Here is a 115,112-nt window from a genome sequence, read left to right as displayed (position 1 = left end):
AAGGTGGGGACAGGGGAACAGACACCCCCTGCCCAGGCCCTTGTTCCACCCCCAGCCCTGGCTGGGCTGCCAGCGCAGGTTCCTATCTGCTGCAATGCAGAGGCCTCGAGGAGCCAGCAAGTGGGTAAGTGTGAGTCGGAGCCCAGGGAGGGATGCTCTTGGCCGGGTGCCTCACCAGGCCTCCTGGCCAAGCTACTGCCGGCTGCCTGGGCCCCGTCAGCCACCTTGGCTGCAACTCACCTCTTGGTGGGTACAAGGAGTCCCTTAGCTGCCGGGAAGGAGCTGCGATTCAGAAGTGGGACAGGAGGCAGATCTGCCAGGAGCAGCCCAGGGGCCTGGCCAGCTCTCCCCATCCCCACTCCCAGTCACCGGGTCAGTCCCTTCCCGACACCCTCCACTTCGGGTAATGTCATTTGACAACCACCCACCTGGGAGCCCCAGCTGTTTATCTTCTTCACTGGAATAAAAGAAAATTTTGCACTCCAGCATCACAGACTATTTGAACCACGTTTTACAGATGGGGAAACTAAGGCCCAGAGAGGGAGGGAGGGAGGCTTGTCTAAGGTCACCCCGTGAGCTGGGGACAGAGCAGCAATAGCACCAGGGTCCCCAGCTCCTAAGTGCTGAGTCCTCCCACTCCACGCTCTGATGGAGCAGAATCCAACTTGGGTCAGGTTACAGCCCTCAGTGGGGACAGACTACTCTGTTATTTTTAAAGTTACTGAGCAGAAGAGTGAAGGGGACAAGACCACCAGCCAAGACTGGGAGGAGGGGAGGATGGGGGCCAGCGGGCTGGGTGGAGCCACGTCCCAGCACACCATCTGCCTGACCTGGAGGACGCAACTGGGCTTGGCCAGGTGGAGCTGGAGGGCAAATTGTGGGCACACGGGTGATGTGTGTGCCCCAAGGGACAAGGACAAGGTGGTGGTCAGAGGTCAGAGCAGGCACTGCTCAGGGCCTGATGTGCCCAGGAAGACAGGGTCAACTCGCCTTGACCCCAAGAGCTAAGGAATGGCACAGGGTTATCAAGTGACCGCATCCCCACTGCAGGTCCTGTCAAAGGCTTTTCTTCCCGGTAGAAGAAATGGTGGTTGGGGCATCTCCAGCTGTCAGGTGCACAAAAAAGAAAGTCTGGAACAGCCAGGAGATAACAAATAGCAATTATTATCATAACCACAGCAGCTATAGTTCATGGGGTGTTACTAAGTGCTTGACAGTGTGCTAAGTGCCTGTCATCTCCCATCCCAGTTAATCCTCACCACTACTCTGGGATGTTCTCTCTGTTATCATTCCCATTTTACAGATAGGGAAACGGAGGCTTGGGGAAGTCAAATGACCTGAAGAGAACTGGCAAAGGCAGAGCTGAAACCCCACACTTCACTCTCTGGGCCCAGGTTATTCAGGGCTCCCAAGAAAGGGTCCTGAAGGATCTGGGGGGCCCACGCAGCTCAGTTCTCCCCCAACTTTGGGGGTGAGCTTTTCATGCCAAAGCAGTCATCACCCAGCTGACTGGGGCTGGTTCTGTGGGACGGTGTCATTGTGGGGTCTCCGGATGCAGGGCCAGGACTCAGCCGAGTCCACGTTATTCCATCCTGACTCCCACGCTTGCTGAGCCCACACATCCCACACTGGCACTTGGGGAAGTTGGATAACTCACTGCTCTAGGTGAGGCAAACTGGGGAGTTACTGTGGCCTTCCTGCCATCCTCCTCTTGTCACCTGTCACCTGCCCACCTGAAGCAGGGGAATTGAGGCCAGCCTAACTCCAGGGCGGGGGGAGTCCTGTCAGACCAGCTTAAAGCTGTCTGAATTAACGTCATCTCTGGGGAGGGGGCACCCTGTTTTAACAAAGAACTAGAAATAAGGGAGAGGCCCTTGGGAAGCCACAGGCCTAACTGCCTGGGTGCATGCAGAGAAGGGTCAGCCCATTGGCCAGCTGGGGGGACTGAGGGGAAGGGGTTTGCCAAGGTCGGCAGGTCCAGGCCTGCTCCCAGGCTTCTGACATAGCCAGCCTCTCGGGATCTGTGGGCAGGCACCGCTGTAGGGTGTGGGGAGCCCTCAGAAGAGGCGCCAGTCCGATCCTGGGGGGAGAACAGCCATCCCAGGATCCACGCCAAAAGGCACCCTCACCATTTTCCAAGAGGTGGCGGCACCTGAATAGTTAAAAAAAAAAAAAAAAAAAGCAACATTCTCCCTGCGGCGTGGAAAGGATGCTGCAGGGATGGGGGGCTGGGACCTGCGGCTGCGGGTGCTAGGGTACCAGGACGGCGGGCCAAGAAGGCTCCCACCTTCAACTGAGATGCCTACTCCATCCCCGGGGCAGGGAGAGCCAAATGTCCCTCCAGCCTGTGCCCGGCCAGGCACCTCGACTTGAGAAAGACCCGGGTCTGGGGTCCCGGGCCCCGCACTCTTACCTGTCACCTTACCTGGCACCAGGTGAGCCGTGGGGAGGGGGCGCAGCGGGCTGGGGTCCTCAGGGGCGCGGGTTCCGCGCGGTTCATTGGAGACAGCGCCCGGCTCCCCGCTCGCTCCACCCCTCCCGCCTCTGCCTCCTCCCGCTGCTCCTCAGGGCCTCCCGCCCCCGGCTGCTGCGCAGCAGCAAGGTCGGAGCAGAGGGGGGCGGGCACACAGGCGAGCCGACGGGCGGGGCGGGGCCTCCTGGTGGACGGGGCCTTCGTGGGGGCGTGACCACAGCTAGCCACCGCCCACCTGCGACGAGCCCCGCCCTCATCCGCAGGACCAGGCCCTTCCGCTCGGCGCTCCACCCCTGGAGACCTCAGGCCCATTCTGAGCAGAAGGAAGTGGCCACACCTGCTAGGGGCGCCTGCTCTTTAACCGTCCTTTTCCTCTGGAGGGACTACCAGCCAGCCTTGGAGGATGGAGGTGACGATCCTCATTCCTTCATTCATTCAACCAATATTTGTTGAAAGGCACCTACTATGTGCCGTGCACCATTCTAAGCGTTTGCGATGCTACAGGGAACAAAACGAGATCCTTGCCCTTCTGGAGCTGACATTCTAGTGAGGGAGTCAGGCGATACGCATAATGAATAAGTAAATTATCCCTGTTGGAAGGGAATACATTTCATGGAGAAAAACAGAGCCAGGGTGGTGGGGATTGGGAGAGGGAGACACAGTGATCGCTAGGGGCTAGGTGCTGGGTGCTGGGTGTGAAAAAAGACTCCCATCCTTCGCGGGGTGGGGGAGGTAGAAAACCAACAAGTAAATAACATCATTTCATGGGGTGCCACGTATGATTTATTTCCTGTAAAGGAAATAAAAACTGGGTGAGGCAATGGAAAGGGCCATGGGGCTTCTCTAACTGGGAAGGGCTCCCTGAGAGAGGTGAAAGGTGAGAAGGAGGGAGCCACGGAAAGGTCTGGGGGGAGAGCATTCTACGTGAAAGGAACTGCCAGTGGAAAGGCTCTGAGGTGGGAACTCACCTGGCATTTGAGGAGCAGAAAAGGGATCAGTGTGGCCTGAACCAAGAGCTGAGGAGAGTAGGTCAAGCCCAGAGGGGCGGCAGCTGAGGCAAGATACACCCCCATCTCTCCAGCCTCCGGCCAGAGGCTCAAAATGCTCTCTGAATGTAAAACAGTCTCTGCTTCTCACGTGAGACAGCCTCCTTCAAGGGGAATTTGGCAAAGTGCAGAATTGTAAATGCACTTTTTTTTTCCTGACCCAGTAGGAATTTCTTCTATAGATAGACTTGTGGAGGGAGTGAAGATACTAGTTTGCAGATAGTCACTGGAGTAGCAGAAGTCTGGAAATAACCTAAATACCCTTCCGTAGGGAACTGGCCAAATAATTACAGAGCATCGCTCAAAAAAATACCCTGTAGCATGGGGGGGAAAATCTGTGTATCTATCCATACACAAATGTTACCTAAAGGTATGAAATGACCCCCAAAATCTATTGAGTAAAAACAAGGGGTAGAATCAAGTTGAAGTGTGATACTGTTTGTGCAAAAACAAAAGCAAATATATAATTGTACGTGAAGAAAAGCTCTTGGATGGATTATCCAAAAGCTAGAATGACTCAGGTCTGGGGCCAAATCCAGGCTCTGTCTTTTTTTTTTTTTTTTTTTTTTTGCGGTATGCGGGCCTCTCACTGTTGTGGCCTCTCCCGTTGCGGAGCACAGGCTCCAGACGCGCAGGCTCAGCGGCCATGGCTCACGGGCCCAGCCGCTCCGTGGCATGTGGGCTCTTCCCGGACTGGGGCACGAACCCGTGTCCCCTGCATCGGCAGGCGGACTCTCAACCACTGCGCCACCAGGGAAGCCCCAGGCTCTGTCATTTTTGCTGTGTGAAAATAGCCAACACAATATTGAAGGAGCAAGACAAATTCGGTGTACTGACACTACCCAACTTCAAGACGTACTATAAAGCTGCAGTAATCAGGACAGTGTGGTGTTGACAAAAGAACAAATAGATCAATGGGACAGGATAGAGAGCCCAGAAATAGAACCACATAAATATAGTCAACTGATCTCTGACAAAGGAGTAAAGGCAATACAGTGGAGAAAAGACGAATGGTGCTTTGCAACACATGGTGCTGAAACAACTGGACATACACATGCAAAAAAAAAAAAACAAAAAAATCTTGACACAGACCTTACACCTTTCACAAAAGTTAACTCAAGATGGATCATAGACCTAAATGTAAAACACAAAACTATAAAACTCCTACAAGATAACCTAGGAGAAAATCTAGATTTTCTTGGGCATGGAGATGATTTTTTAGATGTAATATTAAAGGCATGATCCATGAAAGAAAGAATTGATAAGCTAGACTTCATTAAAATAAAAAACTTCCACTCTGCGAATGATATTGTCAAGGGAATGAGAAGATAAGCCACAGACTGGGAGAAAATATATCTGATAAAGGACTGTTATCCAAAATATACAAAGAACTCTTAAAGCCCAACAATAAGAAAGCAAATAACCTGATTTAAAAAGAGGGAAAAGACCTGAACAGACACCTCACCAAATGAAATATACAGATGAAAAATAAACGTGAAAAGATGCTCAACGTAATTTGTCATTAGAAAATTGCAGATTAAAACAACAATGAGGTACTATTACATACCTAATAGAATGGCCAAAATCCAAAACACTGACACCACCAAATGCTGATGAAGATGTGGAGAAACAGGAACTCTCTTTCATTGCTGGTGGGAATGCAAAACAGCACAGTTACTTTGGAAGACAGTTTGGCGGCTTCTTATGAAACTAAACATACTTCTACCATACGATCCAGCAATCATGCTCCTTCGTATTTACCCAAACGAGTTGAAAACTTATGTCCACATAAAAACCTGCACATAGATGTTTACAGCAGCTTTATTCATAACTGCCAAAACTTGGAAGCAACCAAGATGTCCTTCAGTAGGTGAATGGATAAAATGGTAATTCAGACAATGGAATATTACTCAGGGCTAAGACTAAATGAATTACCAAGCCATAAAAAAGACATGGAAGAAACATAGATGCATATTACTAAGGGAGAGAAGCCAATCGGAAAAGGCTACACACTGTATGATTCCCACTATATCATATTCTGGAAAAGATAAAACTATGGAGAGTGTAAAAGGATCAGTGGTTGCCAGGGGTTACGGGAGGATGGGGGGATGAACAGGCAGAGAGTAGAGGATGTTCAGGGCAGTGAAACTATTCTGTATGATGCCGTAATGGTAGATATATGGCCCTATACATTGTCAAAAACCATAGAATATACAACTCCAAGAGCGAACCCTAATGTGAACTATGCACTTTGGGTGATAACGATGCATCATTGTGACACTCAGTTGTAACAAACGTACCATCTGGTGTGGGATGTTTGCAGTGGGGGAGGCTCTGTGTGTGTGGGGGGGGCAGGGAGCACGTGGTAAACCTCTGTACTTTCCACTCCATTTTGCTAAGAACCTAAAACTGTTCTAAAGAATAAAGTCTATTTAAAAATTGGTTAAATGGCCAATTTTATGTTATGTATATTCTAACCACAATAAAAATTGTTCATAGCAGCTTCATTCATGACATCACCAAACCGGAAACAATGCAAATGTCCATCAACTGTAGAATGACTCAGTGAATGGTGGAGTGGTCACCGGGTGGAATACTATGCAGCCATGAAAAAGGATGAGCCACTGCTACACATAATGACACAGATGAATCTTAAAAACATAATGCTGGGCTTCCCTGATGGCGCAGTGGTTAAGAATCTGCCTGCCAGTGCAGGGGACATGGGTTCGAGCCCTGGTCCGGGAAGATCCCACATGCTGCAGAGCCCGCGTGCCACAACTATTGAAGCCTGCGCGCCTAGAGCCTGTGCTCCACAACAAGAGAAGCCACTGCAATGAGAAGCCTGCGCACCTCAATGAAGAGTAGCCCCCACTCGCCGCAACTAGAGAAAGCCCACACGCAGCAATGAAGACCCAACACAGCCAATAAATAAATAAATAAATAAATAAATTTTAAAAAAGAGAACATAATGCTGGGGGTTGGGGAGGATAAATTAGGAGTTTGGGATTAGCAGATACAAACTACTATATATAAAAGAGATAAACAAGGGAACTAGATTCAATATCCTGTAATAAACCATAAAGGAAAAGAGTATGAAAGAGAATACATACAATATAAATGAAAAAGAATGTATATTATATATGTACGTACAACTGAACACCGAAAGCTGACACATTGTAAATCAGCTATACTTCAATTAAAAAAAAAAAAGAACATAATGCTGAGTGAAAGAAGTGGTATACAAAATAATACACATGATTTTATTTGTATCAAATTCAAGAACAGGCAAGACTGATCTTTGCTCTTAGAAGTCAGAACCGTGACTACCCTTGGGAGGTGGGTAGTGACTGATGGGGACGTGGGTGGGGGCCTCTGCAGGGCTAGGATGTGCTGTTTTGGGATCTGGGTGCTGTCTAGTTTGTGAAAATTCACCACACTGTACACTTATGATTTGTGCCCATTTGTGCATGTGTGCTGTCAATTCAAAAGAATATGTATAGACACATGTATACATATATATATACGTACATACCATACATATATACATATACATACAGTTACACACACACACACACACATCACTCTGGAATCCAAAGGATGGGTGCTCTAATTCTGGTTCTGCACTCACTAGGTTTATGACCCTAGACAGGCCCCTGTACTTCACTGAGCCTCCGTTTCCTCATCTGTAAAATAGGGATGATAATACCTCACAAGGTCAACAACAGTACATCAGTGCTGGCTACGAGCATACTGATTCAGTGCTTACTATTAATATTCTGGCTGCTGTTCCCTTTGGGGACCAAGCCCAGGCTGGGGCAGGGTGGGGCTGGGGACTCTGTTTCCAAGGAAGAGATGGGGCATGGGGGGTGCCAGTCTAAACTGAGGAGCAGGAAATGGTTATCTTGCAAAAACTACTGTAAAAGGAGAACACTAGCCAGGGAGCCGGGGTGTGCACGTGTGTGTGTTGGTGGGGAAGCTGCTGGGGTCCAGCCTGTGTGGTGGCTGCCTGGGGAGCTGGTCTCCCCTGGGCCTCCTGGGGAAGGAAGGCACTTAGGAGTGGGATGAACGCAGAGCTGGGGAAATGGATCCTTTCCTGGAGAGCAGGGCCCTTCACTATCGCTGGGCAATCAAGATGGCTGTAAAACTTTAATTACCTTCTCAGGCCACACAGCTCTGGGCTGGGGAGCTGGGTCCTTGTGGGGGGAAGCAGGTCCCCAACCGTTGTTCTCCTCCCTGGGGAAGCCTGGTAGCTTCGGGAGGCTTGGGCTGGGCCCCAGGATCTCCACGGCCCAGTGACCTGGATTTCACACCTGAGGAGAGGAGGGGGCACTGAGAGACCTGGCTGCGCCTTCAGGAACAACCCAGCAGAGTCAGACTTGGGTTCCATTCCAGACAGACTCCACCACGTCTGAGCTGTGTGACCTTGGTGGGTCATTCAAGCCAACTGAACCTTGTTTTCCACATCTGTAAAATGGGGATAGTTCCTACCGCATAGGGTTTGTTGTGAGGACTAAACAGCTTCCCTTTGCAAATAGAGTAAAATCTAAAATGTTACCAGTGGCCCTACTAAGCCCAATGATTTGGTCTCAATGCCACCTGGCCTTGTTCCCTATGATTTGCCCTCTTGTATGCTTTTTGCTGTTCTCCAAGCATGCCAAGCTCAGCCCACCGCAGGGCCTTTGCCCCTTCAGTCTCCCTGTCTAGAACCCTTTCCTGCAGATCTCGCTGCAGCAGTTAGAGCTCAGCTGAAATGTCACTCTTCAGGAGGCCTTCCCTGGCCACCGTGTCCGAAGCAGCCGCCTCCGGGCACTCGCCATCTCATCAGCCTAGTGCCTTCCCAGCACTTACAACTGAACGAGGATAACCTGATCTCGTACTGGTCTCCTTGCTTGTTCCTGTCTCCCCCACTCGACTGAAAGCTTCAGAAGGGCAGGGATCTTGTCCGTCACTCAAAACACACTTCCACACACTCACACGCACTCCTTCCACACTCCCAGACAGGAGGGTCTCGCTGCCCCTGCCCAGCCAGTGTGAAAACCAATCCGGCTGTTGTGCAGGCTCTGTCCAGAGAGCAGGGGCCCTCTTCCGGCCCCTCAAGGTGCTGGAGGGGAGACTCTGCTGGCTCGAGCCTTGGTCCCCCGAATGTGCTGATGGAGACAGCTGGGAGGATGGCCTGGCACCGCATCACAGGGCTTGGAGGTCTCTCATCTTCCTTCTGGGGTCCTGGGGCTTCAGCAGGAGCAAGGGGTGGGCCGTGGAGCCCTGAAGAAGAAAGGAACAGGGGCTGTGTTGCCTCTGTGTGTGTGTGTGTGTGTGAGACTGTGTGTAGGATGTGAGTGTGGATGAGTACTTTTGTGAGGGTGTGCATGTGTGTGAGATATTGGGTGTATGAATAGGAGTGTGCGACTGTGTATGTGGAATGTGTGTGTTCAAGCGAGGGTGTGTGTTGATGGTATGTGTGAGGGTGTGAGCGCATGTGTGATTGTGTGTGAATGTGTGTTAGCATGTGTGAGCATGTAAGGCTGTGTTTGAGTGTGTGTGTGAGACTGTGGATGTGAGTGTGTGAGCGTGAACCTGTGTCTACACATGGGGAAAGCAAAGCAGAGTTATCAAGAAAATGCCAACAAGGGAATTCCCTGGCAGTCCAGTGGTTAGGTCTCAGTGCTTCCACTGCAGGGGGCATGGGCTTGATCCCTGGTCAGGGAACTAAGATCCTGCAAGCCACACGGTGCGACCAAATATATATATATATACGAAAAAGAAAGAAAGAGACAGAGAGAAAGGGAGGGAGGAAGGAAGGAAGGAGGAAGGAAGGAAGGAAGGAAGGAAATGGAAGGAAGTTAGGAAATGCCAACAAGCCCAAAGAGAAAAGTCAACATCCCTCAAAATCCCACCACTCAGAGAATTCCTGTTGTGATGAACAGGGAACTCAGAGGGCAGACTGTTGGGTTCAAACCCCATGTGTGTCCCTTACTGGAGAGTGACAGGGGGCAAGTCACTGCACCTCTCTGGGCCTCAGGTTCCCCCGTCTGTAACACGGTGATATAACAGTACCTAGCTCAAAGGTTTGCTGTAAAGATGAAAGGAGGTAAGGTGGGTGGTAGATGTGTTAGCTCAGGTCCAGTAGAGAGGAGCCTCAGTCAACAGCTGTCATCTGCAGTCACCTGTTGATTTAGGGTAAGGGCCAGGGTCTTAAAGCCCCAGAGTCTTCCTCCGCACCCCCATCCCTGCATCACGCTGAGCCATGGAGGGAACTCTAAGGCAGGGGTCAGGGGTCACTTCCAGGGGTCAAGACTTCCTCCCCAGCTGCACGCCTTAGTTCTGCCAGCTCAATAGGATTGACATCCAAGCTTCTTCTCGGGGCTTTGCAGACCCGGGTCTTGGGGATGCATGGCGGACCATGACGGGGTTCCCAAGGTATGGCTTGCGTGTGCTGTGATGGGTCTCCCCGAGGATGGAGGGCACGCTCTGTAAGGCAGAAACATACACATCTCACACTGCTGCTGTACAGAACTTGAACCTGGTTGCGCTGGGTGTGGCCACCGGCAGACCACGCCCCATGCACACCTGAATCCGTCGGGAGCACCACCGGAAGTCTCACCGGACGGAGCGTTTTCGTGGGGACACTCACTGGGGCGATCCGCGGCGAACCCTAAGAGACTGTGGCGTTGGCAACGGGAGCGCCGGGCAAGGACCCGGGATAAATGCTAAACCCAAGCTCAGACGCACAAAACTGGAGAGCAGTTGGAGGGAACGAGGTCAGACGCTCGTCCTCGTGGCGTTCGCTGGTTCTTCAAAACCTCCGAGCAGAAAAGGGAGCCAGCGTTTAAGCAGAGGGTCTTGAGATTCCGAGTCCCTACTAATCCACGTCCTGTGAAGGTGTGACTCAGTTCACCTGTCTGTAAAGTGGGACGATTAATTCCCGCCTCGTGGATGGAGAAACTCTGAAGCGGAACGAGAAAGCCGCGTGCTCCCAGCGGAGGCTGCCAGCCCCAACCCGGCCGGGAGCATCTTCCTGCACCGCAGCCCCTTTTCTGGGGCGGAGTCTTCGTTCTTTTCCGCACTTGGGAATTTAGAACGGACCCTTGGCCGCTGGTTCCAGACCGCCTCGGCTGGGGGCGTATCCGGAAGTGATCCTACGGAAGCCGGCGGGTCAGCGCGCGGTACCTCACCATGGGGACCGCGGCGGCTCCGCGGCGCTTCTGCCGCTGCGCCTGCTTCTGCTCCGAGAACTTGTACGTGGCGCGCTACGGCCTGCACGTGCGCTTCCGGAGCGAGCAGCAGCTGCGCCAGGACTACGGCCCCGTGAGTGGCCTCTATTGGCTCTGCGGGGAAATGGGCGGGGAGGGGTCGTTTGCTTTGCCTTTGGTGCGCTCAGGTGTGACAAGAATGACTTAACCTCTAGGTACCTCACTGTTTTCAACCTTAAATGGGGATAATGGTATCTTTAGTGAGGTTGTCGTGAGGACTGAATGAATGAACGTACGTGCACGATGCTCAGGGCAGGGCCTGGCTCAGCGTACTCTGTCAGTGTTACTACCAAGAGCAACCGGGAACCCTGCTCTGTGCTCAACGTGCTCGTGGCATTCCATCCTTCCAATGATCCTGTGAGGTCGGATCATCTCCATTTCAAGGAGAAACTGAGGCTCAGAGACGTTTAAGTGACTTAAAAGTCCCAAGGTCACACCGTCGCGCTCACTGGCCTTTCTGCTCCCAGATCCTGCGCAGCCGAGGCTGTGTCAGCCCCAAGGACTTCCAGCAGCTGTTGGGAGAGGTAACAACTCCCCGCCCGCCCTCGGTCGCGCCCTCCACACCCAGCCTGGCCCTTCCTCTTTAGATTTGCATCAGCAGTTTGAGGAGTCTCCCAGCCTCAGGCCTGCCAGTGTCAGATCCTGAGACCTCCCTTTTCCCGCTTCCAGTCCTCACTCACCACAGCACCTGGGTCCTGGCAGCAGAAAAAGAGAAAGCAGGAAAAACGCCAGGTTGTCTGCCTCATGCCCTTTTGAGATACTTGGGCTCCGGGGAGGGGTCACTTGCCCAAGGTTTCACAGCAGGTGGAGTTGAGGTCCCACCCAGGGCCGCCTGGCTCCTGTCTCTTCAACCCTCCCCCCACGCCACTTCTGGGGCTGCTGCTTGTCTCCCACCCGGGGGTGAAGTGTCGGGAAGCTTCCCAGGACAGCCCGCTGCAGCCTCTGAAACACAAGCTTTGAACGGGACTCTGTTTCTCCTCCTTGAGTGGGCCCAGCTGGTTGAGGAGCAGCGAGGGGTCTCATCCCAGCCAGGCTCAGGCTGGTGCAGCCCTGAGTGGGATGGGCCCCCTTCTGGAAGGATTCCCCTTCAGCTAACAGCTTAGCACCTGCCATTTACCCTGGTAGAGTCAGGAGCACAGGGAGACGTTGCTGCCAGCCCTGGCCATGCCCTGGGCTTCCTGAACCTCAGTTTCCTCATCTGCACAGTGGCCTCGGGGGGGATGGGAGGCCCCAACCTCATAACCAGGCCCTGTGTAACCCCAGCTTGAGAAGGAGGTGGAGCGGCGGCAGCGACTGGGGCAGGAGTCGGCTGCCAGGAAAGCCCTCATTGCGAGCTCCTACCACCCAGCGCGGCCCGATGTCTACAACTCGCTGCAGGTACCTGGCAGGGGGCAGGTCACTGGAGGAGGCGGAGGCATCCGGGCCTGCGGGCTGTCTGCCCCACGGCTTGTGTGCTCTGCCCCCAGGACGTGGCTCTGGCCCCCGAGTTTCTGGCCGCAGCTGAGTACAGCACATTGCCAGGTGCAGACCTCCAGGGCCTTCTCCAGCGGCTGGAGACAGTTTCGGGTGAGGTCTTGGCCCATCACCTTGCAGCACTGGGGGTGGGAGACTGAGGTCCCTCCACCCACCATATCTGCCTCCAAAAATCAAACCAGCAGGACTGAGAAGGGCTGGCGGGACAGACCCGTCAGGAGCACGGCACCTGTATCCATTCGCTCACTTATCCAACAGTTATTCAGTGCCTTGCATCAGACACACTCAAATAGGGGTGACTGAAGAGGTTAACAAAGGGACAGTTGAGACAAGTGTGGGCTAAGGAATCAGCAAGGGATGGGGAGGGACCCGCCCCAGGGCTAGCAATGGGGGTGGGGTTGGGGGTAGGGAGCCGTTCCTATCCCAAGACCTGAAGGAGTGGGCAAGAATGAGGTTTCTTGAACCTGCCAGGACCTGGAGCTGTGGGAGAGGGCTTGCCGGACGGGGTGCACATCTGACTTTGGAGGCTAGACCTCAGGGCAGGGTGAGGCTTCAGGGATGAGTGGGGGGCCCAAGAATAGGGCCCCCTTGCCGCACGTTATGTCATTTAATCATCACAAGAGCCCTGAGAGGTGAGTACTCACGTCATCCCCATTGTACAGATGAGGAAACTGAGGCTGGGGGAAGTGAAAAGGTTATGGGCAGATCGAAACCCACACCGGAGCTCCCGGCCAACCGACACTCCCTCCCTCCACAGAGGAGAAGCGTATCTACCGCCTGCCGGTGTTCACAGCGCCGTTCTGCCGGGCCCTGCTGGAGGAGCTGGAGCACTTCGAGCAGTCGGACATGCCCAAGGGAAGACCCAACACCATGAACAACTACGGGGTGGGTGAGGCTCCACCCGCTGGGCCCGAGGAGGTGGGGACATCGTGAGACGTATCCCCAGCGCTGCAGACCTTCTCCAAGCCTCGGTTTCCCCATCTGTAAAATGAGATCACAGCACGATTATTATGAAGTTAAGCACGTTGATGTTTGCAAAGCACTTAACAGTGTCCTTAGTAAGGGACTCCCCCAGGGACCCAGGGTGAGGCCCTACCAGTTTCCCCGCTGACCCTGGGATCCCCCTCCCAGGTGCTGCTACACGAGCTGGGCCTGGATGAGCCACTGGTGACACCACTGAGGGAGCGTTTCCTGCAGCCGCTGATGGCCCTGCTGTACCCAGAGTACAGGGGCCCGCTGGACACCCACCGCGCCTTCGTGGTCAAATACGCGCCAGGCCAGGATCGCGAGCTGGGCTGCCACTATGATAACGCCGAGCTCACCCTCAACGTGGCCCTGGGCAAGGCCTTCACGGGGGGCGCCCTCTACTTTGGGGACCTCTTCCAGGTTAGTGTGTGTGACCCGTGGGGCAGGGCCGGGGCCACTGAGAGTGCCCAGGCCTGAGCCCCGCTGTCCACAGGCACCTTCGGCCCTGGCCAACCCCCTGGAGGTAGAGCACGTCGTGGGCCAGGGCATCCTGCACCGGGGGGGCCAGCTGCACGGGGCCCGACCCCTGGGCACTGGTGAGCGCTGGAACCTGGTCGTCTGGCTCCGCGCCTCTGCTGTGCGCAACCGCCTCTGCCCCATGTGCTGCCGCAAGCCCGACCTGGTGGACGATGAGGGCTTCGGCGACGGCTTCACCCGCGAGGAGCCCGCCACGGTGGATGTGTGTACACTGACTTGAGCCTGGCTGGGGCCAGTGTGGGGGGGTGAGGGGCAGAAATAAACACCCTGCAGCCCTCAGCACATCGTGGTTCAAAAGGACACACGAGCTTCTGGGCCATTCTTTCAGCAGAGACATTGGCTTAGGTCGGGTTTGTTAGAACCAGAGCCTGAGACAGGGACTCCTGTGCAGGTGGTTTAAGGCGGGGACACTCTTGGGAGAAGGGGGAGCAGGACAGAGCAGGAAGGAACTGGGCCAAGATGGTCTGAAGTGGCCTCTGGCCTCAGCCCGATCCCACGGGGCTCTCCGGAGCATGAATCATACCACAGTTTGCCCTCCACGTCAGATATTAGCTATAGGGTGTGTTGGGGTAGAGAAGGGGTGAGTAACTTCCCAGACATCCATCTCCAGGGCAAGGTGATTCCCAGAGGCCAAGGGAATCTTCGAGAGAAGAGTACAGGCGTGAGGGACTTCCCTGGTGGTCCAGTGGTTAAGAATCTGCCTTCCAATGCAGGGGACGTGGGTTCAATCCCTGGTTGGGGAACTAAGATCCCACATGACGCGGGGCAACTAAGCCCGTGCACAGCAACTACTGAGCCCGCGCACCTCAACTAGAGAGTCTGTGCGTCACAGCGAAGCGCCCACGTGCCACAACTAAGACCCGACACAGCCAAAAATAAATACATAAAATAAAAAATAAATGTTTAAAAAAAAAGTACAGGGGTGAGGTGTCAGCAGCAGACACCACGCTGGGAGTGTGCGTCTCATCTACAAAGGGGATTTAGATGGGCCGCCAACAGCATCTTCTGGACCGTGTGGAGGGGTTCCTGCAGAGGGATTAAAAGCAGGGACTTGGGGCTTCCCTGGTGGCGCAGTGGTTGAGAGTCCGCCTGCCGATGCAGGGGACACGGGTTCGTGCCCCGGTCCAGGAAGATCCCACATGCCGCGGAGCGGCTGGGCCTGTGAGCCATGGCCGCTGAGCCTGCGCGTCCGGAGCCTGTGCTCCGCAACGGGAGCGGCCACAACAGTGAGAGGCCCGCGTACCACACACACACACAAAAAAAAGCAGGGACTTGGAGCCAGACCTCTTGGGTTCGAATTCTGATTCGGCTGCTTTCAGCTGTGACTGTGGGTAAGCCACGTGATTCTCCGTGCCTTTGTTTCCTCCTCTGGAAAGTACTCGTGTCCTAGAGGTGTTGTGGAAATCAAGTGACTTCCCGTTTATACAGTGATTTTTAACAGACCTGTGAGTTTGCTGCTGTCGTTGCTACTGAAGAGTTTGCAACTCGGCGGCCCCAGGACTGGATGAGGCATGCAGCTATGCTGTGTTCGGGAGGGTTTTCCATGTTGAAAGCTTGAGTTCTGGCTTCCGTGGCGGCCCCAGGACTGGATGAGGCATGCAGCTATGCTGTGTTCGGGAGGGTTTTCCATGTTGAAAGCTTGAGTTCTGGCTTCCGTGGGAAGGTGGGAAGATCTGGAAACACCGGGCCCCAATCGACACTGCAGTAATCAGCAGGAGCGGACTCAGCTGCCCCCACTCTAGACGGGCCTGCGGTGCGCTTTCTCACAGGGGTCCTTCCGTCATTCATTGTCATGCCCCCTCTGGTCCTTATGGACATTTGAGTTTGCGACCTCTGTATTACTGGGTGGAGACGGTGTAAAGACCAAGGCTCTGGAGCTTACGGCCCGTTGCAGTGGACACGTTCGCAGACAATCCAGAGAGGAAAGCGGCGCGCAGTCGCCTTCTTCCCTGGGGCATCACGGAGACTAGGGATGCTGCGGGCGCGGCGAAAGGACCGTGATGGGAGAGGGCATAGCTGTGGCAAAGGACCCGCGGGCTCCGGGACTGGCGCCAGGCTGGAAAGCAGGTCTCTCGTCTGGGAGCTCCGCCTGGAGCCCCAGGTCGCCTCTCCGGGAGGTCAGTGCGTCAGACTCAGTTTCTTGGGCTGTCCCAGAAACGGAACCTGGGGCTTCAGAACTAAAGGCAGCAGCGCCTTGCTTCGCGGTCGGACGGCCTCCCAGAGCACAGTCCCGGGCCGGAAGTCGCCCAGCCGCCGCTTCCTCACGCGAAGGCGTGGTGCGGGGTTGGTGGTCCGGCCGGATGGGCGGTTGAGGAGAGAGCGGAGCAGCCGGGGGGCTTTCTTTCAGGCCGCGAGGCCGCGGAGGGCGCGGGGTGGAGGGTACGAGCGCGCGGGAAGGAATGAGGAACGCACCTGGCACCTGAGGATCGTGGCCGTTTCTAGAGGCGCCTGAGCCGCGTGCGCAGGCGTGGAGCGTCCGGGCGGGGGCGGGCCCTTAAAGGGGCCGCAGCGGAGGATCCGGGAGTCCGCGGAGAACCCGGGGTACCCAGGGGTGGGGGTGGGTGAGGATCGTGCGGTTGCACGGACCCCCTCAATATCCCTGCCCCGGGTGGTGACCAGGCCCCGAGTAGAGCCGCCCTCGGAACCCAGTCTGTGGGTCGGCCCTGTGATCAATCCCTAGTTTAAGCGCGTCCCCCCGTCTCCAGCCCGCGGCGCTATGGCTCACGTCGGCTCTCGCAAGCGCTCCAGGAGTCGCAGCCGGTCCCGGGGGCGAGGGTCGGAAAAGAAAAGGAAGAAGAGCAGTAAGGACGCCCCGAGAAGCGGCTCGGCTTCTAGATCCCAAAGCCGCAAGGCCAGCACCACCTCCTCCGGGGCGGAGGGTGAGAACCAGAGGGAATGGGAAAGGGGTGAGGGAACTTCATGGAGGAAGTTGCAGGCAGCTGGGCGGGCTTCTCCGGACTGGCTGTGGGGAGATCGCGGTGAGCGCTATTCAGAGGGACACAGAGTGTCGATCCTGCATATCTGGATTGAAAGACGCTCAGAATCCAGGGGCTGGGCCAGCCCATTGAGTACGGAGTGAAGGGAGCACTAAATCATATTTTTGGTGCAGCTGGGTTTGAGATATGGAGGCTGGCCGCCCCGCTCCTGGGCAGTGACTGCGCAGCCCAGAAAGTGCCTCTCCGCAGGGTGCAGAGCCCTCCTCTAGAAGGCCCTGCCAGGAGGGTCTCACCCCTCTGTAGTCAGCCTAAGCCTGCTACAGGCCAGAGCGAGGGGACGAAGGTTTACTTCTTCGCCTCCTGGCCTTCCAGCCTCACCTTCTCCCTGCGTCACAGAGAGAAGCAAACACAAGGCCCGGAGGAGACCACGATCCAGCCCCTCCTCCTCTTCTTCCAGTTCTTCCAGCTGCTCTTCCTCCAGCGATGGCCGGAAGAAGCGGGGGAAGCACAAGGACAAGAAGAGGAAGAAAAAGAAGAAAAGGAAGAAGAAGCTGAAGAAGAGAGACAAGGATAAGGCCAAGGTGCAGCAGACCGAGGCTCTGCCCGGACCCTCGCTGGACCAGTGGCACAGAGCAGCCGAGGAGGAAGAGGATGGCCCAGGTACAGTGCTGCCCGGCGGTGTGCAAGGCGGGGAGGGTCCCCTCCCTGAGGCCCCCATTCCTGAGCCGCGCCACCCCCCCGCCACCTCCCTGCCATCTCACCTTCCAGTCCTGACGGACGAGCAGAAGTCCCGCATCCAGGCCATGAAGCCCATGACCAAGGAGGAGTGGGATGCCCGGCAGAGCGTCATCCGCAAGGTGGTGGACCCGGAGACAGGACGCACCAGGTGGGAAGCCGGGCCCCACAGCTGCATCTGGGCGCCCTGGTCCCAGACCGGCACTCAGGAGGAGAGGTGGTGGCTGCTTCTGCTGCTCTAAAAGGACCGAGGATGAGGGAGAAAAAGGAGTCACTCGTTGGTGGGGCTTCTCAGGCCATTGCTGCCCATCCCGCAGAGCAGGCGACTGCAGGGGCTGGAAGGGCCTTGGGCGGGGGTCTTCAAAGAGCCGCTGTGGGCTGGTCCGATGGCAGAGCCCACCGGGCCGCCCTCATCCCTGTCCCAAGGGTGGGAGGGAGGGCTGGGAGCGGCCAGGCTCCGCCTACTCGCGATGGTGGGGGCCTGAGGCCTGGCCCCCCTCTGCTGGATGCTTCTGGTTCTGTTGCTCTGGCCTCTAAGTTAGAGGCTCAGCCTCTTCCCCCTCCCCCTCTAGGCTCATTAAGGGAGACGGTGAGGTCTTAGAGGAAATCGTAACCAAGGAACGACACAGGGAGATCAACAAGGTGGGTGCCGCCCCTCGTCCAGGCCCGCCCCCAGCTCTGCTTCTCACGTGTCCCCTCCTGTGTGCTTTCTTCCCCAGCAAGCCACCCGAGGGGACGGTCTGGCCTTCCAGATGCGAGCAGGGCTGCTGCCCTGAGGGCCCCACTGGCCAAGGCCTGCACACAGTGTTGGTGGCACAGCCTGAAGGCTGGCCTCAGGGTGGGCAGCAGGGAGCCCGATGGATGCTGCTTGGCTCTCTCCTGCAGACCGGCCTCTGGCCCAGCCTCCTGTCAGATGCAGGGGGTGGAGGTCAGGGTCACTGGCCTAATTGGCTCCCCTAACTCCTGAAAGAGTGCAGCTTCCCAGATATTAAACGTACCCTGGTTGGAGACTTCTTCTGTGCTGTTGCATTTTGTGCTGAGGCGGGGAGGGGAGAAGAGTGCAGCCCTACTTCCAGGGCAAAAATAAGGACTCCAGGAGCTTTGGGGGAAAGGACAGGCCACGTCAGCCACCTTTGCCCTCCTCACCCTCAGATGAGGTCCTGCCTGGACCAGACCCAGGGCTCCACCTCCAGCTGAATCCCAGACCCTTGGCTCTTAAACTGGATTCCCTCAGGCTTGGAGGGAGGCTGCAGCCCTCGCTGCTTATGCCACAGACGACTGCAGTTGAGGATCCTGGCGGCCCGGGAGGAATCCTGGCCCAGCTTACTGGCTGTGTCCTCTGTGAAGCAGAGGCTGACAGTACCCACCTCCCTGACTGGGTTGCTATGAGGACCAACTGAGTTCATGCCTGGGAAAGGGCTGGGAGGGGCCAGGAGGGGGCCCAGCATAGGTAAGACCCCCATGAGTGCACTGCTATTACCGTGAGCGTAGCTGACACCGTGTACTGGGAAGGACAGCCTCTCCCCTCACAGGACAGGCTGGGCCCCCATCCCGGCCCCATCCCCCCCGGGCTCTGGTTGCCGGCGCAGTACTGAGACTCAGAAGGAAGCCTTCCTGCTTCTTTAATTGGTGTAACAGACGACGACACAGTACACAGAGCACACTCAGGCCTGATGGAGCAGGGACAGCACGGGCGGGCGGGGGCAAGTCAGGGCACCACTCACATTCGGTCCAGACAGACGGACAGGGGCCCAAGACGTGAAGACTGCGACGTGGCGGGTGGGCGGGCAGGCAGCTCAGACTGAGCTAGGAAGGGGGCGTGGGGTCTCTGCTGAATCCCTCTTTAGAAATCAAAGAGAAGGCAGGTGGGGGGATCTGGGGGGGGGCGGGCTGAGGCTCAGTCCTGGGGGCTTGGGGGTGGGAGTGGGACTAAGGCTTCTACTCTAACAGGCCTGGGGTGGGGTGGCAGTCAGCAAGGCCTGCTTCACCCTTTGGTTACGACTGGTCGGGCCTGAGCCCTGCAGCTCAGCACCCAATGCTGTAAACATTTTTGGTATTTTTAAAGGACTCTGTCCTCCCTCTCTTAGTTTCTGAAAAACTGGTGCTTCCTTAAGAGGATAATGTGCCGAAAGGAATCTTCAGGGAGGCCAGGAAGCAGACCTGGATAGAGAAGAGAGACGTCACCAGGGAGGCTGGGCTGCCCACCTCACCATCTATGGCTGAGGGCCGCTGGGAGAGGCCCGGGGACTATTGCTGTTGTCCTTGGCATGGCTGGCGGCTGGGCAGGCAGGCGGGGAGCTCGGAGCCGTGGGGGAGCTGCCCGCTGGGAGAGGCCGAGCCCACTGCCCACCCGGCCTCCCGGGGCCAGGCGGCCTCCCGGCCTTTATTGCAGGCGGGCTGAGACTCTTCCAGGTGCTCCTCCGGATGGCTGCTCACCAGGCGACAGGCGAGATGGGGTGAGGCGGGACCGACAGGAGGCGGCACTGGCCATGGGGCCCCTCGTTGGGGCTGTGATTGTCGGGCCAAGCTATCCCGCTGGGAGCAAGGGGTTAGATATTGCACTTTCACTGCAACAGTTACATTAAAACTTGGTCCATAAAATAATCGCCGCTTTATACATAACGCCTGAAACAACAAAAAGCTACATCTTAAATATGAATAAACCCTGAAGGTCCCATCCCTCCAGACATTTTTCTCTGCACAAAATAAATAGCTTTCACTCTGTACAGACCCACTTTTGCAGAACATTTACACGACCCTTTGGCTGTACATATCTACACACGGGAAAATGTTAACATCCGTCTGCGCGCCTCCCTGTCCCAGCCCACGAGGCCCTGAGGCCGTATCCAGGTTGGCAGCAGCTTCGCGCAGAAGGAGCCTGGTCGCTGGACGGCTGGCTGAGGCCCAGCAGGCTCCCCCGTCTCAGAGAAGCTGGAGGCGCAGCAGAGGGGCTGCCGGGGCTGAGGCCACGGCTGAGATTGCGGTCGGTTCCGGGGAGGGAGGGCTGACGCGCAGACCCAGCGTGCAGGACAGCGCGGTCCTTACCAGGTGGGAAATGAAGCCGTGGCTGCCTGCCCTGAAGCTAACTAAGCGGGTTGTGGCTTCTTAGATTCGGCATCGAAACGGAATTGGCGTTAAAAAAAACCTAAGTGGGGTGCCCCACTCACCCCAGAGTAGAAATTCAGTGGAATTAACAGGGGTCAGGCGAGGCAGGGAGCCCACGCCCCGCTGCCTGGGCAGGGGACAGGGCCCTGGGACCCAGAACCGGGCTGGACTCCGTCACAGTGCTGGGCGTTTTCATGTGGAGGGGCTGCGTTTGGTACTGAAAGAGTTAAGAAAAGGAAGCAGCCAAGGATTGCTCATTTAAAAAAACCTCATAGAAATCAGACTCGAGAAGTAGAAAGGTGTAGAAACGTGGAAGGGGGGGGGCCGAGGCGCGGGGCTTTGGCTGACGGCCAGCGAGGAGCGGAAGAAGTAGGCCCGGCCGGTCCCGGCCCCGCCGGTCCCGGCCCCGCAGCCCGAGGCGAGGCTTCTCAGGAGCCACCGCCTCGGCTGCACCGGCCTGGCGGCCTGGGCTGTGCCTGGGGCTGAGATGATGCCAGGCCCTCTGCTGGACGGGGCTCCCGGTGGGGCAGCTAGAAGGGGTCGAGAGTCCGGGGCTGCCATGGGCCAGGTGGAGCTGTGGAAAATACCATATGGCCTTTCTCTCCTACTTGTACAAGGATTCTCTGCCCCGGAGCCTCTGTGTGGCGATGGGTCCTGGATCAGCAAACGCTGAATTTTCACGCACGTCAACGGATCTGTAGCCATAGGAGATGGTGATGGGTCTCCACCCTCAAACTTCAGTGCAAAACCAGTGAGGTCGAGCAGTTGAGTAACTCGAGTTAACAAGAAGCAGGCTGTCCCCCGTTGGAGCTGCTACCAAGTGGGAGGGGACTTGGGGGTCGGGGCGAGCTAGTGGATGGGAGGTGCCCAGGCCTGGCATCAGGATGCTGGGCGGTCAACGCAGGGCAAGCGTCCGGGAGTGCCTTCCCGGCCAGTCCACGCTGGGGGGTCCTGGTCTCTCCGTCACCCTCGGGCTGGTCCTCCTGCCAGCTTCCACGATACGCTGGAACCCCCCAGACCCTAACACGTGAGGCAGGGCTGGAAGGGCTGTGTGTGGCACGGCCCCGTGTCCTCCGCCGGGCCCTGGGACAAGCTGGGCCCCAACCGACTGTCCGTGCCCAGGCCAGGCCTCCTGGCAGGGCGGGCCGCCCCGGCCTAGCACCATGGAGACCACAGCGCCTTGCTCCCGGAGCCCTACTTGGGGCCCGCAGCTGCCCCCGGTTCGGGCCGGCCGGCCATGGCGCGGCCCCAGCAGCCGGCCGCCACGCTCATGCTACGTTGTCCCCGCTGCTCACTGTCCGCCTGGCTCTGCGTCCGCTCGTGCCGGTGGCCGGGCCCGCTGGGCTGGGCCGAGATGGTGCGGAGCAGGTGGTTCCGGGAGCGCAGGAAGTCGCCCTGGCCGGGCAGGCCGAAGCTGCCCTTGCGCAGCGCCATGCGGGTGGCCGCGTTGCGGGCCGGCCGCGCCCGGTGGTTGTACTTGAGCTGGGCCAGGTGGGCCGCGTAGCCGTCGGTGATGAACTGCGGGGGCGGGAGGGCAACGCGGAGCCTGGCTGTCAGGGGGCGGGGCGGGGCTCCCGGGGCTGCCCGCCCACCCGCGCGGCCGCCACGACGCGTCCGCTCACCTGGCACTGCTGCTGCAGCTTCTTGGTGGGCCGGCCCACGATGTAGATCTGCATGGGGGACAGGCTGATGGAGCTGTAGACCGCCACGTCCTTGGTGGAGCCGTAGGCCGCGTGCACGCGCAGGTGCAGCTGTGGGCAAGACGGGCGTGGGCGTGGGCGTGGGCGCGGGCTCGGCCCTGCCGCCCGTCCCCACCCCACTCCCTTCTAGCCGGGACCCACCTCAGAGATGAGCAGCTTCAGGAAGTTGGCCTTGTGCCTCAGCGGGTCGTGCACCAGGCCGTCACAGAAGGACACCACGCCGTGAGGGAAGTTGTGCTGGGCCAGCCATGCCACCACCCGCTGCTTCTGCATGTCAGGCCGGCCCGTCACATAGATGATGAGGTAGCCCAGGTCCTGCCAGTGCCTGGGGGTGAGGGGCAGGCCTGGGTGTCCCACGGACGCACTGTCCTCCCTCCTGGGCCGCCCAGCCAGTCCCCACGGGGGCCACTCAAGAGCGCCTCTCGGGTCAGGGGCCGACAACAGCAGCAGCAGCCGGACCGACAGCAGCGCGGTGCTCATGGCCCCCACCCCCGCCCCCTGCAGCAGGTGTAACTGGTCTTGTTAGAAGCGGCCCCGCTCCCCAGGTAAGGGAACTGAGGCATCAACAGCAAGAGGTTACAGCTGGGAAGTGTGACCCAGCTGCGGGGTCCCTGCCCCATGTCCCCGCGCTGGCACCCAGGGCCCTCCGCCGCCTGGCTGTGGAGCTGCCCGCCTCCGAGCCCACCCGCTGCTGCTCGGAGCGCTCACCGCACCACGTCCACGGCCCCGGCCCGCACTTTGGGGTCGCTGCCCATGATGGACACGCTGGCGGCGAAGGAGCCGTCGATGCTGAAGACCACGAACTCCGTGCCCTTGGGCAGCACGGTGATGTAGCTGTCGGCAAACGTGTGGTCTCCCCTGGGAGGGGGCAGCTCATCAGAACCCACCAGGGCTCCTTCCTCCCGCCCCAGATGAGGCTGACCCGGCCGGCTCACTCCTTGGAGCTCATACCTGACCACCATCTTGACGGGGTAGACACCCACGCCCAGGCGGTGGGTCTCGGGGATGGTGTAGGAGACGCGCCCGCTGCTGTTGGTCACCAGCGTGTCCAGGTACAGCCACTCACCCGAGGGCGGCTGCATCATGATGTGCACATCCACCTGGAGCCGGGAGGGCTGGTCACGGCTGGGCCGCGCCCTTGGCCTCCCCACCCCCACTTCCCACCCCCCAGCCAGAGGGAGGCGAGGTGGGGGGGCCCCCGTGGGCTCCCTGTGTCTTCACCTTCTCCCCGGTCAGGGTGACCATGTCCAGGGGCCCATACATGAACCGGCCTGTCAGGACCTGCGGGCCATCCTCGTTGGCAACCGCGTCATTGATCCGGTGATTGGCCGTCACGTTCTGGGGGGAGGAGGAGCAAAGCTGGGTCAGGGCTGGGGATGGAGGGGCGGCTGGGGCCTCCTGGGCTCAGCTCAAGCTTCCCACGGGCCTGGGGTGTGAGTACGGGTGCAAAGCCCGATGACCCAGCTCAGCCACTGAGCTTCGTGGCCTTGGCGCTGGTCCCCGTCTGTGAATGGGGTAACAGCTCCAGCCCCAAACTGTGAGGATTAAGTAAGACAGCACACTTCTCTGTGACTCAGTTTCCTCATCTGTAAAATGGGGTCTTCTCGCAAGGATTCAATAGGACGACAGCTGTGGGGCCTGGGCCCTCAGAGGACCCCTCACCCGCAGCTTCACGTGGGTCCTCTTGCGCTGCCACTTCTCTCTCGGCTTTGACGGGGTGAACACCGAGACCTCCTTGCCGTCCAGTTCCAAGATGCTGGAGTTGTCGTGCCTCATGACCTGGGAGGGGACACAGAGGGAGGCCATGGAGCAGGCTCAAGCCTGGGGCTTCCTGTTCTAGAGGGGAGAGGCCAGCGGCCCTAGGGCCCATGCTACCCATGGGAGGCTTGGGCGGGGGGCACTATTTAACCCCACTGCAGTCTGCTCTCTGGCCCGTGAATGTGCACGTTCCTTCACCCCATCTCAACATCCCCACGGCTTCCTCCATCCTGCTGGCTGTGGCGTCTGCTGGGGCCAGAAAGTGGGGCTCCCCACCATCCTCATCTATGAAATGGGGCCACCTCAGCAGCGGTGTCAGTCGGGCCTCCTGAGAGGTGCAGGTGTGCCCGGCAGGGGGACCCTGGGTACCTGTCTCAGCAGGAAGGAGACCACATCCGTGGACTCCCAGTAGCTGGCGTGGAACAGGTGGGGCAGGGCCGCGGTGGGGAAGGCCGTCAGGGCGTCGGGGCAGTACAGGGCGAAGTCGATCCGCTTCTGACCCCACCACTTCGCCGCAACTGCCAGGAGGAGGGGCTGTGACGGGGCTGGGCCCCAGGGGCTCACCTGGCCCCTCAGGCCGGGCTCAGCCCAAAGGCAAGACCCCCTCACCAGAGACAAGGGCTGCAACCAAAGCAAGTCTCCTTCCCCCAGACTTGGCGACAGGAGCAGCAAGCAGCCAGGGCGCCCAGGAGGGGGAGGTGGGAGACCGCGGCTCAGCCGGGAGGATGTGGCGTTACAGGGCGAGGGGGCAAGCCCAGTCCCGAGGCAGGACTCCCCGTCCCTGGTCCTGTCGACCCCCTGCCTTGGGCCTTATCACTGCCCTCTCCAGGCTTCTCCTGGACGCCCTGTCTGCCCCCGCAGGCCTCAAGGCTGTGAAAGGCTTTGCAGAGATGGAGTCACGATTCCTGGGCCCCAAGGCAAGGCCCGCTGTCCTCAGCACCCGGCAGGCAGGGTGTGAAGTGAGGGCCTCCAGTCTATGGAGCCTGTGCGTGAAGCCGGCTCCCTCTCCGGGCTGGGGGACCGCCCCAGGTTTGCAAAAGCCTCCCCGGTGGCTGCACGCGGGAGGTGCACCTGGTTAGGCTCGGGGTGGCCCTGCTCTCCGCCTGCAGCCTGCCTGACGGGCAACCCCCAGTCCTCACCCGGCCTCCATCTAGCTGCCCCCGCCCGCCCCCCGCTGCTCCTGCTTCCTGCCTGGAAGTCTGGGTGCTCCCAGACCAAGCTGCCAGCTCCCCGCTAGGCCTCAGCGGGGCCCGGGGGTGAGGCGTGCCTGGAAACAGAGCGTGACCCCTGTTAGAGGAGGCGGACGTGTGTGCACGGAGGGCCCGTGACGGCCGGGACCTTCTCTGATGTCCACGTCGGGGAGGTGGGGGCCCTCCGCAGGCTGGGGCTCGCCTGCTGGCCCGGGGCGGTGGGCGGTAGCAGCGGAGGGCAAGCAGGGACGGGCACCTGATGCTGGGGCTGGGGCTGAGCAGCGCACAGGCTCAGCCCTGCTGGGGCCACCACTGCCCCCGCGGGCCAGGAGGACACCCACGCCGGCCTTAGCCCCAGAGCTCTGCTCTGACAGGCAGCCTGGGAGCCAGTCACGTGGCAGGGGGCCGCTGGCCCCGGAGGAGTGGGGGCGGGGGTGACCCGGGCTCCGCTTCCAGCTGCTGAGAAGCTTCTGAGATGGGCAGGAGCGAAGGAGGCCGTGGGTGACCCTGCCCCCTGGGGCGGCAGGAGGGGCTGGCACAGGAGACCTCGCCTCCCTGGCTCCCCTCGGCCACGGCCGCAGCTTCTCCAGGAATGGGCCCCCCAGCTTTCTCCTTCTAGGAGCACCTGCCCCCCTGGGGCTAGGACCCCTCCTCCCAGACCCCCCCCGCCAGCTGAGACAGCACCACCCATCTCCCACCACCTGCACCTGCCCCCCGATGCCCTGCCCCAGGGCCACCCCTTTCAATGTTCCTTCCTTCCAGACTCCTCTATGGACACGGGGGCTGGATCACTCTTCGCTGCGGGGCCGTCCTGGGCACCGTACGGTGTTGAGCAGCACACCTGGTCTCCACCCACCGGATGCCAGTGGCGCCCACCCCAGTTGCCTCCAGACGCTGCAAACTGTCCTCTGGGGGACGGGCACAGTGGCCGCCGTTGAGACTGGCTGCGACAGGGCACAGCCCCCTTGCTGTGATGGGGAGGGCAGGCCCGGCACTGCTGCACTCACTCTGGGCAATGCTGGACGCCGTGTAGCTCTCAGCCATGCCCGACACCTGGCTGGCGATGCTGATCTCGCTGGCCCGGCGGAAACCTCGGGCGGTGGGGGCTGTGCCGGGCGAGGAGGGGGCCGCGTGCTCTTGGAAGACCGCGTTGTGGGCCTGGAGTGCGTCTGCTGCAGGCGGACAGGGACCAGAGGCCGCGGGTAAGGAGGCCTCGCCCAGCCCGGCCCTCCAGCCCCCGAGCAGTGGTGGGGGGCGTCCAGCATGTGCCGGGGCTGGGGCGGCTGGAGCGGCCACTGTGCCAGGCAAGGCCGACACGTCCAGCTGCAGAGGAGCAGGGGCATCTGAGCACAGCTGGCAGAGAGGGTGGGCCCAAGCGTGCCAGGGCCTGCCTGCTCAGGGCCCAGAGCTGAGGCAGAGAGAAGGCAGCGCTGGGGCTGGGGTGGACAGACGGACCAATACAGACACAGTGGGCAGGGAGGCCAGGCGGCCGGGCTCATGCCCCATGCCGGCCACCCTTCCAGTTGAGCCTTCTTGGCCTCTGGGGCTCGGCCTGGCTTGGCCTGACCCACAGCCCGCGGCAGCTGGGTTTGGGGGCGCTAACAACAGGGGCCTGGGGCAGCTTCCCAGGGCTGCCCAGCGCTGAGGACTGAGAATGAGGCAACACCCCGGCACATCCCTCACACATGGGTCACGTCGAGCCAGCCCCGAATGGGCATCTGGGGACACAGGCAGGTGCTGAGGGCTTGAGCCAGGCTCACCTGGGTCCAGCCTGAGAACGGGGCTCGGCTACAGGACCCACATCTAGACGGGGCGCAGGAGATGCCTGGACCTCCTCAGGGAGAGGGAGTGGGGCCCTGAGAATCCAACCCCTCGCCAGGACCGAAGTCTTCTCCTGGGGGTTAGGTGGGTCCCAGCGGGCTCGAGGCCTCACCCCAACTCCTGCTGCTAGCCTCACAGACGGGGGAGAGGACCCTCAGACTGACCCCTGTGCTGGGTGACCCTGAGACAGCTGCCCCCCTCTCTGGGCTCCTGCGCCTCCTCTGCTTGGGGTCCCCTCCCTGCTCAGCCCAGTGTCCAGAGAGGGGGCACCAGGTCTGCTCCCGGGGCCTGTCCTGCCCGGTCTCTGCTCCTTGCCACCACAGTTCCACAAATTCCGGGTGGCCAAGGAGGGCACGGGGGTCCCTGAGGACCAGCGGTCAGCCGGTGAAGCAGACGCCACCACGAGCAAGGGGGTTACGCACACTAGCAGAGCTCGGGCTGGGGTGGGGCCCGTCTTGCCAGGTGAGTGCGGGAACGGGGATACTGGTCTCCAGGAAGCCATCCCTGTGAGGGAGGGGGACCAGGGGGCCGCCCTCCAGGACCAGCTGGGGGTTTCTCTGCACGGTCTGGACTGGAGGCATATGGGGAGAGAAGAGGGGACCCAAGAACAGACACTTGTGTGCACGTGACACAGACACGCGCTGCTCAAGAGCCAGGACATGACAGGACTGGGACACTGGGGCAGGTGGGACGGGCCGTTCCCGGGGGGCGAGAGTGGGCCACGGGCAGCCCTCTCTCATGCTCCTGCACCCCAGCTTCAGGCTAGGTGACCTGGAGGCTCCGGAGCTGCCTGCCATGGGGGTCCCTTCACAGGGCAGGACAATGCCCGGGACTCAGCCAGGGGCCCTCAGGTCCTCAGCTCTGCCTTGGCGGGGCGGTGGGGCGGGGAGCAAGCTCCCTAGCTCTGTGTGTGTGTGGGGGGTGGGGGAGGTCCTGGCCTGTGAGGCTGTCTCCCTCCTACCTCCCTGGGGTGGGTGGGGCTAATGCACCCGCACCTACACCAGGTGTCCCGCTTCCAAGGTGTTCAGTGCAGGCTGCCCCTCCCCGCACGGCAGGGCCAGCCCCGGCCTGGGGCACCCAAGGAGAGGGGACAAGTCCCACCCTCCCCCAGGGCCGGGGGCCCATGGGGCTCTCACCCAGCAGCGTCGAGCAGCCGTCCCCCAGCGGGTAGCGCTGGTAGCGGGGGATGCTGAGAGGCGGCAGGGCGTGGAATCGCCGCTCCAGCAGCGGCTCCAGGCGCGACGCCGACGGGTCGGCGGGGTGGAAGAGGTTGTAGACTTGCTGGCAGGCTGGCCGCAGCTGGAAAACTGGGGGGCGGAGGGCGGGGGGAGTCGCAGAGCCTGGAGCTAGCTCCGCCCTCAGGAGGCGGGGCCTAGAGCAGGCTGGGATTGGGTGCAGTGCGACGGCACGGGGTTGGGGATACAGAGAAACCCGAAAGTGTGTCTCTATCAACTTTGGGATTCTGTTTGGGCCACTGTCCCTTTATTAACCAAATTTGTTTTAATTGAAAAAGTTATAATGACGGTAGTTAAAAAATTTCTGTTTAAGTGCAGAAATATATATGATAAAAGACATATAACGGAGGGTTCCCTTTCTCCCCAGAGACCCGGGGCTGGCGCCCCACCTGCAACTTTTGGGAGCCTCACGCGCATGCGCGGCCCAAGCCGGGTGGAGCCATCCTCCGCTATTAGAAATGTCTCTAGGCTGTGCGATGGGGCTGTGCTTTCGAACATCTCAGAGTTGATGGGAAGGTCACGTGAATGTCATTATAAACTACGTTATAAACTATCAGTAACATATATCTCACTTTAAAAAATACATACAAATAGGAACATAATCTATGCTTTTTGAACATAATCTATGCTTTTTTCTCATCTAACACAATAAATGGGAGTCTTTCGTATCAGCACTCTAGTTCCGCCCCATTCTTTTTAACTGCGGCGGGGTATTCCATTGTATGGCTGTGCCGCAATTGATTTAACCAGCTCGCATCCCGTTTAGGTTGGTTCTGGTTTTTCACCACTACAGATGACGTTGCCCTAACATCAGTGTCTCTGAGTCTGAGCACTCATACCGAAGCCACTGTTTACTTGCTCTTGGGCAAGTGTCTACGCCTGCCTCTCTGAGCCTCAGTTTCCCGCTGGGGCCCCTGCAGAGCTCCTGTAGGATGGCAGGTCTCCCTGGACCGCGCTCGTTGATCCCGGGGTCACTGGGCAGGGACTGCTGCTCTGACGGCTGCTTAGCCCACAGGTTCCGTCTCCCTGTGTGTGTAGCCATGAGGAGGAACCTGGAGCAGCGTGGCTGTGGTCCCTCTGGGGCTGGGAGGCCACCCGATCGAGGAGACTTTGGGGGTGCCTGGCTTCACATCTCTTCCTTATGGGAAGACCTTGGGCCTGGGAGACTGGGTCTGGCCCCATCTGATCCTGGGGCAGCCCCTTCCATCTCTGGACCTCAGCTCCCAGAGGTGCCTTGGAGACTAAACGAAACAGCATGCTGGGAAATGGGGCCAGGGACTGAGCTGCTGAAGCTGGAGCAAAGGAGAGCAATGGGCCCTTGGTGGGGGGTGCAGAAAAGAGGAGGAAGGGGTCTGGGATGTGGCCATGGCCTCATGACAGGGGTCCACTGAGACCCTCTGCCCAGCTCATGCCCGCCCCCCGCCCCCCCCACCCCGCCTCACTCCTCGCCTGCAGGGACTCTCACCATCCAGGGAGGGGATGACGGTCTTCCTCAAGGCCAGGACCAGCCCCAGCGGGCACCCGAAGAGGAAGAGGTCAGCGATCTCAAAGTCGAACTTGCCCACGGCCCCTGCGCCGTCCAGCATGGTGGAGCTGCTTGAGCGGCGGGAGCTGGGCTCATTCCTCAGCACGCTGGCGTGGAGGCTGCAGATGCGGGGGGACGACTCAGGTCACACCATGGCCCTTCTCGGGGCTGGCCTGTCCTTAGCCTCCTGAAAGAGGCTCCTCAGGGGTGATCAGGCCCAAACGAGGCTTGGCCCCTGTGTGGTCCTGTGAGTGCAGCTGTCCAGCACCTGCTGGGACACCTCCAGTGACAGCAGGTCCCAACCTCTCTAGGGAGCCCCCTGCCTTTGGGACAGCCCTGACCGGGATCACGCCGCCCCTGGTCAGTTCTGCTGCCTGATTCTGCCATCCCCACACTTCTAGCCCTGGTCAATCTGTTCCGACTCAAGAGGACCCAAGGCATGTACAAGACCACAGCCGTACCCAACAAGCACCTTCTCCTGGCTGAAGAGCCGTGGCCCAGTCTGGGAATCCCAGGACAAGGCCCGGGGGACCTCCAGCACCCTCATGTTGGCCATCGGCACGATCTGATCCATGTCCTCACTTCTGAGCCGTCCCTCTGTCTTAGAGTCCCCGTCCTCACCTGGCGGTGGGCCTCACTACCCACCTGGACAGGAAGGCCTGGTGCTGCTGGATGGTGTCCAGCTCGTAGGTGGACGAGTCACTCCTCTTGCGGGGCAGCTGCTGTTTGGGGTCCTCAGCGCCGTTGCTTCGGAGGATGTCGATGTTGCTGCGGCTCAGGTGCCGGCTGCTCTCCAGGTTGCCGCCATGTGCCGCATTGACCGTCGTGCCCGGGGACAGCAGGTCAGTGTCCTGGAACGGCCCCATGCAGGCTCACTGCCCAGTGGCCACCGGCCTGGCCCCCTCTTCAGTGTCCTGGAAGCTGTGTCTGCCCTCCTGACTCCAGGCCCACTGGCCACTGCTCAGCAGCCTCTCACCCAAGCCAGGGAGGGAAAAGCCCTGTCCCTCTGTGCCCCACGGTCCCCCCCAGCCTTCACTCCGGGCCTGGCCTGCCCATGTGGGCCTTGCTGATCTCCCACTGATCCCACTGCCTCGCCCGGCCTGCCAGGCCATTTGCTACTCTGCAGCAGAGAGACCTTGGGTCCTCTCTCCTACTAGGAAGCTCAGAGGATCCACCCCCCAGGACCAGAGCCTGCTCCCCAGGGTGCAGACCCTGCTTCACCGCCCGCTGAAGCCGCCGTGCTCCTAGGTTGAGCCGCGGCGCAGCTGTTCACCTGTCCCACGCGTCCACACCCTGCCTTTGGGCACCTGCATTAGCAACCTCTGCCCTTCCCTTTTTCTGCAGGCCTCCGGGATGTTTGGAGCCAGAGGGTGACAGTCCTCAACCTGGAGGTCCCCTGCTCCGGGGGCTGGGGGAAGCTAGTACCTGCACACTGGCCACACTGCCCCGGCGGCTGCTGCTCTGACTCTCAGACACCGTCTGGTTGCTGCAGCATAAGGCATCGAACGCCAGGATGCCCCCGACGCAGTCCCCGATCAGGCAGACCTGGAGGGGGAGAGGCTCAGGGCCCTGAGAGCCCACCCTGCTTGCTGGAGGGCTGGCTGGGGAGAGCCAGCCCTGGCCTGGAGGACCAGGCCAGCCCACCCTGCAGAGTTTCTGTCTTCCCTTCCCTCACCCCACAACTCACCTGCCCGTTGAAAGTCACGCCCTCCTGGGACTTGATGAAGTCCCCGTAGGCGAGGTTGGCCCGCTGAATCACCGTGGCAACGGCCTCCTGGTAGTGGGGCGAAGAGGTTGCCAGCAGGGGCAGGGCGGCCAAGGGGATGTGGTCCTGGCTGCTGGACAGACAGCCTTCGTCGTGGCTGTAGGGGCTGAGGCTGGGGGCGGGAGACCGGTCAGGAGAGAGCAGGTGGCCTCAGCTCAGCCCAGTGGGCCCCTCTTCTCTGACCCGAGCATCAGAGCAGGAGCTGCCTGACACCCTGAGAGCCTCAGCCCTGACTTGGCAAACCTCGTGGGGATGCTTCCAGGCCAGGCGTGGGCAACAGGGCCGGGGAGTAAGGCCAGTATGTCAGAGGCAGGTCAGCATCCCCACATTACAGATGTAGAAACTGAGGCTCAGCTCTGGGCCCCCGCCCCTCCAGGACTCTAGGCTCAGCCATCTGTGTAGGTTTTGCCGCCTCCCGGCAGAATAGGCTAGACGGCGGGTTTGGATGTCGGCACTGTGGTCCCAGTACTGCGGCTGGGTGGGGGGGTTCTCCTGACCCTCAGGGCCAGGGGAGGGGCAGGGCCAGCGAGCCTGGGCACTCACTCGGAGACGAGGGCGAAGGCAGCGGAGCAGATGGGCGGGCAGGGCACCAGGCGGATGGCCAGGTGGCCCAGGGCGCTGGGGTAGTGCACGCGCATGACGGTGTCGAACACGGTGGCGATGGTGTTGGTGTCGCCCTGCTTGGAGCCGGGGTCCCCGGCGCCCGTGTCCAGGATGGTGCCTCCGTGCAGCAGCAGCAGCAGCACGTGGATCTTGGAGGGCGGCACGGCCAGCGGCGGGCTGACCTCGTCCTGTGCGGGTGGGGGTGGGGGGGTGGGGGGTGAACTCCCTGGGGACTCGGCTCCTGGCCGGAGCTTCTGTCCTGCTGGGGGGACGCGTGTGGCGGCCCAGTCACTCCCTCTGAGACCCCGTCTCAGTCCCTCTCCTCCAGGGCCTGGGGCCCCTCCCCCGGGAGGCCCAGCTGCTTCTTCCCCGCCCCTCTGTGTTCAGCGCTGCTCCCTGCTGGCCTCACGGGGCACAGAGGACACGGAGGGAGGGTCTCTTCCTTCCGAAGCATGACTCCACCTCCCACCTGCGGGCCCAGGCAGGGGCTTCTGGGCTTCCAGCCTTGGGGGGCAGGCAGAGGCGCAGCCCCGTGCGGGCCTTTGGGGCCTGCCTGCCCTCCGTGTGTCTGCGTCCAGACGTCGGTCTGTCACAGGCTCTCTCTCTTTTTTTTATAAGTTTATCTTATTTTATTTATTTATTTTTGGCTGCGCTGGGTCTTCGGTGCTGTGCGCAGGCTTTTCTCTGGTTGCCGCAAGCGGGGGCCACGCACGCACGCTTCGTTGCTCCACGGCATGTGGGATCTTCCCTGACCGGGGCTCGAACCCGTGTCCCCTGCATTGGCAGGCGGATTCTTAACCACTGCGCCACCAGGGAAGCCCTCACAGGCTCTCTTAAGAGGGGCTGGGGGGGGACTTCCCTGGCGGTCCAGTGGTTGAGAATCCGCCTTCCAATGCAGGGGATGCAGGCTCGATCCCTGGTTGGGGAACTAAGATCCCACATGCTGCGGGGCAACTAAGCCCGCGCCACAACTAGAGAGAAGCCTGTGCACCGCACCGAAGACCCAATGCAGCCAAAAAACAAAAAACAAACCAAAACAAAAAAATTCTGAGGCAAGCAATTAAAGGAAAAAGAAAAGAAAAAGAGGGGCGGCGGAGGTCAGGGATTCGGATTCAGCTTGGCCGCTCAGCCAGCAGCTCTGAGCTCTCCCTCCATTTACATGGGCCCTCCCCCGCTGCCCCAGGCCCATGGCCCCCAGGCCCTGCCATTCCCAGACTCTAAGACCAAGGTCCTCAAGAGCAGAGGGCAGAACCCCAGCATCTTAGAGTGGGGAGGGCCACGCAGGTGTGTCTATCTGGACCCCCCTCATCTGTGAGGAGTCATGCCCCCACTTCTTGCTGGTCAGAAGTCCAAGTGAGACTTGCACACATCCACCATGGGAATGGAACTGGTCTATCTAGAGACAAGGTGGCCCAGAGAGGACAAGGGGACTTGTCTAGTATCACACAGCGCGTCAGTACCAAGCTGGACCGGAACCCAGAGCTCCTGCCACCAGCTCAGTGCTCTTCGGCTAGCTACCCTAGGCTGTAGCCCCATCCCCAGGGGCCTCTCCCCATCCCTGGCTTCTGGTGTGGGAGGTACTTGCTGAGTACTTGCCTTGCCCATATTATGTCAGGGGCTGAGGGGGGCGGGGAAGGGAGCTGAAGAGAGGGGCCTGTCCCTAAGGAACTCAGGAGCAGAACAAGGGGCTGAAGCCATCTGGAGGGTCCATGGGGGGTCAGCTGGCCCTGAACTGGGCCACCGGATGGCAGGAGGTGGGGCAGCAGCAGGACCCGAGTGTCAATACAGAGCCCAAGAGCGGGCTGAGCAGTGTGGGCACTGAACCCGGGGACTGGCGAGGCCACCGGCAACGGGTCGGGCTGGGCTGGGAGCCTCTGAGCAGCAGAGGGCTTTGGGCGGGAGGAAGGCTGGTGGGTGGTACCGGGCCTGGGGTGGAGGCAAGGCTGGGCTGCCTCAGTCCCCAAGAGGGGGCTGGTCATCGGCCGGTCGTGGGCCACAGGACCTGGGCAGGAATGAACTCACGGCCCAAGGCAGGGTGTGGTCACTGGCTGCCCAGACCACAGGCCAGGACAGAAGCACCGGATGGTCCCAAAGACTGATCAACACAGCCAGGCGAGAGGCTCACGGAAGGCACGTCTTACAGCACCCTCCCTGTCACCCAGACATGGCCGCTAGTCACCTGGGACGGGCAGGGCTGGGCGGTGCGGGGCTGAGAGAATCCTGCCTGAGCCTGGATGCTGGGACCCAGTGCTGGAGGCTGGGGACTCTTCAGGGACCCAGGAGGCCGGTCCGAGACACAGCTTTCCTCCCATTCAAACTGCTTTCTACAGGGGCACACCCTGCCTGAGACTCGAACCCCAGTGGGAACAGAGCCATTGGGAGGCGGGGCCTGGGAGGCAGCTCTGGAGAGCCAGGGGTCCCTAGCAGTGACTAGGTAAAGCCGTCCTCCTTCCTCGAGGCTGGGAGAAGAGGCCCTGGTTTGGGGACCGTTGCCAGCAAAGGGATCTGACTCTGGATGGCGGTGTCCCAGAACCAGTGCTGGGTCCAAATGCACATCCCCAGGAAGATCCAGAGCCCGAGGCCCCTTCTGCCCGTCCTGGGGGGCCGTCAGTGCTGTGTGCGCCGAAGGCAAGGGGCGGCTCCGTTTGCTTTATCGCCATTAACTGGCAATTGGGAATCAACTCCCCTCGTCCCAGTTACCCTGCTAGAAAAGCCCGCTTCGACCTCAGACCTCAAAGAGAACCCCAAGAGGAGGAGGGCGGTGCGGATGCACCCCCTCCCCGGTCCAAACTCCCCATGGGTCCTGAGTCCCCAGAGGTGCCGTCTCCACCTTGGGCAGCTAGAGGCCAGAGCGGTGAGGTGACCGCAGCGTGTGATAGCCCCACTCTGCCCCGGCTCCTGCCCCAGTGCAAACAGCTCTGACCGCCCACAGCTGGAGGAGGAGAAGGGGCGTGAGCTCTGTGCAAAGGACCCCCGAAGCGGACACAAGCGCTCTACCAAGACAGCTTTGCTGGACACTGAGAGCTCTTCCCACCCCCGGCGGGGCGGCCACAGCCGCCACATCACTTCTGCCTACGTGACTTTCGCTTCCTCCCCGTCTATCTTTTTTCCTTCAGGGACTTCAGACAAGCTGAGCACAGGTGAAGATCTTAGTTTTGATCTGGAATTTACAAGTTTCTCATTTTGCTTTCCAAGGGTGGAGCGGGGTCAAGGCCTTCCTCGGGGGAGCTGTCTGCAGTCCCTACCGGTTCTCAGGGGCATCAGAGGGGGTGGGCCCCAGGTCTCCCTCCAGTGGCGCCCAGGCCAGTGTGGACCTGATGCCGTAGGAGCCAAGTTCTGCCTCCATGGTCTCCCCCGCGGGTCCTTTATGCCCTGCCCCCCCCGCAGCCCTGGCCCTCTCCACCTCGGCACCCACCTCGATGATATGCAGCTGCTCCACACTGGAGGCCACCCTGAACTCGGGGGCGCTCTGGCGGTACAGACCGTCTGCAACACAGAAGCGGTGGGTGGGTGTGAGCAAAGGGGCAGGCCCAGCGGACAGAGGCTGGGACCGTGACAAGCAGGGCCCGAGGTGTCCCCCCAACCCTCCTGGGTGCTTGGGTGCTCCTCCTTAGGAGGCTGTACCCTGCAGCCCCCCAGCTGGTTACCCTGTGTGTCCTCAGGCTCAGGGCTTTCGATTTTGTCCATGAGGTCGTTGGAGCTCCACTTGGTGATGTCCTTGGGGAACATTTCCTCTGAATCGGACAGGTCCTCTGGGGAGGAGAGAGAGGGGCTTCAGCACCCTGATCAAGGGCAGGGAGTCGGCGGGGGGGCGCTGGGAGGCCTAAGAGTGGCCGCTCTGGGGGCTCCCATGCTTCTCTGGCCCGTGTGGCCCTCCCCACCTGGTTCTATGCTCTCCCTTCCTTAACAGGATGGACACAGGGCCACATACTCCCGGGGCTTCTGCCTGATGTTTTTCAAAAAATTGTGGTAATTTTCACTTAACATAAAATGCACCATTTTAACCATTTTCAAGTAGCATTTAGTCCATTCACAATGGTGTGAAACCATGAGCTCTATCTGGTTCCAGAACTTCTCCATCTCCCCCGATGGAAACCTGTCCCCATTAGCAGTCATGCCTCATCCCCCGCCTCTCCCAGACCCTGGCAACCACCGGTGGACTTTCTGTCCTTCTGCATTTGCCTGTTCGGGGCATTTCCCATACATGGAATCATACAGTATGTGGTCTTTTGTGTTTGGCTTCTTCTACTTCCCATGGTGTTTCTAAGCTTCAACCATGTGTCAGTGCCTCATCCCTTTTCATGCTCGAGTCATATTCCATCGTATGGATGGACCACGTCTTGTTTCTCCATGATGTTCCTGACTGTTTTCAATGTCCACAAAACAACAGCTTAGTGAGAAGTGCTGCTAGGAACAGTTCCATCCATGACTCTTTTTTTTTCTGCTTTTCTGAGAACTTTCACCCATGACTGCTGGGTAGGAAGCAGCTGTCTGCGCTCTGGCATGGCTGGTCCCTCCTCTGTGGGTCACTGGGACAGTTTCCCCAGGACACTGCGGCTCTGGCATCTCCTGCTCTGCTGTCTCTTCTCTTTTCCAGCTTTTTCTAAAGTTTCTACATTAGATGTGTCTTTTCCTCATATCAGGGACACAGAGCCAGGAGGGGCTCAGCCTCTTGGCCTGGCTGGAGGGGAGTGGGAGTATGGGATGCCCCAAACACCCTCTCTACCCTCAGGGAGGCCCCAGGTGCAGAGGCTGGCTCAGGAACCACCTGCCTCCTGTTCCAGGTCCCCACCCCAGGGCCACATCTGCCTCTGCCCTGCTGTGTGCCTGTGGGCAAGTCCCTGTCCCTTTCTGAGTGTGTCCTGCCTTATAAACTGCAAACCTGTCTCCCTGTACCTGCCTGCCGGCCCCTCTTACTTCCTCAAGAGGAAAGGCAAAGGTACGAAGCAAGGATGTTTGGTATGTGCATCTTCCCAGCACAGGTGGGTGATTTATCCGGCTGTTTGCTTGCTGTGCTTATTCTGGGATTCGCGGGAAAATGGGCACTTCATGTATTTTCTACTTGTTTGTATTTTCTAAGGTTTCTACATTAGATGTGTGTTAATTTAATCATGAAAGGACAGTAATTACAAAAATTAGAAGATTAGAAGAAGTTATGCTTTTGTAAAGCTTCTTAGGGAATTATTATTATTATTATTATTATTATTATTTTGTCCACGCCGCGTGGCTTGCGGGATCTTAGTTCCCTGACCAGGGATTGAACCCGGGCCACGGCAGAGAAAGCACCGAGTCCTAGTCCCTGGACCGCCAGGGAATTCCCTTCGGGAATAAATTCACATACGGAAAAAAGTCACCGTCTGATTGTAACTCCATTTTGGGGGGGTTCGAGAGAACAGTCCCCACCTGCCAGACCCCGTGCACATTCTGATACCAGGTTAAGGTGAGTGTGAGACCCCAGACTCCCGGTGACTTCAGCTCACCCTGCCCCTGCCCCCCGTGCTGCTGTTCACCCAGAACTTTTCACAGGTAACCCCCACCTTGGCTTGCAGGCCCTGCAGCTCTCTCAGACCCCTCCCCTCCCCCTCCTGGGAAGGCCCGTGTGCTCCAGGGTGCCCGCCTACCGTGAGCATCAAAGAACTCCTCATCCGAGCTTTCATCAGAGTCCCGGGCAATACTCTGCATCCTCCATTCCGAGATGCTGTGGCGGGAAGGACTCGCTGGAAGGCAAAACCCCAGACTGACCGACCGCCCAGCAGCACTGGGCTAAGCGGGCGGAGGCAGGCAGGTGCGATGATGCTGGGCCAGGAGGGCTCAGAAGGGGATGCAGTGGAGAAATGAGGGCGGGGCGGCTCGGACGCATCTCCCAGCCCACCTGGCACGATGCAGTCCTGTCCCGGGAGGACGTGGATGGGGGAGGGTATCAGGTATGAGGCCAGGACGTGCAGTCACCCAGGCTTGGGTCCACTCCTGTGCCCTTGACCTCATCTGCTCGGGAGCGAGGCCCCCTCCCTTTTTTTTTTTGCCGCACCACTGCGTGGCATGCGGGGTCTTAGTTCCCCGACCAGGGGCTGAACCCGGGCCCTGGCAGTGGCCCGCCAGGGAACTTCCAGGAGCGAGCCCCTTCAACTCTGCCACGGCGGGGCCGACAGACAGGGATGCCCGGCAAGGGCGGGAAGTGAGATTAAAGGTATCGATGCATGTGTTTCCATGGATCCCTTCAGCACAGCACAAGCCTGGTGTGGGAAAAGCCGGATTTGTGGGAGGCAGGGGGGACTCCTGGCGTTTTGTACAAAATACCCTAAGTTTCCCCATAGCCACTGCACTTTCAAGTGAGTTCCAGAGAAAGGCCCTTCTGAGTATCTGAAGCCTTTCAGGGTCCTTTCGCCTGGCCGCTCCCTCAGGAGCAGAAGCCTCTCCCGGGTGTGCTGCCGCCTTGGAACCCTGGCTCAGAGCTGCAGCTGGCTGGGTCCCAGGAGGGGTTGGGAGTGGGGATCCCACGTGGCCAGCCTGCCTGTCTCAGCCGGGCTGTGTGGGTGAGTCTGGGGGAACCTGCCAGGGTTGGGGCAACGCCCTGGGCTTCACTCGGAGGCGGAGGCTACAAGGAGGTGACTAGTTCTGAGTCCCACAGGTGTGGCTCGCAGGTCCACCTTCAGAGTTCGAAGTCCCCGGCAGAGGCATCGGGCTGCCCTGGCAGGGGCAGTCGCCGGGGTGGACGAGTAGAGGGCAGGGACACCCGCGGGGACAGAGTGCGCTCACCTCCCCGCTTGGACGACCGGGACGACTTGGAGGACGTGGACCACTGCTTCTTCAGACCCCTGCCCACCAGGGGCTCCCCACCGCTGCTGCCGGGCTGGGGGGGCTCCCTGGGGGCCTGGGCCTGGGGGGCCTCGTCCTTGGCCAGCTCCGCGGCCCCCTCGTCGTCCTCGTTGAATTGGGCCATCTTGCGGGACAGCATGAGCTGCGCCTCCTTCTCCAGCTCCCGGATGTTTTCCATGTTCAGCCCGTACCACTCATCCTGCCAGCACCAGGCCTGCCGGTGGGCCCTCACCATCACCTTCCGCAGGCCTGGGGGCAGGGAGGGAGAGAGAGAGAGAGAGAGACACACGCCCGCGTTAGAGCCCCTCGGGGACTCCTAGGCTGGCTCACCCACTGCGTGGCTTCCAGCAAACCACTGCCCTCGTGCCCGTTTCCCCATGTGTAAATGAGGGGTCCGGCTCACAGGTGGCTTCACAAGCTCACACTGGCTCTGTAACTGGGGTACTGGGGCTTCCCAAGGTACTGTGTCTGCTCAGAAGCCATGCTGAGTTTTGCGGTGGAGGGGGGGGAATTCCTGCCTTGTGGGGAGCTGGAGAAGGACTTCCTGAGTGTTTCCTATCTCAGAGTCAAGGACACTTCTCTTGTCGAATTTCCCACGGGAAAGTCAACCTCAAGTTCAAAGCATGTTGGTCCTTTCTTTTTTAAACAGAATATATACACATACGATATAAAATAAGATATAAAATACAATAAAGTATGATATATAGGAATATATCATATATAGAAAATAAGATGGAAAATAAGATACTTTTAAGGTATAAAGAATAGAAGAACCACAGGGACAGGAAGCAGATGGGGGCCGCCTTGGGTGGGGATGAGAATGAGGGTGATTGTGAAAGACTCTGGGGGCATGGAATGTTCTAGAACTGTGTGCACTACTCTGCAAACACACTCAAGCTTACGGAACTCAAACTTCTCTTACAACAGATGCAAAATCAGGCCTCAATAGGCTGCTTAAAAAACATTAAGAAGAAATAAAGCATTTCCACCCCGCCCCGCCCCCCCCCCGCATCGAGGGAGTAGACATGACCAGTAACACGGACCCCACGGTCGCCCTCCCAGACGCGTCTTCCTCCTGCCCTGAAAGGGTCCATCCTGAATTTTGTGTTTATCACTTGCTTTTCTTTCTGTGTTTTTCTATACAATACGTTGGGTTGGCCTACATGTTGTTGACATTTACATGTATGTGTCATGCTGCAAGTATTTTTCTGCCACTTGCCTTTTCTGGGTGAGTTGCCGGTTTGTTGCTGTATGGTATTTATTTGTTTGAAATACCACATTTTATTTATTCTTTCTCCTGCCAGTGGGCCTTTGGCTCACTTTCATTGTTTGTCCCTTTTGCTTTTACAATCCTGCTGCTCTGAACATTCCGGAACGTGCATTTGAGTTTCTCCAGGGGGGCAAACCCAGAAGGGTCATCACTGAGTCTTCCTCCCGCTTTCCTAGAGAAAGCTGAGCGGCTTCCCAGGTGGTCCAGCCCTTCCTCGTTCCCAGGCTGGTCTCTGGCGACCCTTCCTCCGGGCTCACCTCCCGATTCCCACTTGCAGCCTCGCTCAGGCCACTCGGCCTCCCCAGCCGTCCTTTCTATATCCCTTCATTCTCAAAAGCCTGCCTGGGAGAAACTCCCTCTCACCCCTGCTCCTAGGAGGGTACCCCCAAGCCCTGGGCCGTGGCCTCAGGCACGCCACCCTCAGGGTCAGCCAGCACCCACACTGGACAGACCGTCTGATGAGATGTGACGCACAGACTAGGACGGCTGGGACGGGAGATCTGGGTTCAGACCCAGGGCTGGCCCTGGGCTTCCTCCACTGCAAATGGGGGTTGGAAGGGGTGACAGTGGCCACCCTGCAGGGCCATGGAGAGCTGATGTGACACCTGTGAAGTATACCATCAGTGCTGTGACTCTGCTCATGGCTACACAGTCACCCTTGCGCTTGGAGTGAGCAGGTGCCTGCCCAGGTGCCGCTCCTGGATCATGAGCCTTGGGGCTAAAACCAGGCCCTGGGCACTGACCTCTGCCCTGACTGGGGGGCAGGGAGGAGCCCGGGTCGGCACTAGCTCCTTCTAGAACCCCTGGGCATCTGCTGTCCCGTTTCCCGGGCACCAGCTCTGGGCCAGGCGGGAGTAGGTGTAGGACAGGAGGATGTCCAAGACGCTCTCCCCTGGGACTTCCAGCCCAAAGCGGGCGGCAGTGCCGGGGCAGGGCCTGGGGTCTGGCCTTGGGGTGCCGAGAGGTGCTGTGAGCAGCAGGGGGGCAGTCCCCTGGGGCTGCTCCCCCATGGTGGGTGGGCATCACATGTTACAAATACCAGCCAGTCCGGAGTGTCTGGGGCAGGCATACATTGCCTGTCGTCTGTAGGTGCTCGGCAAGTGTTTATATGGTCAAGGTAAACCAGGTGGGTGGCTGCATGTGGGCCTTGGGGGTCGCCTGTCCAGAGTAAGACAGAAACGTGGAGTCCCGGGCAGATGCAGAGAGAGAAGGCAGGCAGACAGGGGCACACAGACGGAGAGGCCGGGCGCGCTCACCCGTGTCGTGGATGAACCTCTCGATCTTGGACTGCATGCCCCAGTAGCGGAACTCCACCTTGCAGAGCTTGTAGGCGCACATTATGGGGAAGACCTGCTGCTTGTACTCCTCAATCCAGTTCTCGGACAGGGGCCCCCGCTGGGTCTTGGTCGAGTGGAACAGCTTGGGGTCCTCTTCCGTCTTATACTCGTTGGGGGGCACGGGGTCCTTGACGATGTCGATGAAATCTACGGGGAGACCCCGTGAGTGACAACGTCTGCCCCAACCTCCACCCCACCCCTCCCCATCCAGTCTCCTCGCCATGTCCCTGCCACCCCCAAATCCTCATGGGGCCCCAGGCCTCGATGTGCCACGGGGCCCGACGTGGGGTTGAGGATGCTGTTCTGGTCCACCCTGACCCCGAGCTCCCCCGCCCTCAGGGCCTGTGGCTTTCCTTGTTGCCTTTTCCAATCATTTCAGCAAACCCCCTGTTTTGGGCACACTTGCCAAAGCGGATAGATAAGGTGATGAGCTGGAGAAGCACGGGCGGGATGAGGATGGAGGATGTGGGAGGCGGCGGGGGCGAGTGAAAGAGTAAAGCTTCCCAGAAAAGCTGGTGTTTCAGCTACAGGAGCAGAACTGCGAGGCCAAGAACGTCCCAGGATGTGACGCTTGACCAGGAGGTGGGGGAGCGGGGGGAACCACCAGCGTGTCCGCGTGGGTAGAGGTGATGCGGATGCAGCTGGACACATCCGCCAGCTCTCGCCAGGCTTTGTGCCCGGCCGGCACCCTGAGGGGAAGGGGCCCTACGGATGCGCTTTAAGGCAGCTGGCCTGCTGGGAAGCCCCTCCCAGACAGATCGGCGGGGAAGAGTCCGGAAACCACGTCGGACGGGCCCAGGGGGAGGCGTCGGGCCTGAGAGGGTCCGGGATGTGCCTGAGAGTGCGCAGCAGATGCCATGGGGCTGGGTGCTTGGGAAACAGCACTGGGGGCTGGTGGGACCTGGGTGAGGGGTGGGACGGTGACTCTGGGAAGGACCACCTCTTGTCACACGGCTCCTCCCCCAAGTCAGAGCCATCCTGCTGGGCTGGCTCCCCGAGGTGTGCATGTGGTAGACGGGCTTGCGTGCCCAGCTGGTGTGGAGGAACCCAGGACAGGGTCTGTGGCTCAGAGAGCTCTTCTTTCAGGTGTGTGGGGACGACGGCACTTGGGGGGGCTCTGCCCCGACCGGGCCCCGGCTGTCTCGTCTCCCTGGCTTGCTGGCACCTAGTCTGGGTTGTGGTTTACAGACGCAGACGTTGGCCCCGCCGAAACTGGTGATTGGTCAGAAGCGGCCCGAGGGCAGCAGGATGTGGGGAAGGGATGCACATCCTTCCTGGAGCAGACCACGTGCCCAGCCCGCTCAGGCAGGCAAAGGCCGCTAAGGGGAGGGCTGGGACTTAGGAACCATGGCAGGAGGCCTTTGGGGGGAGCCTGCAGCTGGCCCGACAAGAGCTGCCAGAGGGCCTGCGTCATGCTGGGCCTTCCTTCCTGTTATGGGTAGAATGTGTCCCCTCGTAAACTCATTCGTTGGAGTTCTGGCCCCCAGGGCCTCAGAATGTGACCTTATTTGGAGACAGGGTCTTTAAAGAAGTAAATCTAATTAAAGCGAGGTCATTAGGGTGCACCTAATCCAATATAACTAGAGTGCTTATAAAAAGGAGAAATTTGGCTCAATTAAAAAAAAATACACCTGAAACTAACACAGCATTGTAAATCAACTCTACTTCAATTAAAAAAAAAAAAAAGGAGAAATTCGAATACGGACATGCACGCAGAGAGAACACCATGTAAAGATGAAGGCAGAGATTGAGGTGACGCGTCTACAAGCCGAGGAACGCCAGAGATGGCCAGCAGCCACCAGAAGCTAGGAGAGAGGCCCAAACCGATTCTCCCTCAGGGACCCCAGAAGGAGCCAACCCTGCTGACACCTTGACCTTGACTTCTGACCTCCAAAACTGTGAGACAAAAAGCGTCTGTTGTCTTAAGTCCCTTAGTCTGTGGTACTTCATTCTGGTAGCCCTAGGAAGCTAAGGTATCTCCCAAAGCCCACTGGGGCCTAAAAACTCCGGCAGGAGGGAGGAGTCTCAGGGGATTGCCCTCCAGGCCTCTGAGGCTGCCTGGGAGTTCGTCAACACCCCTCCACCAACAGCCGTGCACCCATCTGGGAACCACAATGGCTTGTTCCTACGGGTTTGGGGCCTGTTGAGGTGCGGCTGGTCCATAGATGTGTCTTGTTTGGCTGGCATATTTACAAAGATTTTTAATTAGTTGTCAACATTTAGGAATTGGAAGATTTCACATGAAAACCCTGATTTCTGGCCTCCCTTGAAAAAGAAGATTTAACAAATGGGGCCTGTTTCCCACATGGCGCAGTCAGCTAGAGGGCGGCAGAGCAGAGGCCACCCACCATCAAGGGGCCACAGGCCCCATCCGGCCTGCGGCACTCACGCATGGCTGTCGGCCTGATGTGGCCCCCAAGCACACGCATGCATTTCTGGGGATGGGGACACTTCGAAGGGATGAAGGGAAGGGGCTTGAGTGGGAAACGCACGGAGCCTTAGTGGGCACGTCAGGGAAATGGGGCCGAGGAGACCCATCCTTCCCCGCCCCCCACCTCTGACCAGGCTTGCTTGGACTCTAACCTCCCCGCCCAGGACAGGAGCTGGTCTGCAGCCTGCCAGGCCTGAAGATCAGGGGCAGAATCAAGGGGCCCACGGGCGGGGAAGCTGGGAACTCAGCCCTGCAGGGCTCCTGTGCCCTTCCCGGGCTTGGGAGCGTCAGGGTAGACGGTTACCGATCGTCAGCTGGTTCTTTTCCACAGGAGACAGGCTGAACACATTGGGGTTTTCTCCAGCATCAGTTTTATAAAAGGTTTCGATGTCAATGGAGAATTTCTCCACAAAAGGGCAAGTGAACCTGCGGGGGAGGGAGAGTATCCATCAGGACTCGAGCTTAGAGGTGTAGGCGTGGGTGGCTGGGTGGAGGACGAGGGCTGGAGTGGTGGCTGAGACTCGTCTGTCCTGTCCACCTCCTGGACTTTCACCTCGTCCCAAGAAGAGCCAAGGCCAGGTTGGGGGGAGGGCTGGGTTTAGGGGGAAGAGGGAGTCATTCCAGGAAGCTGCCGGCAGCCCTGTGTCCACGTGTGTGAGGCGTGGTGTGGACTCAGGCACAGCTGAGGTGGCACACTGCTGAGTCAGCTGAATCTGGACCAGCGCTTTGTGTGACATGCCACCCGGTCCCCCGTCCCCTAAGAAACCAGGTGTGGCAACAGGGAAACAGCCCCTCTCTCTTGACTGGAGATGAGCTCAGAGGAGGAAAGTGCTGCTGGGAAGAGGAATAACCTGGATGGATCCTCCAGCAAGCTCCAGGCCCTCAACGACCTGGGGAAGGAAACCCCAGGAGATTCATGGGACTCCACCTGCTCAGCAAGTGGGCGGCCAGCTGGGAGCAGCCCCCGATCTCTTCTAACGAAGCAGTGCTCAGCTCTGTTGGGTGGGGGCCACAGAGTGAAGAGCCCCCCTACCAGAGGGATCCAAAGAAAGCCCTGTTCAACGTGGTTTGTTATAAAACATCATCATAGTCGCTGAAGGTCTCAGGGTTGGAGGGGATCTCAGGGTTGGAGGGCATCTCTGGGCCATCTGGTCTACCCTCAGTTTGTGTTTCTTCCCACCTGGTTGACTGTCCTGCACTCCCAGGTGAACGTTAAAGTGAGTTTGTATTCCCTGAGCCTTCCCAGATGGCAAAGGAGTCTCAGATGGCCCTCCCTGGACTCATGCCTTCCTGGTCTCCCCCACTGGCAGGCTAGAAGGCACCCAGGGGTATACCCTTCCCTCTCCTGCCTGTTCTCTGAGGGGGAACTTGGGGGACCTTCAGAGTACCACTCAGAATGGAGGCTCAGCTCCCCAGAAGCCAGGGCTCCTTGGGGTGTGGGGATTGAGCCTGTCTGGGGGACCAGCACCAGGATCTATGCTGCAGGGTTGCTTCCCCAGCAGACAGCACGAGGCTGAGGGCAAGCTCACCTGGTTCGGGTATAGGGGTAGGCGTTCCAGGACTCCTCCACCACCCGCAGGGCCGCCTTGGGCAGGATGGAGCGGAACCAGCTGGGGATGTGCATGCCCACATGGTACACCTTGTGTGTGTACTGCCCGGAGCCGCCAGGGCCGTCCGTGTATGGCCGGTTCTCCAGGATCTCCACGCCGCTGCCTTCACCGAACGTCTCGTTCCGGCTCTTCTTCTGTGGGGACAAAAGCACCAGCGATGTGTGGGTCCAGAGCACGCTGCGGAGGGGGAGGGGTTCAGGAGACTGGCCGAGGGTGCTGAATGGGGGGTGGGGTTTTGGCCAACCAGGCTGGCTCCTCCTGTGTCACTTCAGGACAGCCCCCCACCCACCCCGGCTCCACGTGCCCCAGCACTCATGCAGGAGACTGAAGGGGCCACGGTTCCCTGTCCAAGCCCAGCACTGCACGTGCAAACTCCTCCATTCTGACTCCTGAGTGTGCCGGGACTGAAAGTATTCCCAAGGTCAGGAACAAGATGAGGATGCCTGCTTTCTCACCTCTAGCCAACATTGTACTGGAGGTTCTAGCCAGAGAAATTAGGCAAGAAAAAGAAATAGTAAGAGGCATTCGAATAGGAAAAGAAGAAGTAAAACTATCTCAATTTGTTGATGACACACTCATATACAGAAAAACCTAAAGAATCCCCCCCAAATCTGTTAGACCTAATACATATATTCAACAGAGTTGCAGGATACAAAATCAACACACAAAAGCAAATAATGCAGAAAGGAAATAAAGAAATCATTTCCATTTACAGTAGCACCCAAAAGAATAAAATACCTGGGAATAAATTTAACCAAGGAGGTACAAGACTTGTACACAGAAAGCTATAAAACATTGCTGAAAGAAATTAAAGAAGATCTAAATAAACGGAAAGACATCTGTGTTCATGCACTGGAAGATTTAATATTGTTAAGATGTCAATACTCCCCAAAGCAATCTGCAGGTCCAATGTAATCCCTATCAAAATCCAATGGCAGTTTTGGTAGAAAGGGAAAAACTGATCCTAAAATTCACATGGAACTTTTAGGGCTCTCAAACAGCCGAAACAATTTTGAAAACAAAAACGAAGTTGGAATGCTCACATTTTCCAATACCAGAACTTGCTATAAAACTATAGTAGGGGGACTTCCCTGGTCGCAAGTGGTTAAGAATCCACCTGCCAATGCAGGGGACACGGGTTTGATCCCTGGTCCGGGAAGATTCCACATGCCACGGAGCAACTAAGCCCGTGCACCGCAACTACTGAGCCCACATGCCACAACTACTGAAGCCCACGAGCTCTAGAGCCCGTGCACCACAGCGAAGAGTAGCCCCCGCTCACCGCAACTAGAGAAAAGCCCGCTTGCAGCAACGAAGACCCAACTCAGCCAAAAATAAATTTAAAAAAAACCCACAACTATAGTAGGGACTTCCCTAGTGGCGCAGTGGTTAAGAAATCAGCCTGCCAATGCAGGGGATACGGGTTCAAGCCCTGGTCTGGGAAGATCCCACATGCCGCGGAACAACTAAGCCCATGAGCCACAACTACTGAGCCTGTGTGCCACAACTAATGAAGCCCGCACGCCTAGAGCCTATGCTCCGCAACAAGAGAAGCCACCGCGATGAGAAGCCCTTGCACCGCAACGAACAGCAGCCCCCACTTGTCACAACTAGAGAAAGTCCGCGCGCGGCAACAAAGGACAAACGCAGCCAAAAAAAAAAGATTCATCCACCCGTTGCGGGTGGTAGTAGCTCTTTAAAAAAAAAAAACTATAGTAATCAAAACAGTGTAGTACTGGCATAGGACAGATCTATGGAATGGAGATGAGAGTTTAGAAATAAACCCACAGATCTATACGCTATACATATTGATTTTCAACAAGGTGCCAAAACCATTCAATGAAGGAGGGAAGAGTCTTTTCAACAAATGCTGCTGGGACAACTGGATACTCACGTGCAAAAGAATGAAGCTGCACTACTATCTCATACCACATATAAAGATTAACTCAAAATGGATCAAAGCCCTAATTGTAAGAACTAAAAGTATAGAACTCTTAGAAGAAAACATAGGGGCAAATCTTCATGACCTTGGATTTGACAATGGTTTCTCAGATATGATACCCAAAGCACAAGCAACCAAAGAAAAAATAGTTAATTGGACTTCATCAAAATGAAAAAAAAAAAACTTGTGCATCAAGGGACACTATCAAGAGAGTGAAAGGACAATCCACAGAATGGGAGAAAATTTTTTGTAAATAACATATCTGATAAATGAATTATATCCATACAATAAAACATGATTTGGCTGTAAAAAGGAATAAAGTACTGACACATGCTACTACACAGATGAACCTTGAAAACATGCCGAGTGAAAGAAACCAGACACAAAAGGCCATATACTATATGATCCCATTTATATAAAATGTACAGAATAGGCAAATCCAGAGAGTCAGAAAGTAGATTATTGATTGCCTGGGGGTTGGGGGAAAATGGAGAGCGGCTTCTTTATGGGATGATGAAAATGCTCTAGAATTGTGATGGTTTCACAACTCTGTGAACGTGCTAAAAGCCACTAAACTATACACTTTAAATGTGTGAATTGTGTGGTGTGGCACTTACAGCTCAATAAATCTGGTATAAAACAAAACAAACAAATAAAAACCAACCTTGCCTCTTGTACTCAACTAAGATTTCAGAGAGATCAAACACGAGGAGTGAGAAGGGGCCTCGGAGGCACTGCCTTGGAGATGTGATGCCTGGGTCACCTTCAAGTGTCTTTCTGCCACGAACGTCCTTCCCAGGGTCCAGAAGCTCAGGTTTCTGCTTCTGCACAAAACCTCGTGGTCAAGGTGCTGGTGACATTAAGCCCAGCATCTGTTTCCATGGTGACATGACAGCATCACCAAGGCCATCTTCGGTCAGCTTCCTGAACAGCAGGTGCGCATACACTCACACATGCACGCACCTGAGTCCTCGCACACGTACACAGGCACTCCCCACAGCACTGCCTAGCCCTCGGGGCACGAACCCTCTCTAAGGCACAAAGACGTGATATATCTCCATGGCCAGAGACACTGAGTCCCCTTCAGAAAAAAGAGCAGACCCTGGTTGAGGCCACAGATGGAGTCAGAGCAGGGACATGCCATTCCTCACTCTTTAAAGGAGCTCCTGGAATGTGGCCCAGATTCCGTAATGAAAACAGCGACCATTTCCTGGATGCTTTCCAAGATTCCACCTCTTACAGTAGCTTCGTTTATTAGCAGTTGTGCTAAGCGCTTGGCATGCGCTTTCTCATAGAGTTACTGCAATGAGCCCTTGAGAAGACTGCAGGACTACTATCACCCCCAAGGTACAGATGGGAAGGTGGAGCCTCAGAGAGGCTAAGCGACCCGTCCAAGGTTACACAGTTACCAAACAGCAGAGCCAGGACGAACTCAGACCTGTTGGATTCCAGGGCCTGCTCGCCCCAAAGCAGTGAGCGCCTCAAGGAAAACGCCTCGGGACAAGGTAGGTGCTGATAAGTAGTTACTGAGCAAGTACAGAGACCGTAGTCCTAACCCTGTGGCCAACTTCCTCTCATCCTGGACAAGTTGCTTCTTGTGTCTGGTCTCAGTTTCTAAAACTGTAAGTGGGGATGGGGCTACCTGGCTGCCCAAGCCCCAGTGTAGTGGGTTAAAGGCCTCCCCGCCCAAATCCATGTCTACCCTAGCATCTCAAACTGTGACCTTATCTGGAAACAGGGTGTTTGCAGATGTACTGATAATTAGTTAAGATGAGGTCATCTTAACTTAGATGGATTAGACGACTTAGGGTGGGTCCTAAATCCAATGAGAAGAGATCATTATAAGAAGAGAAAACGGAGACACAGACACACACACAGGGCGGGCAGCCATGTGACAACGAAGGCAGAGACTGGAGTGAAACAGCTTTAAACCAAGGAACGCCAAGGATGGCCGGCCACCACCAGAAGCTGGGAGAGTCGAGGGAGGATCCCCCCCAGCCCCCCAGAGCCTTCAGAGGGAGTACGGCCCGCTGACACCTTGATTTTGGACTTCTGTCCTCCAGAACTTTGAGAGAATACATTTCTGTTGCTTTAAGCCATCCAGTTTGTGGTGCTTTGTTACGGCAGCCCCAGGGAATGAAACATCTGGGTGCTGGGTGGCTCGGTGAGAAGAGGACGTGCAGGTCAGAGGGGTCAGGGCACACGGAGTCTCTGAGGGCTGAGGTGCGGCCTGCCAGGGATCCCAGGGCAGAGAAGGCACAGGAAGGCCAGAGAGGGAGCAGGGGCGGGGAGGGTGCCTCCCACCTGGCCTCACTGGGGCTGCACAGACCCCAGGCCCCAGGGATGGGGGAGGGGAGAAGAGGCGGGGGGGAGGGTCCTGCTCACATCAGAAGCCACTGCCCGTCCCTGCCAACCACTCCCGCAAGCAAGTGGTGCTGTGGTGCCTCCCCGGAGACTGCGGGCTTGACCTACCCTGCCCTGCCCGCACCGGCTGGGTGAAGGCCCCTCCCCACTCCTCTCCTCCCCTCCCCCATCCCTGGGGTCTGCAAGGGAGGAGCCTGAGCCGGCAGGGGCCTGGTGCAGAAAAAGCACCCGATGAAGGGGGTGGGGGGTAAAGGATTCAAAGTCCAAGAAACTCCGGCCAGTCAGGCAGCTCTCAGAGCTGTCCAGGGTCCTGGCTAAGCCGCTTCTGATAGCTTCCCCCGTTTGCTGGGCACCTCCTAGGATGGAAGGCTCTCTCCCAGCCAGACCAATTTCTCTCTCTCTTTTTTTTTTTTTTTTTTTGCGGTATGCGGGCCTCTCACTGTTGTGGCCTCTCCCATTGCGGAGTGCAGGCTCCGGACGCGCAGGCCCAGCGGCCATGGCTCACGGGCCCAGCCGCTCCGCGGCATGTGGGATCCTCCCGGACCGGGGCACGAACCCGTGTCCCCTGCATCGGCAGGCGGACTCTCAACCACTGCGCCACCAGGGAAGCCCCAATTTTTCTTTTTTTCTTTCTTTCCTTCCTTTCTTTTTTTTAACCTTGAACAACATGTATATTGAGCACTGGTCAGGCAGGTATGAGGCAGTTTGATATGGGAGCCCATCTTGTTCACAGCCTCAGGGAGGAGGTGGCTTGTTCAGAAGGCCGGCCTCTTCCTAGCTGCCACCCCAGATGGTAAGCGGGATCAGCAGGCAATGAACTAAGGTCTTGCTCTTCTTTCCAGAAAAACGAAGCTGCCTTCCTTGATGGACCATCCATCTCATAAGGCCCAGCTCGGAATGGAGGCCCTCCTGGAGCACTGGGCTCCCAGCCTCCTAGCCCCACTGCTCTGGCCTCTATTCAGTGGGCTGCATACACATCCGTCTCCCCGCAGGCAATCCTGGAGCGCAGAAAGCACTTTTTATTCGTCTCTGTAGCCTAGCCCTTTCCCAGGCCGGGCACAGAAAAGTCTGGTGAATTTAACTTAGTTTTTAAACAGCATTATTGAGGTAGGATTGCCATACAATAAACCATCTATTTGTAAAAGTACAGCCGGTGAGCTGTGATGTACGTTCACACCCACGAAACTGTCACACAGTGGAGATAATGGGCTTGTCCATCACCCCCACGGTGGATGGAGCGCCTCCGGAACCGTGGAGCCAGAGGCGGGTAAGACAATGCCAGAGCGGGAGCAGCGGAGGCCGGCCTCGAGAGGCACAGTGTGAGTGGGGCTGTAGGAGGCATCACCTAGGAGGCTGGGAAGGTTTCACATTAATTGGAGGCATAGGATAGATGTTGAAAACAGCACCTTAAAACAGGGGGTGCAGATGGCAGGTGTCTGAGGAGCCCTGAGTCAGAGGTGTTTACATACTTGAAAAAGCTTGGGATAAACTGGAAGCTGAAAGTCAGCCTCCTGGGATCTTGACGCTCCCAGCCCCCTAGCAGAGCTGAGGGCCATCTGCTGTGGTCCAGGGTTAGGGTCCAGGGCTCCCCTGGCTCGGCGAGGAATGAGGAAGCCACAGGACAAACAGTGCCTTTGGCAGATCAGCCTGGTCCTTGAACAGGCTGAGAGATTTCCAGAGTGCCTGGCGCTGGGGGGCTGATGCCAGTCTCACCTCTCCCCACTCTCGAGGAATAATTACTGGGTAAGTGGTTCAAGAGGGAATTGAGTGGCGCTTCTGAAGCAGCATGGAGCAAAAAGCCCCCCGGAGAGGCTGAGTTGGCCTTCTGTTCTCTTCCCAGCCAAGCTTCCCACGCTGAGGGCCGGGTCAGACTCGGGATGAAGGTGCAGGCCCTGCCGGGCTCTCCCTGCCCTGATGGCCCCGTGTAATGCTTGCGCAGCCAGGGGCTGCACCGAGGCATCCATGTACCCAGAAAAGCCAGAGCCAGGCCGGGAGCGGGTTCATAATCAGACCCCCAACTGGGAGGAAAGCTGCCAGGCCAGGCAAACTGCTGGGGCACCAAGGATGAGCAAGAGGCTGGCAGAGAAGCTGGGATGGGGACCCCCATGGGGCAGGACCGCAGCCAGCACCCCAACGAGCAGGAGCTGAGGTCACATCTGGGCCATGAGGACCCGATCCTGGGTCTCCCTATCCTGGGTTCCAGGTTAGTCAGGCACTGAGTAGGGAGGCCAGCAACATCTGGGGTGGGGTGATCATCTCTGGTTTGTCACAGGCCCGGTCATCCTCAAAGTCATTTGTGACTCTGTAAACCAGCCACTTAGCCTAAGGCATGGGGAAAGTGCGTACCTAGAGCCGGAAGGCAGGCTGTGTGCTCTTGGACAAGTCACTTAACTTCTCTGGGTCTTGCACCTTCCTGTCTGTCAAATGGATTGTCATGGACTGGACGTTTGTGTCCATCGTCCCCCAAATTCATATGTTGAAGCCCCAACCTCCAGTGGGATGATGCTAGGAGGTCAGGCCTTTGGGAGGTGATTAGGTCATGTGGGTGGAATTAGTGCCCTTATAAAGGAGGCCCCAGAGAGCTCCCAGGCTCCTTACGCCGTGTGAAGACACAGCAAGCAGGTGGCCATCTATAAGCCAGGAAGAGGGCCCTTACCAGACACCAAACCTGTCAGTACCTTGATCTTGGACTTCCCAGCCTCTAGAACTGTGAGAAATAAACGTCTGTTGTTTAAGCCACCCAGTCTGTAGCATTTTGTTATACAGCCCAAGCTGACTAAAGACAAGGATAATATCTGGATCAGTAAGAGGATGGGTGTTCTATACAAAGAGTGTTAGTCTTGTCAGTGCTGTGAATACAGTGCTGGCGAGACAATCCAATGCCACAAACATCCATGGCGTGTTGCATGTGCCTGGCTTTGTGCTTGGAAGCCAGAGCTCCAGTGCAATTCAGACACTGACCAGAAGCCTACCGGGCAGATACTGCTGTGAAGGCCACAGTGCCACCCAACCCTCCACGCCGGTGCTGAGAGCTGCTGTGTGCACGGCCTCACCACCCACCTGTATCATGTACAGCTGGGCAATGCGGTACTCCTCCACGGTCATTGGCAGAGGAATCCGATATTCCTTTATAATCATCTTGGAGTCCAAGCCTTCCCGTCAATGGGGAACTGTGCGTTGGGACTTCTAGGCGAGGTTCCTTAAATAACCATGACAAAATTCACCAAGGACCCCTGAGAGAGAAAGAGAGGACAGGAGAGTCACTTTCTGCAAAAGCTGATGGGTAAAGTAGCACAGGAAGGGCCTGGTCCAGACCCCAGGCTAGAGTTCTGGTCTCAAGTCAGCCATGAGCCCACTGTGTGACCCTGAGCCCACCATGTGACCTTGAGCAAGTTCCCTTACCTCCCCAGCCTCCATTTTCCCTGTTTGCTAAGCGACTGTGTAGAGGACATGTATAAACTCTGATCAGCCACGAGGAAATAAAGGATTGTTATCCTGCTAGCGAGGGCCAGGCGATGGGAGGCCATCACATCCCCTAAGAGTCAAGAGCATCGCGTTCTTGTTTTACGCAAGGTTCTAACAGCCTGCAGCCTCAGCTCCCCAGTGTTCTGGAGGAGCTGGAGGCTGGCACGGTGACGGCAGCGAGTGATGAGGGCCGGCAAGAAGGCAGGACACACAAAACTACGAAAAACAGACGCGAGAATTTTAAAAATCAGCAGTCTGGGACCAATCGGCATCAGGGCGATCGGTTCTGCTGCTGTCACCAGGTGCAGATGGCAACCCTGCTTCCTGGCAGGAGATCCCGAGTTATCAAAAGAGGTGACCTTAAGTGTAGTTTCAGTTCAATCCACCACCAGCTGCTTATTGATACCTACTCTACTGCCGACATTGGGCAAGGTCTTGGAGGTAGAAGAGGAAAATAAGATAAATGGGTGGATTGCACGGCATGTGAATTATATCTCAATAAAGCTATTTAAAAAATATAAGCAAGCAATGTATTCACAGTAACTTGTATTGAAGAGGACAAGATATTTGATGAAGACTTGCACCTAAAGCAATCATATTTAAAAAAAAACAAAACAGGGCTTCCCTGGTGGCGCAGTGGTTGAGAGTCCGCCTGCCGATGCAGGGGACACGGGTTCGTGCCCTGGTCTGGGAAGATCCCACATGCCGTGGAGCGGCTGGGCCCGTGAGCCATGGCCGCTGAGCCTGCGCATCCGGAGACTGTGCTCCGCAAGGGGAGAGGCCACAACAGTGAGAGGCCCGCGTACCGCAAAAAAAAAAAAAAAAAAAAAAAAAAAAAAACAACAAAACAAAACTTAATGCTTGAAGGAGGCATACCTGCAGTGATCTGGAAAATGAAATCACGCATCATAATCTGTCCCCTAGGTGGTGGGGGCTTTGCTGTGGATATATTTGGTTACCCCCAGAGAGACTGGATGCTGTTAACTGGAAGCTGAGTGAAGGTTTCCAAGACAGGCAGTGGCAGAATCCGGATAGTAGTTTAGAAGGACCACGCCGGGGACAGCAGTTAGTGAGGATTCACAGGGACTGGAGGCAGGACGCTGGCTAAGTGATAAAAGCAAGGGCCGACCGGGCGGGCAGCTTCCCCAGGGCACCATGTGTACGAGGCCTGCGCATCAGCCAGGCACTAACGCATTACTGGATAACTAACGCGACTGGGAAAAGCATGTATACCAGAACTCTTGGGACCTTCAGTACGTAAGGTGGAAAGAAATTCTTTAATAAACCACCTAAGGAGAGAGATGGAGGCTGGGGATGGCCCCCACGTTATTAGCCTAAAGTGACCCCCCTGTTGTTTCCTTCTTTACAGCAGGTAGGACGATTAGCCCCCAAAACACCCAGCACCAAACTCAACTTCTCACTTATCCAACTGCTTGAAATACAGTCCAGATAAACACCTCTTTAGCCAATTAGAGTTCATCTACTTTATATACGTCAGAAACTGCACCCAACATCTGCTAGGCATAGATGAGGCATAAAAGACCCCAAAGGGGGAGTTTTGTGACCCACAGGCTCTCCAGCGTGATTCTGAGCAATGTCACCTAGACACGAGCCCCCTGTCTAACCCCGCCTCTCCCTTTCTGGGTGGTGGTCCCACATCACTGCATCTGGAAGGCCTCTTGCTGGGAGAAATTTTCCACCCTGGCAAACCTGTCCCAGCGCCATCCAGGAAAGCTTGTTACTGGCCCTCCGGGTCCTGTCTCTTCCCTGATCAACCCCGGACCACTGAGCTTACCCCAGAGGGGAGGACTCAACTCTCCAGAGGCCGTGCTCCTGTGCAAACATCACCTCTAACCTTCCTTGAAGGTGTGGGTCCAGCCAACAGCTGAGAGGGCACGTGGGTTCGGGGCCCGAGCTGAAATTGTCCAGGAGGACGAGAAAGCAGAGGCTGCAGGCTGCCTGGACTCGGCTCTGAGACCCACAGGTCCAAGCTCAAGTCTGGCTGGAAGCTGAGGCCGCAGGAGAGACGAGTGATGGTCCAGAGCCCCCAAGGCGCCACCTCCTTCCACAGGAGGATGTGACACAAGACGCTGAGGGAATTCCCTGGCAGTCCAGTGGTTAGGACTCTGCGTTTTCACTGCCGAGGGCACGGGTTCGATCCCTGGCAGGTAACTAGCAAGATCCCGCAAGCCTCGAGGCACAGCCCAAACAAGGAAACAAGACCCTGGGCTCAGCTGGGGCAGCAAGGCACCCAGGCTGACACCCCCAAGAGGGTAGGACAGGCACCCGATTTGGGAACCTCCTGACACAAACAAAGGAGAGAAAACCGTATGCTTGCGAGAGGCTGGATGAAATGCGGACTGGAGACAGGAAAAGGAAAACCTAGGTTCGATAAGGGCCATGTTTCCAAAGCTTTTCCACATGGTTTTGTGGGCTCCTTCTGTAGCAAGGGATAATGCAATGACCCAGAGTGAGCTTGGGCAAGTCCGCGTCGTCATCTAAACTGCCAACAAAGAGGTCAGATGCAATCTCTATATGTTCTCGAGAAACTCTAAGCAACCTGCCCTTCTGGACTCTTCATGGCTCCACAGTAAATGACCTGCCCGCGCTCGCCCACACATGTCAGACCAAATGTCCACTGGTTTGCCTCTTCCAGCCCACCAGGCACCAGGGCAGGACGTGGGGCCGGACTATGCTTTTTCCTTAGAAGCCTCCATTTCCCCCCAACAGCCTCCACGTCCCCCCATCCTAACACCTGGATGGACCCTCAGAGCATGAGCCAGCACCCAGACACAGGCTTGGTTCTCGATTTCGGGGGCCCTGTGAACACGTGTCTGGAACACACACAGGATAAGGTTCCTCTCCTCCCCAAGTCTCCGCTTTCTTCTCCCAAAGACAAGCTACCCAGTGAGCTGTAATCCCACAGGGGGCGTCCACATCTCCACGTGCAGCCTGAGGGCACAGAGACAGGGAGGGGACACATATCCAGAGGTCCCTCAGCGGCTCCCATGTCCTGGGGGAGCCGGGCTCGCAGGCGAAGCTTAGGGCCGACCAAGGGCAATAACCCCACGATGGCCCCCGGAAGACAACACGCCGCTTAGGCTGCATTTCCATCTCCTGCTGGGCTAGAGGAAGAGAGCTGTGCCTCCACCCAACAGGGGCCAAAGAGGGACAGAGGTAGGTATGTAGAAGGAAAGAACAAAATAAGCGGTCCTGGGGCTTCCCTGGTGGCGCAGTGGTTGAGAGTCCGCCTGCCGATGCAGGGGACACGGGTTCGTGCCCTGGTCTGGGAAGATCCCACATGCCGCGGAGCGGCTGGGCCCGTGAGCCACGGCCACTGAGCCTGCGCGTCCAGAGCCTGTGCTCCACAACGGGGGAGGCCACAACAGTGAGAGTCCCGCGTACCGCAAAAAAAAATTTAAATAAATAAATGGTCCTGTCTAGTTACAGTTAAGTGCGTGGTGACTAATGGTAGGAGAGGACTCAGAACTCTAAGAGTGACACAAAATGTGCAGCAGTCACAGTGGAGCCCCCCCGGGATCTGAGGTTGCAACCTGACAACGCGTTTCCCAGTCGTGTGATCCGTGCCCGCCGAGCCTCGGTCTTTCCATACGTCAAATGGGGATAATGCCACCCGCCGTCCAGAGTCATCACCAGTGTCACCGAGATGAGTGCGGGTGAAGTGCTCACCTGCCAGGGGGTGTTCGTCTCTCAGTCCAGAGGGACTTGGAAAAGGCTTCACAGAACGTGGAGCTTTCAGACGACGCGAGGTGGGTCTCCCAGGATCCGTGAGGTTCTGCTCAGCAGAGAACGTGGGAGGAGGACGCTCTGGGAGAAGGAACAGCACGAGCAAAGGCCCTGCGGCGGGAATGCGCCGCCCCATCGGAGACACCTCCCACTGGCGCGCCCCCAGCGTCGCCACGCCGTGTCCCTGGAGGATGGGGCCAGGGCGGTGGGGGCACGGAGGCCACCGGCGGCCACTCTCCACAGGGCAGGCTGTGCCCAAGGCTGAGATGAAGCTGCTCCCTGCAGCAGGCATGACAGCCACACCCACGCGCCCATGGAGTTCAGGGTCAGGTGGGGCGGGAGCGGGGTGACAAGAGACCATCACTTGCTTCAAGAAGGCTCTCTCCCAGGGGAGGTAAGACATACTCGCCAGACAGGGTGTAACCACAAAGCATAAGTTTCCCAACAAGCACTTCCACGCAGAAGCCAAGCCGTCCTTCCGAGCAGCCCTGGGGAAGGTCTGTGGTCACCCACACCCACCAGGGCTGCTCTCTAGGAAGTCGTCAGCGCTCTGGGTCACTGTGACCCCCTTGGGTCACTCCCAGCAAGAGGAACAGTGCTCGGGAGAGGGACACTGGCCCCTCGGGGGCCTGTCTTTCAGGGAGGTCACTCTGAAGGGGCCAACAGTCTCTGGTCTCATCAGATACTAGCATTTTATTTACTTAAGAAAGCCAGATCTGTTTCTTTCTACACCTGTGCTAGTTGGTTCTGACAACTATCCTGACTTCCTGTTGAAGACAGAGGAGCAGGAGCACTTCCGTTCTCAAAACGACACAGAGCGGCTAAAGATAGAGAAAAGTCACCACGGCCGAGAAACGAGGAAATGGCTGCAGCCCCGAACCACAGGCCATGAAGGGTACCAGCCAGACACCACCAGGTCTGAGCTGGGAGGAAGGAACATGCTGACAGCTAACATGTGCCGCCTCGGACCTCTGAACAAATACCACCTCCTGAAAGACATGGAAGGATGGAGTCTAGGGCACATATCATAAGGACAGATATTTTCACAAACGGAACACACCCATATACAGCCAGCACCCAGATCAAGAAACAGAAAATGAATAACCCAGAAGCACCCTCCCCCAGGCACACCTCCCCAACCATGGATAACCATCTGCCTTTTGCCTGTTCTGTATTTTGCACTAGGTTGAAGCCTACGAACTGCCAATACCCAACTGTCTTTGACCCATCGAATGAGCAGTTTCATATGGAATCAGGCTGTAAGTGCACTTTTGATTCTGGCTGCTTTTGGTCCACATCATGTTCCTGGGGTTCATCCAATTTGTTGCATGTAGTGGTAGAGGGCTCCCTCTCACTGCTGTCTAATATTTCACTGGGTGAATATTCTGTAATTGATTTAACCATTCCATTGTTGATGGGCATTTGGGTCATTTCCAATTTGGGGCTGACGGGAATAGGGCTGCTGTGAACAACTGGGTACAGGCAGAGATGCAATTTTACATTACGGAATGGAAGGGGAGTGAGAGCCAATGGGAAAATCACACCAATATGCCGTTTCTATGACAGAACCTAGTTCTCCAGGTAAAGGAATGAAGTGGGGCTTGGGAGGGAGAAGGGGCAGTGAGGGGCTGGTCATAATACAGAGAGTCAGAGACCTAAAGAGCTTTTCTGTGAACCACCATGACTGCATGAACCCCCAAACCTGAGAGAGCTGGAATCCCTGGGCACAGGACAAAAAACAGCTCTGGGAAGAGAGTCTTCCAGACAATAAATAAGCCCAAAATGCAGCTGCAGGCTGCTCCAGATCACTCCTTGCATTTCCCACATGCTGCTATTTAGAAGGTAGCTAGAGAACAATAATCAGAAAGGAACTCACGTGGGTCCTATGCATTAAGGGTGGGGGGCAAGTGAAGAACATGCATCACAAGAGGAATCATCCACAGAAATGCAGAAAGACTTCAGAAACGACAGTTCTTCATTGACTCAGAGAAATGACAGATATAATCTCTTAGAAACTGGTGGGGGCAGAGGAGTGGAAGGAAGGAAACATAGAAATTTAAAAAAGAAATGATGGGATGACAGAAGAGATGAACGTTGAAAGGCTGGTTAGCAGAGTTCAGGGGAAAATGGGAAAGAAAAATACATACATCACAGATATTTTTTAAAAGCCACACTATAAGCAATGAATAAAGGGGCAAAGCACAGTGTGAACAATTAGAGATGGTGGGCGGGCTTGAGGAACTCACACAAGATTAAATGAAGACTGATAAGACAAAATGACAGATATGGGAGGCAAAAGGAAATCCAACATATACATAATTAGTATGCTTCTCTGAGGAAATAGAATAATAGAACGGGGGTGGGGGAAGTATTCAAATATATAATGAAAAAATTCCCTGAAATAAAAAAGACTTGACTCTGCAGATTAACTGCCATTCTGTAGTCCAGGAAAACCTGATGGTGTTATGAACACCAAGACATCCTAAAAAAAGTTATTGAGCTTAAAGGATAAAGAAAGAATCATATAACTAGGGGGCACAGGGAGATGGGTTGAGGACCATCAGAATCCTCCTCAGCAACACAATTTCAGAAAACAGTGGAGCAATATCTATAGAGTTCTAAGAGAAAGAAATTGTAAACCAGAATTTTATACCCAGCTAAGTTGTCCTTTAAGCATAAAGTTAATAGACATCCTGAAACATGCATTTAGGAGCCTAGACATCTATAACATCTTTTAAAAATTACCTGATGCTAAAATCCAACCAACCAAAAGATAAATAAAAGTAAGTTCATCAATGGAGGAATCCTGGTGAATACTGAGTTAATATTTTTGAAACCAAGGCAATTACGGTTATTGAATAGAATACAAAAACCTTGACAAAATCCACAAATAATATAACTAACAAAAATTGAGAGTGGAAGAACAGAAGCATGGAATTTGATTCATTATGTAGGTTAAAAAACTAAGGAGGGATAAATAGTTGAAGCACAGGAATTTTTAGGGCAGTGGAACTATTCTGTATGATGCTACTATGGTGGATGTGTATCATTATACATTTGTCAAAACTCATAGAATGTACAACACAAAGAGTGACCCCTAATGTAAACAATGGGCTTTGGGTGATAATGATGTACCAGTGTAGGGTCATCAGTTGTACCGCACCATCTGGAGGGGGACGTTGATAATGGAGGGGGATGTTGATAATAGGGGAGGCTGTGCTTGTGTGGGGGCAGGGAGTATATGGAGAATCTCTGTACCTGCCTCTCAATTTTGCTGTACATTTAAAACTAAAAGATAAATGTTATTACTTAAAAAAATTAATGACTCCAACCTTTTATAAGTTTTTCTCTCAGAAAGTAGATTAGAGGTTACCAGGGAGAGAGGAGAATAGGGGGTCATTGTCGAATGCTTATGGAGTTTCAATTTCGGTGATAAAAAAATTTTGGAAATAGTAGTGGGGATAGTTGTACAATATTGGAAATGTACTAATGCCACACAATTGTACACTTAAAAATGGTTAAAATGGCAAATTTTGTGTTATAGATAAATAAATGTCACAATTTTAAAGATTAATGTAATAGGCCCCAAACCATTGAATTGTACACTTTAAATGTGAATTGTATGGTATGTGAACTATATCTAATAAAGCTGTTAAGTTTGTTTCCCTCTTTTCTCACCTTAACTTTAACCTGTTAGGAACTATTATCACTTATGATGAAGAAATGTTTTTCTGAAGTTTAACAATTCCCTTCTGTTTCATTTTAGATATGTGCAAGTAGGTGATTTATCTTTGGTTAAATTCAAGTAAAATTAAATTTGATTTTTTATTTTTAAGATGTAGAGTACCACCCATTTTTTTAAAAAAAAGTTATTACTACTCTGTACATATCTGTACAGAATCTGAAAAGGTGTTCACTGGATGCTGGAGAGGGTTATCTCAGGTTGACGGAATTTTGGGCAACTTTTACTTGCACTTTTCTCCATTACTCGATTTTTCACGAGGCAGCAGCAACAGAGTGTGAGCCGTATGTGTATAACCGGTCTGAGATGGGCAGTCTGCATAGCTGTGAAAATGATGGACTTCGAGTCAGCCAGACCTTCTGCTACCTCCCAGCAGTGACCATGGGCAAGTTGCTTAATCTCTTTGATCTTTCATTTGATCTTCTACAAAATAGAGGTGAGAATAGCACCTACCCCGCTGGGCCGTCTTGTGGATTAAATGAGATAATGCACATAAAACGCTTAGTCCAGTTCCAACCAACACTCAGCTAGCAATTAGGAGGTGCTGCTGTGCTGAGCAAGGTCTGGAAGACAGGTGCCTGGGGAACAGGGCCTGTGGGCTTCCAGGCTGGGCTGCCAGGGGCAGGTACGGGTGCAGACACTACATGCACTGGCATCAGGGAAAGACAGCCCAGCACCCAGGGCACCAACGTCCGAAGGACGAAAGGCCCCTTGGGAGGTCCTGGTTAGCTTTGCAGCCAGAATGCGGCCCTGGTTAGGGCACAAGAGTCCCCTTGTTTTCTTCCCGGCTGAGTCTGAAGCCACGGGGGCACAGGCAGCCACCAGCCCCCTAATGAGAGAAGGCAGTGTGACTTGGCATCTGCCCGTCCCCTGAGCCTCCTCATCCAGCAGCTGCACCCTCAGACAATCTTATTACACCCACCCCGGCTGCCTGCGCTCACAAGACAGACACACGTCTCATGTCCATTCCCGCTGGTGTCGTGATGGGTTAGACAGAATTATATTTTACTTCCTTCCACAGGGCAGCTTTTGGGGCTGGAATAATGAGAGGGAAGAAAGAAATAAAAAAGTGTGCAGAAGCCCTCGTGCGCGGGAAGCCAGGCAAGGAGTCTGTGTGACCATCACACACAAACCACCCTCCCATCTCTCCCCAGGGAGAACAGGGACAGACCCCCTAGAGGGCCTCAGGTATGGTATCTGTCTCTAAAAAAGCCTTGGGTTTCCAGAACCCATGTATTCATGACCCTAGAAAGGACCCCCAGCCCCCATGTTCATCGGTGTCTTTGAGGGAACAGAAGGGCCAGATGAAGTCAAGAGTGGGGGCCACCTGGCATGGCGATCAGGGAGGCCACGGGGGGCGGGACCAGCCCTGGACAAGGTGCGCGGCCCAGGCTGCATCCTGCTGGGCCCGGAGCCCTGGCTTGGACCCTGGTCAGAGTAGGGGCGGGGACGGGTGACCCGACTCCTGCTCAAGCAGCCTGTCTCACCAGAACCCACGTGGTAAGACAGAGAAAAGGGGCCTGCAGTCGACCGAGAGCATCTGATTCTGCCCAAGGACTCAAGGGCAGGACACCTCTCAAGGCCTCCCCAGGTGGGCCCCAAAGGTCTTCAGGGACCCCCCCCCGGGGGGTCAGCAGTGAAGACGGGGTGATTATTAGGGTTTGGCTCAGAAGGGTGGGCAAGGTAGGAAGGCAAGATGACTGCTCTGAGTGGAGGTCACGGCGAGACACCCTGACTGGGAGAGAAAGCGAGAGAATTGAGTTTACAGAACCTAATCTGTTTTTCCTTGATGAGCCGGGGTTTGATGTCACAGATGCAATTTAGGAGTGAGGCTGTGCAGAGACAACAGAGGATGGAATCCATCCAAACGCAATTCAGTTGCATTCTGGCCATTAGGTCTGGAAGCTCCTTCAAGCCAGGCCAGGGGAGCCTGCCTAGATGTTTGCAATCGTGGAGAAGGCAGCTGGTGGGGACGGGAGGGGTCCAGGCAGCCTCTGGGGTCTCTACATTCGGAACATCCCATCTGGCTCCCCTGGGTCTCTAGGAAAGCCCCCTTCTTCTGCTCTCTGCTTCCCAAACCTACTGGCCCCCTATCAGGGACCAAAGTGGGTGACGTTAAAAGAACTTCATCTACCCCCATGTGGGCAGCTCCCCACACCCAAAACCTCCCCTCCTACCATCTGTCTCCAGGGAAGGCAGGCTCCAGATGAATGGGAGGGGGCGTAGAGGGGAAAGGGGCGGTTCCTTGTGCCCCGGGGATCTGGGGCGGGCGGGGGCATAGGGAGTGTGTGCATGAAGTTAGCAGTGATTAGCTGCCTGTCCCCTGGGGGTAAAAGCAGGAGCAGACACACCCCCATGAAAGTCTGAGCTGGAAGGGACAGGGGTGGGGGGCTGGGGAGTCTCCAATCGCTGCCCCCCACAGTAGTCTCACCTTTATCTGTTAGACACTGGACTTCCGCCAAGGTTTCTTGGGAGGAAACAGTACAGGACCCCCGCCCCCCTCCAGCTCAACCCTCACTTTATAAATGGGGAGACTGACGCCTGGATTTCTCAGGTGTGAGGAGCTGGGGGACACAGACCCCGTCCATGTCCTGTAACCTTATGAGAGGAGGACACGGCACCTCCCCCGCCAGCCTGAGCACTGCAAGGGTCCCCACGGAGTCCCAAAGCCCTGGGCACCCCTGCAGTCACTGACATCCCAAGAAAGGTTGTCAATCTCATGGTTGTTCACCCGCAGTGCCAACCTGGGGACGACTGCCAAGCCACTGCGGGACTCAGTCATTAGCCCCCGCGGGACAGGGCCCAGAGCGTGCAGCTCTCTGCAGGGCTGGAAACGCTGGGTGGCAGGGGTGGGACCCTTGGAAAATGCTTGAGGGTTATGTGGCATGTCATGTGTAACACCCCACTGAAATGGCAGCCAGGGGGCTTAGCAGGGAGGACCTCTTATCTCTAGGGCGCAGAGAGCAAAGCAGGTCCCGAGAGGGCTGGCGCCCTCCTCAAAGACAGCCGCAAGCCAAGGGTGACCATCGGCACCTCAGTTTCACGACTCCTACTCCCTCGCCGGGCCTGCCAGCTCCAACCCCTCTTGTCGGGAAAAAAAGGAGAGGAGATTTGCAGGTGAGGAAATGAAAACAGACCCAGATCCTCCAAGACGAGCACGAGGGGGCACCAGGCGGAACTCGCCACCGCCTGCACTCCTCGTTGCCCTTTGGGGACCCTGCTGGTCACTGCCGGTGAGGCCATCACCACGCTGGCCTCCAGGGCGCTGCTCCCACACTTAGCACCGAGTACAGCTCAAACGAGGCAGGGCCGTCCGAACAGAATGCCCCTGGATGCTTCGGGGTCAGAAGGGAAACACAGACCCAGAGGGACCTGGGCCTGACCGTCTGGTTCTGAGCTGTGGCTCGCACAGTGGTCACCTGGGGTTGGCTCAGAGGTTCTGGCTCCTGGTTGCCTTCCGTGGGCGCTACCACCGCAGCAACGCCCAGGCCACTGCCCTATGTCAGCAGTACACGCATCTGCCCACCTAAGGTCTGCGTCTGGGCCTGCAGGAGCACGTTGAAATGAGCGCCCCTTAGGGGAGAATGTCCCCCAGCTACTGCGGCAGAAGGAGGGAGAACCCGCTCCTCCAGATGCCTGGAGGCAGGGAGCACCTCCAATTGGGGGGGGCTCTGGTTAAGCTGGTGTTCAGTGCACCATCCATCACGGGCAGGGGCTCTGCCACAGGCCGGGCCCCAAAGCATCTCCGCTCATTAATCCCCCGGGAAATAGAGGCTTTGGGGCACCAGAGTTAATAAGAAAAGGCAGTAATAAGAGCCAGAGTGGAGATTTTCACCAAAACTGGGGATGATGCCTTGTATGATGATGACGATGCTGATCCTGACAACATAAAATACACATCGGGGACAATCACAGCTACTGGGGCCAAGTGCTCACTTCTCGGGCCAGCCTGGCCTCCAGGTTTCGGTGGACACCTCGGTGGGCCCAGCACCCGGAAATCCCACCCCACTGATTCTGCTCCTGCACTCCCCACCCCGGCTATTTTAGACCTTCTCCCCGACTGTTCTTCTTTATTCCCTCAAATTCCCACCATGGGATCCACCAACCCACCTGCACCAACTGCTCCTGCTACAACGAAAAATGTCTTGGCTCCCATGGGAGGTCAACCTCTCGAGCACTGAGTCCCATTCTTATCACTTAAGAAACTTCTCCTGGGGCTTCCCTGGTGGCGCAGTGCTTGAGAGTCCGCCTGCCGATGCAGGGGACACGGGTTCATGCCCTGGTCTGGGAAGATCCCACATGCCGAGGAGCGGCTGGGCCCGTGAGCCATGGCCGCTGAGCCTGCGCGTCCGGAGCCTGTGCTCCGCAATGGGAGAGGCCACAACAGTGAGAGGCCCGCGTACCGCAAAAAAAAAAAAAAAAAGAAACTTCTCCTGATGGGCAGAGGAACTGAATAGACATTTTTCTAAAGAAGCCATACAGATGGCCAACAGGCACGTGAACAGATGCTCAACATCGCTAATCATCAGACAAATGCAAATCAAAACCACAAAGAGATATCACCTCACGCCTGTCAGAATGGCTATCATCAAAAAGGCCACAAATAACAAGTGTTGGAGAGAATGTGGAGAAAAGGGAACCCTCCTACACTGTTGATGGGAATGTAAATTGGTGCAGCCACTGTGGAAAACAGTATGGAGGTTCCTCAAAAAACTAAAAATAGAGCTACCATATGATCCAGCAATTCCAGTCCTGGGTATATATCCAAAGAAAATGAAAACATTAATTCAAAAAGATACACATACCCCAATGTTCACAGTAGCATTATTTACAATAGCCAAGATATGGACGCTACCTAAGTGTCCATCAACAGATAAATGGATAAAGAAGATCTGATATACACACACACACACACAAAATAGAATACTACTCAGCTATAAAAAAAGAATGAAATTTTGCCATTTGCAACCTCATGGATAGACTTGGACGGTATTATGCTTAGTGAAATAAGTCAGACAGAGAAAGACAAATACTGTATGTTGTCACTTATATGTGGAATCTAAAAAATAAAACCAATGAATGAATACAACAAAACAGAAACACACTCACAGATACAAAGAACAAACTAGAGGTTACCAGTGGGGAGAGGGAAGTGGGGAGGGGCAAGATGGAGGTAGGAGATTAGAGGTACAAACTACTATACTTATTTATTTATAAGAGGTACAAACTACTATAATTATTTATTTATAAAATAAATAAGCTACAAGGATATATTGTACGGCACAGGGAATATAGCCAACATTTTATAATAACTTTAAATGGAGTGTGATCAATAAAATAGTGAATCACTATGTTGTACACCTGAAACCAATATAATGTTGTAAATCAACTACACTTTTTAATTGAATTTAATTAATTTATTTTTAATAAATTTATTTATTTATTTATTTATTTATTGGCTGCGTTGGGTCTTCATTGCTGCGTGCAGGCTTTCTCTAGTTGTGGCGAGTGGGGGTTCCTCTTTGTTGCAGTGCATGGGCTTCTCATTGCGGTGGCTTCTCTTGTTGCGGAGCATGGGCTCTAGGTATGTGGGCTTCAGTAGTTGTGGCACGTGGGCTCAGTAGTTGTGGCTCGCGGGCTCTAGAGCGCAGGCTCAGTAGTTATGGCGCACGGGCTTAGTTGCTCTGCGGCATGTGGGATCTTCCCGGACCAGAGCTCGAACCCGTGTCCCTTGCATTGGCAGGCGATTCTTAACCACTGAGCCACCAGGGAAGCCCTTAATTTTAAAAATAAATAAAAATCGGGACTTCCCTGGCGGTCCAGTGGTTAAGACTCTGCGCTTCCAATGTAGGGGCACGGGTTTGATCCCTGGTCGGGGAACTAAGATCCTGCATGCCACGTGGTGCGGCCAGAAGAAAAAAAAAAAAATTACAAAGCAGGAAGAAAAGAACCTTCTTCTAAGTTAACTCTCCTCTATCAGTTTCTGCCTCTCCACTGCAGGCCCCACCTTCATCAGCAATGCAGACATGCTGGTAATAGGTCCCATATTTACGAAAACCAAACAAAAACCCCATAGCTCGATCTCTCTTTTTTAAGCTAACTTTTTTTTGAGTTATAGTTGACATACAACATTCTGTAAGTTTCAGGTGTACAACACAGAGGTTCGATCCCATAGCTCTCCACACCCCACTTCCTGCTCTTGGAACCATCCCACTTCTCTGCTCCCCTTTACAGCAAAAATCCTCTCAAGAGTTAGCTCTTCTTGCGGTTTCCAGCCTCTCACCTCCCAGCATCCTTTCAAGCTCACCACATCCCTGAAACTGCATTGGTCAAGTCCATCAATGACCTCTGCGTGGCTAAGCCAGTGGCCGGCTCTCAGTCCTCGTATTTCCATCTTCTGTTAATTCCTGTGTTTAACACATCCTGATGGAGCGTCTGAGGCTCGCAGGCAGGTAGCATGGCCCTTGAATAGATTTCTGCCTGGAAAAGGTCCTTTCTACTTAGCCAGCACACCCAACCAGCAAACCTCCACTCGGAGCCGACCGTGTGCAAGATTCCAGCGCCGAGGCTCCGAGCCAGCTTATTCAGGGCCTGTCAGCCATCAGCTGCAAATTATAATTTTTGTTTGCTTGTTTCAAAAAAAAAAAAAAAAAAAAGCTGGTGTTGTGCAGCCTGCTCATAGCCCCACAGGGCTGGCCTGAAACCTGGAAGGGCTCCCACCCCATGTCAGGAGTTTTAAGAGCCAGTGTCCCTGATTCTACCGCCTTAAGCCAACCCTACTTATGACACCCCAAGGCTCTGCACTCCCACAGCACCTTCTGCAAAAGCTACAGCCCAACGGCGCACAGGCCCAGTGCTTTCTAGGTGTCCCAGTGGAGCATTAAAGCCCTTTAGCTCTGAGAAACCGCCTACAGTTCCCCACGAGCCTAAAACCATTTTTCCCAAACTTGCTGATCCCAGGAACCAACTGGAATGTTCTTTGAAGACACAGGTTCCGGAGCAACGGAATGCTCAGAGACCAAGCCCCACCCTACCCTCGCTCGTCATGGGCACCGCAAGGAGGACGCCCAAGAAAATACAGTCCATCCCAGCCTGACTCTCCTGAAGACCCTACCGGGGTCTCATCATACCCTGCACCCTGACACCCGGAAACCAGATTTTCTGCTTGGTCCCTTGGTGTATAAATTCCTCGATCATTTTACACATTCAGGCCACATGAATAAACGATGAGTGACTTAATCCTCACGACTGCCTTAAGTTAGATATATTACCCCCCCATTTATCTATTCATTTTATTGAGATGTAATTTGCATAGCATACAATTCACCCTTTTTAAATGTACAATTCAGTGGGTTTTGATATATTTACAAAGTTTTGCAACCACCACCACTAATTCCAGAACATTTCTCGTCCCAGAAGGAAACCCCATGCTCATCACTCACTCCTACTCCCCGCCTCCCCAGGGATACATTCATCTATTCTTGACACTGTGGATTTGCCTATTCTGGAGATTTCATCTTAATGGAGTCATACAATAATGTGGCCTTTGGTGTCTAGCTTCTTTCACTCAGCATCATATTCTCAAGTTTCATCCACATTGTAGCATGCATCAGTCCCTCACTCCGTTCTGTGCAGAATAGCATTCTACTGCACGGCTATTATGCCCCCTTTTTTTTTCTTTTAAAGCACCGCACGGCACGCGGGATCTTAGTTCCCTGACCAGGGACTGCACTCGAGCCCCCTGCAGTGGAAGCGCAGAGTCTTAACCACTGGACCGCCAGGGAAGTCTCTATTATGCCCATTTTTATAGCTGAGGAAACCGTGGCTCAGTGTCATTAAGGCATCTCGTCCCCCATCACTCAGCTGGAGTCAGGTTTATCTATCTTTCTGTGTGGCCAGGATAGAAACAGCTTAAGAACTGAACAAATGTCATCTAAATTGATGTCAATTTATATAAATATATCCATCCCCCTAGCACTGATAATGGCATTTTATGGTTTACAAATGCTTTTAGCTTCTTGCTTTTGCAGCCCAATCCTCCAAGGTGGAAAGGCAAGTGTGCCCCATTTTGGGAAGGAATCAAAAACTTAAGTGGTGTGTTCAAGGCTAGAGATATTTATTGATGGGTAAGTGGTGGCTGCGTCTGAATCCAGATATAATGTGAGCAAATAGGTTTAATGTTTGCTTAAAGCAAAAAAATGTTTGTTGAAAGCAAAAAAACTTTAATGCTTTTTACAAAGATGCATGGTTTAGTGAAATCATTTTTGCCTTTTCTTTCAGATTATTTTGTCATGAGTGCAAACCTTGGAGCTGAGGGCCAACCCCATGTAGACTACATCCAAGGGTGATTACTTGGCTTTATTTTAATGTTCCTGACGGATCTTGGAAGTAAGAGTTGATATTTCTTTCCAAACACAAACTCCTTGGTTCCAGCTCAAATGTGCATTGCAGAGCAAGGGACCTGGGAATATGCATTTTTAATAAGTTCCCTAGGTGGCTAGTAAGAACAGGGAAGTGCCTAGAGGCTAAAACCTTAATTCCATAACCTGGCAAGAAAGATTCTTAAATTCTAGCCTCAACAAGTCCCTCCAACCTTTCCTCCCAGCAAGGAATCTGACACTGGGGCCCCTCTGAACAGCACGCAACCAGCAGTGTTTACTAAGCCAGATGTCCAGGCTCTGTGCTGGGTGCCAGGGGGTGCAGGGGACCAAGACAGAGCCCTCAGGGAGCTCCTAGGCTATTAGGGAAGACAGATACCGCATAAGCCATCAAAAACCTGGTGGGGAATATTATTCAGCCTTAAAGAGGAAGGAGATCTGCCACCTGGACCCTGCCTGCCCGCCTTCCTATGCTGCAGCCACCTGGGCTGCTTCCTTCCATGGAATACGCCAGGCTACTTCCCAGCCCCGGGCCTCTGCCATCCCCAGTACGCGCGCGTCCTCCAGGCTGGGGGCTGTGGCACAGGTGGCTCCTTGTCATGATCCAGGCCGTGGTCCGGATGCCATGTGCCCTCAGTGGAGGAGCCCCCCACTGGCTCAGCATCCTTTGTAATGGTCTGAGCCACTTGCACATGGCCATGCCTCCCCCACAGCATAGCTGGTCCCACGTCCAGGACCTCACCCATCTTGCTCGTGGCCACAACAGTGCCCGGGCCGATGCCACGGTAACAAATCTGTCCTGTTCGTCTTGTTGTTCTCAGCAGGTGCCCTGGAGCAGGGGCCTTAGGTACTCAGAAAGCCTTGCTTGGTAAACGTTCACACAGCCCCTCAACAGGCAGATAACGCCGCTAAGCAGCCAAAGTGCTAATTACAAACTGCTCCCTTAGCTGTTCCTCGGAGCAACGAAAGGATTCTCTAAGAATAGCGTACCCTCCCTGCCGTGTCCCTGGAAGAACAAACCGAGTTTCTTGACGGCGTCTGTGACTCCGACTGTTCATGGAGCCAGACTTGCCTCCCCCCAAACAGCGTGCACAGGGGTATAAAGCTCAGACAGGCAGAGAGGGCTGCGTGTTGTTATCCACGGCGGGTGTGCGTGGGCATCTGAGGCCCCCTTCCAATGGGTGGGTTTGGGAGAGACAAGTGTGGCCCTGAATGAGCTACAGCAAAGCCAGGAGGCCCAAATGGCCTTAGAGAGGTTGCCGCCCCCCTCAGATGCTCACGGTACATTACAGTTTGTCACCCTTGGAAAGTCGATGCTCGGAAGCAGCCAGGGCAATGCAGGGAGATGAGAGCCCAGAGGGGCTAAGTCATCTGGCGAGGCCACACAGCGAGTCAAAGGCAGAACCACACTAGAATCCACTTTCCTGGCCTGCGATGAAGAGCTTGCTCTACTGTGCCCTTGGGTAAGCAAGGGTCCAGGTGCCTCAGGCTCCAACAATTAGGTCCAAATACTCAATTCAGAAGGGAGCAATGAGGCCGCGTTGGGTGTCCCCAGGGGGAGGTGTGCACGTGTGTGCACATGCAAATCCACATGTCTGTACAACTTTGCCCAGGCCTTGCTCCATCTCACTGTATGAGTGGTGTGGCCTTTACAGCCAGGCTTCCCAGGGCTGCTGGGGAACACAACATGCCTGGAAAGTTTCCCAGGTAACTGTCTCTTCTTTACAGTTATTAGCTTCCCTTCATCACCCCATAAAATCCTTCCCCAGATGATGGATGCCACCCCTCTCCAGGGAGGGAGAGAGGAAAGAAAGAAAGCACAAAGAAAAAAAAAAAACTGGTGAAATTTGGAAAGCCCCACGGGTTCATAACTTGGGAAGAGAAACCATCAGCTGTAGCTGGGTTGCTTTGTTCAGTTGCACAGGCTGTGTACTGCCCAAGTCCAGGCAGTGATATTCTCATGGACTACCATCAGATTGACACTCCCTTGAGTTGGGCAGTGCAGGGAAAGGGCCCTGCCTGATTTGGAGGAATGTCTTCAATAGTCTCAAAGCCCACTCCTCACTGAAACCTTGTCCTAGCATAAGGACTGCTCCGTTCTCAGGAATTGAAGCCCAGGACCTGAGAGAAGAAATTAGCCATCTTCTATGAGCTGAGTTTCACATACTTCTCCAGCATTTTCTCCCCCTCCCTCCAAACTACTCTCCATTCCTACCTCTGTCTTTCATCAATTCTGGAAAGTTCTCAGCAATTCTCTCTTCAAACCTGGCCTCTGGCTTATTTTCCTCTTCTCTTTCTGGTACTGTGATTAGATGAATGATAGGTGTTCTCCTTCTCCGTGTGTCTTATCTCCGCCACAGCTTCCTCTCTTCCCAGTGTTCAATCCTGGGTGACCTCTTCACATCTGGCTTCCAGTCACTAATCCCTTCTTCAGCTATGACTGCTCTCCTAGTGAAGTTCTGTTTGGTTCTCTTCCAAATCTGCTTCTTCACTTTTTTTTGGCAGTGCCATGCGGCTTGCAGGATCTTAGTTCCCCAACCGGGGATTGAACCTGCGCCCTCAGCAGTGAAAGCACAGAGTCCTAACCACTGGACCGCCAGGGAATTCCTTCCTTCTTCATTTTTTACAGCTTTTTATCCCCTGCACATATTTTCAACCATGCCTTTTATTTATTTAAATGCATCAAATGTAGTCATTTTATCGTCTAGCCCTAAATACTGCCGTATCTGAAGTCCCGAGGGCTGTTTCGGAGGCAAATTGTCCGGGCTGCCTCTGGCTCACGTGCTCGGTCACCTCTTGACTCCATTACTTTTGACTGTGAACTGATCATTTTCTGTGGAGGTTATTTGTAGAAATCTTCTGAGACTTAGGACAAGGGACCGTTGCAGTCATTCTGAACCACTAGGTTCGTTTGAGTTCATCTTTCTCATTCTTTTATTCTTCCTCCCAAATAGCTAGTGAGTATATTTGTTTCCTGGGGCTGCTGTCACAAACTGGGTGGCTTTTAACAACCTAAATGTATTCACTCACAGTTCTGGAGGCCAGAGGTCTGACGTTAAGGTGTCGCTAGGTTGGCTCCTTGTCCAGTGCCTGTCTCCCAGCTTCTGGAAGTTGATGGCAATCCTCGGCATTCCCTGGCTTGTACCTGCAACACTCGGATCTCTTCCTCTGTCGTCACATGGCCTTCTCTCTGTGTCTGGGTTCTGAACCACTAGGTAGTTTGGTAGTTTTTATTTACTTAGGTAGTTTTATTTACTTACTTTTATTTACTTTATTTCACTTAGTGTTTCTAATTAACTGGCCAAAGAATTGCATATATTTTCTTTTAAAAATCTCTTTTGAAGTTATATTCTCTTTTTGTCTGCCTTTGACTTTTTTTTTTTAATTAGACTTGTCAAAGTTTTACCTCTTGTCTTTTTAAGAACAATTTTTTGGAATTATTGATGAATTCAACTACATTTTCTGACTTCACTTTTTTTTTAATTATCTTTTTACCTTCTTCAAGTTTACTTTTCTAGTTTCTTGAATTGAAAGTTAAAGTGAATAACTTTTAGTCTTACTCGTCTCTTAGTAAATGAATTTAGGGCTACAGATTTTCCTTTGAGCACTGATTTGGTTTCATCCATAGGCTTTCACATTTAGGGCTCTAACTGACGTTCATTAAAATACTGTAGTTTAAAATTTTCACTCTGACTTCCTCATTTAACCTAAGAGTTATTTGGTTTTTTGTACCTAATATGTTGTCTTTGAAGAATTTTCTATTGAAAATTTAATTGAGATCACTGCAGATTCACATGAAGTTGTAAGAAATAACACAGAGAAATCCCTTGTACACTATCAGTCTCCGCCAATGATAACTTTTTATAAAACTATAACAACCAGAATACTGACATTGATATGATCTACAGATTTTAATCCCATCTCCCCGGTTCTATTGTACTTACTGGTATGTACGGTGTGTGTATGTATTAAGTTCTATACAATTTCATCACCTGTGTACGTCTACATATACACCACAAGGGATATCTTGGAGATTTTTAAAGCCCACCATTGTTACTCTATACTTGTCATTTTTCGCTCATAATATCATCAATTTTTATTTAATGTATTTGAAGCTACCTTGTTAAGTACAAAAGTCGATGGGCTTTTAACTTTTTGGTGGAATATTCCTTTTACACGTTTAAACAATTCCTTTATACCCAAAATATTTTTCACTTTTAGTTCTCCTTTATCTGATATTAATATTGCTATATTTGCCTTCTTTGCTATGGTTCATTAGGGGTTTCTTTCCTTATCCTTTTATTTTCATACTTAAGCTGCCTTTTTTTTTCCAGTCTCATTTAAACATTTTTTAGGGCTTCCCTGGTGGCGCAGTGTTAAGAATCTGCCTGCCAGGGCAGGGGACACGGGTTCGATCCCTGGTCTGGGAAGATCCCACATGCCGCGGAGCAAGTAAGCCCATGCACCACGACTACTGAGCCTGCGCTCTAGAGCCCGCGAGCCACAACTACTGAGCCCACGTGCCACAGCTACCAAAGCCCACGCACCTAGAGCCCGAGTTCTGCAACAAGAGAAGCCACCGCAATGAGAAGCCCACTCGCCGCAACTAGAGAAAGCCTGTGTGCAGCAACGAAGACCCAATGCAGCCAAAAATAAATAAATAAATAAAATTTATTTTAAAAAATTTTAAACCAGTTTTGAGACTATCTTTTAATTAGTGAATTTAACTTGTTCACATTTATTGTGCTTACTGATGTTTAGACTAATTCCATATTTATTTACCATATTTCTTTTATTTTTCTTTTTATTGGATTCATTTTGTTTGATTAGATACATCTATTTTTCTACAATAGATTGGATGTTATGTTTTATTTTCATTTTTCTATAGCAGAGATCGGCAAACTTTTTCCACAAAGGGCCATATAGTCAATATTTTAGGTTTTGTGGGCCACAGAGTCTCTGCTGCAACTACTCAGCTCTGCCACTGTAGCATGAAAGCAGCCATAGAGAATACATTAACATATAGGCATGGCTGTGTTCCAATAAAACTTTATTTACACAAACAAATGGTGGCCCAGACCTGAACTGCAGGCCATAGTTTGTTGACCCTTTTTCCAGCGGCAATCTTTAAATATTTAAACACATGTACTTAAACATGTAATTCTCTACAGTGCTTAGATTAAAAAGGGTCTACCTTTCCTTCCTCAACAAGAGAGGAAACTTAACAGTTGTATTCATTCTTCTTCCTCATTTATCCCCCAAACTGTGGTGGTCACCCCAGAATCCCTTCCCGCTCCTCATCTGTCACATCTAGCCTCAGGGCACACCTAGAACCTCTCTACCTCCTGGGAACAATTTTGGTCATTGTTTCCTTTTTCAGTCTAATCCCATTTTCACTCCACCCTTTGGGAATTCCTCATGGTTCATTACTCACTAAAGGCATCTCTTTGCCTACATGGATATTTACTAATATTTGTTCTATCACATGGAGTGATTTGAAGCAGGAGGAGAAGGCTGTGGTGTGCTCTCAATCTGCAAACACTGATCTCACCCCTGCTTAAACTTCCAAGGATTTTCTTTTTTGGCCACCGTGCGCAGCATGCGGGATCTTAGTTCTCCGATCAGGGATGGAACCCGTGCCCCCTGCAGTGGAAGCGCGGAGTCATAACCACTGGACCGCCAGGGAAGTCCCTGAACTTCCAAGAATTTTTTTAAAATGTGGGGTCAGGGCTTCCCTGGTGGCCCAGTGGTTGAGAGTCCGCCTGCCGATGCAGGGGATGGCGGGTTTGTGCCCCGGTCCGGGAAGATCCCACATGCCGCGGAGCGGCTGGGCCCGTGAGCCATGGCCGCTGAGCCTGCGCGTCCGGAGCCTGTGCTCCGCAACGGGAGAGGCCACAGCAGTGAGAGGCCCACGTACCACAAAAAAAAAAAAAAAAAAAAAAAAAAAAGTGGGGTCAAAGAGAATATGAATCGGTCTTTCACTGGTAGCAAAGGCACAGAGGCTATCAGCAGCTGTGTCCCCTCCAGGTAGCCAGTCTGGGCCAACAGAACTGGCACTTGGGCCTCAACAGAGCTGATCATGAGCCCAACTCTCAGTGCCATTTGGATCTGCAACTCCAGCCGCTGCTGAGCTAGCTGTCCCCGTCCTCCCTCCCCTGGTGATGTGAGCATCCAAGCAGGTTCCTCTTCACCAGAGCTGGAGCTTGACTTCTGTTACTCACAACCAGACAAGTCCTGACTAATAGTAGGATATGATGCCTCTTCTTTTGATCTTCCACATGCTATTCACTTGCTGAGCAAACCTTTTTCTCCTAAAGGGCATAGAGATAAACTTCATCCTACCCCAAGGTCAAAAAAATGATTGAAAAATTCCAAATCAGCTAACATGCACAATCATTCTGAAATCTCTCACACTACTGTCTTTATCCCTGTAAGCTGTGGGGAGTTGATCTGGTGGCGGGGGGGGAGGGCGAAGCTGGTTGGGGGGCGGGGGGAGGGCAGAAGCGGGTGACATGATGTCCGGGATTCTGGACATGTGCCACCACCCTCCCATCACGTGGAGATACTATCTGTGAACCCTGGGCACTTTCTGTGAATCTGGGGAGTTGCTCTGGGCTTCTAACAAATCTGGTTCCACCTGCCTGGAACTACCTCGAAGACTTCTTCCCTCCAGGAGGTGGTAACACCACCAGCTGGGCCTGCCCAGTATGCTCAGTGCCACGTGGCCTTGGTGCTAAATAGATACAACACTGCGGACCAAAATAAAACCCAGCTCGGTGACATCTTGATGCAGCTTTGCAGGAACAGCAGGCTCCTGTGCACACGCTCTCCCACTCTGCACCCCTATTTGTAAATTAATCACACATCAGTAGACTCTGCTCAGATTCACAGGTTTCTGGACCACTCTGAGGGTAGCTTGGGCTACAGGATCTTCCGATCAACTTCAAAATCAGACTGATCCTTTCAACAGACCCTAGATGGGAATTCTCTTTCTTCCCAGACCCCTAAGCCCTCCTCATGTTGCTCCCCTCCCCAGAAGAAGCACAGGGGGCAGGGGGAAGCGCTGCCAGGAGCTCCCCATGAGCGCCGTCTACAAAAGTGTCCCCAGTATACTGATCGGATAGTTTTAAGACAGACACGCACACTTGTAAGATGTCAGTGGAAGCCATGCGAAAGCAAGATTAGGAGAAGCGGAGAGAAGGTAGTTAGGAAAGCAGCACCTTTTAATTACGTGTTCACACCCTCACTGTCCACTGCCTAGGGCCCCCCCGCCTCTCTCTGGGCTTCTTCCCTGTGGTGGTAACCTCGCCCCACCTCTGCTCCCAGGTCCACCTGGCTCCTGGAACACTGACCGGTCCCAAGCCCCACTGAGCTTCCTTGAGTCAGCTCTGAGGGTCCCTGGGTAGTAGTGGAGGGTCAGCGGAAGGAACATCAGGCTGAGCTTGATGACCTGTACGTGTCGCATAACCCTGGCCTCAGTTTACTCCTCTGGGAAGGAGACTGAGCACCTGAACTTTGACGGCGCTGGGTACCCCAGTGGAGGAGTGTAGGCTGACAGCTCACGCTCGTGTTGCCCGGGAGACAAGCTCCTCTTCTATTTGGAGCTGCCCCAGAGTGTTCTGTGCCAGCTTCTCACCACGAGGGCTTCACCTGAACACACAGACGTGGGGACGGTGCCACCACGCTGCTCGCCCAGGAAGACGCCTTCATGGGCTCAGGTCGGGTTCTCTGTGTCAGCAGCTCCTGCCAACACCAGGAAGCCCAGGACCAGGCTGCTGCCTCCTTCTGCTAGACCCAAAGCATGAAAGAATTGAACTGCCCTGCCGTCCTCTTCCAGAAAAGTCCTCCTGGGTTGAGCGAGAAAAGCTCACAGCCTTTCTGCCCTCTCCTGGCCCTGTGTGATACTGGATCCTATCCCTGCCCGACACTGGATCCTGCCCCTGCCCTTGGGCACTGGGGTAACTGTCCACACCTGAGCCTCGGGATCTGGCTTTCTCCACATTCAGCCCAATTAGGGGAGTCACAGGATTCCATTAAGAATGAGGCCAGGGGGCTTCCCTGGTGGCGCAGTGGTTGAGGGTCCGCCTGCCGATGCAGGGGACACTGGTTCGTGCCCCGGTCCAGGAAGATCCTACATGCCACGGAGTGGCTGGGCCTGTGAGCCGTGGCCGCTGAGCCTGCGCATCCGGAGCCTGTGCTCCGCAACGGGAGAGGCCACAACAGTGAGAGGCCCGCGTACCGCAAAAAAAAAAAAAAAAAAAAAAAAAAGGAATGAGGCCAACAACCAGAGTGGAACATGCCTTAAAGTTTCCCCTATAGGGTTTTGTAGTCCCGGGAGTTCACTGTTCACTGAGGTCTAGCCCTTGGCCTTGAACGGGGACCAGGCAAGTGCGGACTGAAGTCATTGCTTGCTTTGGGCAAGTCGGGGCGCTCCGAGACCTCAGATCCCAAACGTGAGAAGTGTGTATGTGTGTGTGAATCCCTTCCGAATAGGGACATTGGGAAGAGCAAAGGAAGGAGGGTTCCTGAGTGTGCAAATGGTACCACTGGTCTCCTCATCCTATAAATATTTACGAAATGCCCTAGACAGACCCTGAGTGAAACCAGGGATGGGCAGAAGGCAGGACCAGTGGTTTCTAAGGACTCTCTCCACTTCCACAGGCAATGGGCCTACAGACTCTGAAGGTGGGGCGCCCTGGGGCCTGTTGAGGCTACAGGTACTGGTGGTGAGAACTCAGACACCTGGACGCCTGGAGCCTCCCGGGCCCCGCCCCGCCATGCCCACCGCGAGTGAGGAAGCAGCTCCAGGAGGCTGTGGGAGAGCAGGAGGAAAAGCAGCAGAGCCATCTGGCTTGTCCTGAATTATTCACCGCGCAGGAGGAGGTGCACGAGGAGGTGCCAAGGTAGGGGAACCAGATGCAGCTGCCCCCGGGGCAGGGGGTCAGGCAGGGAGACCTGGACCTTTGGCTGCACAAACCCAAGGGGTCGAGGGGCTCGGCTGTGGCCTTTGGCGGCGTCTGGGCTAGGCGCCCTGGGCCCCTCTCGTCAGGGCAGCAAACGCCAAACCACACCTCATGCCCTGAGCTTTCACTCTTCAAGGTAGTGATGAACCCGCGCTCCTCATTCCTTCCTTTTGGGAATCTTGCAGAAGATTAAACCTGCCTGCCGGACAAGGTCAGGCAGTTCAGCCAGAGTCTCTCGACTGCCAAGGACCAGAAAAAGACGCAGATCAGGCCCCAAGCGCCACCTGAAGACCCTCCTGGCAGATCTCGCGTCACCAGACAGAACCGGAAGTCTAATGTGCCTCACCTGTGGTCCCCATTCCTCCAGGCCTCGGTTCAGGCCCTGTCAGCCCTCCCTGAGGGGCAGAACAGCTTCCTCATTGGTCTCCAACCTTGCAGTTTGGATCCCCGCACATCTGCCTTCTAGAAGCCGGCAGAGTGCATCTGAGTGCGCGACAGCCCCCGCCAGGGTCAGAGCCCCGCCCTCGAACATCACTCAAGGTCCTCGGGCTCCGCCCCCCGACCCCTGGGCCCCGCCTACCGCCTGGCCGCCTGGAGCCCCGCTGCGGGCAGCTTCGCACCTCTCTTCCCGCTCAAAGGCAGCGCTCACGGGCTCACCGGGTCCCCAGTGCCTGGCGCGAGGCGGGAGCTCGCTTCCTTTGCCGGAAGCATTTGCTGAGATTCACACTTGTTGTTCCTTCTGTCGAAAAGCCCGTCCCCACCTGGTCTCCCTGGCAAACTCCCAAAGTGTCCTTTAAGACTTAGCCAGCATGCGCTTCGCCAGGCCCCCTAGACCGAAGCTGGGTTCCCCGGGGTGCGCCGGGTGCACATCGCCTCAAGCCCTCACACAGCCCATTCCCACTGCCTGTCCCCAGACCGCGAGGCCCCAGGGCAGGGCGTCTGGTGCGTCCTGGGTCTTGGGTGTGGTGATCCGAGAGGCGCTCCGCAGACCTGCGTAAATGCTCAGGAGCCGCAGCTGCAAGGGTGGTGGTCCCGGGCAGGGAGAAAACCAACCCCGGCACGTGGCAGGGCACACAGAGCCCATGTTTCCGGACAGTCAGAGAGAGAGAGCAATGAAGGCTTGGGGCCATTTCTGGGGGATCTTCCAGGGGGCAGTCTGGACAGGGGCCAGTAGACAGCCCACCTCCCCTGGACCGGCCCCTGCCCCCTTACTCCGTGGGCAGCTTACACGGGGAGCCCTTAGCCTCAGTCCTGGTAAGGGATCTAGACAGAGGGTGGGCCCAGAGAAGGCCAGGAAGGAGCCTGCCTGGGCCGCAGATGCCACTGTCACTGTGTCACTGTGGCTTCTGGAGCTGGGTCTGTCCTCTTTGCTGTCCGGGCACTGCCCCAGCCTCACGCCCTGTCCTTCAGCACATGGCCACACACACAATTAATGCCCCAGCAGGGCGCAAGGGCTGCTTCTCCCGCAGGTCCAGCTTGCGGCTCACTGATTTGTTCTTCACAGAATCTGTCTGAACATCCTTCTTGGACCAGTGCAAGGCTGGGAGCTACAGCCAGGCTGGACCTAGGCCTGGCCTCAGGGCCACAGAGCAGAAAGTACAGTGTGAGCTTAGGGCATGGCGGGGCAAAACAGGACAGAAAAGTCAGGTTGGAAGGCCCCCAGCATCTGATGTATGATTCCACTGATGCGAAACATCCGAACTGGCAAATCCCTTGAGAAGGAGAGCAGATTGGTGGGTGCCAGGGGCTGGTGCTAATGGGTACAAGGTTTCCTTTTGGGGCGATGGAAATGCTCTGAAACTAGACAGAGGTGGTAGTTGCACAACACTGTGAATGTATTAACACCACTAAATTGTTCACCTTAATGCGGTTAGGTTTTTTCTTTTTTTATGTTATGTGAATTTCGTCTCCAAAACAAATTTTTTTTAGGAAAAAAAGTCACGCAAAACTTCATTTATCAGTTTCCCTTCTTTATCCAGTAAGTCTTGGCAGCCTCCCCTTTTTTCTGAGCCAACATCCCAGCTCCTAGGTCCCAAGGGCTCAGAGCACCAACCATAGGTGAGTTTTCCAAGTTACCCTTTGTTTTTTTTTCAGCAAAGATCCCCCAGCATACTGTAAGAGAGGGGCATTGACTGTGTCACCCTCCTGCTTAAAATCTTCAAGAATTCACCTTTATTCAACAAAGAACACCTGAGCTCCGTATCCTGGCACTCAAGGTCTTGCCTAAACTAGTGATGGGACAGCCTCATGCGTGGAGGTCCCCAGCGGGTCTGGGTGCCTGCACTTGGTGCCATCATCTGGACCCCACCTCCCCCAGGATGCCCAGCCTAGCAAGCTGAGCCCTGCCGAGCCCCGCCTTGCTGGTAAGTCGTCCCTGGCTCACAGCCTCCTCAGCCACAGCTGCTCTTCCCTCTGCCAAGCTCTCTGCACGAAGCACATGTGTTACTGTGCATGATACTGCTTCACATCTGGGCTGCTTCGAGATCTTATTTTCCCCACAAAACTGAGTTCTCCGAGGACCCGAGGCCACGCGTTATTTCCTGTGGATCCCCAGGGCCTGATGCCACCTCGGAATTGCCCAACTCCAGGGGGCGCTGTTCCTTTCTACTGTACGTAACAACGCTTCCACCCACTGTTCGCTCAGTGGTTCATCCTGAATGGACATACCGTCCCCCACCACAGATAAAAAAAATGGTTTTGTCAAAAAAAAAAGTCAGAAGAAAACACAACTGCACCTCCAAGTAGAGCAGACGAATAGACATGCAGAGTCCAAACAACATGCACACAGGCAGACGATGAAGGCTGGGGTGGAGGCCAGCACAGGAAATACCCAGTGGGTGGTGGGAAGTGCAACCGAGAGAGCGTTCCAGAGCCCCTGGGCACAGGTGTGCTGCTCGTTATAGGTGCCTGGGGTGGGGCGGGGGTCTTAAGGGTGCTAGGTTGACACAGATGGGATCACAAAACTCAGAAACTGAAGGGGAACTTGTTACCTAACTCCATCCTTGTATAGATGGGAAATTAAGGCCCAGAGAGGGGCAGGGACTTGATCTGTTTATCTATCAATGCATGCATCCATCCATCAATGCATCTATTCATCTATCCACCTACCCCCCCATCCAGCCATTCCTCCAGCCACACATGCACCCACGTATCCATCCATGCACCCATGCATCAGCCATCAAGCCATGCATGCATGCATCCATCTATCCATACACGCATCCATCCTTCCCTCCTCTCCCTCTAGGGAGCCAGGGCAGAGCTGGAACTGGAGCCCAGAGCACTAGCCTCTCAACCCAAAGCTCCCCACAGTGGGCCACCGTTGCCTTCTTTAAGGCCATGGCAGCTCTGGGGAACTTCCTGACCCCATAAGGCAGGCAAGAAGAAAGTCCCTGCTAGTGGGGCTTGTGCTAAAGTACATACCATATCAGGCACCTGCCCTGAGGCCAGTTCACCCACAGCTCAGTGAGCGCAGCCATTCCGAGCCCACCCTGCAGGCAAGGAAACTGCAGCCCTCCCAGGATTCGCTCTCTCCCCGCACTACGGCACTGCGGGGCAGGTATGGCTGAGGTAGGTAGGGGTGGGAGGTACTCCTGGTGGGTAAGAGGCCCAGCAAAGGCTCTGAGGCAGGACTGCCATGGCCAGCAGCGAGGGGTTCCTGGGTTGTCACAGGATGATGGGAGATGCACGGGAAAGAGCTTGCACACAGGGGAGCGTGCACGCTCGGGGACTTCAGAGCCCGCCAGCACTGCCAGATGCAAGGGAGCGCCCGAAGGTTATGAGGGGAGCTGGTCCCCAAGAACAGCAGGCAGATGGGGTTGGAGCAAAGTTATGCCAACTCCCTGTGTTACTGTGGTTTCAGAGAGAACTGCAGAAAAGATTCGGAGGCCGAGCAGCTCGGAGTGTGAGCAGCCGCCAGCTGCTGGGAACAGACAAGGCAGGGGAATGGCAAAGGTGTTCGTACAAAAGGACCATCTGAGAAGCAGGAACTGCAGCGGGAGTGGGCAGTAGGTCCCAAGGGAGGCCCTGCAGCGCAGAATGCCTCCGGCTTCCCCCCGGCCGCCGGCAGGGGCTGGGCCTGGCTCGCATCTGTCTGCTCCCCTCCATATGCACCTGGGACACATATGCTTGCTCCCTCCCCATTGCAACGTGTGTTGGCTGCAAATCCAGGGAGTCGAACTGCTGTGCCCCTAGACTTCCTCCCAGAGAGGCAGCAAGATGGGAGGGCAAGTTGGAGCCCTAGCACTTTCCCTTCTCCCCTCCTCTGTCCTTAGATATCATACATAAAAGCCCGAGCCTCAGTTTACTCATCTGTAAAGGGGGAGTGGTAATACATCCAAAGAGGGGTGTCAGCATACGTGTGGAGAGCACCCCACGCTGTGCCTGGCAATAAAGATGTGTTCTATCACCCACGATGACCATAAAAATATCCGCTGAGCACTGCCAGTGGTGCTGGGTGGGGTCCTGGAGGCCCCTGTGGGTGGCATCACCACTTTAGCTCCAGGAAACGGACACTGGGAGGGGCACTGGCGGGGTCGGGGGGCTGGAGGCAGAGGTTAATTGTAACCGGTACAAAAGTAGGCTTACTCCTGGGGCCAGATGCATTCAAGCATTCAGAACTCCCCGCACCTTAGATGCGTAATACTCCATGTTTCAGCAGCATCCAATAATCAAATCCGCGGACATTTCTGCGGTGAAATACATAACATAGGATGCATAAGGGCTATAAATAGCCTCACTTGGACTATAAATAGCCTCACCTCGGTTCAGGCGCCAGCTTGCTGCCAAGTGAATTATGAAAAAGCGTTTGGTTTTCAGAGCTTGCTGGAGTTTGGAACTGAGGTTAAGGGTTTGCAGCTCCACACGTCAGTGCTTTTCACCACAAACTGGGGAAACAACTGTGCGTCAGCCCTGGTTCATCCCACAGCCGACGAGGTCCAGATGAGAGTCACATGTGCCCTGCCCCTAAAACCCGCCAGGCCCTGACCCGGGGGACACAGCACAAGACCAGTCACAAAGCAAACACAAACGCGCACACAAATAAACACACATGGCAACGCATACAAATATAATCACACCAGCCTTGGGCGCGGAGGCAAACAGTGACGCAAACCCGACCTGGGGATGGAAGCCAGCCTGTGCAGCCCCCAGTGGCCACAGACACCTGCTCAGGCTAACCCCTGCCTGTGCTGATGTGCCTGAACCCGACAGAGGAGGGAGAGGCCGGAATGAGGTACAGGGCTGGGGAGTGGAGGCCAAGAGCTGCCCATTCTCTGGACCCTGGAAGAGCAGCAAAAGCACCAGGCAGCCTGGGAGCTGGTCCTGGCACTGCCACGTGGGAGCCGATGGCTTCGGATGGGTGGCCTGACCTTACTAAGCTGCAAAGTCAGAACAATCGGGCCTCCAGGGGTTCTTCAAAGAGTGGGAAGGCACCCTCGGGGCCTGGTACTTGGGAACTACTCGCCGACTGTTCTGTGAAGTTGCTTCAATGTACAACATAAAAAGGGGGTAAGGGAGGTATACATTATGAGCTTGGGATTAGCAGATACAAACTACTATATATAAAATAGATAAACAGGGACTTCCCTGGTGGCGCAGTGGTGAAGAATCCACCTGCCAATGCAGGGAACACGGGTTCGAGCCCTGGTCCGGGAAGATCCCACGTGCCGCGGAGCAACTAAACCCGTGTGCCACAACTACTGAGCCTGCGCTCTAGAGCCCGTGAGCCACAACTACCGAGCCCTCGTGCCACAACTACTGAAGCCCGCATGCCTAGAGCCTGTGCTCTGCAACAAGAGAAGCCACCACAATGAGAAGCCCACGCACTGCAACGAAGAGTAGCCCCCGCTCGCCGCAACTAGAGAGAGCCCGCGTGCAGTAATGAAGACCCAACGCAGCCAAAAATAAATAAATAAAATAAATAAATTTATTTAAAAAATAGATAAACAACAAGGTCCTACTGTATAGCACAGGGAAATAAATTCAATATCTTGTAATAAACCATAACGGAAAAGAAAATGAAAAAGAGTGAGGTGGATGGACCTAGAGTCTGTCATACAGAGTGAAGTAAGTCAGAAAGAGAAAGACAAATACTGTATGCTGACACATATATATGGAACTTAAGAAAAAAAAATGTCATGAAGAACATAGGGGTAAGACAGGAATAAAGACACAGACCTACTAGAGAATGGACTTGAGGATATGGGGAGGGGGAAGGGTAAGCTGTGACAAAGTGCAAGAGCGGCATGGACATATATACACTACCAAACGTAAGGTAGATAGCTAGTGGGAAGCAGCCGCATAGCACAGGGAGATCAGCTCGGTGCTTTGTGACCGCCTGGAGGGGTGGGCTAGGGAGGGTGGGAGGGAGACACAAAAGGGAGGGGATATGGGAACATATGTATATGTATAACTGATTAAATTTGTTATAAAGCAAAAAATAAAAAAAATAAAAAGAGAAAAAAAAGAATACATAGGGACTTCCCTGGTGGCACAGTGGTTGAGACTCCACGCCCCAGTGCAGGGGGCCTGGGTTCAACCCCTGGTCAGGGAACTAGATCCCACATGCATTCTGCAAGTAAGAGTTCCCATGCCACAACTGAGGAGCCAGAGAGCCGTAACTAAGGAGCCCTCAAGCTGCCACTAAGGAGCCCGCCTGCTGCAACTAAGACCCAGTGCAACCAAATAAATAAATAAAAATTAAAAATATATATACAACTGTCATTTAAAAAAAAGAAAAAGAATATATATATACATGTAACTGAATCACTTTGCTGTACACCAGAAACTAACACAACACTGTAACTCAACTCTACTTCAACAAATAAATAAATAAATAAGGGGGGTGTTAAAGGTGCGGCCCCTTCAGTTCCAGAGATGCCCTTATGACCTCATGGCTCTCTTCGAGGCCAAGCCTTAGTGTGTCTCTGTCCTATACCAGGTTCCCTAGGTGAACACAGACAGAATCTTTGAGCTGCTGCGGCTGCCAAGGGCAGCCCCCATGAGACTAGGTTCATGATCTGGAGAGGGAAGCCTAGAGCAGGGACAGGCTTACCCTGGAGGAGGGGGCAGGACATCACAGGCAGAACCCAGTTTTGAAGCCAGAGCGGGTTTCCATGGCGGCTCCACCCTCCACTGGGTCTTGGCAAGTTAAACTCTCTGAGCCTGAGTTCTCACATTTATAGAAGTCAGTCCAATGCCATGGACACCCCCATAGGGCCGTCAGGGGGGATAAATGAAGAGACGATGAATGTAAAGTGCCCAGCACACAACACCCAAGGAACAGCAGCGGCTGCCATCAGTACCACGATGACGGAGATGGTGATGCTGGGACAGCCCTGCTAACGGAGGGCTTCCCTTTGAACTGTACCCTCACACTCAGAACAGTCAGGATTGGAAGAAATAACGTCGCTATTGTTATCACCAACCTTCCCCCCACCGTTTGGGACCCCCGTCCCCACGACGACACGAGGCAGCAGACAGATGCGCTCCCCCCATCTCCAGCTGGAAGACTGAAGCCAAGAGGCTGGCGGGGACTTGGTCAAGGTCAAACCAGGCAATTCAGTCACAGGGAGGGACTGAGAAGCCCTGATTCCAGGTCAGGGCTACCCACCCAAGCCAGCAGCCCGAAGCTGGCAGCCCTCCGCAGCCTCTGGGCACTCCTGGGAGTAAGGCCATCTCAGGCACAGGGGTGTGAAGCAGCATCCGGTGGCCCAGGCTGGGGGGAGGTGCGGGGCAGGTGAACTCGAGGGGAGGTCAGGAAGCAGAGGGGCCGGCTGGGGTACCCGGAACTGAGTCATCTGAACTGGTCCAAGCCCACCGCACACAGTCTGGCTCTTCTATCTTTGGCGGGGAGCCTGGGGCTATTTTGGGAAGCTCTGCACATAGCCCGCCACTTCCCTGCCAGGCTGACTGGGTCAAAAACAAAACCAGCGGCAGCAAACGCCCCATGACAACAGGGTGGGGAGCGAGGAGGCACTGAACAGCCGGCGCGGGGGCGGCGGGGGCGGCGGGGGCGGGCGCCATCCCCGCACCCTGCAAAAAAGAGAATAAAACCAGGTAGTGAAACAAACAAACGAAGAGCTAGTGGGAGGCAGCAAGATGCGGCGGGGAAGACTAGCTTTGGAACAGACGGACCTAAGTTCGAACTTAAGCCTTGCCTTCGAGCAAGTCACTTAACCGCTCTGGGCCTCAGGTTACCCGTCTGTAGGAACATCACCCACCTCACTGGGTTAGGTGGGATTAAATAAGATGACACTGGGGCACTGGGCACCTCCTTCCAGAAGTGAACTCCGCCTCGGCCTGATATGTCTGGTCATCCCTCCAAGGCTGCTCAAAGCCCCGTGTGCTGGACAGCCCCCCACCTGCAGCCCCAGCTCACCCAGGGCAGGCGCTCAGAAAACACCTGTGTACAGAATGAAAGGCGGAACAGGGCCGGCAGTAAAGAGTGGAGGCCCAAGGATGCGAACAGCCACTTAGGGGGTTTTCGAAGAGCCCCACGGGAGTGGTGGACACAGGTTATTACGTCCTTCTGACAGATGACAGGCAAGGGCTCAGAGAAAGGAAGCGACATGGCCAAGGTCAGCCAGTTCCACTGAGGGCTGAGGTTCTCAGCAAGCTGTGCCCTTATCTTTCTGGAGGAGAAAGTGGGGGCCCAAGGGCAGGGAAGGCGCAGCATGGCTCGGAGAGGAAGGTACAGGTGGTAGGGCATTCTGGAATGATCTTCTTTCCACTGGGGCCTGGGCTCAGCGGTCTGGAGCTAATTATGGATTAAGGGATGTGGGAGCATATACTGGGAGTCCGACAGCCCAGTCAGACCGCTGGCCCTGTGCTTTTCTCATTAGCCTCTCAAAAAAGCCCCAGGGTTGGACTCACAATAGCCAAAAGATGGATGCGATCCACGTGTCCATTGATGGATGAACTGATAAACAAATGTGGTCGATCCATACAATGGAATGTTATTCAGCCTTAAAAAGGAAGGAAATTCTGACTCATGTTACAACCATGGATGGACCTGGAAGACATGATGCTACATGAAATAAACCAGACACAAAAGAACAAGTACTGTATGATTCCACTTCTACGAGGCACCCAGACAGATTCATTGAGACAGAAAGGAGAATGGTGGGTGCCAGGGGCTGGGGGAGAAGGGATGGGGTTTAGTGTTTAATGGGGACATTTTCTGTTTGGGGAAAGAAAAGAGTTCTGGAGATGGATGGGGGTGATGGTTGCACAATGTGAATGTACTTAACCACTGAACCGGACACTTAAAATGGTACATTTTGTTATGTGTATTTCATCACAATTTTAAAATAAAACAGAAAAGCCCCAGAACTGGGCACAGGGTTTCCTTTTGGGGTGATGAAAATGTTTTGGAACTAGACAGTCGTAGTGGTTGCACAACATTGTGAGTGTACTACATGCCACTGAATTATATACTTTAAAACAGTTTTACGTTATGTGAAACTCATCTCAGTAAAAAAAATTTAAAGCTGCTGAGTATGAGGCAGGTGGCTCCAGTGGACAGGCAGCCTGGGCAGGGCTGGGAATCAGCGGGGACTTCATTAGCGAGGCTATTCTCTCTGAGCAGGAGGGTCTGAGGGACATCACAGGTGTGGGAAGGGAGGCAGACAGGCGGCTGAGATGCCAGCAGCCAGGCAGCCGTGGGGCATCTGGTCCTGGCAATGGGGAATGCTCGCATCTCGGGCACCGTGTCAAGGTCCCCTCCATCACCCCTGGTTTCCAGAAGTCAGACACAGGAAGGGTTTCACACAGCAGCAGGATCCGTCTTTCCTTAGCTGATGGGGACACAGGGCCCTTTGAGGGACAAGGACTTGCCCAAGGTCTGCAGGAGGTTAAGGCGGGGCTGGACCTCATGCCCTCCAAAAACATCCAGCCTGGTGTACACATAGTTGTCTGGAGACCAACATCACCCTCATGGCTGAGGTGTGTTCAGGGCATCTCGTCTGGGACAGGCCCTGGACACAGAGAAGAAGGCTCTTGCAGGTGCCAAGCACCTAGATGACAACTCCACACTATGCCCCGGGTGAAGTGCCCAGTGAGGGCTCGGTGCTCAGAGAGAGGCAGACCCGGGGGCAGGCGGAGTGCCAAGCCGGCCGTGGGAGGGGTTCCTGGGCTAAGCTGGCAGGACGTGGAGCTTCAGGACAGAGCAGGGGAGGGAGACCTGGCTGCAGAAGCCGACAGGGTGGGAGGGGCACGGGGAGGGGCGTCGGGCCTTGCAGAGGAGTTGACGCCAGGGCGTGAGGGTGCCCCTCCCCCCCCAAACCCACAAACCAGCCAGAGGGAGGGTCCAGCGGGCCGGGGCTGGCTCTGCCGCAGCTCTTTGGCTGCCCTTGGGTGAGTCTCTGACCTGGACCCGTGGCTGTCGGACGGGGCGGTCAGTCCCTGACAAGCACAGGCTCGGAGCTCTCGGGATGGGGCTTGAATGCTCTCTGCGACATCAGCCCTGCAAGGGCCGCGAAAGCACCTCCCAGGACGGGCCGCTCCCCACTACAAGGTCCTGTTGGAAAGTTCTTACGCTTGAGCAGTCTGTCTCCCTGGGATTCAACCTGGTCCTGAGGCTGGCTCTTCAGAGCCTCGTTCAGCTTTTCTTGCCCAGGACACCGTAAAGCAGGCGTCCAAATGGCACACCCTCTCCAGGGTGGCCGAGCCCTTGGCAACCACCTCCTGGGCTCTGGGCTCTGATTCTGTTACACAGAGGCAAAGCTGCCCTAGCTGACAACACAGCCTGAGGCTGCTAAAAGCCCCAGATCTGTTTCCTGGAACCAGCGGCCAGCCCACTGCTCCCCCCGCCAGCTGAACAGACCTGCCCTTTACCTGGTGACACTCTGCCTGCTGGGTAGAGCGGGTGGGAGAGTGTCCCCCCCAAATTCATGTCCAGCTGGAACCTCAGAATGTGACCTTACTTGGAAATAGGGGCTCTGAGGGTGTAATTAGTTAAGGATCTCGAGAGGAGATCATCCTGGATTTAGGATGGACCCAAAATCCAGTGACGGGTGTCCTTATAAGGAGAGGACACAGAGATACACACAGAGGAGACAACCACGTGGACACAGAGACAGAGATCAGAGAGATGCAGCCACAAGCCAAGATGGGGTCACCAGAAGCTGGAAGAAGCCAGAAAGGATCCTCCCCTAGAGCCTTCAGAGGGAACGTGGCCCTGCAGACACCTTGATTTCAGACTTCTGACCTCCAGAGTGGTGAGACAACATACCTCTGTGGTTCTAAACCACACAGCCTGAGGTCCTTTGTCACAGCAGCCCCTACACTAGTGCACTGGTTTGCAGCATCAGGAAACAGGACATAGCCTGAGCTGACCACGTGGACATTAGCCAGCGTCCCCCTGCTCTGGGAGCGTTCAGGAGAAAAGGTAACGGCGTCCTGGCTGGGAGGGTGACACCAGTGCTTGGCAGGACAGAGCAAGCCTGTCACCAGGCTCGCAAAAGGGCTGCAGCCCAATTAGCTAAGGTCACTTGAGGGGCCGGCGAGAAGCCCTTCTCCGTCTGCTATGAAGACACTCGAGGGGAAGTGGCTGCTGGACGTGGAGCCGCCCGGCCTCCCTGCTTTCCCCATGCCGGGGCCTGGACAGCCTCTTCTAGCCTCCCACACCTGGTCAGGCCAGACAAGCCTGCCTGAGTCCTCAGGTGCACCAGCCCCAAGCAAGCGGCCGGAAGCACTCCTTGGGTGAAGGCCTAACCCAGGCACTGCAGTTTCTCTGATGAGAAACGGTAGACCCCCACTCTGACCTTTGGCTCAGCATCCCCTATCTGTCTCATTTTTGGAGAACCTCTCATTGGGGGTGGGGAGCTGGCCAAGGCTTCTGGAAGCTTCGGAACCGAGACCAGGGTTCCCCTGGTCTCCTGGATCCTGCCAGGTGTGGGAGCTGAGACAGCTGAGCATTAGCAAACCCCTGGCTCTCCACCCTGCCAGCTCTGCAGACGCTGCCATGCCAAGGGGCAAGGTTAGGGTCATCGTAGGACTGATGATGTCGGCGCTCAAAGGGCTTCGCCATGGCCAAGTGCAGCATCTCTCCAACTGAGGTACACGGATGAGCTGCTTTAGAAACGTCTCGTGAGCTTGTTCAACATGCAGATTCCTGGCCCTCCCTCCAGGCCTACTGAATTAGAACCTCTGTGTGAGAGACCCAGGACCCTGCATCTTATACAGGTTCCCCAAGGATCCTGGGGAGCTCACCAGAGGATGCAAACACGTGGCCTGCTTTGACCTCTTCGTGCACGTGGAGAGAGGGTCATGGGACAGGGCCTGCTTGAGGTCACACGGCACAGCCAAAGCTAGAACGTCCGTCCGCTGGCCTGGCTGGTGAGGGGACGCATGCCGGCGTCCCCCCGGGCTTGGAATCAGGTGACGGACCCTCCTGTGCTCTAAGAGCCCTTCGCCCAGGTGAGGATTCCCCACGGGCCCGGTCAGCTCCACAGGCGCCTGGTGTTGACTCTCTCCAGCCATCATGTCACCACCACCCCACCCCCCGCCCCCGGCTTCCTTCTGAGCTCAGGCCCTGCGTCTTGCTCACAGCCATCTCCCCAGGGCCTGGCCAGAGCAGCTGCTCCATAAAGGCAGTCGCCTGGCGAATGTTCGTTAGGCGAATGATTTGAAGTCCGAACTCTGTCCCAGAGCTGCCGTCTGACCTCGGGCAGCTCACTCAACCCCTCTGCCCCTGCGCGAAAAGACTCTGGGCATCTGCCTTGGCCATCGCACAGGGCCGCAGCCAGACTCACCCGGTAAACCAGATGCAATATGCTTTGGAGACTGCAAAGCCACATCCGAGCATGCGTTCTGCACGCTGGTAATTCACAACCATCAAGTTTGCACTGAGTGACTGGCTGTGAGCTGAGAGTCCAGGGTAGCAAGACCCAGCCAGGAGCCTCTGCTGGTGGCCTGGGGGTGACGGGAGAGAGGCCAGGGGCAGGTGAGCCACCCCCGCAGTGAGGCAGGCAGGTTCCAGAGGCTCCATTGTCTCCTCCCAGCAGCACGGCTCGCTGCTCTCAGGGGTGTAAATCCCGCCCTAGTGCCACACCCACCGTGGGGACGGGGCCCAGGCCCTGAACGTTATCAGGCGGCAGATAGAAGGTAGTGCTACCGAGGTCCAGGGAGCTGGACGAGGTAGGTCCCTGGCCCTCCATGGGCCTCAGTTTCCCAGCTAAAGCAGAGGGGTTTGAGTGAGACCATCTCCAAGGGCCCTAGGACCACGCAGGCAGTGGCTCTGTGCCCTGGGACACCCCCCACCAGAAGGCGCTTGCTGTTGTCCACTCCCCAAACCCCCTGTCCCCCCACAGAGAGAGACAGGCCTTGTGGAGCACCCGGGTCGGGCAGCTCAGAGGAATGTGGCGCTTGCCGGGGCAGGAGCCCTCCCGCCGGCTGTTATATACTCGAGTCTGCGTGGACTGCCAAGCGGTCGGAGAGAAGCCCAGCTCCCGTGGGATGGAAGCTCTCCTCCAAGGCGCAAGCGGTAGAGCCTCTTCCTCAGGCTGCCTGTCTAAATGACCTCACAGGACCAACCGGTTCTTCAGCCCGGACTGGTAGCGGGGACACCACGGAGGGCTCCGCATCGACATGACCCTTCATGCATCGGCCCAACCTGGATCGACTGTGGGGCAAGAGGCAGCCCAGGAATGTCGTGATACGTGCGGGCGCTGTACAGAAGGAACGTCACCGTGTCACCAGCGCGGCCCCTCCACAGCCACAAAGGTGGGGGTGGGGGTGGAGGGCAGCGGGGACCAGTGCGGAGAGGAAGGAGGACCCTGTCCTGCCCCCAGAGCCACCCAGCTCAGCCCGGCGTGGCTCTGGGGGACTCAGGAAAGCCCCTCTGGGTCTCTGTGCCAGTTGCCCCGTCTTCTGGGCCTGACCTGGAATCCCAGTGTGTCGTCTGCTGCCCGGGAGGGCAGAGGGCTGGGGGCAGCCGTCAAGCCGGCCTCTTACCTCCAGACCGAAGCTGCTGGGCGATGATTCAAGTATAAATTCTGGCCCCTGCTCTTTTCTGGGTCCAGGGGAGCCCCCTCCTTGGCACTGTGGCCACGCCCAGCTCCAGCAGTGAGATACACCTCTGGGCCTTGGTTTCCCCAACAGCGACACTGCTGTGCCATGTGCCCTCAGGTGGCTGGCGGGGCCCAGGCCTTCGTCTTCTAGGCCACAGGCAGCTTAGTGACCACACCTCTGACGGAAGGTCCCGCTGGCCATGACACAGCACTGGCTCTCCAAACATCTGGGAACATGTAAAGCAGCAGCTGGCCTGGCTCTGATCCTAGGACGACCTTTGGTACAGAGTGGCCATTTGAGATGAACCCTTTTCTTAAGTCCTACCCTGGAGGACAGCCCTATAAAGCAATCACCCGCATCATCTCGCTCCTTCTACGGGTCCATTCTCAGCCAGCGCCCGCAGCGGGAAGATCACCCCTGTCCTGCACGGGGCGAAACTCAGGCTCACGGGATTGAGTGGCTCCTGCAGGTCCCACAGCCAGGACTCAACCCCGGGTCCACGTGGCTCACAAGTCCTGCTCTTCCTGCCGCCCCAAGGGCAGCCTCCACCTCCCAGGAACCCGGAATCCGGACGAAGGACTTTAGCCACGCAGTTAGCAGGGGCCCAGCGGGCAAATGGATCCAGGTAGCCAGAGTGTTTTAAGTGCCCCGCTCCCGGCTCCCTGTCTGTGCAGCCTGCCGCAGCCCTGACAAAGCCTGGTCACAGCTACAGGCGGGGATAATGGTGTGTCCACACCTCGACAGCTGTGAGGTGCTTGACAAGGCACAGGGCGCCGGCTGGGATCGCGATGCTCTGCTCACACCCTCTGTAACCCTGCTGTGCAGACCGGGGAAACGGAGGCTCGGAGAGGTCAAGGGAGTTCTCTGAGGTCTCACACCCGGGCTGATGGCAGAGTGGGGACAGGACAAGTGGCTCTGACTTGTTTCCGCCTCCGTGCTCCCCCAGCGCGGTGGGCACCCGAGGGTGTGAGATGGCCCCAAACTCCCCCTTGGTGCTCCCTCCTGTCCTCCCTGAGACCCCCTGAGCTGCCTTCAGAGAGGAGGGGGGACCCGGTGAGGAATGCTCTTCTCGCTACGGCAGCAAGGGGAACCTGGAGCGGAGCCCGCTCGGGCGCCGGGCTCGGGTGCCACCACGCTCGCTTTGTCGGGGAGACGATCGAGGCTGGGGTGGCCCACAGGGAGCAGTGCCGGAACTCCCAGCAACCACGCAAGGATTTCCCGAAAGGGGCTCTCCGGACCCCGGGGGGCAGCAGAAGGCCACAAGGCTGACAGCACGGGAGGCTATGCTGCAGCTCGGACCAAAACTAAACCAGCGCCCCGTCAAGAAACCATCAACTTTCTCCAGGCCTGGGGAAGGCAGCAGGCTCTGTCCTCTGGAAGAAGAGACTCAGGCCCCGGGGAAGGCCTCAGCAAGCCCAGGGAGGGAGCTGGGGAGGAGCTTGACCTCGGAGGCCCTTGTGTCCAGGGAGAGCCCTGCCTCAATAGCGTGTGGCCTGGCCATGACCTGAAAGGGCCCCTACAATGGCTCCTTCTCCCCTGCAGGGCAGGCCGGTCATGGGTTTTGTTCACATGGCTTCTTGTGGGCTCCTAAAGGTACAAACCCCCCTCTGTTATATCACTACTGTGTTCACCTTTGGGGAAAAGCCCTCGAACACCTGTCTTTTTTCTTTCCTTCTTTCTTTCTTTCACATAATCTCTAATTTACAGAAAAGTTGCAAAGATAACATAAGAACTCTCAGATTCTCTCTACCCAGAATCGCTGTTTATATCATTTGCTTTACCAATGGTGCACTCTCTCTTTACATATCTATATGCACGTATCTATATACTCCAAACCTTGCAGTCTCTTCTGAGAAGCCATCGGAGAGTAAGGTACCAGGATACCTAAAGGCATGATGACAAATCCTGATGCCAATTTGGGGGTTCATTGCCAAGCACCCTCACACCTGCCTCCTCCAGGCTGAGGTGCACGAAGTAGCTGGTGCTATCTCCAGGTTACAGATGAGGAAACTGAGGCACAGTGTCCAGGGGTACGTGGCCCTCCTTCTACACCGAGCCACCCACACCTAAGTTCTCAGCATAAAACACACAGGCCCACTCTGCAGACTATCTTCCTGATGACAAGACGATGTCTTAATTTTTTGTTTTCTTTTTGGCCGCACCATGCGGCATGTGGGATCTTAGTTCCCCGACCAGGGATCGAACCCGTGCCCCCTGCAGTGGAAGCATGGAGTCCTAACCACTGGACCGCCAGGGAAGGCCTTAGATGATGTCTTAATTTTTAAAAGAAAGTGAGCCAGGTTGCCCCCCACAGGAGAACACAGATGGATCAGGACCCAATCAAGATTGTCTACAGTGCAGCAGGCGGGAGTGGTGGGCTGGGGTGGGCGCCAGCGAGGGACTCCCCACTCCACCCGGGGGTGCCGCCTCCTTCAGCGCCTGCCCTCTGCTTCTTTCCTTTTCTCTCCTCCGACAGCTGGGATGGAGGGACTCCTCCCTGGAGGGCAAGGACTGGGTCTCCGCTTCATCCCAAAGCCCGGTGGCATGGGGCCCATTGCAGAGCAGGCTGCATGTGTAACTGATGAATGAATGAGTCAGAGATCTGAGTTCTGGTTGTGCCACAGGGTGGGCTACTCAGCTGCTCTGAGACTCAGTTTCCTCTTAGGTAAAAATGGGACAACACCAAGCACGTCTAAAGTGGTTGCAAACTGTTAAATGAGATGAGATTTGTGAAGGTGCCGGTGAGGTGGATGTTAAGATCCCAGTTCAGAGTTGGATCAGGGAAATGAACAAGACAATGGGGAGAAATGGAAAGCAAAGCTGAAGATGCCCAAATATGAACAATGTGGGGAAGGCACACACACACACACACGCGTGCACACACGGCCTCGCAGCTCAGCACCTCTGAAGCTTAGCAGTCTCTCTCTGACGACCCCCCTTTCTTTCGGCTTGAGACCCTCAGCAGCCCAGGATGAAAAGCTGGCACCCATGGCTTCCTCAGCAGACACAAATGTGCTAATGTCTGTAACACCTGACAACGTAGCAGAGCCGGGGGGGTTGTGGAAAAGGAACAGTAAGAGAGGGAGGCAGCTCCTTCCAGAAGTGGACGCGAATGGTCTGTCTCACTCAGGTAAGACACAGAGCTAAAAAGCGATGCATAAAAAGGACAGCTCTGCGATCTTATCAGTACCGGCAACTGTTGATAGGAGATCATGTTATCGAGGGCAGAATGCCAGCTGGTACACGCACCCCTGATGGCAAAAGGGAAAACCGTATCTGTGTGTGTGTGAGTGTGCATGTGTGTGACCGCATATATGTGTGTGTATGTGTGAATTCAGGGACGTCGCACAGCAGACCGGGAGAACTTAACGTTCACGAGCTTCTGTTCTCCTGCACGATTTCTTAAGCCATTTGTGTAAAAAGATGAACTGCCACCCCTAAGAGATTTTCTCAGTCTGGGCAACAGGGCTGGGTTGGGGCACAGGCTCAGCCTCCCAAGGCAGTTGTGGTCCCGAGTCCTAGAGTCCCTGATGCTGAACCAGCACCGCCTGTCCCGCCCGACACAGCCTGGGTGGGCGACGCCAGCGCACAGGGGAAGACAAACCAAACTTTCCCCGTGGAGCGTTACGGGCTTCGCGAGGTTTGTCCGAACCACCAGGCTTCCCACCGAGCCCGCCCCTGAATCCCAGTGCTCCCGTGGAATTAAAGGACAGCCACTCACCGCCTGAAAGCCAGCCAACACGGCGACTAGTCCACTTTTCCTGGAATGAGCTTTCCACACTTTCGGCGGCTGGAGCCATCGGCAGCCGGGGCTCTCACCTCTCCGACCTGCTCCCACACCCTCGGCGGCTCTTTACGATGCTTTCAAGTAAGGCACAGCTATGTGAAATCCCACTAAGAAAGAAGGCTGGCTCCTGGTGCCGGGGGTGGGGGTGGGGGTGGGGGTGGGGGGGTGGGGAGGCTGGCACGGAGCACTCAGGATTCACTTTGGATGAAAGCGGGCAGGTTGGCGGAGCCTTGCCTCCCTCCCCCTCCGTCGCCAGCCCTGCTCTGCCATCCTTCCGACTTGCCGGCTTGCTGATTCAACACACACGTGGATTGCCAAAGCAACCCGCACCCTGGACGCCCATGAAAGAGCCCGGGGGGCAGAGTAACTCCAGCTGCAGCCACCTCCCGTGGAGGCTGGGAGCAAAGCTGAGAATGAATGCTGCCACTCAAGGGGCTGACCTTTTACGTGTCACATCAGATTTTCCGTTCGCCAGCAAACCAAAACCAAACCAAGCCCGACCGGCACACCGCCTCCCCACCCCATCGCACGACTCGTAAACCCATCAGAATTTACTGCAAACCAACCAGAATCCAGACACCGCTAATGTCATTAAGAAGCCTGCACAGCGCCCAGATGCCAGGAGGGTCTCGGTGACAGATGCCAGCCTCAAAGCAAAGGAAAAGCAAGACACAGCACAGATGCTGCAGACACAAAAGCATTTTCATCCTGCCCAACAGGAACCGATCTGATTATCAAAGAGAAGCACCAAGGACTCAAGAGTCTAAGGCGGCTTTAGTGAAACAGGGCTTTGGGAGATGAGCAAATGTGGTTTAAAGAGACCTGACCACAGACCCAGACTGGCGGCGGGGTGGTGGGGGGCTGCCTTGGGCCGTCTGTTTTTAAAGCAATCTGCCAGAGATAATGCTGAAAACAAATGTATAATCCAATCAGAAGCCTGACTCTGAGACACATGCCTGAATGTCTAGACTCCCTGCCGTTTCAGCCCCCAACGTGGGGACCCCGTTCAGAGCTGACTGCTGTTTCCCCCCCGATACCTGAACCAAACTTTCAAGTCTCCTTGTGAGTCACTGGTGTTCGCTTTCTATTTAAAGATCACACAGGGCTTCCTCTCAAGCACCATTCAAACCCATGGCTTCTAAGAACTGGGTGCTAAATCCGTTTTCTTCGGGCCTCACTTTCCATCAACATAGATGTACCAGTTGACAGCGAGGGGTTCTTTTTTCCATCATCTGCTGCCAGAAGGCAGAGGTAACGGGAGTGGTGCGGATCCCGAGAGTGCCCCCGGGACGGGCAGCTGATGGATTAACCTCATTGATTCCTTCCAGGAGAGCCATGCAGAAGCCGTCCTGAACGCCATGGTTGGAGATGGGGTGGAGACAAGGGAAAAATCTCGACCCACTGGGCAGCAGTCTCAGGATCCTGTCTGAACCAAACTCTGCTGAGGGGCTGTCCCAGACAGATGGTGGTGCCACGACAGCCAGGCTGCCGGGACCCCCTGTGCCGGGAACCAGCCAGAGGCTGATCTTCACTACACCATCTTCTCGGAGAGGCTTGGTTACGGGGACAAAACATTTCCCTACTGAACTCCATTTTCAGGCAAGAAAGGATGAGACAGAGAAACCTGTACCCAGCCATCGACACTTGGTAGACCTGCCCCGTCTGGGGTGCACGTGCATGCCCCTAAATTCCCTTCCCTTCCCCCTGGTCAGACCACGGTCCAGGAAAGCAGCCTGCTCATGTTGTGTAGCAGTTAGGCTGAAAAATGGAAGAGCGACAGACAGCCACAGACCCAGGCACCAGGAGTCGGGAGTGGGCTTCTCATAGCCGCCCTGGAGGAAAGACCCCCGCCCCCACACCCAAACTCTGCTGTGTCCCCTCTGAGCTCTGAGTCAGGCCATGCCTCTCCCTCCCTCTCTCCCTCCATCCCAGCTACTCCAGGGAAAACAGCAGCCCACGTGACCAGGACAGAGCCTGCCTTGCTAATAAACCCATCCTAAGGCTCTGACAGTTTTAGCAGAAAATTACCTTTCAGGAAGAAAATGTAAGGAAAGGGAAGAGGGGAGACAAAGTGTTAGAGCTGGGAGCCACACGCCACAGGAGCCGGCCTGGGGCTGGTCCAGCAGCCCCCCCATGTCTGCGGAGGTCCCCCAAGCTCCCCATGCTGACGGCCTCAGGGAGCCGCCCCTGGCACGCAGCTCCGCCGGCAACTCATGCCTGGAGACGGGAGGGCGCCTCGGAGACAGAGGGACAGACGGATGGACGGATGGATGGAGGAGCCGCAAGCCCGGCAGGGACGAAGGAGGAAGGGAAGCCAAGAGGAAGGGGTGGGGAGAGAGGAGAGGGAGGGAGGGAAGAGGAGAATTGATTCTCTCTCCTCCACTGGGACCACTGAGCTAAGTTGCCATGGAGAAAGGGGAGCCGCTGGCAGAGCCTGAGGCGGGTGGAGGAACCTTATGCCAGAGGGAAGGCATCAGCTCAGAGCCAATCCCCACACTTCTGGTGCAGCCTCCACCAAACCGGGCCTTCTGGGCCCGAGGCGGCCAGACTGGGAGGGGAACTGGCCTGACCCAGTGGGGCAAGTAGCAGCAGTTCTCTGCCCCCTGGAGGAGACGGGGTTGAGGGGGCAGGAGGTTCAAGTCTTCCTCGCCAGGCTCACTGGCGCTCCCGCCCCTCATCTCACACCACGCCGCCCGTCCAGCCAGACTCCCCGGGGACTGAGGGGACCAGAGCCTCTCCCAACGGCCTGGGTACCACCTGGGGCCCTGGTGTCTGGGGAGGCACTCTGACCTCCACCTGCCTCCCCGTTTCTAAAAATTAGAGTCTCCAGACCCCGAGTCACATTTCCCCATGAGTTTCGGCCACATTTCCCACCCTCAGGGATGAGGGGACGTCCAACTAGGGGAGGACCTCGAAGCACAGAACCTCCTATGCAGGGAGTGGAGGAGAAGGACAAAGGGAGTGAGCCCTCCCGGGTGGACGGCCCTGCGGGTGGATGGCCCTGCTGGGTGGACAGCCCTGCGGGTGGACGGCCCTCCCGGGTGGACAGCCCTGCGGGTGGACGGTCCTGCGGGTGGACGGCACTGCCGGGTGGACGGCCCTGCGGGTGGACGGCCCCTGAAGACTCCATGGCCCTGGCTCCCTGTGGTTCTCCCACGCTGGGCTGGCTCTCCCACCTGCCTGCGCCAGCCCTGCCACTGCTCCTGTCCACGACACCAGCTCCAGGACTGGCCGTGGCTGCTGGCCCTGCACCCACTCCAAGCTGCAGGAATAGGGCCAGGGAGGCCTGGGCTGGGGTCTCCACTCCTCCTCTTGGAGAAGACATGACAGGGGCGCATCCAGGCCCACCTCTGGGCCCCCACTCCTGATCTCAAATGGGCACAACCCTGCCATCTCCTAACCTGGACACCAAAACAGCAGGGGCCGGTGGAGGGGCGTGGACACCATCTCAGGGATGCTGTCTCCTCAGGGGGACGGAAACATAGCAGGAACAGCACCCATTGTCCCACCTCCCCTTGCTCCCCACGGTCAGGACAGAGGCCCCAGAATGGCTGAAGCCAACGCAGAGGCCAAGGCCTTGCAGCTCTGTCACAGAAAGACTTCAGGGCGGACCCACTGGAGTCCTATCTCTGAATGCCATGACCTGGGACACATTCTTCTCTTCACAATCCTCTTCTCACTTTCCCCCTCGACGCTTTATTATGAAAAGGTTCACACAAACAGCAAAGCTGAACACATTTCCTAAAGAACATCCATACATGCACTACCTACATCCTACCATTTCCTCTCACTTTTTTTTTTAATTGGGGGTAGGAGTTTATTAATGTATTTATTTATTTTTGCCGTGTTGGGTCTTCATTTCTGTGTGAGGGCTTTCTCTAGTTGCGGCGAGCAGGGGCCACTCTTCATCGCGGTGCGCGGGCCTCTCACTATCGTGGCCTCTCTTCTCGCGGAGCACAGGTTCCAGACGCCGCAGGCTCAGTAGTTGTGGCTCACGGGCCCAGTTGCTCCGCGACATGTGGGATCCTCCCAGACCAGGGCTCGAACCTGTGTCCCCTGCATTAGCAGGCAGATTCTCAACCACTGCAGCACCAGGGAAGCCCTCCTCTCACTTTTAATGTGGCAAAACACCTATAAAACTGACCATTTTTGCCATTTTAAAGTACACAGTTCAGAGGCATGGAGTGCATTCATGGTGCTGTGCCACCGTCACCTCTAATTCCAGAACATCTTCATCACCCCCAAACCTGATAGGCACTCACTCCCCATCCCGCCTCCCCCAAGCTCTGGGCAACCACCAGCCTGCTTTCTGTCTCTGTGGATTTAGCTGCTCTGGACAGTTCATATCAATGGGATCATCCACTCTGTGGCCTTTTGTGTGCGGCCTCTTTCACTTTGCATCATGTTCTCGAGGTTCGTCCACTTTGTAGCCTGGGTCAGTGCTTCACTCCTCTTTATGGCTGAATCACAGCATCGGATTCATCGGACACGTGGGCTGTTTCCAGCTTTTGGCTATCGTTCTCTTACTTTTAGAATGAGTTTTTCAGAGTCCAGTGATGTTTCCTGAAGCCTCTCCTAGGGGATTTGGGATTCGGTCTCAAAGGTGCAGCCCCGGAGGCCCCAAACAGAATGTTAATCCTTGTCTGGCCTTTTCATTAAAGCATTGCTCCTCACTGGGTAATCGAGCCTGCGGGGGGCTCCACCTGGCCCTGGGGACTGAGGCAGAGGTCCCAGAGCATGTGTGTGGCCAGCGAGTGGGCTTTGGTCTCCTCTGTCCCAAGAAGCAGCCCTCTGGGCAGCAGGACACTTGTGCACATGGACCCCGTATTCACGCTCTGAGGCTCGACGCACCCAGGTTTGAGTACTCTCTTACACTCCCTGGCGGCCTGACTAGCAAGCCATTTCCCCTCTCTGAGCCTCAGCTTCTCCATCTGTAAAAGGCGGGCAACAGTCTCTACCACTTGGGGTTGCTCTAGAGAGGAGACTGGCGCTGCCCCATGGAACTTTCTGGGTTGACAGATGTGTTCTACGCCTGGCTGTCCAGTACGGCCGCCACTAGCCCATGGGCTGAGTACCTGAAATGTGACTAGTGTGACTGGACAATGGAATTTTTCATTTTATTTCACTTTAATTTAAAATTAAAATTAAGAAGTCACACGGGGCTGGTGGTGATCACCCTGGACAGAGCAGCTCTAAGGACTTACTGGGATGGGAAGGCAGGACGCGGTCCAAGCCCAGCACCTAGCTCCTCCGTCTTTTCCTTCATCCCTTCCTCTCCCTACTTACTCCATGGTGTCTGGGCAGTGGAGTGAGCTTCTGTCTGCAGCCTGGCCCCCAAGGCTCCCTCTAAAAGGACAGAGGGTGAGCAGTTGGGCTCCCAGGGAACAAAACAGGTGCCAGCTGGGGCGTGGACGTGGTGGACTCCGTAATGCTGTAGGTCCCTGAACCGCTAACCTCTCCTCCTGCCCCTATTGGCCCTAGACCCCTATTCTAGAACCCCATCTCTATTCTAGAACCCCCAGCAACTCCTGAGGTCATCCCTAGAATGTCCGGGCAGGAGATGAAGGATTGGAATAGACCCTCCCCCCATTCCTAAAGTGGCAGCAGTGGACCCCCGTGGTTGTGCAGGGGTTTTGTGGTCTCAGGCTGCACTGTCTCAGGTCCTCAGGGACACCTTCCCACGTGCACAAAGCTGTTCTCACAGCTTGTGCCCTGGCACAGCAGCTGGACTAGAATCCAAACCTCACTTTACAGATGCAGAAACCCAGACTCAGCTGGTGGAGCACATGGCAAGGCGGCAGGAGTTGGGGCTGAAGCTCAGGCCCCCAACTCCCCCCCAGCCTGGCAGGCATGGGCCTGCTGAGGGGCAGGAGATTCTGGAACAGGCCCGGCTAGGAGGAGGGCCCCAGCACTTGACCCCGTGCCAGGGCAGGTCAAGGGCCCGGGCGACGGCTGTGCGGCTTCAAAGTCAGACCTGAAGCCTGGCCGAGCCATCCCATTGCTGTCCCTCACCCACCCCAACCTCTCCCAAGTCGGAGAGAAGTGACATCTCGGGGGTGGCAGTGGGGACTCCAGAAAAACTTAAACACAACCACAAACAACCATCACTCCAGTTGTGCTCTGAGCCCACCAACAGGTATGGGTCACCCAGAGCTGGGAACGGCCGCCAAGGACCGGGGGCCCAGCTGGCACCGCCTCACCCTGCAAAGCCTTCTCTTAGCTTCCCACATGCCCCTGCCTCCCCGACAGGATGGCCAGAGGGATCCCCTTCAAGCCTGTGCCCTGAAGTCACCTGGTCTCACCCCACTCACAGGGGAAGGCCTGGAGGCCCTGCCCTGCCTGCCTTGGGGCATGTGTACCCAGGCACCCTCTGCCCAGAGCAGCCTCCCCGGTAGCCTCGGCTCTGGGACCCTCCTCACTGAGGCCTTCCTTGATCCCCTCACTTATTTCAGACTCAGCCCCAGCACCGGCACTCCCCTGACTTTCCCATTTACTTCATAGCTTCGATCCCCATCTAATATACCGTGGGCTTTTCTTTCTTCTTTTATTTTTATTGTTTGAATTGTGGTAAGATACATGTAACATCAAACTTACCATCTGAATCATTTTCAAGTGTACAGTTCAGTGGCATTACGGACCTTCACCCTGCTGTGCAGCCATCGCCACCGTCCATCTCCAGACCTTCATCTTGTAAAACTGGAACTCTGTCCCCAGTAAACACGGGCTCCCCATTCCACCCTCCCTCCGGCCCCTGGCACCCACCCCTCTACTTTGAACTTAACTGCTTTAGGCACCTCATGTAAGTGGAATCATGCAGCATCTGTCCTTTTGTGTCTGGCTTATTTTACACAGGGTAGCATCTTTCGGGTTCATCCATGGTGGCGCACGTTCTTTTTTTAAAGTTGTCTTTCCCACTGGAATGGAGGCTTCATGGGGTCAGGGATTTTGGTTGGGTTGTTTTCACTGCTGTATCCCCAGGGTCTAGAGGACAGCCTGGCACCCAGCCGGCACTGAACGAGTCTTTGGAATTAATGAATAAGCGCGTGAGTGAATGAATGAAGACTCTGTAGAGGACAGTACTCCACCCCACAGGTCTGGGTCTGCCCCTCCCCCACACTGTGGACCAACTCCCAGTGATGGCGGCCCCGCCCCATGGTTTGAGACCCCTGCCCTGGAGTCCCAGGCCCACCGTCCCAAGGGGTGACCACTCTCAGCGCCCGCAGGAGCCCCCCACTTGACGGTGGGCTTTCCCCCTAGACATGGCACATCCATGGGAAGATTATTACAGGGACAGACAGGGTCCCCGGCCGTGGATGTGACAATGTGCCTTGGAGCCTCACAGTGGCGCTGTGGGCGGTGAGGAAGGATGGAGGTGGGTAAGGGCCCGGAACGCCCCGATCCCCCCGGCGTGGGGAGGCCAGCACAGGCGGGGGCCCAGGAGACCTGGTCCACACCTAGCCACTGCTCAGAGCGGGGCTCACACCCAGGCGGTCCCTCGCCTTCCACCTTCTCCACATCCTGCCTGGCTACTTGGTTTACTCCCTGAGGACTTGCTTTACTCCTGTTTCTGGGCTAGACGAGCTCAGAAAATCAAAGTAAGGCATAAGGTGGACCCCTTGCGCCCACGCAGCAAGCCTGAAGGGGCACCAGCACTCCAGCCAGGCCGGCCGGCGCGTGGGAGAGGCAGGGGGCTCACCCCGCGCCAGACTTGGGCAGGAGGGGTCCACGGAGAGGGCAGTGGCTGAGGGCCCACAGTGAGGCCTCAGCGCCCAGCCAGACCTCAACCGGGGTGCTAGAAGACAGTGACCCCAGAAGAGCCCAGATCACCCCCGAGAGATCCTCCCCACTCCGGGAAGACAAACAGACTGGGACAGTGGAAAAACAGCTGTACCTTTAAATTATCTGGCCCACAGATACGAAAAACATTTGCCTGTTGAAGCTGTTTGCATGTTTGGTTATTTTTAGGGTGAACCCAGTTGCCTCCCCTTGGAACCAGATGAAGCCCAGGAGGCACGTAGTCTTCTTTCCCAGATGGGGGTCCCAGTCCCGCATCCCTGGGAACCTGGGCCTGAGTGTGAGAGCCCTGGGCCTCGCGGGCAGCAGGGGCCCCACCGGAACACACACCGGGGAGCCTGGGCGGGTCTGCTGGGACCTTTAAGAAGACGCGACTCTGCTGACAGCACGGCTGCCCACCTGGGTCCAGAAAGAGCCCCCTGACCCTGCCCAGAGCACGGTGTGAAGGGAAGGAAGCTGGAGGCCCTGTCTCCGTCCATGCCAGGCCCAGCTAATGGGAATATTTTGCTGACATATTTTTAGAACAAATGGCAATTGGAGCAGATTTTCTCTTCCACTCCCCCTCCCCAAAACAGGAATAAATCAGCTCTACCAATTTCCCAGCTAATGATTTCCTCCATTAAATTAAAAAGAAGAAGAAGAAAATGTTTTTTTAAATAGATTACCAGCCCTGTGCTTTCGGAGACCATGTGACCTGTCAGCTCCTCTTAAGTCCTGATACATCAGAGTCCCTTAATTAATTTTTAATAAATAAAAAAGTCATAGTCTAAGAAGGACTCCTCCCCCACCCGCTCCCAGTTGGCCTGGCACACAAGGGTCAGCTCTGGGCTGGCCATGGGAAGCCAGCTCAACAGGGCCAAAGATAATCTGAGAATCAGTGCACGAGGTCCATTTCACAGATGAGAAGAATGAGGCTGAGATGAGAAGCACCTAAACACATAGCCCGTGGAGGACTAAATGTGGGACGGGGGTCTTGCTTTCAAGATGCGCCCACCTACAGAAATGCAAACAGGGGAAGCCAGGAGCCGAGGAGCCCCGGCCTTCGGGTGCAGGGATGACGTGAGTTCCTTTATCCAGGGCCTGGGCTTCTCTTCCTCTTGTTCCTTTGCGGCTCCTGGGACAGGGGCCGGCATACACTGCGAACACCTCATCTATTTCTAAAAAGTCCGCTCCCCGACGGCACGGATGAACCTTGGAAGCACTGTGCTGAGTGAAAGAAGGCAGACAGCACAGGGCAAATACTGTATGATTCCACTTGTATGAGGTGCCTGGAGCAGGCAGATTCACAGAGACAAAGGGTGGAAGGGTAGGTACCAGTAGAATGGGGAAGGGGAGTTAGTGTTTAATGGGGACACTGTCTGTTTGGGGAAAGAAAAGAGCTCTGGAGACGGATGCTGGTGATGGTGGTGGCCCAACAACCTGAATGTACTTAATGCCACTGGAACTATTACTTAAAAATGGTTAAAGTGGTCAATTTTACGTATATTTTACCACAATGAACAGATATAAAAAGAAAAAAAAAGAGTCCACTCTCCAAAATGCTATTTGAAGATACAGGAGGGGCTGACAACTCCACAGTGACTCGGGCAGCACCCTCTGTGGCCTGCCACTAGCTGGACCTGAATTCCTGAAGTCCAGCTGGGGAGCTCACAGGTCCCTCCAGTCATGTAGGAATGCCAGGGACCTTCAGAGAAAGGCTGCTCGTGTCAGCCAGCGCCACCAAGTCAGGATTCCCTGTGTCCCTGATGGCCTACCAGACGCCAACAGGGAGAAGGTCCAAGGAACACCCTCTCTGAAAGATGCCTCAGGGCCTTCGGACATGCTGTGCCCTCTGCCTGGAATGCATTTCCCCAGATATTATATGACTCGCTTCCTAAGTTTATTTAGGTTTCTGCAGAGAGTTCCTCTCTGGACCATCCTATAGCTAGATGCAGGGAAAGTCACTGGGACCAGGCAGGGTGGCCTTGAGCAAGAACGGGAAACCAATAGCCCTAAGCATCCATGGCAAGCCAGCACCATCACGCTGCTCCTGGCTGGAGAGAAGCAGCTCGTGGGAGGGCAGTCAGATCCTGGCTCCGCCATAATCAGTCAGAGGACCTTGGCAAGTTCCTTCACCCCTCTAAGGCTCAGTTTTCTTTTCTATAACACGGGGAGGAAAACAGGATTTTTTGAGGGTGAGGTGAGATGATGTATGTGTTTGGCATATAGCTGGGACGTGGGCAAAGGTCGATAAATGGTAATGATTCTAAATATAATCTCCCAAATGCATTCCTTCAAAGAGGGTCCAGGGGCAATGATCTCAGACAACTCAAAGACATGCACCACTAATCACTGTCCAGGCTAGCAGTCGTGTGTGTGTGTGTGTGTGTGTGTGTGTGTGTGTGTGCGTGTGTGTCCCCGAAGGCAGAGGATGGGGCCTGTAGGCTTTACCGTGTGGTATGTGGTTTAACTAATTTAATCCTTTTTGTTTTGCATATGAGGAAACAGAAGCACAGAGAGGTTAGTGACTTATTTGCTCCAGGTCACACAGCCTGGAGGCAATGAAACCGAATTCCAACCCTGGTCATGAGGTTCCAGGGCCTGAGCTGGTCCTCACTGTTCCATAGTGCATTGCTGGGGTTTTTTAAAAATTTTTTTATAGGTTTAAAAAATATATATTTATTTATTTTATTTTTATTATTTATTTTCTTTATTTTTTTGGCCACGTTGGGTCTTAGTTGCGGCACGCGGGCTCTTCGTTGCGGTGCACGGGCTTCTCTCTAGTTGTGGCGTGAGGGTTTTCTTTCCCTAGTTGTGGCGCGTGGGCTCAGTGGTTGTGGTGCGTGGGCTTAGTTGCCCTGCAGCATGTGGGATCTTGGTTCCCCAACCAGGGATTGAACCCGCGTCCCCTGCATTGGAAGGCGGATTCTTTACCACTGGACCACCAGGGAAGTCCCCCTTTTTTTTTTTTTTTTTTGGTGGTACGCGGGCCTCTCACCGCTGTGGCCTCTCCCGTTGCGGAGCACAGGCTCCGGACGCGCAGGCTCAGCGGCCATGGCTCACGGGCCCAGCCGCTCCGCGGCATGTGGGATCTTCCCAGACCGGGGCACGAACCCGTGTCCCCTGCATCGGCAGGCGGACTCTCAACCACTGCGCCACCAGGGAAGCCCGGGAAGTCCCTTTTTAAAAAAATTTTTAATCTTTTTATAGTAGATCCTAGTTGGTTATCTATTTTAAATATAGCAGTGTGTAATGTCAATCCCAAACTCCCAGTCTATCCCTCCCTGCAACCCTTCTGCCTGGTAAGCATAAATGCGTTCTCTAAGTCTGTGATGTGAGTCTGTTTCTGTTTTGTAAATAAGTTCAATTGTATCTTTTTTTTAGATTCTGCATATAAGCGATATCATACGATACTTGTCTTTCTCTGTCTGACTGACTTAGTAGGATCATCTCTAGGTCCACCACAGGGTATCTTGAGAGAAGTATGGAAGGAAGGAAGGAAGGGAGGGAGGGAGGAGGAGAGCGGGGCCCAGGAAAGCAGAGGCAGATCCCCTGGCAGCTTCTGCAACTCTGACATCCGGGCTACGTGAGTTTCCATAAGCCGGAGGGAAAGGTCCCCGAGCAGGCCCCTCAGGGAAGCCCACAGCACAGCGGGACTGGCCTGGGTCCTCTCGAAGGTCTCCAAGGTCAGGCCCAAGATCTTCATACTTCGTTCCACTCAGCCCAGCTGCACTGGTCAGCACCCAAGTGTGCAGTTAACTCCCTTGGAACCCAGGCTGGGCAGGGGGAGGGGAGGAACAGCTCCGCGCCTGGCTCCGCCTTACGATGCCTCCCCAGCAGCTCAGAGACCCAGGGGACACCTGAAAGCCCCCACTCTTTCAGCGGCCAGACACGGAGGAGAGGGGAGGCCTGCACGCTGGCAGCCGGCGGGTGATTCTGTGTGCACGGCTAAAGGGCAGGCGGCTTCCAACTCATCCTTGAAGGTGATTCACTTCCCTCTATGCCACCTCCTGAAGAATATCTTCACTAACAACTCTCTTAGCCACACGGCAGCCAAAGTGAGCATTTTAAAATGTAAATGCAGGACTTCCCTGGTGGCACAGTGGTTGAGAATCCGCCTGCCATTGCAGGGGACACAGGTTCGAGCCCTGGTCCGTGAAGATCCCACATGCCGCGGAGCAACTAAGCCCGTGCGCCACAACTACTGAGCCCTCATGCCGCAATGACTGAAGCCCGGGAGCCTAGAGCTTGTGCTCTGCAACAAGAGAAGCCACCGCAATGAGAAGCCCGCGCACAGCAATGAAGAGGAGCCCCCGCTCGCCGCAACGAGAGAAAGGCCGCGCGCAGCAACGAAGACCCAACGCAGCCAAAAATAAATAAAATGTATTTAAAAAAATGTAAATGCAAATAGGAATATGTCATGCCTGTACCTCAACACCCTCCAACAGCTCCCTTCATGCTTGGGAGGTTTTTTTGATTTTTGTTTGTTTGTTTGTTTGTTTTTCCGTGCCGCACGGCATGCAGAATCTTAGTTCCCCAACCAGGGATTGAACCCAGGCCCCCTGAAGTGGAAGCATGGAGTCTTAACCAGTGGACCACCAGGGAAGTCCCAAGTCCAAAGTCTTTACCACGAGCTACAAGTCCTCCAAGATCGCGCCCCGGACTCTACCATCTCCTTCCACTTTTCCTCTCTCACGCCTCAGACTTGCCAAGCACACTTCTGCCTCAGGCCCTTTGCACCTGTTAGTCCCTCTTTCTCAGATATTACAGGACTTGCTCCTAAGTTCATTTAGGTTTTTACAGAGAGGTTCTATCATGCTATCTCAAACCCCTACCATCCTCACCCTCTCTCTCTATCCTAGTCCCTTGCTTATTTCCCTTCCTGGCATTTAGTACCACCAGTGTGTTTTAGGAAGGGATTTCATTTGGTTCACTGCTAAATCTCCAGTGTATAGAACAATGCCTGGCATATGAGTGGTGTCCAAAAACTCTGTGGATAGTTTTTATTTTTTAATTTTTTTGGCCACGCCGCGCGGCTCTTGGGATCTTAGTTCCCCAACCAGGGATCAAACCCAGGCCTCAGCAGTGAAAGCGCCGAGTCCTAACCACTGGACCATCAGGGAATTAATTCCCTGTGGATGGCTTTAGAAGTGAGGGTGGTTGGTGGAAGTCGGGGGAGCTTTTGGGGACAGCTGACGCCCTGTCAATCGATCTGGATGGTCAGTCTGTACAAAGTTATCAGCAGGACACTTAATGTCTGTACATTTTCTGTAGGTTTGTTACACTTCTATAGAATGTTTTCAAAAAATTTTTAAAAAGCTTTATTGAATTACTGAATTATGGAAAACTAAACAATAAAGGATGTACAACACAGCTCTTTAAAAGCATGGACAAGCCATTATCTTGTAATAACTTATGATGGAGTATAGTCTGCAAAAATACTGACTCACTATGAATCTAATATTATAAGTCAGCTATACTTCAATATGAAATAAATAAGTAAATAAATAAAAGCACATACAGATTTAACAAGACCACTCGTACCTGCCGAGCAGATCAAGCTAAGTGGAACACAGCCCTCTCTCTCCGTGAACCATATAAAGTCATCTTGCTTTTTATGGAGAATGAGAAGGCAAGGGACAGGTCCTTCAGGACAGGGTAGCCACAAGGACTTTGGTGAGTCATCTTACAGGGGACACCTACGGCCCTTCTGAGCAAATCTGAAGAAGCTTGAGGCTGTAAAACTCCATCCCCGCTGGGCACTAGAGATCAAGCTGTTGGTCTGAAATGCAGTTTCTTGCAACTGGCCAGTGACATCAGTCTGTTTGGGGCCAACAACAGGGACATCACTGGCAGAGGCTGTAAGTGCCCCTTCCCACCAGCCAGATTGGCTCCCTCAAAGGCGACAGACTGTGCCCGGCCTCGCTGCCTGGCCTATACCCTCCCTGCCTTTTTCTTATGGCCTCCCACCTGCCTGGCCTGCTTCAAAAGGAGACCCTCCTACCCTCGCTGCTGGCCCAGAACCCTCTCTTGGGAAGACCATCTGGCTGCCCCCGGCTCCCTTCTGGGCGCTAGGACCGGCTCTCTGAAGACTGACCCCCACAAAAGGGAAAAAGTCTTCGTCTCAGGTGGTCTGTAATGCTGAGCCAGGGGAAGAGGAAGCTGAAGAAAGAGGAGGAGAAAGAACGAACATGCATTTTCCTCCCATACTCAAAGGCTGGAACATCCCTGCCTCACTCTCAACTAAAACAACTCCTGCAAGCAAAGCCGGAGAAACCCATGGATTAGAGACCACTCTTCACCTGCCTCTCCCTCACCCATCACCTCCCTACCAGCCCTCAAGCTCAGGCCAAAGGCGGAAGGTTCCAGGGACCAGCAAAGCAGATGTGACCTTGTGGGCTCTGGATGGGACCAACCCCAGTGCTCTATGCAAAGGCCTTGATGTGAGCCATCAAGACCTGCAGTTCTGGGGCTTCCCTGGTGGCGCAGTGGTTGAGAATCTGCCTGCTAATGCAGGGGACACGGGTTCGAACCCTGGTCTGGGAGGATCCCACATGCCGCGGAGCAACTAGGCCCGTGAGCCACAACTACTGAGCCTGCGCGTCTGGAGCGTGTGCTCCGCAACAAGAGAGGCCGCGACAGTGAGAGGCCCATGCACTGCGATGAAGAGTGGCCCCCACTTGCCACAACTAGAGAAAGCCCTCGCACAGAAATGAAGACTCAACACGGCAAAAATAAAAATAAATAAATTAATAAACTCCTACCCCCAACATCTAAAAAAAAAAAAAAAAAGTAGAATCTCTCCACCTTCTTAAAAAAAAAAAAAAAGACCTGCAGTTATGAGGGAGAGCAGCAAACAGGCATCTCTGCAGCCAGTGGAACAAAGATGAGTCAGTGAAAGCAGCAGAAAGGAAATGAGCACTTATGGCACTTTGTATTAGTTACCTATGGCTGTGTTACAAATTACCCCAAATCTTAGTGGTTTAAAACAATGGACGTTTATAATTTCATGCTGTTTCTGGGCATCCAGAATCCGAAAGGGGCTCAGCAAGGTGGTCCTGGCTCCAGATCCTTCAGGAGGTCACAGTCAGGAGGCTGACCAGAAAGACCTATGGTCATCAGAAGGCTCAGCTAGGGCCAGAAGAGCCACTTCTGAGCTCATGGGTGTCGGCTGGCTTCCCAGAGGGAGCGACCCAAGAGAGAGGATGGCAAAAAACCCACTGTGCCTTGGCCCTTACACTCTGTCATTCCCACCACATCCATGGGTCACACGGGTCAGCCCTGTCCAGCGTGGGAGGGCCGTGTACCGGGAGGCAGGAGCACAGAGGACCATCTTGGAAGCTCCTGACCCTTGATCCAGACCATCTCCTTCCATCCTCACAACAGTCCTCAGAGGCAGGCATTTCTACCTTCACTTTACAGCTGTAGAAACGGAAGCTCGAGAAGGTAACTGCCTCAAGTCCCGCCAGGAGTTACAGACCCAGCCAGCACTCTGTCCTGCCCATCTAGCTCCCAGTGACCACCAACTGGGCAGCTGGGCCTCCAAAAGGAGTCAAAAGCCAGGCCGGCAAGGTCCAGTCCAGTTACCTAGTCTCTCGGCATCTCCTCATCTGCAAAAGGAGGTTAACATCAGCGCTGACACTGGGAGCGTCGCAAAGACAAAATGAGATAACGTGAGGGAAGTTCCCAGCGCAGTGCCTGGCGCAGGGCGGGCACCCAGTAAACAGCAGCAGCCGTTCTAACGTTCCATGACTGTTAGACAGTGAGGTCCCCGCAGGCCCACCTGCCCTGCTTCCTCGAGCAAGGAGGACAGCTGGAAGCTCTGTACTGAGCATGTGGCTGGAGCCTCCAGGAGAAGCAGCAGGGGTGACGGGGCCAGGCCACCTGCCCCCCCAGTGACCTTGCAGAAACAGCACGGAGGCTTTCCTCTCTCCAAGGTGCCTGGCTTCACGGCAGGATCGCCATCCTGTGGCCCCTTCCTTAGGAGACAGACTTCCGGAAACCCCCCAAGTGCTGTACGGCCCCAGGAGCAGCCTCGTGGGGCACAGGGTTTCCAGCCGCTCACATGGGTGAAAACAGAGGTCCCTCCAGCTGCGAGAGCCACCCTCTGGCTCGCGGGACAATCTTCCCCCACTTCACTCTCACCACCATAGACGGTGGGGGGTTATTAAGTCCCTCAATCTAACTTCTCCACTGCGGGTCAGTGGTTCTTGATGCTGGTGACTCCTCCCTGGCACAGGCTGGGGGCAGGGGGCTGGGAGCTGGGGGTTGGGGAGTGAGAAGCCAGTATCACCATGTGCCTGAGGCCCAAATGCAAAACAAGCACGAGGGTCAGCTTGGCTGATGTTTTTTTCTTTCTTTTTTTTTTTTTTTTTTGTGGAATGCAGGCCTCCCACAGCCATGGCCTCTCCCGTTGTGGGGCACAGGCTCCGGACGCGCAGGCTCAGCGGCCATGGCTCACGGGCCCAGCCGCTCCGCGGCATGTGGGATCTTCCCGGACCGGGGCACGAACCCGCGTCCTCTGCATCGGCAGGTGGACTCCCAACCACTGCACCATCAGGGAAGCCCTGGCTGATATTTTTTAAAACACTGGAATCCCAGGGTGGGCCACCCCGATTCAGACACCTTCCTGCCATCACCCAGAGCCTACAGGAGCCTGGCTGTCAAACCCAGAAAGCCCCGTCCACACACTATCCTGGAGACCCCACCTGCACCAGCCGGCGGTTCCTATGAAGAAGATCAGCCCTCCTCTCTGGGCCACCCACAGCGTCTTGGAGAGTAGGAGCCATCCCGATCCACTGGTAAGCTGGGAGGCCCCCCTGCACCGATGTGTCCTCATCCGTCACCCCCGCCTGGCAGGGCTGATGCAGGGCTCATATTAAATAAAGTGGACAAAGCCTCCCGTGGACGCCTGACTTCGGAGACAGTCAATGCAGGAGCTGTTTCTCTGTGCCTCCTGGCCCTCTTGTTTGGTTCTGGAACCTGAGGGGTCCTTGCAAGTAAGACAGCTCAGGGGAGAAACCCCCCACCCAGTGTTCTGCACTTACACTCTGGGGTGGGTGAGGCCGGCCCTACCTGGAGGCTGCAGAATCTTCCCTGTGACTCCTGGCTGCAGCCTCCTCACCTAAGAACCAGCGGTGGCTCAGGCATGGCCTGTGGAGAGCCGAGAGGTGTGGTGCCTTTCAATAAAAGCTCTGTCCTCGGGCTTCCCTGGTGGCACAGCAGTTAAGAATCCACCTGCTAATGCAGGGGACACCGGTTCGAGTCCTGGTCCGGGAAGATCCCACATGCCGCGGAGCAACTAAGCCGGTGCGCCGCAGCTACTGAGCCTGTGCTCTAGAGCCCGCGAGCCACAACTACTGAGTCCACATGCCACAACTACTGAAGCCCGCGTGCCTAGAGCCCGTGCTCCGCAACAAGAGAAGCCACTGCAAGGAGAAGCCCACGCACCACAACGAAGAGTAGCCCCCGCTCGCCACAACTAGAGAAAGCCTGCGCACAGCAACAAAGACCCAACACAGCCAAAAGTAAATTAAATAAATAAATTTAAAAAAATGAAAAAACAAAAAACTGTCCTCCAGAAAGGAGTGCTGCACTCAGCCTCAAACAGGATTACTAGTCACTCTGTTAGGAAAGACGAGACAATTAGAGCGAGATTAAACAAACGCTTAACTGCCCTCCCCTAATCCCTGGGTTGTAATCAATCAGGCCGACTCTAATCTGGGTTCCTTCCGGATCTGCCTGCAAGGCTCCTGGAGGCCTTAGATGTTGGCCTCAACGCAGAGCCTCGGGGCATAACGCGGCCCGGGGTTCCAGCCTTGGCCCAAGGCCTCCGTCAAAAGAGTCCGCTACCTCTGCTGAGGCCTGGCGCTCTCCTGGTCTGCCCATCTCCCGGAATGAGAAAAGAAAACCCGAAACGGACCCTCTCCTTCTGGGTCCCCCCAACTCTCCCTTCTCCCTCTCGAGGGGCTGCTCAGAGAAAGAATGTCCCCTTCCCCTCCTGTGAGCCCCTCTTGGGAGCGGCCGTTTCTGCTATTTGCATTCTCTACACTGGCCCCTGACGCACTCAGTAGCTCAGAACTGTGTTTGAGATGGAAAAAAAATCACTCTTTAAAAATGCACTCATCGGGACTTCCCTGGTGGTCCAGTGGTAAAGAATCTGCCTTCCAATGCAGGGGACGAGGGTTCGATCCCTGGTCAGGGAACTAAGATCCCACATACCGTGGGGCAACAAAGCCTGCGTGCCACAACTACTGAGATTGCGTGCCTCGACTAGAGAGCATGCGTGCTGCAAACTACATAGCCCACACGCCACAACTAGAGAGAGAAAACCCGCACGCCACGATTAGAGAAAAGCCTGTGCGCTGCGATGAAAGATCCCGCGTGCCGCGGCTAAGACCCGACACAGCCAAAAATAAAAATTTTTTAAATAAATAAATAATAAATCTTTTTTAAAAATGCACTTATCAACCGATGAAAGGAAAACAAAACATGGCCAATGACACATGATTCAGCCACGGAAAGGAATGAAGTACTGTGACACGGGCTACAACATGAATCAACCTGGAGACGCCATGCTGGGTGAAAGAAGCCTGGTACAAAAGGCCACAGACTGCAGGATTCCACTTACACGAATGTCCAGAAGAGGCAACTCCATAGAGACAGGAAGCAGATTAGTGGTTGCCAGGGACTGGGGTTTAGGAAGCAATGGGGAGGGCGGGCGGGGGGAGGACGTCTAGGGGTTCATTTTTGGAGAGATGAAAATGTTCTAAAACGGATACTGGTGATGGCTGCACAATTCTGAGGATATACTAAAAACCACTGAATTGTATACTTTAAATGAGTGAATTGTATAGGATGTGAATTATAATCCCAAAAGGTTTTTGTAAAAAAAAAAAGTTCAAAAAAAACCCCACAGGGGCTTCCCTGGTGGCACAGTGGTTGTGAGTCCGCCTGCCGATGCAGGGGACACGGGTTCGTGCCCCGGTCTGGGAAGATCCCACATGCCATGGAGCGGCTGGTCGCTGAGCCTGCGTGTCCGGAGCCTGTGCTCCGCAACGGGAGAGGCCACAACAGTGAGAGGCCCACGTACCACACACACACACACACACACACACACAAAAAAAAAACCTACAGAGGGACTTCCCTGGTGGTCCAGTGGTTAGGACTCCACGCTTCCACTGCAGGGGGCACAGGTTTGATCCCTGGTCGGGGAACTAAGATCCCACATGCCCGGCGGTGCGGCAAAAAAAAAAAAAAAAAACGACCACAGAAAGCAACCATTTGTGAACAACCAAGTAAGGCTGCTGAAGAAGGCCCTGAGGTAGAGTTTCCCTCTGCTACTGAGTCCCGTCCCCCC

At 55.4% G+C, this 115,112-nt stretch overlaps 3 protein-coding genes across 9 annotated transcripts; 2 read left to right on the top strand and 1 right to left on the bottom strand.

Annotated features, from left to right (window-relative positions):
• The first annotated feature begins 10,685 nt into the window (after positions 1-10,685).
• Positions 10,686-14,029, top strand: OGFOD2 (2-oxoglutarate and iron dependent oxygenase domain containing 2). The gene is made up of 7 exons (XM_079717168.1): positions 10,686-10,824; positions 11,237-11,293; positions 12,033-12,146; positions 12,236-12,335; positions 13,000-13,127; positions 13,374-13,628; positions 13,702-14,029. The coding sequence occupies exons 1-7, from the start codon at positions 10,693-10,695 to the stop codon at positions 13,963-13,965; spliced, it is 1,050 nt and encodes a 349-aa protein (XP_079573294.1). The 5' UTR covers positions 10,686-10,692; the 3' UTR covers positions 13,966-14,029.
• Positions 14,030-16,005: 1,976 nt separating this feature from the next.
• On the top strand, positions 16,006-18,424 carry ARL6IP4 (ARF like GTPase 6 interacting protein 4). Of its 7 annotated transcripts, none has more exons than XM_079717041.1 (5): positions 16,006-16,124; positions 16,451-16,624; positions 17,078-17,341; positions 17,450-17,567; positions 17,989-18,424. In XM_079717041.1, exons 2-5 carry the CDS (start codon positions 16,462-16,464, stop codon positions 18,374-18,376), a joined length of 933 nt encoding a protein of 310 aa, XP_079573167.1. In that variant the 5' UTR covers positions 16,006-16,124; positions 16,451-16,461; the 3' UTR covers positions 18,377-18,424. The 7 variants fall into 7 exon arrangements, with proteins under 7 accessions (XP_079573167.1, XP_079573170.1, XP_079573169.1 ...); XM_079717044.1 differs by having other exon boundaries at positions 16,020-16,028; XM_079717043.1 differs by having other exon boundaries at positions 16,098-16,202.
• Positions 18,425-21,715: 3,291 nt separating this feature from the next.
• PITPNM2 (phosphatidylinositol transfer protein membrane associated 2) lies at positions 21,716-53,026 on the bottom strand (the record flags this gene model as incomplete). The annotated part of the gene is given in 27 exon segments (XM_079716976.1): positions 21,716-22,039; positions 22,144-22,272; positions 22,363-22,546; positions 22,930-23,079; positions 23,173-23,321; positions 23,443-23,559; positions 23,884-24,000; positions 24,349-24,497; positions 25,318-25,344; positions 25,347-25,406; positions 25,409-25,443; positions 26,173-26,338; positions 27,409-27,561; positions 28,127-28,297; positions 29,691-29,869; positions 30,396-30,601; positions 31,176-31,295; positions 31,438-31,627; positions 32,059-32,306; positions 35,534-35,604; positions 35,766-35,870; positions 37,740-37,835; positions 38,875-39,183; positions 41,461-41,688; positions 44,277-44,398; positions 45,502-45,716; positions 52,949-53,026. Coding segments are annotated over 27 exon segments (4,098 nt in total).
• Positions 53,027-115,112: the final 62,086 nt, after the last annotated feature.

This window comes from Hyperoodon ampullatus (assembly GCF_949752795.1).
Source record: "Hyperoodon ampullatus genome assembly, chromosome: 13".
Classification (NCBI taxonomy): domain Eukaryota; kingdom Metazoa; phylum Chordata; class Mammalia; order Artiodactyla; family Ziphiidae; genus Hyperoodon; species Hyperoodon ampullatus.
This window is presented reverse-complemented; position numbering and strand designations above follow the sequence as displayed.

Excerpts from the sequence above, each read along its gene's own strand:
- OGFOD2 (XM_079717168.1), top strand. The coding sequence starts at position 10,693 with ATGGGGACCGCGGCGGCTCCGCGGCGCTTCTGCCGCTGCGCCTGCTTC. Across the intron at positions 11,294-12,032 it reads TCCAGCAGCTGTTGGGAGAG|CTTGAGAAGGAGGTGGAGCG; the intron begins GTAACAACTCCC and ends GTGTAACCCCAG. Across the intron at positions 13,629-13,701 it reads ACTTTGGGGACCTCTTCCAG|GCACCTTCGGCCCTGGCCAA; the intron begins GTTAGTGTGTGT and ends CGCTGTCCACAG.
- ARL6IP4 (XM_079717041.1), top strand. The coding sequence starts at position 16,462 with ATGGCTCACGTCGGCTCTCGCAAGCGCTCCAGGAGTCGCAGCCGGTCC. Across the intron at positions 16,625-17,077 it reads CACCTCCTCCGGGGCGGAGG|AGAGAAGCAAACACAAGGCC; the intron begins GTGAGAACCAGA and ends CCTGCGTCACAG. Across the intron at positions 17,568-17,988 it reads CCGGAGACAGGACGCACCAG|GCTCATTAAGGGAGACGGTG; the intron begins GTGGGAAGCCGG and ends CTCCCCCTCTAG.